At 42.1% G+C, this 110982-nt stretch overlaps 6 protein-coding genes across 10 annotated transcripts; 1 reads left to right on the top strand and 5 right to left on the bottom strand.

The window, feature by feature from the left end:
- Nucleotides 1–717: 717 nt before the first annotated feature.
- Nucleotides 718–57178, bottom strand: LOC118215256 (thrombospondin type-1 domain-containing protein 4-like). Of its 5 annotated transcripts, XM_035395848.1 has the most exons (23): nt 55042–57178; nt 50183–50279; nt 49746–49886; nt 40946–40985; nt 40655–40836; nt 40461–40544; nt 37903–37938; nt 37415–37475; nt 35630–35934; nt 34762–35131; nt 33577–33679; nt 32060–32196; nt 11454–11658; nt 8636–8811; nt 8312–8411; nt 7987–8151; nt 7677–7806; nt 5581–5785; nt 5059–5232; nt 4582–4755; nt 4239–4418; nt 3540–3684; nt 3016–3158 (listed from the first exon to the last, which is right to left on the bottom strand). In XM_035395848.1, exons 7-23 carry the CDS (start codon nt 37929–37931, stop codon nt 3016–3018), a joined length of 2802 nt encoding a protein of 933 aa, XP_035251739.1. In that variant the 5' UTR covers nt 37932–37938; nt 40461–40544; nt 40655–40836; nt 40946–40985; nt 49746–49886; nt 50183–50279; nt 55042–57178. The 5 variants fall into 5 exon arrangements, with proteins under 5 accessions (XP_035251740.1, XP_035251739.1, XP_035251741.1 ...); XM_035395849.1 differs by lacking the exon at nt 55042–57178 and having other exon boundaries at nt 718–3158; XM_035395850.1 differs by lacking the exons at nt 40655–40836; nt 40946–40985; nt 49746–49886; nt 50183–50279; nt 55042–57178 and adding an exon at nt 40899–40929.
- A 4884-nt stretch (nt 57179–62062) lies between these two features.
- larp6a (La ribonucleoprotein 6, translational regulator a) lies at nt 62063–66601 on the top strand. The gene is made up of 3 exons (XM_035395853.1): nt 62063–62848; nt 63878–64076; nt 64565–66601. Exons 1-3 carry the CDS (start codon nt 62109–62111, stop codon nt 65681–65683), a joined length of 2058 nt encoding a protein of 685 aa, XP_035251744.1. The 5' UTR covers nt 62063–62108; the 3' UTR covers nt 65684–66601.
- Nucleotides 66602–67504: 903 nt separating this feature from the next.
- adal (adenosine deaminase-like) lies at nt 67505–72203 on the bottom strand. The gene is made up of 10 exons (XM_035396446.1): nt 71944–72203; nt 71091–71221; nt 70934–70994; nt 70533–70620; nt 69664–69745; nt 69374–69500; nt 68976–69056; nt 68755–68893; nt 68525–68625; nt 67505–68431 (listed from the first exon to the last, which is right to left on the bottom strand). The coding sequence occupies exons 1-10, from the start codon at nt 71986–71988 to the stop codon at nt 68240–68242; spliced, it is 1047 nt and encodes a 348-aa protein (XP_035252337.1). The 5' UTR covers nt 71989–72203; the 3' UTR covers nt 67505–68239.
- A 121-nt stretch (nt 72204–72324) lies between these two features.
- On the bottom strand, nt 72325–75755 carry tm2d3 (TM2 domain containing 3). Its single transcript, XM_035396447.1, has 6 exons — nt 75599–75755; nt 74876–74977; nt 74608–74768; nt 74246–74420; nt 73654–73729; nt 72325–73557 (listed from the first exon to the last, which is right to left on the bottom strand). The coding sequence occupies exons 1-6, from the start codon at nt 75657–75659 to the stop codon at nt 73392–73394; spliced, it is 741 nt and encodes a 246-aa protein (XP_035252338.1). The 5' UTR covers nt 75660–75755; the 3' UTR covers nt 72325–73391.
- An 11008-nt stretch (nt 75756–86763) lies between these two features.
- LOC118214932 (growth arrest-specific protein 1) lies at nt 86764–90587 on the bottom strand. Its single transcript, XM_035395230.1, has one exon. The coding sequence runs from the start codon at nt 89084–89086 to the stop codon at nt 88310–88312; it is 777 nt and encodes a 258-aa protein (XP_035251121.1). The 5' UTR covers nt 89087–90587; the 3' UTR covers nt 86764–88309.
- A 537-nt stretch (nt 90588–91124) lies between these two features.
- LOC118214972 (complexin-3-like) lies at nt 91125–97286 on the bottom strand. Its single transcript, XM_035395285.1, has 3 exons — nt 96722–97286; nt 92853–92940; nt 91125–92535 (listed from the first exon to the last, which is right to left on the bottom strand). The coding sequence occupies exons 1-3, from the start codon at nt 96877–96879 to the stop codon at nt 92311–92313; spliced, it is 471 nt and encodes a 156-aa protein (XP_035251176.1). The 5' UTR covers nt 96880–97286; the 3' UTR covers nt 91125–92310.
- Between the last annotated feature and the right edge of the window lie 13696 nt (nt 97287–110982).

Here is a 110982-nt window from a genome sequence, read left to right as displayed (position 1 = left end):
TCTTTCTTGCTTTGGACATGTGGTCCAAAGCAATACAATACACTTCACATAATTGCAAAGCAGCTACAGTGACGTCATGCCCCCAGAGTGCATGTACATGTGTACATTACCTGATTATTCTTCAAAATGTTTAATCTTATGTTTAGTCTGCATCCTGAGACCACTGCATTCAAGGAAAGAAATGCCAGTGTGATGTGAAAACTGAAATTTATGATTAGAATTGTGAATAAATGTAACAAATATAAAATTAATAATTTCCTCTGGAAGCTTCTGGAATCATAACAGCTCTGTACAAGCTGTCCAGGAATTAAATTAAGTGTTTCTTTAGACCACAGACCCTCACATGCCCCTGTACCACCAATTGTAAAGCTGACAGGTCATCATAAACATCTTTATATAGAATGTATGGCACATAATAGTCATCTAGTCCAATCAAAAGCATACGTCCATCCATCCCAGGAAATAATCCAGAAAGTGTACTTTTTAACAATCGTTTTAACATTAAGTTTAGCCAGAGCTAACATGTAATTTCATAACGTTTGTGTATACTGTGTACATTTTTAAATCACAGCATGAGAAAATAACTAAGCACTTTGTGAATATCAAATACAAATACAAACCATGACTAACTTTATTATTATTGAATATACTATCATGTGAGGTCAAAAGAACGAAGAAAAATGTGTATTTAACTTACTTAAGAAATACCAAAGCACGTTAAAAAAAGTTTTCTTTAATTATGTAAACGTTGTGACATCAAAATATTTTTAAAAAACTCAAACCAGCAAAAACAAAAACAAAAAAAACAAAAACAAATGAAAAACATCAAAAACTGAGGTGACAAGCCAATAAATGCTTTGTGCTCATTGACTGGAGAAGAAATAACACCAAAATATTTCATGTCAATGTATTTTTCAATATAAGATAACATACTGTATCACTCACTGACATTTCAGGTTACCTCTGTTACCAGCTCTTCCTGTTGGTAAGACAACATATGATGACCACGCATTTCTTAACAGTACCTGCCTGAATAATACTGTTCAGTTTGAATTGCATCTTGTACGGATTATGAAAGACCTATTTTACAACACATTTTGTAACACTTCAAGTAGGCAGGAAATATAACTGTCAATTACTGAGCATTATTATGCACCAATGTGTAGCTGCTGATTTGTGCCAAATAACATAAGTATATTGCCTACTAAAAATAGCCCTTTGGAACAGATATGAGTATGCAGTATGACTTGTTTTACATCCCATTTGGAACTAGCTTCAGTATTTACTGTCCCTAAAACATACAATAAAACAACATTATTTCCATAAAAGAAAATATTGGGCAAATTGCATAGTACATTGTCATTTTGAAATGTAAGTTACCTGACAGTGACTCGAAATCAAATTCTAATATCGGATTCTATTTTAATTCAGCGAAACTGATAAAAACCTCTGGTTGTGGGCACCACTTTAGGGCTGAAAAGACCAACTTTATAATATATCTGATGAATGTCTTAATCTACGGAATCAAATACCAGTGAATTAAATACAATGCCCACAAACTAGTATACTGTACATGGGTAGGTGAAAAAGAGGTCAAATAATATATAAAATTAAGAAAGTCATGTTCACATATGGAATTGCTTTTGTCATCCCGCTGGTCCACTATTCGTGACTGGATGATGTGCTGGAACAACAGTTTCAGTTGCTTCACTCAAATAGGACAAGCCAATCTATTAGTACCTACAGGCCAAACAAACATTAATTACAGCATTTTGGACCAGCATATAATAAAAGTTTTCTCCATTATTGTAAATAATGCACAAATATCCTGCAGAGCAGTTTCAGAAGTGAACTTTAAGGGATACTTCAGTAACAATCTTAAGTGATATGTTACATAAATATGCATGAATTACAGGCAACATGATTTACGTGCATGCATTCACATTTACATGCAGAGTAAATTCTGGTGATGTAGTGTCAGTTTCATCAGCAGCAGCTGGGAGACAGGCTCAATTCTGAGATTACAAAAACATCAGTTGTAAGTAATGAAGGCAATATTTCAATTATAATGTATAATGTATACTATAAATTATTTTCTTTATTTTTACCCTTATTTTTATAACTTGAGTTGAACCTGTGCTGCAATTTTTCCATCTGTCTTTGGTAAAGTTAAATTCTGCGTAACTTCTAGAAAAGTTATCTAAAACATTTACGAACTCAGAAAACATTTTTAATCAACAAATAACAAAACTTAGTAAACCTCAATATATAATTCATAATTTCCTCATAAATATGCATTTTATAAAGTGATGAGGCATACAAAAGTAGACATTCTATACATAATGTTGAATATAAAAGAATACAAAAAATAAGAACTGAACAGATTTTTTTCAGTACCCCTACTGGTAAAACTTTGATACTGCAATAGCTGTTACCATGCAAGTGAGGCATTCTACCAGGCAGCTCAGTCCTTCACAGCCAGCAAGAATACAGTACAGTTACAATGTCAGAATCTGGGAAAAACCCTCCAAATAGAAACTCTGAAACAATGCACCGTGTTCTCCATGGCTCCCAAAATGTTTTTGAACTTAGCGGAGATTGACTTTACCTGTAGATGAGACCTGAAATTATCTGTCATTTCACAGTTTATCTTCAAACAACGTAGGCAACAAGCATAGCACCTGTAGCACATGAATTCGGACATGAACTCACTCCTTTTGAGCTGCGGGCAATGCCAGAGAAATCTCGCCCATTGCACTGCTCGCACCCTTTTGTCCAGGCAGTTTTTCGCCCATTTCCATTGAAACCCCAGCGTGCGCTCCAAAGGGTCTAGTATGTCAATTCCTTGGCACCTTCTTAGTTATCAGTGGAGGTGTTGTTCAAGTACACTGTGCCCACAGTGCCCTCCAGGACTTCTAGCCCAGAGGCTGGCTGTTGACTGTGTCAGCGTGGTCATCTCAGGCTCGGTGTGGAGACAGTTTTTGGGCTCCCCCGAAGATGGCCCTGAAGGAGATGTCATCTGCGTCCTCGGTGACCTGACTGCTTGCGGGACACTCGCATGCAGGACGCACAACAAGCCGTCTTGTAGTAATTATACACACACAGCCGCGCTTGAACCACCACGTTGCAGTTGAAGTATTTGTCTCCACAGTTCTCATCTGAAACATACAGAAAATAAGTATTCAATGTAAACCTCACCCAATAAAAAACTGTACATCCATTCTATCTCCCCAGGTAATAAATAGCTACTCAGTCTGAATGAATTTAAATTTAGTCCTTAAACTATTCTTGTAAAGTACTTATATTGTTTTGAATGGCAGTGGCCTGTGAAATAACCATATTTCATGGCAAAGGGCGATGTGGTTCCCTGTGGGGTGCACTCTTGGAAGCAGTGCCATCAACAGGATAACAAGTCTAACACATAGTCAGCACCCAGCCACAATGTCACCCTGACTTGGCTGTCTGTGACATGCTCACCCTGCAGTGGCAGAGGTCACATGTCACGCGAAGTAGGCATGGCTTTTTCGGAGGTCACTGACCTATCTCGGGGACGCAAGGGTCCGGACTGCAGGCGTCCCGCTCCTCCGGCCTCAGCTGGGCCTCGCAGCCCTCGCTGGGCACCATGTCGTCCGAGAGACAGCGCACCTCTCGCACGCGGAACCCCCCCTCGCACGTTTTGGAGCACTGCAGGGGCACAGACCAGTCAAGGCCCTAAAAAAACACTTTACATGCGCCAACCACTCGCATAATATATCTGTTAAGATGTCAAATGGCACAATATTACGAAAATTCATAGCAGCAAGTACATTCACTATATAACTAAAGTTATGTGTTTCAGTGAAAATGTTACATGTATATATATATATATTTTTAAAAATCATTAAATGCTCTTTGTACAGGTGAATGTGAGTGTGAAGTGTGAAGTGGTTGTTCTTGCTTCTTATTCCCAGTGTAGAGGGTATTCCTGTTAAAAACAATGTTAAAGCTGGTCAAACTAGTTAAGCTGTGTTTGACACTTCCAGCTGTTTCTAACTGGTCAACCAACTTAACCACCAGCTACAGTCAGTCCACCAGTTTAGCCACCAGCTTTAACCAGCTATGACCAGGCACAGACCACTTAAAACCAGCAATAGACCTGGTCTCAGTTGGAATTTTCAGCAGGGACGTGTGTATCTAATGTATCTAACAGGACTTTTGGCTTTGATGGTGCGGTACACATGCCCCTCCTGAGGACTCACAGCGCTCCAGTCGGTGTGGTACCACTTGGCACCACAGGCCTTGAGCTGGCAGCTCTGCTGGCTGGAGGGGCGGTCCAGAGATGAGCACTCATATGGGGGCAGCACCGTGAAGCCTTCGTCTGACATCATGAGGCACACCACCTCCCTCTGCTGGCTGCCCAGGCCACACTCCGCAGAGCACTGCGGGAGAGACAGCCATCACACGCATCACTCAGATCCCACATGTCACACACCTCAGGACAGCCACGATGAGCACACAACGCTGTGACACACCAGAGGAAATGCAGTCATCCTGCGCTATATGAATGAACTGAGTAGGGGTAATAAGAATGTCATTACTCACTTGGCTCCACTGTCCTGTGAACCACTCAATACGACTGTGACAGGGGCCGTTGTTACACGCTTGGGCCTCTGGAGGGCGCACCTGTCCACAGCCCTCCAGGGGCAAGCTGCTGATCTGATTGGTTAGGCACAGCACGCTCCGGGTTCGCACTCCCATTCCACACTCAGCGGAGCACTACAGAGATGCAAGACAACACCTCACTGCAGAGCGCTACACAAGCACTCAGCAACACCAACTACTGAAGACGGACCACAATGCACACATCTAACTTAGTGTGATAGAGAGAAACAAGATCATAATTCTGCATATCTATGGCCTCAGAAGGCAGCAGTTTCTAAAGTGGCTCAATGAGGTGGCGAAGAGATCGGCAGAACCCTCCGATATCTGAAATACTCATGTAATAGACTAATGGATGAGTGCAGAGTGGGCGTATAAATAAAGCCATTGTCTGTGACACAAGTTGCCGGTGGGCAGTACCTGGCTGCCCCACCCTGTGAAGAACCAGCTCTTGGCGCAGGCGCCCATGTCGCAGTTCTCCACGTCGTTGGGCCGCAGCTTCATGTTGCACTCCTCGTCGGTCACGAAGTCGCCCACGTTGCTGACGCAGCGCACCTCCCGGGACTTCTGGCCCACCCCACAGGGAACCGAGCACTGTGCAAACACAGGGAAGGATCGTGGGACGCACCACACATTTACACCAGATTGTTTACAACTGGGCCTGCACATGCACGTCTGTTCTCATAACAGGCAAACAATCATTGCCCACTGTCATCAGTACTATGACGGCCAGGGATTTAGAAGTGTGGTCAGTACATAAAATAAAAATTTCCCCCAGAGTTCATTTGTTTTATGTAATGTAATTTTATTTTGCATTTTATATTTGAATAGAAAATGTAATGTAAGGTTACAATCTGCAGGACCGCCCAGCTGAACGTAATGCTACAGTATGCTGCTGTCGCTGACCAGAGGCACAGAGCAGCGACTGATGATGTCACTCACGGTTGTCCAATCGGTGCGGATCTGCCACTCGCTGCAGATCTTCAGCTGGCAGGTGCTGGTGGTCTCGGGCCGCTCCAGGTGGTGGCAGCGGCTGGTCTGCACGTTCAGGGTGCGGTTGGCATACACCTGCCGGCAGAGCACCTGTCTGTGCTGCATGCCCAGGCCACAGGTTCTACTGCACTCTGACCACTCGCCAATGTCCCAGCTACAAACACAAGACAGAGCAGACAGCTTCTGTGAGGCACATACTGGGTATGTATCAATAAGATTGGTCAATTTTTTGCAGTCAATCTCAGATAGCCTGGCTTTGTGAACTGCAGACACACTCATATTTTGAGCCTGGTTTTCTGTTTCTGCTTAAATACATGTCAAACCCTTGTTTTTTGCATACTCTAATTATGTTCATAATTATATGACGTGTTACCTTCATTTGATAATGCCTTTATACAACACATGGCTTTTCTATCACTGTTAGCCTTTACATATTTATCTCTGTTCAAATATATAGTTCTTTCCCGTTTCTTATGCCTAAGTGCCAGAATGCTCTGCCTGCCAACATTAAAACTGTGCAGGCTCTTATTAACTTTACTCGGGTCTCCGATTAAACACCATTAAACAACTCTCTACACCTCACACTGTAATGCCACTCCTCTTAAAAAAGTACCCATAATTCCTCTCCTCCCCAGCAGATGTTCGATTTATATGAAATGAATTAAATCACTTATACAATAAATTTATTTATGTGGAAATATTTTTGGAATTTGTCATATATTTTATATTTAAGATCTGTTTTCACATTGCACTGTGTACATGTTTTCAGAGTACTGGGAGACGTGCATCTAGTCACAAATTCTGTATTTTCTGCACCATTAATAACAAGCCTCCCATGATCTATTACTGTATAAATTAATCCATGTGATCTGTACATATGGCTACTGTGCAGAGGCATATCTAAAGCAGAAATATTTTTTTCAATACATAACAATGGAGAGACTGTTTACGGATGATGTTTTGGGCACTGTTACATCCTGCTTGAAAACCAGTAATAATAGAAGATGTTTTTTTCTCTCTTTAGCATGTCATGATAATGTATTTAGAGCACTGCCTCTTCGTTCACACAGCACAACGGCCTCTGGGCACAAACATAAATGCCACGAAGGAAGCTGCCAGACCAGATGAAAGCCAACCAGATGTTGAAGCTCAGCTTTTTATGAAACTGTAAACTGAAATATTAAAATGTAGCAGCCAGAGCCACATGCACAGTGAAAACAGAACTATTCTGGGCACCTTTTCTACTTTGAGGCCCTTGTGGCTTCCCACAGAATCATTTATGGTGGACCTACTAAATATACAAATATATTGGAGATATTTTCATTTCAGGTTTTGAAGTTTCTAAGCTAACCTGCTGGCTAGTTTATACCATCTGCAAGCATAAAAGTCGGGGAGACTAGAACATAAATCAGTTTCAACAGAATGAGCCAAAATGCCAGATAACGTATAACAGCTACCTAACTATGTGCTGCAAAGGTCATGATAGCTGTTGGGCTCAAAGCTAAGCAGAACGCCAAGCTGCAGAAATTACAGCATACAGCCCTCACTGTGCTGTTCCTCTATGGTCCTTAATATGTTAGACACGAACATAAGAAAAAACATAAGAACAGGTAATTCAACCCATTTATGCCTGACATTATGTCTCCTGTCTACAAAGAAAGGAAATCAGCTTTATATCCTTTCTACGCTCTAATTTATTCAAGCAACAGAAGATTTAAAAAATCATGTAAGTAAATGTTATGTGAGATGGTGAGTATTAGTTAACAATTTCTGTGCACTGATTGTTCAGTTTTTTTTCTGAACAGTCTGTACAAACAACAGGTCTATTCAGGTTTTACCCAGGTTGCCTTTCAAGCACCCCCCTCCATATCTGGGGTAATGCCTAGCAGGGCTAACCCAGGTGACAAAACCTGTGCAAGTCAAAGGGTTAGCTGCCATAGCACAGAACAACTCCTCATTATAGGACTTCATATGGTGGAAAATCCAGGAAGTAACATCACAAGACACAAATGAATATACAGCAGGAGAGTGGAGAGAATGCTCACAAGGCAGGGCAGGGCTGCATATTGCAAGGCTCCGCCTGTGTGCTGGGCCTGAAGGCGCTGTCGCACAGGCTGTCCGTCACCTGCTCGTGAGTGGCCCTGTGGACACAGCCGAACACTGTGTACCTGGTACCTGCAAGCGACACAGGAGTCATGTGCACTGACAAACAACCACTCCTGCTGACCCAGGGCACTAGGGACAGTACAGTAAAGCAATGAACACTTCCACTGAAACTTCATCATGCAAATGAGCTCCTGTGTAGGTAGTAAGAGGACATGCGGTGAGGAGCTGAGTCGAAGGGAAAGTTCTCACCTTTGCCACAGGAGGCGCTGCAGTCCGTGAACCCCACAAGTTTCCAGTTGTGCTCTCGCTGGTGTCTGGGTGGCTGGGGGACTGGAAATTTGTTGTTGGGTGTCTGAGGAGGGTATCTGCCTGCACCAGCATGTTCATGTCCACCCTGACTATGTAAGGTGTTTCCTGTTCAGTGGAGAGCAACCTCTGAATCCTCAAAGTCGATTAATGACAAGTACAACAGTATGGAATTTCACGCTCTGTGCTCTGTGTCTCTCCTGCTGTAATGTGAGTCGCTGTGTCTGTGGCCTTTTGTGCTTTCACAACTGGCATGGAAGACACTCACCACTGGGTCTTCTATCCAGAGGGACCTGTGGACTGACTGCATTCTCAGCAGGGAGAACAAACTCATAGTGGACTCCAGGATGGGGCTGTTGGTAGATCATCTGCAAAGATTGCAGCAATAAGTGATGTGTACATGAGCAAACCACTATGTTGTGTCCTTCATCATATAATAGGAATCCCAGTGAAATCCAGATGTAAAGCTATGATTCTGCCACAAAGGTACCACACATTTTGACTATAATGAAACACGAATATAGGTGAAATGACACAAATTAAAGTATGGGTCCAACTGGGAGTAGCTGAACTCCAGTGATTGGTAACTCACATAAACATCCAGGATCTCATTGGTGGGCCCCTCCGCCAGGAATGACTCTCCAGCAGTACTGCGTATCTCATTGGGCCGACGGTAGGTGAACATGGTGCCCACACCTTCGTACTTCCCTGGGCGGTCAATTGCATAGTTCCCATTGATGATGGAGCGACCAGAACGACTGCGTAGAGCTACATGACAGTGAGTACATGCCATTAATTTATATATTCAATTATTAGATGTCCTTTCAAGAGAAAGGCTTATGAACAATAGCATACAGTTTTCATACTGCCCTTTTGTACAGCATTATCATTACATACCCTTGCTCAAGGTACTTAATACAAACTTCAAGTCACTACTTTACAAAACAGTGAAATTTCAATTTTAATTTTTAAATTTCTGGTACATTCATTTAAATTAACAATGCAAGTCACATACTCAGTTAGCAATAAGTTCCACAACCCAATGTGTGAGCAGTTTAAACACTTGGAAATCCGTGAAAAAATAAATGTAAATCCATTACAGACCAAATTTGAGATGAAGGGTGCTCAGGCTAATGTTCAAATGAGAAATGATGGCTTTCATCAAATGTAAAACAGCAATGAATCAAGGCTTCTGTCCCTAGCAGCTTTTCATTCTTAACAGTCGTTAACTGTATTCATCACCTTCAAAGTGTTGTAAAATGTTCATGACTAACAGGTCATAAACACAATTTTCTTTTTGCTAACTTTTGATAGTATTTTTAATGTATTCAACTAGATCCTTATGGGCACATTTGTACTGCAGGATCTCAGGGCATAGCTTTATTTCTTTTACGAGTTTTGGTCTTTCTAAAAATGTCTCTTTAAATAAGGATAATTCAAGCCAATGTTCACTGAGACATTATGCCAATATAGCTTGCCCATTGGGTTGGCAACAAGGGTGTGGTCATTAACAGGAAAATTCTAATTAAACAACTTGCTCAAGGGTACAACTGCAGTACCCCACCTGAGATTTGAACCTAGAACCTACAGGTCACAAGTCCAGTTCCCTGACAGCCACCCTGCCATTACAAAAGGATTTAAGGGAGCTGTCGGTTGGCGATGGATTATCATGGGTCAAGACTCCAGCCAGCCACATCACGTCTCCACACGGTCCTCAACCCCCCAGGGGAAATTTTGGCAGTAGTCATCACCAGCTTTTGCTCACTGACCTACGAACTTGCCAGTAGTTTAACAAGATTGAAACAAGATCTGCTCAACAAGAGCCAAAACAAAGCATGGATGATGAAAGTAGGCATTGTTCTTGTGAAAATATTCCCCTGACTTAACTTTTGTCTTTATGTAGAAAAAATTCACAAAATATATTTTTCAGAAGTGTCCACAAAGGACCCAGCTTAGTTTTTAGTCAGCAATGAAATTGCCAAATGTAATTATATAAACAAATAGGGAAACAGGAGGATAGAGTACTAAAGAAAGCTTGTTTATATACTTCCCCAAAGGTAACTGGTACGACCTCGTCTACGGTCAGACCGTAGCAAGGTAAATGATAACGGAAATGGGTAGGGAAATGTACTGCAAACTGATCTGTAACTCCGGTCCCTATCTGCCTATTTAAATCTAACAAAAAATGCTGGCTAGTCTTCGAAGGTTACTGGGCACGGGGCGGCTTTGAACTCTGAACTTCGGACAGTTAGCTGATAATCGGAAACTAAAAGCCTGAATAGCGTACCACCTACGAAGCATTAGATCTCCACCCAGAGTAGCTTCAAAAACAATAAAGGAAAAATAACAAAGCAAAATAACGAACTTATGTCCCGATGGAAAGATTTTTAGTCCAGCTGGGAACACACTAACTAACCGGAGCACTATACGGCGAGTAGAGGGCAAAACGTGAGTCAAGGTCAAACACGAGCGTACCGAATTCCAATCAGCAAACAAAGCAGAGGGGCAAGGCGAGAATCGGAATCGAACATGAGAGCGAATGGTCAGAAACACAAAATCACAGGGCAAACAAACTAGAAGGGCTAAGGCAAGAATCAGAGTCAAAGGAAACGAATCGATAGTCATACACAAGATCAAATCAGCAAACAAACCAGAAGGGCGAGATGGGAATCGAAGTCAAACAAAGATAGGGTCAAATATGCAAAGTCAAATGAAGCAGTCACAAAACACACCACAGCAACCACAAGTTCGAAGAGCTAGTCTCCACTGGTAGGCAGCACACGGCGGCTTTTTCAAGCCAAGCAACCGGATACGGAAACGACCAATTAGAACCAATGACAACTGGAATGAATAAACACATGCTAAGGTACAAAATGTAAACACAAACTTACGACTGGGGTCTTAACATAACTGTCTCAGAGACCGATCTACTGCCGTTTTCCACGAAGGCCTAATTAAACCTGGCCTTAAAATAAAACCCATGCACCTCCATAGCCAGTCTTTGCCTCTGGTCACTTAATTATCGCACAATAATATTTAATGATTATGAATGCTGATTGCAAGCCAGGCCTTACGCCCAACATCAGTGCCCAACCTCATTAATGCTCTTGTGGCTGAATGAAAGCGAATCCCCGCAGCCATGTTCCAAAATCTACTGGAAAGCCTTCCCAGAAGAGTGGAGGCTGTTACAGCAGCAAAGGGGGGTCCAACTCCATATTAATGCCCATGGTTTTTGAAATGAGATGTTCAACAAGTATATATGAGTATGATGTTCAGGTGTCCACATACTTTTGTATCACAGTGTACTGCCTGAAATGTATATCACAGTGTATGACAGGCAATGCCTTAAATGCCTTCATTATCATGCTGAGAACAGCTGGGGTGAGGTTGGAGAGGTTGGTCCTACTAACCCAGGTAATTCCGGCTCTTGATCATCTCAGTGATATTAATCTTGGTGGCGCCCTCCGGGATCTCCACAATTTTGTGGTACCCCACCTTCGTTAGGGTGTGCTTGAAGGTCCCAGAGACTACTTTGCAGGCTGTGTTGTCCCCGCCGCACACTCCACACTTGTCCATCACCTTACCTGTGCCCAGAAACTCATCGCAGCCCAAACTCTAAAAGCAGAGAAGGAACAAATAGCAGTAATGACATGTAGGAGGTAGAAGGGCAATATATAAACCAGACAATAAGAATATGTGTTACCATTTTCATCTATATAACAATTTTTTAATAATAATTATTAAGTACCTGAATCAACTTCTGCTGTCGTGTTATTATCAATAATTCTATTGCTATTTTTATACTATTATTTATTTTTAAGTATAGTAAAAATGTGTCTAAAGAAAACCCCCCAAAAAAACAATCAACCTCAGATGATCTATACATATTGCTGCTATGCCTATAATATATGAACCACTTGGGATCAAATTTGTTTCTTTCAGAAGTCTTAACTCAGGACAGCTTTGAAAGGGGTAAAAAAAGCCCATAGATCTCAGAGTAGCTGGATACATAAGGTGAAAAGACAAAGTTCAAACTGGAAGTCCATAAATTCATATAGTCCACCCGTGGAAGCACTGCTGTTGAGAACAGGTGCTGCAGGAGCTGTGTCTAATCCCAAAAGGTTACAGCCAGCCGAAACACTGACATAAATGTTTCTGGAATATATTGCCCCCGCCAATATGAAGCTGTGAATAGCTGCCAGAGGTTCAGAAGATTATAACAAAACAGTTCATAGGGGGACACAAACTGTGTACTTAATGACACTAAGATTCGGGCAAAATTACCTGGTCACGTTGCCTGGTATACTGTGTTCCTATTAATCAATCCCACCCCACAGTTTACTTCAAAATAACAAAAAGACATTGTGAATTTACACACACACACGTTCGTACTGCTATACTTGTGAGGACTTCCCATTGACTTACATTTATTCCGTAACCCCTAACCCTAACCCTAACCCCAACCACTACATGCCTAACCTTAACCCTAACCTTAACCTAACTGTAACCCTAACCCTAAATCCTAACCCTAAAACAGCATCTTAAACTTGTGGGGACCAGCAAAAAGGTCCCCCCTTGCGTAATTTTCCTCATCTTTCCATCCTTGTGGGGACATTTGGTTCTCACAAAGATAGTAATACATGTCCACACACACAAACACACTCACACAGTCCCATATTGCTATCCTTGTGGGGACTTCCCATTGACTACATTCATTCCGTAACCTCTAACCCTAACCCCAACCACTACATGCCTAACCTTAACCCTAACCTTAACCTAATTGTAACCCTAACCCTAAATCCTAACCCTAAAACAGCCTCTTGACCTTGTGGGGACCAGCAAAAGGTCCCCACAACACATACGTTTCCTCATCTTTCTATCCGTGTGGGGACATTTAGTAGTATTACAAGTTCACACACACACACACACACACAAATATATATGTATACATAGTGCTGTGAAAAAGTATTTGTCCCTTCCTGATTTCCTCTCTTATTGCATGTCAGATTGAATGGTCTCAGATCTTTAGAAAAAATGCAATATTTCGACAAGGGGAACCTGAGCAAACACTAAAAAAATTTAAATTATAATTTAACTTATTTAATGCAAAAAGTCAATCAAATACCCATTTCACCCATATGCAAAAGTAATCACCCCCCTTATACTTACTAACTGGTTGCACCACCTTAAAAAGCAATAGCTGCAACCAAACCCTTCCTATAATTTGATATAAATCTTTCACATCACTCTGGAGGAATTTTAGCCCCCTCTTCTTTGCAGAACTGCTTTAATTCAAACTAATTTTTAAGTTTTCAAACGTGCTCGTTTCAGGTCCTGCAGCAGCATCTCTATTGGTTCAAGACAGGACTTTGGCTAGGTCACTCCAAAACCTAATTTATTTTTGTTCAGCCATTCACATGTTGACAGACTTTTGTGTTTTGGACCATAGTCTTGATACATAACCCAGTTACGCTTCAGCTCACAGACAGATGACTGTACATTCTCCTTAGGAATTTCTGGTTCAGAGCAGAATTTGTGGTCCCTTCGATAACGATAAGTTTTCCTGGTCCTGAGGCAACAAAGCATCCCTGCACCATCACACACAATGTTCCTACCGTGAAATGCTGTATTTGCTTTACGCCAGACATAATGGGTCCCGAGTTGTCTAATAAGTTCCACTTTTGACTTATCTGTCCATAGAACATTATGCCTAGGCTTGTGGATCAACCAGGTGCTTTTTTGCAAATGTGAGACAAGCAAGTATATTTCTGTTGGTTTGCGCCTTGCTATTCTCCCATGAATCCCATTTTTTCCAAATATCTTTCTTATTGTGGAGTCATGAACACTGACCTTAGTTGAGGCTGGAGAGGCCTGCAGTTCTTTCAATGTTCTTCTGGGATCTTTTATGACTTCCTGGATGAGTTATCGCTGCACCCTTGGAGACATTTTGGCAGACCGGCCACCCCTGGGAAAATTCACCACTGTTCCAAGGGTTCTCCATTTGGAGGTAATGGCTCTCACTGTGGTTCAGTCCAAGAAATGGCTTTGTAACCCTTTCCAGCCTGATAATATTTCAACAACTTTTCTCATCTCTTCTGGAATTTCTATTCATATTGTGCTTGTAGAAACTTTGTGGTGGCCACTTCACTCAGATGGTAAGTCTCAATATGAGTGAGATTTACATTCAACAGGGCTGGCAGCAATCAAGCTGCATTCAATCAGCTGAATCTAATTATCAATTAAATAAAAAATTTTAAAATTACTTTTTTACATGGGTAATATGGGTGTTTGATAACTTTTTTCATTAAACAAAAGAAATAATAATTTAAAAATTGTGTTTTGTGCTTACTCAGTTTCCCTGTGTCTGATATTACAAGGTCTGATACCATTCCACGCGACAAATATGCAATAATAGAGGAAATCAGGAAGGCAAACACCTTTTCACGGCACCGTATATATACACATGCACGTGCAAGCAAGTATTCTTTCAACAGAATAGAGTAAACAAACATATAGAGTATGTGGTCTAAAAGTACATAATTTAAAATGTATTTAATATAAAAACTGGATGTGGAACAAAAATAATCATTAAAAGGAGTTTTGGCTGTATTTTTACCTTTAATATTCTTAGATCAGTTTTGGATTAACATTATTTTGGGTCGAAAGAAGTAAACTCATAATGGGCTGGGTGGGGGGTGTTTGGCTTGTTATAACATGGAATAGCAGTGAAGCCAAACCTAAAAGAGAGCACATCAGCTCAGAAAGAAAAGTAATGATGCAAATAAGAGCAATAAGCATCCACAGAAGAAGCACATATCCCTCATGGTGATTCTGGCCCTAATTAAACCAGTCATAGGCAGTCAGGATTTCAGCCTTTTGTCTCTCCACAGTTTAATCACAAACACCCAGCATGCTACCCATAAACGCCCCTGTCCCAGCAATTTGGTTTCAGTGACTGCAGTGGCCATACTACACTGAAATAAAACAATTATTCACCCAGTACACCCCCAGCATTCCTGTGCTACCACTCACAGCTCCTGTCTCCCTTTGTAAGCAAATTCAAGAACCGGAGTACCGCTGCAGAGCCCAGGCTGTGAAGCTTTGCATGTTCAGTTTCTCATATAGCGTTTATTTTCAAAAGCCATAATACCAAAAACATTTAGCCAAGAATATCCATTACTGATTCAAACAAACAAACAAAAAAAAAAATACAAGATCAATGATGGTATGACAATAAATAAATATGGACGGGGTAAGACATGACTGTGGCGAGCTCTGACACACAGGAAATGATATGCCCCTCCACTGACAGCCAGGCTGCCACAAGCAATTTCATCCTTTTTTGTGAACTGCTTCGGCTTTCACAGAACAAAAGAGAAGATTTCAACCTTGCACTTCTAACCCACTGTCAGGTCAGTGGGTTCCAAACTGACTGAAAAAAACATGACCACTATTGAGTTGAGGGGTCAGGTCAGGTTATACGAAGTCATAGACCCTCAAGCTTAAGTATTATTCAGGGGAAAGATCTTTGACCCCATCCTCTGCTTTGACACTGTGGGAGTTTAAAAACCCAGGGTTGAGCAAAAGTAGGAGGTTCAAGAAACACAGATTAGCTCTTATACTTATATATTTTCCCCTTTAAAACCTCTTGGACAGAGAAAAGCTCTCAATCCAGGGCAATATCACAGAGAACACTTGAAAGGCTTGTATGAAACCAAGGAGAAAGAAAAGTATCCACAATGAGCTTGCTGAGCAGAGAGGTGACCAGAGACTGCTGGTCTGTCTGATAAAGGCCTGAATCACTACACAGGTTGTTAATGTAGGAGCTTATTATGGTGCCATTGTTCTGAATTACCCAAGAAAGACATGTCACTGGGAAGCTAATACTGTCAGAAGATAATAATGTCGTTTGATAGTTATTTGCGGGGACACAGTGAAACACTGAATTTTTTTTCATTTCATCCCATTTTTCACCACAATGTTTCCAGGTCACTGAAGCTCACCTTGCAACAGGCTCAAACCTGTAATGTCTCTGCCTGGGGGGGGTCCAGCCTTTGCTTGGGGTGAGTACTAACTTTTTGACATATTACAAAGTATCAACATAATATGAAGAGAACTCATGGCCGTTAACTGAATCAACTATTAGTAGGTTGTGTTTCACCTAAATATTTAACTAACTGGAACCTGCAATTACTTGAAAAAACATATACATACATCTTATGTCCTCACAAAATGTTCCACCAGTTATACTTTGTCTTTTTAAATCCACATTCATCTGGAAACAGTTAGACCTATCCGAGTGGTGTAATGACTGACCCACAATGTACAAAATAACTTTATAACATATGCAGTATTCAATTCAATTTGAAATGATTTAACTTTTCCTTGTGCTTTGCCAAAATAATACAGCTTTAATCTGACCTGATTTCACACATTTCCTCTTTTTTAATTTTCTTTCCTTGTAGTGCTCAATCTGAAATACACACTAGCGCCGGTTGCTGCTTGTTTTTATGCTACCAGATTTACTTTGCACTTATTGCATCAGGATGCAGGCACCCAGTTGACTAGAGGAGTTGCTATTGCAACTAGCGCTGTAACTGAATGGCCAAAACATTTTCCTCTTGAGACAATTAATGATCCATCCACTCTCTTTTATCACATTTATGTGATGCTAAATAGTTCAGAATCCCGGTCATGTTCCCTAGGCAACATGACCCAGCGTCTACCATCCCTCGCTCTGCACGGAATATAGTTGGAACTGGACATGAAAAAAACTGACATAGGGTGCTCTACCTTATAGTATTAAAGGGTGACACATGAACACCTCTTGAACAAATAGTTGCGACTGAAGCAGGTGACACCGCTGTGTCACTGCTTAGCACAGCACATGGCCGCGCAGATTTGAGCAGTCAGACCTGGAGTGGCGGCCAACGACATTCTCATACAGTCTACTCCACAAACTCAAGGGCCCTCCTGAAGAGCTCTTGAGACACAAGGCTCAACCAAGCTCTAAGATACTCTGCATGAGCTGCTCTGACCCCACTGTCTTTGTGACTTGAGTCTTTGTGTGTAAGGGTGACATTCGCATCCAATTTATGGTTCTAGGAAAAGGGTCGTTCAGTCCTTCAGTAAAAAACAAAAACAAATGACAGGCAACAATAGTGGAACTCTCCAAGGATTTCTGACTCAGGCTATTCTCAGTGTCCATTTACATTGGGTAAATAAACATCTTGTGTCTTGATTTTCAATTCTTGAAGCAGTCAGTTTTCACTGCATGACAGACAGAGAAGGCAAGTTTTCTTCTGCCTAACATTAATTGCTGAAGACATTGAAAAAATTCTGATTATGCCACAAATACAGACACCCACAAAACAAACGATGTCAGGCAGGAAATCTAAATGTTTACTGTTGGCGGCATTTTATTTAATTTTATTTTTAGGATGGAAGCAGAATGTTTTCTACAAGCCTTACTCTACAGTATATTGAAGACCACAAAATGTCTCATATTGCCTCTATACAATCAAAATTAAAAACAGAAAGAGCTGTAAAATGTTATTTCTGTTACTATGAGTCTACATCTGTGAGCAGCCTGGAATATGGACACCATTCACAGAACAATCAAACACTGCCACCTGGGGTTTGGGAGGGTTCAACGGAGGTCATGTTGATAAATTACCATCTTAAATCCCTGAGAGGTGCTTCTGTTTGTTGAAAAGGCTCTGGGAATTTTTGTTTACCATAGATAAAGGGAAATGACTAGATGACTATAAGCAGCAATTTATTTCAGTATAAGACACTAGCATAAACACTATAAAGATATACAGTTGCAATGGCACTGAAAGCAATTCAACATAATAACTTTCACACATTTCACACATGCTTGCCTGGATTTGTGCAGCACAGCACTTCACCTGCTATAATAAAACTATGAAGTGGGTGGCTACAATCTGTGCTTCTCCCTGAAAAAATGAAAACGAGTGTGAACATGAGTGCCCCCAGTGACATCAAGAGCAGATTAAGAGTAATGTTTTAGAAACATTACAGTTGATACACAATTGCTTCCTGTTGAACAAACATGCGTAAGACTGCTGAGAAATTCTGTTCTGACATACACGCACTCAACAGTTGGAAAACTGAAATTGTTTATGAGATTCCATGCTTAAGATTCAGATTAGCCTTTACACAAGAGTAATGTGGCGCAGAGGTAATTGACTAAACCCAATGGGGGAGGGGGGGTGGGTGATATTGCAACAAAGCTGCAGCCTTTAATTTGTCTATGGTGTATGCACCTGAATTCAATACTGGCTGTAGAGACACTTAAAGAACCACTGCAAAACCACAATGTATTCCACACAGCACACAAATTCCTGATTGCACTATGATTTTGGGTTTAAATCATGGCACTGTCCATCCAATGAATAACACACAAAAGCATCACTGTAAACTGTGAATGCAGCGATTACTGTCTGTGTCTCCTTTCCTGCCCTTGGAACTGGTGGATCAGGTCTCTGCTGGCCACTTTTGACTGACTACCACAGAGAGACAGAAGCTTGTGGTCTTGGTCCCCTTAGCTCAATCAGCCAGAGGTTTCTGGAATTTTCTCTCTATTATCAAGACTGGTCTTGTAGTGATATACCAGCTCATCTGGAAATGCTATTATTTCACATTATTTGACTACCGACTTGAGAATACAGCAGTACAGTGACCAACCCTGTCAGCTATTTATCATAACTTTGGCCTTACAGTGAGGTAGTTTTGGATGGGAATTATGTAAGAAAAACATGCCCACTTCCTCATACCCTGAACATCTCATTCAATCATGTCTTGATAGTGGCCAATTTGTAAAAAAAAAAACTATCTGCAGATGTTCAGAACTGAGACTATAAATAAGAATAAAACTATTAAGGTTGCATGTAACCACATTTATTTCAGTTCAAATGACTGGTGACTTTGTGCTCATGGTTAATAGCAGGTAAAGACACTATGTCTGAGCCAAACATGTGCCAAATAAGAGATGAATGTCTAAGTTGTAATAGGCTTCTTCAGTGATGGCCATATTTTGCACAGTGCTGGATCAGGAGTTCAAAAAGCCAGTTCATGGCTATAAACTTCTATGATAGAAGAAATCCCTGATATGCCGTGGGAATGTGTTATGCACATGTGCAAAGAATGTGTTTGGCAGCCATACTGGGCATGGGTTCTGACCTGACCAATAAAACGATCTTCATTCACATGAAGACACTGAAAAAAAAAAACAGTTTCAGGCAAGGAAAAGTTATATTAAAAACCTCAAAATATGCATTGAAAGGTTGTATAGGGTGCTACTGGGAGTGCCATTGCAGGTAGACTGCACACAGCAAGCCAGATCGATGAGTCAAACACAAGATCAATGTGCAAAGCTATATATTATACATAAAAACATGGATGCCAGATGAATGAGTCAATGTTGTCGAGAGTGTATGACGTGTAAAAATGTGTTTGGTGTCTACAATGGAGGTGACTTAGAAATCAGGGAAATTATTTTACACACATCGTGACACAATGAACAATTTAAAAAGTAGATTTCACATATCTCATTATTTGAAGTGAAAATATTATTTTGCAACCATTGAGTATGGCTGGCCAGGAGCAAAGATGAACAGTTTGCATTTGTATGCAGTAAGATCCATGCCTGAGTGAAGTAAAACTGAGGGGCAAACAACTGAATGCCGTGAGAATGTCCAATGAGTGTGGGAAATCTGATCACGAGTAGGCCATGTCGTTACGGGACGAAGAAAGACAAAAATAAAAGAAATAAAGAAAAAAGTATAGGCTGACATCAGCCTTATAAATTAAATTAGAGGTACTGGAGCAGAAAAGCTGGGTGCTAATTACCATCCTCACTCTGGGACCATGCAATTAAACTCTCCCATTCAATCCAAGTCCAATTGAATGTGGTTGCTGGCCCATGGCATGTGTATTGCACATGGGTGATACAGCACTGTACGATGTTCAAAAACGGCTAAAGTTTCGAGTGTTAGCCTACAACACTGCCCTTTTCACTAGCTTTCTCATCTCTATTCATATCTGTCTCTCTGTTACACGTAGAGACATAGAACTGATATATTTGCCACATTGTGGTGTCCTGAATAGAAGTATAAGCCTAACAGAGCCACCTGCTATTTAGGAAACAAAAGTTAATTTTAAGTAATTTCTCTAGAAAGATTTGGGGTGGGACATGGTGTGAATGGGAGGTGTTGAACAAGTAAAAGATTGAAAAGCATCTACTGCCAAATGACTTAACAAATTAAGTAATTTGGCCGAAGAAGCAGCATTAGAATAAGGTATCCCAGCACATGAATCTTTAGGGTGGGCACAGCTTCACATTGTAACGTTGGCTCCATTCCATTAAGCTGGCAAGGGTCTGAAATTGTATTGAATTTGTGGTGCATTGCGACTATACACTTACAAAAAACAATTGCTATGTGGATAGCTGAATAAGACAGACAGGATATGTGGACCACCATCACATTGTGGGTATTACTGAAGGACAGCTCCCAGAATCCCAGACATTACTGAGTCATTCAACAGACTCTAAATGCTTTTCCCAATCAGAATGAAATTCTGGAAGACTTGTGTGCTTTGCATTGAATGGCAACCAGTGCAATGAGCTGAGCTTGTAACCACTAATGAAACATAAGCTATTGTTCCTTTTTTCTAGGACAGTGTCTTAACTGTTGTTCCCAAATATTATTTTGTTTCTAAAAAAAATGAATCACACAGATAAATCAAAAACATAGGGCTGAAAACTGGACTTGAATGTTAAGTGGTCTGTTAAAATGGGTAGAAGATCAACATGATAGAGAACACTGTCCTGCAAGCAGCTACACAGAGACCAGGCGTAGAACAAAATACCACAATCCCTGCCCCGTGCCAAGGGCAGTGCTGCAGTGTAAACACACTGAGCTTGTTAACCTTTCTAAAACAGTATCAGCAGCATTGTTTTTACAGCTAAGAAAAACTGACTGGGTTTCTTTTAACTTCAGGAATTATTTGCTTATGACACAGATGGGGGAAAAAAAACATTGGATAGATTCCAAATTATAGCTTAAATTTTCACACATAAAATTTATTAAGGAACACCATGCTGTTTCAGGCAAAAAATAAAAATAAAAATAAAAATAATAATAATGAGTATAGATGTTTACACACACAAATGCATTTAAAAGTGTTGACTATGCCAGTACAGTAAAGCTATGGGGGTAGCTTCTACCTGTCCTTGGGGACTGTGCCTTTGAGGAAGCGTTAAGCCAAATATATCGTAATACTAAACACTCTTTCCACAGACAATTCCAGAGAGTGCCAGTACAAAAATCATTCAACACTGAGCCCGAGATTTATCGGAGTGCAATGTGTCAGTTGAAGGGAAAATGGGAATATTCTCAGCAGATCACTTACATTAGTATAATTATTACAGACTTGCAGTACTTGCTTAAGATGGCATATTTTTGCTTAATAAAATATTGCGAATTTAATAGTGAATGTGTTTTTTTTTAAATCATTTCCTCCCATTAAAATAAAATGATTTTAAAATATCATTCCAGCCTTGTCTACACAGGGGACATCCCCGCTGAAAACCAGCACTCAATCTTTGTGAATGAATTCAATATTTTAGCAATGCGCCTGATCTTGTCATTTCTACACCTCCGGTCACACCTTCCCCTCAGGCTGTCACTGAATCCAAGCGATGAGGAGACGGAGAGTAAACCCTGCTTACCTGTGGCCACGCTTTCCCCAGCACGTGCATCTGAAGGCTGGGAAGGACGAGCAGCACAAAAGCGGAGAGCATTCTCTTACACGTCCAAGAGGCAGCGGACCAACATTCAGTCACACATTAAAGCAAGCCTGCCAGTTCCCTCGCCTCTCTCCCTCTCTCCCTCTCTCCCTGCCTCTGTACCAGAGTAAGGCCCCGTGGCACTGCAGCGTCAAGCTCTGAGCAGGGTCCCGTAAGCCGAGCCGGACGACAAGTGGGTGGGGGCGCTCATGCCATTTAGAGGAGAGGGAGAAGGGAGGGAAGAAGAGAGAAAGGGGAGGGAAGGACGAAATGGAGAGGGAGAGGGGAGGGGGCTGGAGAGGAGACACAAGTTAGACAGACATCAGCTACTGTACGGCGTACAGGGCAGGTGTTGGAATACAGCCACTGAATACGTCTGTAGAGAACTGCTCCTGAGACAGAGATAAATTCACTGAGCCAAATAAAGGCAGGTCAAGATAGTATAACAGTAAAAATTACACAGTAAAAACTTCAACAGGCTGAATATGTGTTCTCCAAGGCAAGAATCCCAAAGCTTTCCCACACAAATTAGGCTTTCCCAGATTTATGCAAAATTACTTATTTTTTTCCAAAAGCAAAATAGCATCACTGATTTCCTGAATCAGGTATGCATCGCTAAAACTTTAAGTACAAACACATTGGGCCCCTTACTGGAAAGCCACACTTCAGAAATAGGAAATAAAACAAAACTACAGCCAAAAATAAATAAATAAATCAGGAATCATATGGTTTTCTAATTCTACCTCAATTGCTTTCACAACATTAATTCCTTATCCATATTCTTTAGTATCAGCACACACTGGGGTAAAGAGCAAGGTTTTCAGGATGAAACACAAAGCCTGTGTTCACATAAGGTTTTACAGCCATACTGTATGCATCTGGATATTCTGACTAGGTTTCTTTATAAGACAAAGTACAATCTGCATGTGTGTCCTTGGAATGATTAATAACAATAATTGCATATTTTCCCACCCTTGAAGTAATGTTTGTGAGACCGTGTCAGACACATGTAGCAAGCAGGTCTGTCTCCACAAGATGAGTGAACATATGATCTGGCACAGCCACATGTGGCCCAGATTGCTTTTGCTGAGTCAGCAGTTGACACCCCCAAAGCCATAGACGGCTACATGCTTCTATGACTTTTCAGTGCAAAGCACTGCCTGCCGTGCTCAAAAACAGCAGCCGTTGGCACATACAGGCACACATTACAACCTAGAAGAAAAAAAAAACAACATGTGGACAGAATGACACGTTTTGAAGCGTTTCATATCCACACTCCTGCTTGAGAGTAATGTTTCTTAGAGAGTGTAAATCCTGCATGAGGCCTGCTGACGGATTAAGGATGCAGAGCGTTTCAGCACCTGGCTGGAGCTGGCTCGGCTTTCGTGAGGCTAATGGCAGGAGGTCCTCACAGTGCTGTGATAGTGACTGCCGGTGTGAGGACGATATGGACGATATTTCAGAGAGCAGCCCCGGGGGGGGGGGGGGGGGGGGGGGGGGCTCAGCGTGCTGTAACGGCACTGCACATCTGCACGGAGCACACAGTCTTCACAGCACGTCTGTCCATGTCGTTAGCCACTGACTGCAGTCTTCATAAACCTATACGCTCACCATACGGTATTTCAGTTTGAAATCACGTCACCTTGAGGCAGGGTGTGGCCTGGATCAGGATTTTCCCAGGAATTTTACTTTGTTAAGGTGCATTTGGGGAATTACAGCATTTCACCCTGCAGAGATAGGAAAGATTGTTGCTTTCCAAAATATGTCGCAGCCAGTATGTTATTCATATTGGGGCTGTATTTTAGGTATCATTGCTCAATCTCCCAAACTAACTATGCATATTACCATAGTCATGATTTCAAACAGCAATTCTGTCTCTACTATATAGTTTCTACTCTTCCAGAGAAGCATTAAGAAGTTCTCACCAGTCACACGTCAATCATTTTTACTCTGATGGGATTGTTTTCACTGACTTTTTATGTTATGTCCCCCTGATAACCAGCCTGTGTTTTTAAAAGCTGTGCACTTGAAATGCATTCCTACTTCCAAGAAAGGAAGCCTGAACATTGTGTAGCAGCATTAAAAAAATGGAGACAAAAAAATATCTATATTTTTATGCATCTGGGATACATATTAGCAGTGCGAGGCCAGGGATGCAAGTCCCTCGATTGTATCCATGGAGGTAAGCTTTGACTATGGAAGGCAATGAGGGCTGTTAATGAATAAAACAGGGAGAGCTGTTGAAGATGGTGGGGGTGGGGAGCTGTCACCGTTTTCCCTTGGCCTCTCTGCATCATGAACCCGGTTCAACCCGGATGAGATTGACGTCACGTACCGACAGATCACAGAGAGCTTTCGCCGCAGCAGCGGCAGCATAATGACTGTCACCTTTCAATGGGGACGGGATGATTTTGATGATTGTCGCCCTCGCCAATGACCTGGAACAGCCCGTATTTGCGTGCGAAGCCATTCAGTATCTGGTTAATGCATTGGCATCAGGAGACCAATGCGATGACAAACTGTGATATTAGCATGCTTTTAAATATCATTCAACAATGCAATAAAAAGTTCTCCTGGAGTTCGAAAAAAATAAATAAAACAAAGCGTTCTTGGACTAGGATGAGAGAAACCCCCCCAACGCACCTGGCCCCAATACACAGGCTTGACCGACCGCACGTTTGTGTCATGCACACAAAAACACACACTGAAAGAAACGTATGATAACCATCCTAGAAATAGCAGTGATAAAGACTCCCCCGAAAAACAACAGCAAACAACATAACAATGAACAAAACCTTTAGAATAACTCCTCTGGTTAACAAGCAGCAAGTGAACAAAAGAGTGGCATTGCAGATGCCAATTGCCAAAATAACCCTTCAGTCCCCTTGATAACACCCCTCCCCTCCCAATAAAGCTGTCACCATCCCTTGCACTGAGAGTGAGGGGGCTCTTCTGTCCCATGGCCACCCAGTGAGATACATTACAGAGGTCACCAGGTCACCAGAGAGGGGGGAACCCAGGACAATAGTGAGGACAGTCAGGGGATGGAAGCTGATTAGTGTAATGTACGCAGCCAGCGTGAACGGAAAACAATTTCAACAGAAGAGCACTCTGAGAACCAGTAGTCCATGTTACAATAGCCACTAAACATTCTGTACAAAGCACCCTTAGTTTTAGGCTTTCAAACAGTTAATTATCATTTCTAAGTGAATACCTGTATAACAAATCAACTGGCCATACTGCACAAATACAAGAATAATTTATAATGGTTGGTTTCATGTCATGCCAAGTTACTACTGCATTCCTCCCTACAGTTACTTGATACTGTAGCTACATAGAGTATCACTACAGTTAGCTACTTCCCTTTTTATATACTTTAATACAAAACTACAAACTTTCAAAGTGTGTACGAAATACAGGTAGTCGTATTCATACTTTAATTTACCACATTTGATTTCTTCACAATCTACTGCAATAGAATTACATAAAATAGCTAATTTCACAGTAGTGGAACTGATTCATTCACACGTAACCCCATCTAGGATATTTATTTATGTTAGTAGGAAAGTAGAACCATTATATACAGCAGTTTTCTGTTAATTGTATTATTTGAAATGAAATTCCAACATAAAAAAAAAAAAAAATGTATACGTCTGAAAGAAATACACATCTGGAGCCAAAGTCTGAAGTTAAAAGTGGTAAAAGTGAGATGATCCAAGATACCTTACTCTTATAATGTCTCTGTTTTCCCTTGAATAGAACATAACATTCCAATATGTCTAGAGCTTGAATCACAAGTGATAATTGATATTCAACACATCAGTAATCACAATGACGGTTCATTAAGAATAATGACTTGATTTATCCCCTTTTTCCTTTCAAAAACTGGGATTGGGAATGAATTCACAACCGTAAGCTATGGTATATAAAAAATAAGCGCTTTTATAAATTAAAGCATTGAGAGGTCCAAAAGGAGATGGAGCTGCATCTTTGTAAGGGTTTTAAGGACTCAGCCACGCTGAACAAAACAATGTGTCAACCCCTGCTGACCCCAAAAAAGTGTCCTGAAATGATGGATGAGATTTTATTGGGCTGGACTTTCCAGCTAACAATATAACACAAAAACCAACACTGACACATTTGACCTCCTTGTGGCTAGAGTCTATATTCAAATTTTAAAAAATAATATCACAGCAGAAGCCCACTCCAAAAAAAGTAAATGAAATGAAGCACGCGACAGCAGCTGGAACACAACAAGCACATCAGATTTCCTTGCCTACATTTCACATTGCACTTCACGGCATGAAAGAGTTTTTTTGGAGCATGCCCTGATTCCCGAGGTTAAGGACTCCCCTGCCAAATGACACACACTTTATGGGAGTGTTAAACTCCCTGCCTGGGCTGAGACAGACTGGGTATCGCTGGGGTGACCAGGGCTGGGGTAACTACTGAATACTTGTGCTTCGCTGCAGGGTCTACATTCTTCAGTGGTCCATTTCTCTCTCCAACCCGCCACCATCCATAAAATCAGCCTGCACCTCCATGGTGAAGACTGAAGGAAGGGTCATATTTCATTCCCCACATGCATCTTTTTGTTTGTTCCACAATTTCTTCACAGCTGTCCGGGCTGCCTGTCGAATCGCCCACAACAAGGTCCTGTTGACAAAAGTCCCTTTTATCCCCAGAAAATGGCCAATAACATGCTGGGACCTTGTAGCTGGGGCTGGTGAAAGAGAAAAGCTGTGACCTCAATGTAGATCATGGCAGCCATGTTTAACGAACCCCGGATTTCCATGTGGGGAATGCTTAAAACAGACATATAGTGATGGTCCAGCGGTCCAGAGAGATGCCTGCCCCTCAGGTAGGTGGAGGTCATTTAGTAGGGTTCAGGGAGGGACTGCACCTGCATTTACATGCATTACGGATATGCGCTCTGGGACAGGCACACTGCCAGGAATTTTGGGCTCCATAAAAAGATATGATACTTGGCCTCTTAAAAAATATATTGATGGCATTTACATTATCCAGCCCCTCAAATCCATACATTTTGAGCCCTATCCAACCTGAGGGCCCCCTGAATGATTACCACTTTACACCGCATTGACGGTGTCCCTGGTCTGGGATGCAGTATAGTCAGAGATACAAATGGAAGGTGTGACCGGGTTGGTTTTGGTTTTTCAGTTGTTTCAATGAGACCTTTGGCAATATTTAAATCATTTTCTAATCGGTGCATATGTTACTTTAAGAGAGTGGAAATAAGTGTCTAACCAGGAGACTGATTTCATTCAGATTTAGGCCAACATTCTTCAGTAAAAGTGTGTGTGGTCACAGACCAGCCATTAAATATACTGCCTTTTCTGGTGTGTAGTTACTTATGGTATATAAGACACAGCAATTCACTCCCAAAGGGAGCTCCAAGTCAGCCTGTGATGTATGACCACATTCAAACATTTCATATCACTCATAACTGGGTTTCCTGAAATACATCTCCATCAAAAAATTCACTCATCCATCAAAAACATGGATTTAAGACTGGAGGACTGCATTAACATTGTGAACAAGCTTGTGCAACCACGCAGACATGATGGTGTAAGTTGCTGGGAAGTATTCAGTAAACAGGCATTTCCTTCTAAAGCAAGACATTTCCTTTGAAAAACAAAGTTGGCGGGAACAGCTGTAAATGTGGTTACAGTTCGCGAAATATATCTACAAAAACACAGCAGAACTGAATATTTGTCTTTCTTGCCACATTTAAAGCCATCCCCTGACAGAGAGCATTCATCAAACATATAAAGGAATAGTTCATGTTAGAGCAGTACTATCATCTACACCAGTGCAGCAGGTGTTTGCTGGAATTGTGTTTTTTTATGATGAAAACGGCTATTCTTTTTACATATAGGCAGAACAAACACAAGGAAAGTATTTTGCAATAAGGCTACTGCATATTTTGTCCAGAATACCTGTGGTGGCCATTTTTAAAAAATTTTATTTCAAAATGCCGACCCTATCAATGAATAACGTCATCAAGAGTCCCAGGATGACTGTCTAAAACTGACTCTCTGCTGATAATGAAGAGGTCCTGCACTACACTGGCACCGTGCCCATCACCCTCACTGTGAAACATGGTACCATTATTTTGGAGTTTAGTGTGGTGTGGTGGCCTTCCTGTCTGGATGCCAAGACCCTTAGATTTAATCAGTTATGCTGCAGTGTTTAACCAGTCACGCACTGCTGCCTAACTGCACTGAATCAACTCACTTGTGCCACTGCAGCACAGCTGGAAGACGACACACCTCGAAGAAAAGTGGAAGTAGTAATCTGCTCAGCACTCAGGCATGCAGAAAAGACTGAAAGCCCAGAACAGAGCTTAACTGTTCAAGTTACTCAGGATGCTGAGTCTCTTCCCACACAATGCTTTACAAACTTTGATTCTACAACAGCATCCTACATTTTCTACAATATCTATATTTCCTTTGAAATGTTTAAGTGGATTTATCTTCAGAGCATCAAAAATAATCATGTATGATTATGCACAAATTGCAAAGACATGCTATCCAATTTCTTTGTTGGGGGACAGGTGGTACAACAGGATTTGAGCAAGCTCAATATCTTGCAGTCAACAAGGACTGAAAGAATGAATAATTCAAATAAGAGAAGGATGCATGTTCCTTGGACTGCAACTATTTACCCTATAGTCCATACAATAATACAGCAGAAGATGAATCACAGAAGTGTACTTGCTGTGACATAAGGTGAGGTAATGCAATGTAAATCACACCATATGGATGACCTAAACCAACCTCCCAATCATAATTGGCTAATTACATATACTATATGGCCTAAAGTACCTGGACACCCCTTGGTCTGGGGCTGTTTTTCATGGTTTGGGCTAGGACCCTTATTTACAGTGAAGGCAACTCTTAATGCTACAGCATACAATCACATTTTATATGATTCTGTGCTTCCCCAACAGTTTGGGAAAGGCCCTTTCCTGTGACTGGCCTGCACAGAGCCCTGACCTCAACCACATCCAACACCTTTGGGATCAATTGGAAAGCTAACCTCGAGCCAGGCCTAATCAACCAATCAATGCCCAACCTCACTAATGCTCTTCAGGCTGAATGGAAGAAAATACCTGCAGCAATACTCCAACATAGTTTAAAGCCTTCCCAGATGAGTGGAGGTTGTTACAGCAGCAAAGGTTGGACCAACTCTATATTAATGCCCATAATTTTGGATGAGATGTTGGATGTCAGGTGTCCACATACTCTTGGCCATGTAGTGTAGTCCAAATGTGGTCCTTTAATGTGTAAGCTCTGCAGCCCTGCCTGTTTTTGTGGCAAACGCCTTTACAGACGAAGCCACTAAGCACAATTTTGTGAAGTGTTCATTTCCCTTAAGCTATGCATGCATTTCTACAAGCCTGCAACTTTTTGAGGCTAATTCATTCTTAATGCTAATTCATTCATGAAGAGTGTCAGTCCTCACCCCATAGCTCAGGACCAGATGTCTGAACAGTACAGGAGCAACTCTAAAATTTCCTGAAGACTTACTTTAAACTGATCTTGTGTGAACCCAAACTCCAAAGTGTAACTCCATTCCTGCCACTGCTTCTCAACTCCATGTTAACTGTTACAGCATGTGATGAAAGGCAAAGGTCAGAGGAAATGCAGTTTATTTACAGCCCTGACAGGGAGACGGTGGTGTCCCGTCAGTGGGAAGCATGAGATGAGAAACTGTGCAGTGTTGCAGACGAACAGAGGCAGGATTCTCCCATTCCTGGTGAAAGGGAGGAGCAGAGTTCATCAGGACAGCTATGTGACAGGTCACTTCCTCCCCCTAAAAACATCCAAGCTCACTCCACAGGCAGGACCTGGTGTCAGGGCTGGCAGCTCTACTAAATCTCTTCTTTTATGCCACTTCTTTCTTCTATCTCTCCCTTATTTTGTCTTATTTTTTCCATTTCCATTTAATTTTTCTGACAGAAGGCACCAACAGTGAAAGTGTTTTGTTTAATATACCAAGAATTTACAAATCTGCCTCGTGGGGTACCAATTATTTAATGTCTAAAATCAAAATCCCAGAGGGTTAACTGCAAAATACCTGAATGAAAACAAGAATAATTGAGACTGATACTAAACTCCAATTTGATTGGATACATAAAAAATAATAACTGTGAGGTAAACTGCGGATCATTTGCCGCACAGTTATTGAGAGCAGCTGTGCATGGCCAGTAAACGAACACTGTGGCAGAAAGAGATGACCCGAAGGGCTCTGGAGGGGGCTCTACAGCGTTCCTGGGGCTCACCCCAGCTAAGCACCAACAAACACAGAGGACAGGAACTCAAATTAAAATGTCAAAGAGCCACACTGGGGGGGGGGGAGGGGCCGGCACACAGCCAAGATCACAAGGTGCTGTGGGAAACCCAACTTTCCCATTTTGTATATAGGTTTAAACTTGGCGCACAGTAAATAAAACACAGAGCGTATAAATAAACACACTTAAGTCAGTGTAGCAACATGTACCTCACGTGCGTGAGGTTTGTGATTGTTTCCAGAATCACATCCTTTTACTCAACGCGCCCTGCCCATGCTCAGCATTGGGGCTGGAATCCCTGCTGTCTCAGAGCTCATAAACACAGCTATGAAATCAGGTTAGCAAACAAGGTCTATTTCAGGGAAAAAACAATTACATCATATGAAATAAGCCAGCCCTGTCACAGCTTGCAATGGTACAGTAATAATTTTGCCGCAGATTAGTTTTAATGAATTGCTGGTGATTTGAATACAGAATTAAATGGAAGGGTTGAACCGGAATTAAATGCTAAAACAAGTTTAAAAACCTTTGCTGAACATGTTCTAATTCTGCGTAGGGAAATGCACTGCGGTGCTATGAAGGGAACCAACAACAGTTTTGCTCTTCCTTCAGGAAATGGGTATTCAGGCCAGGGAATGAAGAGCAGATGTTTCTGTAGCCAATTGTCTGCGTGCTTTGGCCTTCTATGATAATTTATGGCAGCATCTCATTGCTACTGTGGGACATGCCCTGACCTGTGCAAATCCCTGGACTGGGAAATAAATCCAATTGGATTCCACACTCTTCATAGCATTCCTCACAGAATTTCCAGCCATGGCAGTGTGGTCTGGGCCTGGGCTGTGATTCAGGGCATGGGGGGGAGGTGGGCTAGGAACATCCCATCAGGGTCCAGAATAAGGATATCAGTGTCTCAGCTGGGGGGCAGGTCCCCCCAGCCATCCCACCCCTCTCGGCTGGAAGCACTATCGCTGGCAGACACAGTGTGCCCTCCACACACTGTACCTCCACCTCTCTCTCCTCTCTTCCTTTTTACTCTGAAGTCTCACAGCAGGAGAGAACTGCGTGGTCACATGCTCTCCCTCCAAAAGCGGGATACACAGAAACCACCCAAGCAATAAATCTGATTCTTCAAATATTAAAATCGGAGAATGTGTGACGTAAATACAAGTGCTTATCTCAATTAAATCTTAATATCACATTCCCTCTGAAATATGAATCTTAATATTCTCATAATAATCCCTTAATATTCCAGGGAAATATACTGACAAGGACCAGAAAACAAATTAAGGGAGGAGATGCAAACTAAGCTATGATTTATTGCCATGACGAAAGTACAAATGCAAAAAAAAAAAAACTGAACACGCAAAAGGGCCCTAGAAAGATCTGTCGAGATTTGAAACTGTGCCGTGAGGCGACAGTGCTACCCTCTGCACCACCATGCCGCCTCAAAACACCCAGAAGAAGGATCCATCATCGATGCAATGATTCCAGATCTCAAATGTTCCTATTAGCCAACCTTCTGTTGCTCACATTTAAAATGGTATTAACCGCTGTGTTATGCTGACCTCTGCTGGTGGCAATTACAGCAGAGGGGCACACAACACCGTGCATCCCTTGCATCATTTAAAATTCCAATGTGATGTGTCCTGGGAGTGATAAGAAGAATTTTACATGCATCGATGTCCAACAGGTATTCCCTGGAACACCATGAAAAGCAAAAAGGAACGTTCTTTTCAAGCCAGCAAGAAAAGCCATTGCACCATTTATGGACTACACGCATTGTGAGACAGTGATTTATGAAGACGATAAAAGAGAGCACCAGTGCTAAATGGGGGAGAAATTATACTTTCCTGGGGAGGAGCGAGGCAAACGGGATGTGGGCCTACCTGACACCTCCCGGCTACGCAGACGGACGTCCCGTTCTGACCGCACGGAGTCCCATCGATGACCTTCTCCGACTGCTGCACGTAGAAACGGAAGCCGACAGCCCGGCAGTTGAGCTGGCACTGCAGGTCACCCTGGACTGTATTGACAAAGGTGCTGTTACCAATTGAAATCTGCAAATTATCTGATGCCTCTTCCATTTCATAGTATCTCATATACACCACAAGTGGGCAGTATTGCGCATTGTCTAATTAAATCCACTCAGGTGAGATGATGCACTGGTAATGAGTACAGATTTGAGGCAGAACACCATTAGGGCATACAAACAAAATAATAAGGACAATGCGGTTGTATGGGGTGTATTCAACCTAACCAATGTGACTTTTTGTCTTTTAGTAACACATTTAATAATGTATGATGTCATTTTTCTCATACACTGTACCTACAATAGCCTATACGATTACTATTTAAGTTCATTTAGTTATGTATTGGGAATACTGTAATGCTTGTTTGAAATTTTTGCTCCAATTTAGGGTAAGGCAGTTATATGGACCCTCTGTTCTAAATACAAGCGGCTTGAGTGGAATTCTCTGAGTATAATCAAGTAGCAAATCTGTCACAAAAAACTAGGCTTCATTTGCTACAGAAACTGTGGTCAGATATTCAGCAATCTCCATCATATATATCTAAAATGTGGGATAATAATGAGGGATAGTGCCCAGAAAAGTCCCTGCGGTAGTTAACACTCACTTAACGTGTTTATTAGTACAACCCCATCACTTTCTCTATGGTGGTGAATAGGAGTGCAGGGGCAAGCGGTCCTTTTCAGAACTAACTCTCTGAGCCCTCACAGCGGGCGTCTCCCTGTGGCCACCACTCTCACTGAGCTGCAGCCCCCCAACCCCCAATATCAATATACTGTCTAAGTTTGAATTTACTCCCTACATTCCTGTTTGTATTTATCACCATACTGTAGTAACAGCCTGCCAAGGATGTCGAGGATAGTCATAACCCTGGGGGCCTGGGAAGATGTGCGTGCGACAAGTGGGCACATAATTTGGCGTGTCCATCATAGTGAAATGAAGTTACAGAGCAGAAGGGTCAGAGTGGAATGGAGATTACCTGTCAGCACAAAAGGATACCCAATTTCCCTACTGTGGTTTTTCCCAAAAGGCTGTCCTGTCCTTGACTAATTCAGACATCCCCATCCCCCCTCCATTTGTGTCCACTTAAACAAAATCTACCAAAAATGACAAACATGTCCAATGTGGCACATTAAATGTGTTGTTTTCTTTGTGGGTGAAATGAGGCACCCATCAAGTGTGTGATATCAAGGAAACCTGTTGCAACAAAAGCTGAAATTAATTTAGAATCAGCTCAATAGACTTTTAAGAATGCGGGAGAACAGGCAAAATCAGGCAACGTCATCATGTCGTTACATCTCACTTCACAGTTCAGCCCCTGAGATGGAAAATGGTCAGTGCTTCAAAGCACGAGGGAAATGTAACTCAATTCTCACCTTCGTTGAAAGGCTCCCAGTTGTACAGCCGACCCATGAAGGGGACACTGTTGTAAGAGGAACACTGTGCCGCTCTGATCTGTGGGCTGGCTGGGGGACAAGACTGCACGCACACGCACACACACACACACACACACACACACACACATATACACGCACACGCACACACACACACACAGACATGCACACACACACACACATATACACGCACACACACACACACACACATATGTATACACACAAAATATAGAATTTTATGAGTGAGCTGGCTGGTGGCTGTTCAATACTTTCACAGTGTTATACACATCTGTTTACTGCTACTTACTCCCATTAGTTTCTACAGGGTCAGCACCCCAAATTCTCTACAACAGCACCTGAATGACTGCTAAATGTACTAAAGTAAAGTAAAACTGTTATGTTTGAACCTGTTCTTAGTTGTGTGTACCAAAAACAAAAAATCTCATCACTAGCTTTAAATATGCCACATTTAAGGTCAAAAAAGTTTGAAGTATGAAAGTTTTATACTAGTTATGCTTTTTCCACATCTTTGGAAAAGCATGAGGGGGTACTTTAAAAAGAGTGTCAGGGATAATTTATAGCCCAGGTCAAATAATGCTTGATAGTGTGTGCGCAGGTAAGTACGAGTGCGAGTGGCTCCTGACAGTGACTGAGTGGGAGAGATGACCCTGGGAAGGGTGACCTCTGTCTCTCAGTAATCTGAAAAGCGCAGGGATAACAGGAAGGCTGCATTCTTCCCCCAGGACAATTCCTGCCTTTACTGCTGCTGCCATGGACAGGGCATCTTCACAGCATCTTAGTATCTCCACATCAGCCTACTGGCCCTCTACACGCCCCTACTGCTGCAAACAGACACCTCTCCTTCCCAAACCACTCCCACACTTTAACAATGAGACACAGTGGGGCGATTACCACCCTGTGTACAGTGCTGTATATTACATTAGCTATGTACACCATGCATATCCAAGTTCAAGGAGCGATTTGACAAGATTGCAATTAGCCTTATAACAAACTGCCTATGTAAAAAAAAAAAAAAAAAAAGTGTTGAGGGGCCAATGTTGAAACAGTAAAAAAAAGGAAAAAAAGTGAACATAAAGGAGAATCAGACTGATTTACAAGCTCGGATGCCTCAAAGGGGCAGGAAAGTATGTGTAGAACAGGGCTTACATTAGTGTTGCACATCATCAACTGCTTTAGGGCCCCTATGCAGGCGGGGCCGAGCTGCGCAGGGGAGGCCCGGCCGCTGGAGCGCGGCTCTTTCTGGGCGGTGTGGACCGGGCCGGGCTGGTGCAGGAAGGGCCTGGCCGGGGCTGTCCGTGACTGGGACTCGTGGTGCGCGTGACGGACGCCGTCGTAGCCGTAGCGACGGCTGCGCTGCCTGGAGACGTGCCACTGGCTCCTGCGCTGGGCCTGGGAGCTCGGCGGAGATGGCTGAGATTCCCCCCTCTCCGGGCCAGGGTCCGTCTGCAGCGGCACGACGTACGGCATCTTCCCGTAGCCGTACATCCCCGGGGCGATGCGCTTCTCCCCCGCACCCCTGGAGACCGACACGCACAGTCTCATTAGTACAGGAAATGCTGCCCGTAAATGCACTTCAGAGTTAGTAATGACCGAGTGGAAAAAAGAAAACATATCCAACTTTCATATTGCTCATTTTTGTGCTGAGCTGTCTATTGCCAAGTTTGGCAAATGGAACAGATTTGGAACTGCTGATTGATAATTTTCTGTATGTACTGACTCAATGTGATCACCCATGTGTCCCTTGTTGTTTCATCCTCTGAAAATGCACTGTTTTACACATAGTTTTTTAAAATCAATGTTTGTATCTATTGTATGATATACCATGTCAGTGTTGTAAATTATTGTCTCACATGAACAATGACACCTTTAATCAACAGTCAAACGCTGCCAATTTACAGTCACTCAAAAATCACAGGCTACAGAACAGACAAGGCAGACTGGAGTTTATTTCTAAGTGACCGAATGCGAGTTTGGCCATTGAGACACATGTTGGCAGGGCTTTGGGGTACAGTACCTGTGTGCAGAGGAAGGAAACCCCTGCGGGTGCGTGCCGTTGGGGTGCTGGCGGTGGAGAGACACGAAGGGGCGCAGGGCGGACACCACACGGCCAGGGAGCTGAGGCGCAGCCGCAGCGCCGACCGGCCGGGACGGCTGGGGAACCGGGGGGGTGCGAGGCGGCAGGCACGAGCGGGACCGTTCCTGCACCCCTCCCCGACAGGAACGGGAGCATGCCGCCCAGGGGCCCCAGGGCCCCCAGGAGCCCAGCACTCTCCCCGCCTCGCCTGCAGGGCCCCGTTGGTGTTCTATACCCACAGGGACCTATGCAGAAACACAGAAGTGAGAGTTAGTGCCACTGTGCAAACGCTATACTACACTATTGGACTCGATTCAGCCAACATTTCGCTTAAATCTTTAATTGCAGTAAATGGCGTGACGTGTGGGCACACTGGGCGTGGCTAATGAATGTTGGTATTTTCGTGACCAGAGGCAAGCAGCGTACAGCTCATAATGCACTGTACACATGGAAAATGGGCTGGATTATACTGGATATATTATCAGTGGATGCAGTACAGCTGGATTATTTCATAGCCAATCAGATGGCCTCTTTTAATTTCCTTTACCTTTTTGTAAATGATTTTTTTCTTTTTATACAAAGCATCTCAGCAAGTTTTGCCAGGCACAGTCAGCACTGAAAAGTGAGAGAGAGCTGGTGCTCTATCTGGAAGCTACACTTGGGACCCCCTACTTCTTTAAAACAAGTCAACATTACATAATACTCTAATTAAACAAAGAACATGCCTTGTTGCACATTCACTAAATTCAAATAAGTTGCATCTGGCTGTAACTGCACCTGAGTGTATTGATTATCTTTACTGTCAACCAACTCTCACCACTCCACTCCAGTGGGTTTGTGAGTATTCACCCTTTGCAAATGAACAAGTAGTAAAAATGCACAGTGGGAAAAGACTTTAAAAACAACTGTAAGAGAATTCATGAGATGGGCGGGCCTAACCCACAACTTATCTCCTTCTCTTAGGGCATGAAGCCTGCTTACTCCCAGTGCTCTTAATCATGCCACCTCCGAAGAGACTTCGTAACTGTACCCCACTGTCTTCTTCAGGGTCAGGTGTGGGTCACATAGCCTGACTGGGAGGTGCTTCTACAGCTGACAGACAGCGACTGTCCAGACGGAACGGACTACCCAGAACGGCCCCTTCTGGACCAGCGAGCTTGGAATCTCCCACAGTACCCCCACTCATCACCCCTTCTCTCTTGTGTATTCATCGCTCAGGGGGCCGGGGGAGGGAAGGGACAACATGACAGCTGGCATCACCTTTATGTGTACCCCTCTGCTCTTCAAAGGCTCAGTCGCCACTGCCCTTAAACTCCCATTAGCCCCAGGGGCCCAAACTTTTTCCAATCAGATTTCCAGAACACTTTTTTTCAGAATAATAGGTTTAGAATCTCTAGGTTTAGAATAGTTTTTTGTCCAATTTGTTTTAAACAAAAAAACTTTTACAAACTTACTAATGATTCTCATTTTCCATTAATCTCACACAGCACACCCTAACTGGCACCTGCCCCTGGAGCTGTAAACTCACGTGGGAGGTCTGTACTTCACCACAAAATATGCACAAGCACCAGTCTGAACTTCATGAACACCCCTATGAATACAAAGGAATAAATGGGGTCCCAAACACTAGTTAAAAACCTGTTTTTTGCAAAGGGCTGGGTTTTAACTAGTTAAAAATCCCCAGGCTCAATGCTACATCTTGTAGTTTTATATCTCCCTCCTCACCTTTCTGGTAGGATGACAGCCCAGAAGGTTTGACTCGAGCAACAGTAAAACCATGGAAATTCTGCGGAACAAACAAACGATATCCAATCATTTTCAGAAATAAAACAGTGAGCCTCATTAATTTCCCCCTGTCATCTTCATGCATTGCTCAATTGTTTATTTAGAAGAAAAACAATACAACAGAAACAACACAAAATACATTGTACTCATATTTGTGGACTGCAACCATATGTATAATTTGTAGCCAATTAGGAATATGGAGATACTCTTCAACATTTTGAAGGAAAGGAATAACCACCCCCCCCCCCCCCCAAACACACACATACACACACACACACACAAGAGGAGACCTCTGATGCATTAGCCCCTCCCTGCCCACTAAGCATACCCTAGGCCACTGGCCATGGCAACAACACTGACCTACAGCAATAGACAATGCAGATGTAAAAATTCCTGAAGGTTCCTGAAGGTAATAGATTGCCTCTTACCGCAGTATTTGTGCAGAAAATCCTATCATAGCTTTCCTATAAAATGGAATAAAGACAAAAAGTGAATTGTTAAACTGTAAAACAAATAATAATAATTTCTCAAATAGAAAATAGCGATAATGCTTTTACAGTCTTCCCCAGGGTCACACGTGCTCACTGAATTCATGAAAATGGCAATTTTCTTAGAGGTATTTATCCACAACTCATTTTTAAAAATTCTCTGCAAATTTGAAAATTTGAAATGTCCAGCTGTGTATTTCAATCAATTTTTAATCTCATCCACCAGAACAGGTGAGCAGAGAGGAGATTTTCTTAGGCAGTGAAGTAGATGCCATCCTTCCCCTCTGGGAGATGCTATATTAGATCATTTGAAATAAAGAGAGAATATGAAGTTACATATTGCTGTGTTTAATCAAAACATGTATACATTTTAACTACATCAGCCACATGTGAATGAAGGCGAAAACCGTACAACAGTTAATGAATTTAAATAACTTAAGCTCAGAGTCTGTATTGTAAATGCACTAAAATGCAGAAGACATAGTTTGAATAGGAAATACAATATACATTACATCTGTACATATTCAGAATGTTTATTTCAGTTAATTCAGTTCATAACATTTCCAGTAAAATTGTCAATGGGCCCCCACAGGGGACTGGCAGGGCCACTGCACAAATCTGACATGTGCACTGGTGTCTTCCTGGCCGGCCTGTCACTGTTCTCATTAGCCCCCGCACAAAGGCTCTACTCATGAGGAAAATGGTCTGGCATCGCCCACTTGACCTCACTTGATGACTTATGACCCCCTAATTGTGATGAGTACCCTTATGCTTCAATGCTAGTCCACCTTGGAGCTGTGGACAGGACACATTCTGTGATCAAGCTTACTGTCTCCTAGGGAGGCATACTTTTGTGAAACACACGCACACAGAAAACCATTTCTACAAACAGAGACTTTCCATTAAGGAGAGATAAATTAAATTGTGCCTGGTGCTTTGCACAGCCTGCACAAAGGTTTATGATTTAAACTGTTGTCATCTTGTTATCTGAGAAAATGTTATTACAAGATGTACAAAAAAGATACAGAACAGAATGCCTACGCCCTTCCCCTGAAGCATGCTGGGATAAGCATGAATGAGTGTTGCATGTGGGAATGGAAGTGAATGAACAGTGTAGTTCCTGAGGTGTGAAATTAACATATGATTGATGCATTCATAAAACTCATGAATATACATCAGATGAACAAAGGCTTGTAATGTACTAACACTAGAGTTCTCTGAAATCTCTTAGCTTGTGGCAATGCTGAAAAGATTTCCTAGGTAGGGAAACCTTCATGCAGGATGCAGCATGTGTTGTGGCAGAAATTGTATGCATTTCATGGAATGTAATGTAAGCATCTGTGACAGTAAGTAAGTAAACTTTATTTATATAGCACTTTTCAAGGACATGGTCCACAAAGTGCTTCACAAAGTGCAAATAAAAGCAGAAAATGTATACACACACACACATACAGACAGCTGAGATTTACAGAGGCCAAAAATGCACTTGTACAGTTCAAAACTGAACACAACTGCTACAGTAATTATCATGATCAGATTGGAAGTAGGCCTATCAACTTTTCACACTTTGGACATTAGCCTAGCATCTTTCAGTCACTATGCACGATGTTTTTTCTCTCTTTAAAAAAAAAAAAACTAAAACTTAACGTTTTATCATCCTTGCAACTTGGAAAATCATATTCTCCACGAAGAAGCCGTTACTGCAAGTCTACGGCCAAATACATCATTATAATCATCGCATAGATACCCTTATATACTGACAAGTGAACAAGTGGCAGTAGGGATTAACACGCCGAAAATGAATTCCTGTAGACAGGCAAGAAGAGCTGATGTTTTCTGAATAAATTCGGAAGCATCGAATCGCGCTAAAGGTAACGAGTGACTTATAATTCAAAACCAATGACCTTTAAAAATGTAGGCCTATATATTTTTTTTTAATAAAAAAAGAAAAGAAAAAAAAAAACATTCAAACGTACAGAAATACCCAAGCGCCAGGCAGGGATCTTCAAGAGGGATTGCTTAATTTCCTTAAGGTGAAGTCTAGATGTCATTCGATTTTTGAACGAATTACATGTAATCGTTACTTAAGGGCATATTTTAAAACTAGATTAAATAGATAAATACATTTAACCACATTAATGCAGGCGGGGCCGAGCTGCGCAGGGGAGGACTGGTCTGTGGTTAACCACATTTAACCACAGACCAGTCCGAACTTCCAACGCAAGAATACACTAATAGATAATAATCCCAATAAATAAATTATTATTTTTAATTCCAAGCTTTGACTCCATATAATACGAACACCAAAAGTTTAATACTTGGAATCTTAAAGGACTACTCATTGTCTATGCCTAAAATAATACGAATTATTTCATCTTCTTCTTTTATTATAATTATTTCCAATTAATCTAATATTTCAATAATAAGATGTTTAAGAACATTCCGAATTTTGACAAAAAATAAAAACATTCTAAGCGAGACGTGCATGAGAATATTACCTTGTTACTTGTACAACTGTGAGTGAGCTGTGGTCCTCTCAAATCTGGTCTTCGTTTTCAGCACACCAAATGGCAGAACGGTGACTTGAAAAGTGTGAAGTAACGTGCAGGACAACATTTATTTAAAAATCCGACAAGGAGCAACCAGTTCTCGTGTTAAATATTAAATCCGACAGCAAAGCAAAATAACATACTCCGATATTTTTCAGATTCCACAATAAGCATTTGTCATCGTAGTTGTAGGGTATCCCTCCCCTCTGGTGCTCTCGGTCACCCGCATTGTGGCTAGTACTTTCTTCAGCGCATCAAACGTACGTGTTGAGGCAAAATAACTTTCTGCGCCCCCTGTCGCTGCTTTCGTCCTATAAAATCGCTGCTGTGGAGAGTATGTGAAGGTCAGGGTTTCGAATTTCTCAACAAAACATCTGTGACACTCACGATTATATTGAAGTGTGATCAAGTCTGTCTTTTCGGATATACAGTACCCTGAAAAAGTATTTGTCCCCTTCTTGATTTCCTCCATTACTGCATAAAACACATAAAAATAAAAAAAAATAAAAAAGTATTAGTAAATATCCTTTTGACACTGTAAGCATTAGAGTCATGCCTGATACAATTGCTTTGATTTACAGAAAACCAAAATATTGCAATAAAAGATTACGTAGAAACACTGAGAGCTCCAAATTATTTCAGAAGCCTGGTCAAGAGGGGTCACCATTATACAAGTCTTACAGTGTCTCATACTCCCTCAGACAGTATGAGCATAAGGGAGCTGAGCTAGGCAATATTTGGCACATCTGATCCTTTTCATAGTCAACCTCTGTTTATACATTCAGCTTGAGCAACTGAAACGCTGAACCACCATTCCCAGAAGAGGATGTGCAGGATGTAACATGGGTGCTGGTCACCTCTACCCTGACCGCAGAACCTTTTATGGGCAGTATTTGGATAATGTTACAGATAGCAGTGCCAAATGCTTGTAATGTAAATGTAACGCAATGCAATCTATTACACTGAATTGAATTTAGTGGGATGACGCATTTTAGAGATTTGAATGTCAGGGAAAAAGAAAAAAATTGACATTTAAAGATATCACATTTAGGCTAGGTGGAATTTACGTTCTCTATTACACACACGTTCAGGAAAGCTGTACCCATGACAACACTGGGGTTGGGGTAGCATTAGTTAAACAAGCTAGAACAACCACTGCAGTTCTTTTGCAAAAAAATATGTGCAGCTATCTTCATGGTTCGTGATACAAGCTGTGTGTGCATGCATATTGTACAGCAAGTGTTTAAAACACCCAGAACCTGAATAGAGGGCTGAACAACCATTGCAGCCACACAGCAATGGGAAGCCCTCTTACTGACCCAGTCAGTACTCCTGCCAGAGCACAGCCACACTAAGTCCTGGGCCAGCTTCATGGTACAGTTTTCCACACTCTATAAGACTGAGACCGATGTCACGTGAATGTCTCTTTCTGCGAGTGATAGGGGGGAAAAAACCCCTGCTCTATTAACTAAAAGAAAGGTTTTGTGAAGGGCCACGGTGTTTTGTTGTCCTTGGCTTGTGGAAGAGCCTAAATTGACTCGATAAATGAAGTCTGTGCTTGGTTGAGCAGGCATCAAATGGCTTGCTCTATAGCATGTATGGGGGCTAAAGTGAAACCTTTTGTATTTTTCTTTTGAGGTTTAGGAACCTTGACCCTGGAGGTGCTGGAAATTAAATACACCTTTGGCACGTTTTAGGAAGTCCTAATGAATTACAGTTCTGGATAGCCCATTCAAGCCACACAGCAAGCATTTGTGACGGATTACTGGGACAGAATTTCATTGGACTCATAAATGAAGCCATATGCACCAGTGTTAAGTTTAACAGTACATTTTCAAGTCATTCTATGCACAGGACTGAACTAAATTATGTGAAAATAGTACTTTTGCAAATGCTGAGACCAAAATAATGGCATGTCCTAGTCCTCTAACTGCTTTAAACTACAACTTTAGGTAAACTACAGCCCAGCAAATGCATTGTTTGTCATTACTTTATGCACCATGTCTAGATTATTTCTTGACAGCACTGAATATAGTGGACAAACAGTGTGTAACGCTTCCTAATTGTGATGTATCCTTGCACAAAAAATCAATCAAAGTAAAAGAAACGGTACCAGTCTAGTGCAAAATAACCCTTTCTGGGCCAATATGCCAGAATAAAAAATAATAAAAAACTAAAAAGATTATCATGAAACTACAGCATAACCTAACCCAGTCTTTCTCCGCCTGCTAATACATATTAAATTTGGGTTCTCATTAAAGTTTTGGACAGAATACAATAATGAAATTATTTACAATCACTGCACAATATATATTTTTAGCATACTATATTAATACTAATATAAAGCTATTTACGAATTCTTCTAAATGTTATTATTATGTGCTGCCTGTAAACTAAATAAAAGGAATGGTCTCTACTGTATTTGACATACTATATATGTAAACATTTACATAATATATGTACAAGTGGAGTTTAGCAAACCAGAACAAAATGATACATCTGGCTTTATTTCCTGTTCAGCATGTCTGTGGGGGAGGGAATCACTTAAACGGTTTATGGCTTATTTGAGCTACAAAATTTCAGAAATCAGCCTCTTTTTGTCATTGTGACAGACTGCATTTTGTTGTCAGTGGGAAACGGATCTTAAAATGTTCCAGAGAACTGCCGGCAAGAATAGCGGTTATTGGGTTAATTGCAGTAATTCCTTATACTTATCAAGCAATTTACAATTTGAGCGTTTTTTTTTGGAAAAATCAATATATTGAGGACACAGGAGAATTTGGGGACTGGATATGAAAGAACAGCTATAAGCACCAAGTCTGGTTGTCAGTTTCAGTTATTCCTAATGCAGCATCAAAGCCATGGTCTCGTGTGGAAACATACATGCCAGTGATAGTACATCGAAGTAAAGTACTAAACTGGGGATTACTTTTTTAACAGTGTATTTTAAAATAAATATATATGTTCAAATTTCTACCTTACTAAGCAATTCCCTTGATGTGAACCAAGTCATAAAAAAGAGATGATCACAGTTAATTGGATTAGATCATCAGTGGAATACATTTTAATTTATTTATTCTCTGATAGGCAACTGTAGCGTGCCACAACTGATCAATGGCCAAAAGCTCAATGATGACCTGGCAAAGGTGCTCTGCCTGCCCCCCTCCCCATTCACAAAATTGTGTTCTCCATAATCACAGTGTCCAAGGCCATGTGAGTTCAGCTAGCAATACAGGAGGACTGTACTGAGGACACTAGCGAGAAATAAGGGCTGGGGTTGCATATCATCAGACCAGCTGGAATTTATGATTTAGGTGGCCCTAAACAAAAATGAACCGAGGGCAACTGGAGAGTGCTGGGAAGAACAGGCAGGATCCATTGTCATTAGCGGGCAGGAAATACTAGTATAAACACTGGAAATGAGTCCCCGGGGAACCCCGCACATGCACATTACATCTCTGTCCTGCAGCTGATCATTTGCTAGCTCAGACTGTGCTAGGTCTGGACCAGAAAGACATACAGCACTAGTCCTTCATTTGTACTATATAGACTGACTATATTGAGTTTTACATAGTCACTGGCTCTCAGGCACGTGCACCAGCTACAGGTCCCCTGCAGGGTGTCACAAATCATAAATGGTATAGCTGGTAATTCAGAACCGGGAGAAAAGAGGGAAAATAACTGGAACAGGGGAAAAAAACATTCAAAAACCGTAATTTGGGGGTGTTTAACAAAAATCTCCATTGTTGACCATGTGTTCACTTAAAGGAGATTTGCACCCTCTTTTGCACAGTTGTCTGGAAGCAGTTAAATTTAATGTTTATATCACTCTACACCCAGTTATTCATGCTGAGACACCCTATCAGCAGTCATCTTCTTGCATTTTTTTATGTCTCTCAGAGGCCAGTGATTTCCATGTAAAGACATGGCAAGAACAGCAGACAACATAGAGGGACAGTCATCTGTTTAGGGTGCTGCTCCCTAGAGGGGGGGAGTGGGAATGCAGGGAGCAGGGGAGGCTGGTATGCTACAGTTCTCTATCCAAATCATTCAGGATCATTTATGCACATTTTGTATTGTGCATAAATGTTTATATTGTTATCCCTGTTCCTTTTTACTCTTGAAGTATAACTTCTCCACTGATTGAAAATTTCTCCTAAATAAATAAATAAATAAACACATTCACATTTGGTCCTAATATATGAAAATGTAGTCTTGTCAAAGTTGTGTTAGATATAGTTCTGGTTAAATTACACATGCACATAATATTTTTGAATATGAATATTCTAAGGAGTCACTTACATAATTATGCTGGCAGTACGTCTCGTCTTTCCAAATCTGTTGATAAAAAAAATCACAACTAAAAGCTTTTACAAGCATACCTATTATTAAGGAAAATATTTAAACTGCTGTTGACAGCTATTTCCAATGATACTCTAAAATTACTGGCTGGAAAAGAGAAATTTATTTGGCTCTGTCATTACAATATATAATACACTTGGAAATTCACCTCTTGAAAAAGCTAAAATATTGCGCATTATCTTGAAGGTCGAAGAACAAGAGAGCATTTCCTAACAGCTCCTACCGTCAGTAACACCACCACCTGCTACTGTAAAAAGACCTCCATCCCCTTCAGATGGAGGGAAGCAAGATGGGCAGAGGGAAGGAGCAAGGGACTGTTTCTCAATAACCAATTTCATTATTTCAACTTAGTGGCTGATTAATTAAATTGCAATAATTGTTCAGTAGAGCTGAAAAACACCATGGCATATTGAAACAGTATGTTCTCTGAAAATAAAAATAGACTTTAACAGGTAGGTACCAGGAGTTATAGCACATGTGGTTCAATTTTGAAACAGAAATAAGAATGGGTAATTTACAATGAAATCACTCAGGATGACTTATGAACACTTCTATTATTCTCTACTCTACTGGTATTTTGTCTGAACAGAAGGGGGCTTAATGGGTTTTGACTGAAGCCTTTAAAATCTTTAAAGGGATTAATAAGGTTGAACACAGAGGCACTTTCAAGCTGAGTTCTGTCAGCAGAACAAGAGGGCGCAGGTGGAAATGAGTATAAAGTAAATTTCACAGTGACACACTGGTACTAGAAGGAATTTCTTCACACAGAGAGTTATTAATGCATGGCATAGCCTGTGGAGTCAGAAGCTTGGCTCAATGCTGTGATAGTTTCAATGCAAGGAAACAGTCATTTTAATCTGCCTTTTACTCATTCTTTAAAGGCAAATTGTTTTGTTAATAATAATAGCTGAGGTAAAATCAGTGTGTTGTGATTCATTTTATTTCTAACAACAAGGATATTAATTCATGAGAAGATCCGTGCAAATAAAACTTGTTTGTACGAGAGATAGCTGTGAAAATATTAGAGCAAGAGATATGTTGTATATGCAAAGACTGCACTGGCCTATCCTGACATTCAACAGAGCCGTATGTTTAAAAATCACATCTTTTTGGCTTAAACTGGATGCTGTGATTCCTGGGAGGATTAGTCCATGCGAGAGAGAGAAATGATGTGAGGAGGGGTCACATGCATCAGTCCACACCACTGTGTTCACCATGCTAATGGATCTGCACAGCTGCAACAGTATTGCATGGTGGAAAGACTTAATAAAAACACAGTAAATGTGTTACATTAACTTTAATAGTTATGCAGTATTTTTTGTAAATATAGGCTACGAGGCGTTCCTGTACTGTTACACATGGCCAGTGTCCCTGTACAGCATGGAACTGTAGCACTTGCTGAGAGTGGCTAGGAGGCAGTGAACCAGTGACAAGGCACACAATGTGACGCCGTCCTTTGGACAAGGGATCAGGAAGCCTCTAGACGCGTATGCAATAAGTCACCACAGACAGCCTCCAGCTGGCCTTCAGTCTCCTGAAACTGTAACGATGACTTTAATTCATCCTGAGGCCTTCGCAAGGACCCATGTGAGAACAATTAGCACACCTGAGGGTGACAAAGTAGCCCAGCTCAGAGGAGCTCTCGCCGGGAGGACAAAACTAATGGGACACTGAGACAGCAATGGTATTGCGCAAAGGACGAGAGGAAAATGTTCACAGTCCTAAAATAAGATGTGATCCTTCACGGCTTTTAGACGTTTTCAGTTTAAAAGTAAAAGGTGTATACATGAAGAAAATGTGGCACCTGGAAGAGGAAATGTTTTATGTTTAAGACATTTTCCACGCCACATCACACTCATAAATGAAAACAGTGAGCGAAAGGGCAAATGTCGATTGAATACAGGTAAAGGTTTATCATTCCGATTCCTTTTCCCCTGACATCATGTGCACTAACATTCCGTATGTACAGGGGATGTGTAACAAACATATTCCACATAGACTGGCTTTGAAAGCTTTCCAACTACATCTGTAAGGTTTACCTAACAATACACAATAACTACTCATATTTAAATGACTTAGATAAATTCAGAGTGGAAAAAGTGCAATGTGATTGAAATTCAAGGGAAAAATAGAAACCTCTTTTGTGGAAAACCCAGAGCGATTAGGTAGTAATTTGTCGCTGCCTTCACAATGGATGCCATTGTACAAGATAGCAAACCTGATCCTTTCATTGCATCTTTCTGCAGTTTTTCTCCTTTCTCTGCACAATCATTCTATTAATTTAATGTGTCATTAGATGTACCCCAAGAAAGAGGAAGAATGAGAAATTAAATGAAATGTGAGTGTGAGAGAGAGAGACATGAAGGTGAGCTGGGACACAGAAAAATAGATGAGAGAAACACAGGCAGGTGAATGTGAGAGACTCATCAACAGGTAAATGTGTAAGACTGAGAAACAGGGAGATGTATCCATGGAATGAGAGGTGTAAGGGACTGCATATCCACAGGTTAAAAAGCTCTGTATGAAATGTATAATATGTATGCGTCTTAGTATAAAAAGGGAATGACGGACAAGTGAGAAGTCTGGAGTTCATTAACTGCTGTCAGACACACACACACGCACGCACACATGCACACGCATGCACGCACACACACACACAACGCACACACACACGCATGCTTGCACACACACGCACGTGCGCATGCACACACACACACACACACACGCACACACACACACACAAAAGGGGTAATGTTTTAAAGTAATTTTAAAGTAAAACAAAATCTAGAGTATAACATGGAAATTTACAAACACTACCCAAGGCTAATACTAAAACATATAACAAATACCAAGAATGACAGGAAAACACTGAACAAGCAAATGAAGTATGGAATTTGGTTAATTCAGTTTCCATACAAAATTCCAAATTTCCTTCCCTAGAGCTAGAATATTACACTAATTAAATAAAATGGTGTTGTGTTTCAAGGGGCAGTTATTGACACAAGACTGGTCTTATAATGGCTTCAGTTGAGTACAAAATTGGGGTACTTGGAGGGAATTCCTGCAGGCAAAGATATCAGCCAAAATGGAGTAAAGACTCAGGCAGGAGACTGACAGGGCAGGAAATGATTATCAGGCAGCTGACTCTCACGACCAGACAGCTCCATTCAAGTGTTTCTGCTTGAATTGTTTCTACAAATTGTTAAAGTTTTCAACCTGAACAAATGCAAGCAAATGACTTTCAGGAGGGATAGTAAATATTTTCATATCGTTTTACCGTGTCTTTATGGCATTCAAAAGTTCAAGCCACCTGGATTTCTGGTCATGCCAAATGAAAACCACCAAACAAGTGAGATATGACACTTTCTAGTGCGGGAGGACCTAGGTTATGTACCACTTTTTAAAAAACGTTTTTCTGTAGCTGCTGTCATTGGGTGCTGCTTTATTTTAAATATGCTTTTATTTTTATTATAATTTTTAATTTAATTTTCCACTGTGTTTTTAATTGTTTTCTATTTTATTTACTGTTATCATAAAATAATATTTGACACATGCTGTTAAACACTTTGTGCTGCAATCCATGTATGAAAAGGTGCTATACAAATACATTTTGTAATTATTATTACTAAATAAAACAGATTTTTAAATGGGAAATTGGCAGGGTGAAAAACAATACATATAATATATATTATATATATATATATATATATATATATATATATATATATATATATATATATATATATATAAGGTCTGAAAGAAACCTAGGCTAATCCTTTACAGAAAAGTCCAGCTGAAAGCACAAACAGGAAGCTGAGGGGTGGCTGATTGTTTTCATATTGAGCTGAACTGACAGGAACTTGTTTGAATTACATATGGACGTCAAAGAATGATGACCTTTTTTTTAAAAAAAAAGTCCATTTCATGGGACACAACCCCAAACCCCTGTCCCATGTGGTAAGTCTTCATTCCCATTTCTCAGTTCATCGCCTTCAAGTAATAAAGGATTGAACATATTTTCCTACACATTCAAAGAAGATGACAGATTCCTCCAAATGTTCTACCATACTCTAATGTAACTGTGCATATGGAATGGGAATTAGGTTTTTTGTTTAACGTTTGTTGCACTGTGAACCATATTATCCTGTTTCTTTTTTCTAAGGTGGACATTGACTGACAGGCCCTGAAAGATGAGCTTTTTCTTTCTCCAGTGACAAATAGCTTCACCCTCTCATCAGAGACAGACCACAGAGTAGCTGCTTTGTTGTGTGTATGGACAGGAAAGACCTCCTGCAGGTTAATGAGCTCCTCCCTTTACCCGGGCGAGCATGTACACACACACACACACACGCACACACACAGACACAGTCTAAAGTTCACTTCCCCATGAAGGCTGAAAGGGGAAGGAACAAGATGACATGACTGGCAGGACTGACAGCAAGACACTGGATGCAACAAAAATAACACAGTCAGTCTCATTAAACAGCAGGAGAGAAGGAGAGACACATGAAAGACAGATCACTTCATAATACTGATCCCTAAATCAAAAGTGCACAGATCAATTTCAGTCAGACAGGAAATGTATTCCATTGAATGGCAGTAGTAAAAGGGTAAAAGGTCTTTACCCATGAAGAATTTAAAATTGAATTGTATAAAAATCATCTGCACTGGCTCTTGTGGTGTAACTGAATATCTCTAATATAGGCTTAAAATAGACGTTAAATATTTGGGAACGGAGCTGCTTATTGGTTTTGAGTGTCACAAAGTCCCAACTTTATCTGTGTGACTCCTACAGTCATGGAACCATTTTAGTTCATCAAGACGAGAGTATCAAGATGCGGAGAGAGGGAGCTTTAGTGCAACCCTAAACACCTGGTTCTGACGAGAGGTCCCTCTGTGATGACAGGACTAAGCCAGCGAATGACAGAAGTCGCTTTTCTTAGCCGTGTTACAAATGCGATGATGGACCAGCGGCCTGGGACTTCCGTAGGAAAAACACGGTGCAGGGGATCCCTGCAAAAGCACAGAGCAAAACCATATGTGAGGATGAGGCAGCGGAACCCACTGTGTCTGTTTGCCTTAGTGGATTTATGTGGAACTAAGTTGGACTAAGGCAGGTATTAGATAAACAGTGATTTTACATTAACAGTATTTCTCTTCTGTTTATCTTAAACCACGTTATAGATGGTCGTCTGTGCTGTGGAACAAAGGGTCATTTTCAAACAATCGTGATTCTGTGAAAAAGACCTATTTTTATCTCCTCTAAAACTTTAGATGTGAGGTGAACACAAGATTGGACCCTGACTTACATCATATTCCACAATCGGCAAAGATGCACAGGATAACAGAAACTGGTCACATCAGGCTCCTACTGTAGTCTGAGGCAGCAGTGTCTGTAAAAGATGACTGAACATAGCAAGGAGACAGGAGAGAGTTTCCCAATTTTTAGAAGCAATTACAGTTTTAATTCTCTGGAATATTGGCCCTCATGGAGATGCTACGTTTCTCTGCTTCGACAGAGACTATAACAAGATCTGCAGACAGACTGAATTTTTTTTTTTGGATCCCTGGCTTCCATCAGAGATCTATGGTAAGATCTTCAGCAACAGACCTGGGTCAAACACACATATTAAAAGCTTTTACAATTTTGAAATAACATTTGAAAACACCCTGACCACACTCTTGCTCATCCCTGACAATTTTAAAGAAACAAGTTACTAAATGTGGAGTGTTAATGCAATGAAGTAATGCAATAAAAATAATATGGATGGATGATTATCTCTGTTCACCCCTATGAATCGAAAATAGGAGAACCAGCTTTAGCACATAACCTGAGCTTGTTTGCAGTTTGACATGATTTCAAACAAGAAGCAAAACAAAATTCAACACATTTCCCTGCTCAGGTGTAGAAAAGTAAGACTTCCTTTATTGACAACTAGCCACAATTTCCTTCTTAGACTAATCTCTAATAACCTACTGCTACACAGTGCCAACAGAAGCGCTTTCATAAATTTCCCTGCTTTGTGACTACACCATACAATGAGCAATTTTGGTTGAGAAATAAGAGCACAGTAACACAAAGCAGCACTGTGGGTTGCTCAGAGTTATTAACGTCACGTTAGAAGCCCCTCGCCAAAAAAAGAAATGGTATTGGGTTCCCAAGGCAATTTTCAGTAGGCTGGTGGATTTCACTATATCTAACAGAAAATAAACATCTAACCAAGTGCGTGAAAGGCCCTTGGTAAGTGTATCCCTTCACCAACTGCCGCTGTTAAACAGTGGTGTCCCCGTATAGAGCTAGAATGTTAATGGGGTTGCCTTTAATGTGCAGACCCCAGGCCCCAGAAAGAGAAATGGCAGATACCTTACAGCAGGAGTCTGCAACCCCCGTCCTGGAGAGCCAAAAGCTCTGCTGGGCGTGCTTTTCACCTGAACATCAGCACCCAGTTCAGACCCAAGTAACCAGGTCAAGTGAGTTAACTCTGAAATCAACTGCTATAATTGATCGCAAAGTAACAACAAAAACCAAAAGAGCCTGAAGCCTGAGCCTTTGTCTGGGGCTTCAGAGACAGCAGATGTGTAGGCCACTAAGGTGGATGTAACCTGTGCACAGGGATGATGTCCCTCTCTGTGCTGCATTCTGCAGCAGCTCCAGCAAGGCCTTGGGCTCCTGCCACTGTTCCTCACAATTAAGCAGGGCACACGCTGACTCATTCATCACTGCACTAACATTGGCTATCCACAGAGCCATAAAGTTATTAACATAAAGTTATTCATTTCTGGTACATGATAGTGCACTCATTATTTTATTGCAAAAAAGGCGCTAGGCTGAGCATCCTATACAGTCCTCACCATAAATTGTACAGTAAACGTATCCTGGGCTCTCTGATTTAACATGGTTTGTTAATTAGTTCTGTATACATTAAGTTTGGCATTTAATCGATTCCTTCCACAACAAAGCAGGCATTAAATCTTTACTTCTGCCAGCCACACTGAAAATAACTTTACATTTTCCAAAGCCTTGTTGACTCAGACTACACGGGAGCCCAATGCCCATCTGTGGCCTGGCACCCTTCTCTCTACACAGTCAGCCCCTGCTCAGAGCTCTCATTCTGCACTTTCACGACCAATCAACATCATTTCCATTTAAACACACATTCAAGTTTCATCAGAGTAACTCGAGCTCATGAGATATGGGCTATACATACATGAAAGTGGCAATTTATAAAAACTAATTTCATGACCATTTATTGACTGAGTGTTAATATAATGTGTAAACTTCATTCAGCAGGCTTTCACAACTGCTGCAATTCCCATCACCTCCCAGTTTCCAAAAAAGCACATGTTAGCAGAAGCAGAAACCTTAATTGTTTAAATATCCCTATCTAACAAATTACTAAATGCCCAAACTTATTCTCAGTTCACAGATCAAAAACTATCCTGAAAATCTAGCTTGTTTTCAATCTGTCAAAAAATGTGATACAAAGACCCTTCTGAAGTGGAATAAACACACACTGGGCCTCCCAGACTCAGCCACCTAAAGCATGAAATGTCTGAATAAATAAAATAGACAGGAATATTAAGGTCTCACCTCTAACTGAGCAGTAGGGAAATCCCTCCCTGGAAATAGAGAGACACAGCCTCTGTACGGGATACTGCAAAGTCTAAGGGCATGATGCGTGCTATAATAAAGATGTTTAATGAAGTATGTGCTCAGGCCTGGGTGCATTCAGAAACACATGACCCTTAAAGACCTGCTATATGTGCATTTTTGGTGTTCGTAATAAGGCTTTAAATTTAATGGGGATTTTATGAGTCAAACATCTCTTGAAATGTTGAGAGTTCTGGAACCAGTGTTCAGGTTTTTGTACATGTCAGCATTTCCATGACTACCGCTTATATAAAGGCACAAAGCTATACACAAAACCTCTTGCACACCAGGCCTGTGAAATAACAGTCAAGTACCAACTCTCTCAAGTTGTCAGAGGATGCTGCAGCATTACAATGAGCTCAGAATTACCTGGGCATCCTGGAATGGGGGTCTATAAACAGATTTACAGCCAATCCGATAAGCCTGCAGACAAGAGGCTGGACAGACATTACAGCCCCCTCTTTTTCAGAAAGGTACTCATGTCCTTGCTCACCGTAGCGCAAGATGATGTGAACAAAAGGAATGTTCTGACAGAAGAGAAAGTATCCCCAGGACCCCAAAATGTGCAATATGCAACATTAGCAGACACTCATTTGTCCACACTATACCTGTGCACCATAATACCACAATGTTGCTGTTGCAATATTTTCGCACCACATTTTTTCCACAGAAGTATTGAAGTCAGTCACTACTCCATAAATTGTTGATTTAATGGAGACTATAAAAAACACAGTAAACAATAGTAAACAGTAAAATTCATTTGCCAAAATGTTTCAATAAAAATGAAGGGGGGGGGGGGGGCAGTGAAATAATATGGCTAAAAAAAATCAATAAATAAATACAACTGGATCAAAAACATGCTGCATTTCCTGTCCCATGAGAACTGGAGTTCAGAACCTATAATGAGTAGAAATCCCCCGAAACATCTCCCTGTAGAGAACATACCAAGTGAAGTATATTTAAGCCATTGCTTATACTAAAGAAATTCTCAGGGCAGAAGCTGACAGAGAGGCAGTTGCCCTCTAGCCTGTTGCACAAACCTTTGGCACTAGATTGTTTTGAAATAAGCGTAACTTCCCAAACAGACTTCAGTGGTAAGAGCAATCTCCACTATGTGGGTGGCATACTTCTCAATGTGCCATGCTGGGTGCTAAAACAGGACACAGCTGCTGGTTTCCAAAAATGCAACCATGGTGCCTCAGCAGGAGTGGGTGAAGAGGGCCTCTTCCTTTAACATCAAGCCCAAGCTAAGACCATCTAATCTCAGTGAGAAAAGAAGATTCAGATGCCGTGGAAATAAAATCCACCCAACGCCTGTTCTTCAGCAAAATTCTCACATGGGAGCATTCGCAGAACTGCCTTAGACAGTTACATCAGGAATGTTTCCCAAAAGGCCATGCCAGCATGTTTATAGGGAATCAAGGGAAGTGATTAGGCTCCTTGCTAATCACGCGTGAGGTAAAGCCAACACCAATCGGACATCAATACTTGCTGATGAATGAAAGGCATGCCGTGGAACATACACTGTATAAAGGGTTTGAGGCACTGACATCATAGTCAGAATGCTTTCTAAGCCAGCTGTCACCGGGGAGACCCACCACTGACCCGCATTTCAGCAAATGCGTCCTGACTCTGGTCAGCACAGTGACATGAGGAATAGAGGGTAAGTTCTCCAGTGTTGACAGAGATCTGCGTGCACAACTGCACCTCACCTCAAGCAGAGAGCATTGTGGGATCCTGGCATGAGACATTTCCTCACTGTCATTACATCCCTTAGTGTCCAGTGGCATTTTTGGGTTGAACTAAATCATTTGAGTACAGTAGTTTTAATATACTTGGGTTCTTATTTAATCTATTTGCATTCATTCAAAATTCTGTTACTTTCTTTGAATGATGTCACATTAACCTGAACTATATCTTTTTTAGTTTAAGGAAATCTTTTTTATATATATAGAGGCAACTGCCTTTTTACTTTTAAAACATTATAACAATGCATTCTGCAGAATGTGAGGAAATGCACACTGCATAAGCACAGATTCAGGACAGACACTGCTGGCCTCAGTCCAAGCTGGACTGCTGCTGTTCAGCTTCTTGTATCTGCTTCTGCAGTGAAGATGTGGGCTGATTTGACGTGCAAGGCCAGGAATGTAAATATTTCAAAAAGCAAGTGCACTTGGTTCTGCTGATGTTCTGATGCTAAAGCATGAGTTTATCCAGTAAGCGTCTGACTCCATATATATATATATATATATATATATATATATATATATATACAGTCAATAAACGTGCATTTTAAGCCTATTATGTGGTTGTTGACATTTATGGTTAAAACTAAATCTCATATGTATATGCAAGAAGACACAAGAAATGTACACATTTCTGCCAAACAATGGTACTCCGTGTAACTGAGCCGTTTGTTTAGGGGTTGATTCAGGATAATTTTTAAAAATTCTCTTTTGTTGTTGTCTATAGAGCCCCTGTCTCATGATTATGAAAAGCAAAACATTTCAAGCGTACCTGGAGATTTTGATGGATAGCCTGTTTTGGCAATGAAAAGTTTGGCAGCATAATACTGAAACACAAGAGGGAGCAAGGTTGGGGGGTTTACTGCAACTGATACATTATTATATCCTGTCACATTAAATTTGCAAGTTGCAAGGCTTTTGGGAGATAAATACTGGTATTATAAATACAGAATAGGTCTGTTAAACTGTGGTACACTAGTAGAGAAATATTTACATACCAAAATGCTGTGCAAGGGACAATATTAGAGCATATGAACACAAACAAAGGGCCTGTATAATCAAAATTCCTTCTGTTTATCAGATTGTTACTACAGAGACACATGGGAGGATGATTTGAAGTGTGTTGTATCAACAGGGATCAAAAACAATGTGAAGCTTTTCTTCCCTTTCTCAATGTCTATGCAGAGGCTGATTCTGTTTCCATACATTTGTTCCTTTTCCATTGCTTCCTCATTGGAAAGAAGCAGCAGAGCTATCAAATATAAAGAAACTAAAAGCAACAGGGCACATAAATCTGTGAATTCCTAGGGAAATATCCTGTATGAGGACATTGGGCCAAGAACTCCTTTACCCCAGACACCCCCTCCTCAAACGCACACAGGCACGTACACATGCACACGCACACATAAACCACACCCTTGCAAGAGCCCAGCTCAACACGAATCCTACAGTACAGCTCACCAGGGGCAACTTCTTAAGGCATAGAGTTGAATGGGGGTGGAAGACACAGACTTACAGACTCACGATGCACACGTGAGTGAAGATTTCCATCTGGCTCCTTAGAGAACACAGACACATAAACATAGTGTTACAGATAAGAGCTATAATATATGAAAATGTAATTATTGTAAACTAGGAGGAATGTCAGATCGTTTGCTTAGAATTGAAAAGGCCTGCCTGCCCTTACCTGAGGTGCAGCTGTATCTGACTGACTAGTTCTCTGTTCTCCCTGAGGAGATCACTTAGTTTGGACTGACTGACAGTTGCAGTAGGTGAGGTACTATTATACGAACAACTTCACACTGTGCTTGCAGAGCTGCCCAGCGTCTCCTGCGATGGTCCCCCTGATGCTCTGGCCACCAAAATCCACCAGTTTCACTCAAGGCTTTTCAGGCCATGTATTCCTTTGAGGACTGAACAAATAGTCTAAAATCTGACAGGAGAATGAAGTGAAGCAGACCGGAATAGCTTTTTTGGCCGTGCATTAAGTACCTGATATACCCCTTGTTAGAATAAAACACAAGCACAGCACAGGGGTGGTACGGAGGCAGCTGTCTGTCTAAATCAGAGGTTTTTGCTGCCCCACCATCTGTCAGCCTTCAGATGAGCAGGGAAAGGGGACGGCGGGTTAGCGCCCTGTGTGGACAGTGGTGTATCGCCTGAGGCGTCCAGCTCAAGAGTGCTGCGGGTGACAGCACACTTATGACACTCACACAGCTGCACTGCAAGTGAGTGTTATTACTGGACAGCAACCAATAAAGAAAATGTCTGCGATCGGGGGAAGGTAACGTCTTTGTTATGACTGCTAATTTAAACTGAAAAGTGGACAGATGTTCCCTCTCTGGAGAGGTTTCCTTTAGTTTTGGCAGGCCTCACTAGAAGACGTTTCTGTGCTGATTCCTAAATGTAAATAAAGTAATATCACTTTTGTTGAAATGCTTAATCCCCAACTTTAAGGTAAAAAATATTTCAGATAGATGTGATTATACCGCATAGACAATTACCACTTTTTATATTTATACATTGTAAATAGGCTACACTTCAATTGCATAAAATACTTTATGATGAATTCATAAAATGACAGTTATTAAAATTGGAATGAATTGTAAAATTTATAACGTGTTATATATTTATACATGGAATTAATTAATCATTATAATTAAGTAGGTGAAATCACTAGTAAGCACTTCTCATGTATTTTTTGCCTAAATTAATTCATGTAAACCAGTGGTCTCAAACTCGTTGCCATGGAGGGCCGTGTACATGCAGGTTTTCAATCCAACCAATTTATGCGGCCTTAATTGAGTTCAATTTCTCATTCAGCCATATGCATTTAACTGCATTGAAGCACAGAATATAAGAAATTTTATTTAGACATGTGGGTCACCTTAGACGTCGGGTCACCATTATGTGCAAACCTGCATCCCTAATTCAGCAAATAATTGAACTAATTATATAATCAAGATTTGAGGCTGGAATAAAAACCAGCATACACACAGCCCTCTGTGGCACTGAGTTTGAGACCACTGATCTAAACCATTATTTGTGGTATCACATTTAATGAGCTGAATTTTTATTTTTCACCTTGGACTACTCCATCCTGTACATTAAAGCCCATCATAAACTTTCCAATCATTTAAAAAAGGGAAATACAAAACCCATTTCCACTGAAAAGGTTTTCTTCCTAATTCAAAAAATGCTACTGCAGATTAACCACTGGACTGATTTAGCCAATGAAACAAATATGCACGTTCACATTCTAGTCTTCACATACTGCTATGGTATTTTCAGTATCTACACACTGCAGTTATACATTGGGAAATGCTGTCCTCTATAGGCAATAGTGGAAATTCCAGATGCACTTACAGATGCTGGGCATGTGCTGCTCTGTGTTTAGTGTCCTGGAAAGACCAGTGCCACAGAAATGACATACTAAATATTTAATTGGATAATTACTTAACAATTATCGATAGACAACTAAATTACTTCAAAGCGCAATGAAAAGCTGAAGCACATAACAACAAGGATACTGAATGACAATACGGTGGCATTATTATTATTATTGTTATTATTGTGAGTAGTAGCAGTCATAATGCTGCTTATGAAGCAAAACTATGTTACCCTTGGGGTTCATTAAATATGTAGGCCTATCTATCAATTTTAATACGTAGAGGTGAATAATTTGGTTAAATGCGTTTCCAGAAGATGTTTTATGGTTTTGGTGAGACATCAAAGACCCATATCTAACAACCCCCCTCCCCCCACCTCAAAAAAAAAAAAAACTTTGTGTGACTTGAGTCCCTTTCAACAACATGCAACTCCAGCTAGCCCTGCTGTTGAAAAATGTAAAGGTAAGCTAAAGTCCTTAAAAGCAGATGTCCAGCCCAAACTCTGAGGACTGTAAAAATCATACTTTTTTATTCTACATATTACAAGGAAAAGGGACATTATTCATTCAAAGCTAGCCTTTCTCTTATAATAACTAGAAGGCAGCCAGGAGGTAAACTCGGCTGAGGAAGCCCATCTGCCACTTTTTGCTGGCAGAAACTTAGATGGAATTAAAAGCTTTAAGCAGCTAGGGAAACCAAGGGCAGGCAGGAAAGGAATAACTTGTTCCTGCCTTATCCTAATGAGACCTTTTGCACTCAGCTGGCTCAGAGCAACCTACTTTATACTCTTAATGAGATACACGCTTACGGGCTTGGCACATCACTACTCTTATTGAATATTATTTCAAATACATTTCCAATGACAGGGGATGCAATCTGGAAAATCTTGGACTCAGGACACACAAGAAAAGAAATGTGGTCCATAAAATCCACACAGCTGTTTGTGCAACAGTCCCTCTGACCTCCCTGCGGAAAGTAAAGCCAGAGATACACTTTTTATGGAAGGTGTCCTGGACGAAGGAAAACAAAAACGTCATGTTTCATAGATATCGTCCAAAACCAAGACTTTGGCAATGATATTCACCCCAGTGGTTTGGGACTTAGCTCTTCAACGCAAGAGAATTCGGGTTTTTCGGGATTTAGAGGCCATACATCTGCTGGAACATTCACAGCAGTGGTTTAGTTGATGCAGCCACAATTCACAGAACATTAGGAGCACCTGAAGCACTACATAAAGTGTCAAAATATCTTGTGCAGTCACTGTTATGAGAGTTATGCAAATGTGAGTACATGTATACTTGAACACAAGACTTAATGTAAATGCATTAGACCCATAGACACCTGCGAATGTAAATTAACATCAGTGACAAACTTGGTCTAGCCCACCATGAGCAAATGGAGGCAGATGCAATTACTTCAGCCATTTTGATGGCTAATGACACAATTAGTGCCCATGAAGTCCTGGAACACTGTGTAGTATGGGTGTTTGGGATTGATCAGCTTTCCTCAGCAAGTGGTTAAATAAAGGTTTATCATTATTAATAATAATAATAATAATAATAATAATAATAATAATTATAATTATAATAATAATAAAAGTGGCACCCCTACAAAGCACATCCAATGGCATCATGGAGTAATGTGGCTCAGGTGAATGATGACTATCGCCCATAATTCTTTGAACTTATGATTTGTTTGACAGGCTCTGTTCTCGTAGAAAAGTTTAAAACAGGTCTATAAGCATGCTGCACTGTTTACCATTTACCAACAAAGTTGGTGCTCCGATTTTGTGGGTTCATATATACATTTTAGATGGATTTTTCTGCTACCTTTTGGTCACTTCTTCTCACCGTATGACTTGTAACAATGCTCTTAGACAAGTACAACAAAAGTGCTCAATAAATGTGTGCAATTTGCTGAATACATTTTTCATGATAGATGGTCACATCTTTTAATAATTCAGCGCATGCTTGTGCTAATAAGAGACTGCTGTTTGGTTCAACCCTCAAAGCCTTCTATTCTTAGCAAAAATATCCTATTCAGAGGTCCCTCATTAAATTCTGCAGTGAACCTGGATATGCAGGATGGGAGTCCCTCGATGACTCACTTATAGCCAATAATGAAAACTCTGTTGTCTGCACACTGCGTTGGACGTGGGGGGGGGGGGGGGGGGGGGGGGGGGTTTAATCCCTAACAGCAGGGGGCATGGTTAAACCTGGCTTTGTGCTCTTAGGCCCCAGGATCACCTTGTTTTTCCACAGGGAAAAGCTGCAGGGTGGGTGGGGTTATTCTTAGGCCACAGACTCATAGTCAGTGCAGCTGTGTGGTGTCTCTCCTACCACTTATAGGAGATAGCTCCAACCAAAAATAAGATAACACTTTTTTTTTTTTTTAAAGAGTAGTCAAGTAACATCCACACATACAACCTCTGCAGACATTAAGTAGCTGTACAAGCTGGTTCCTGTAAGTTTATCATCTTACTTTAGATTATTAACCCCTGAATACAACCATTGTACAAAATATCCTTCATTGCACACACAACCCGTCATACATCAAAATATCAAAAGAAAATGCCAGTTAGTGAACTATCCCTCTTAGCTTTTGAATGTGTTGCCAAATATATGCAAGGAATGAAGAGATCTGGGGGGTAGTTCACAAAGCAGGATTACCGAGTTAGCTGGACAACTGCGCTGATCAAAACCTGGAACACCTTTTTACTTCAGTCCATGTTCCTGATTTAGGACGGTTCCAGGTTTTACTCTGTGCAGTTACCTAGCTAACTCAGAAATCCTGCTTCGTGAAGCAGGGCCCTGTTCTATGCTCTGCCCTGTAAACAGAACAGATCCCACTACCACCAGCACCATAAAGCTGGTCCTTAAGGAAGTGTTGCTGCATGGAAGAAAGGTAAGTCCCTGTAACTGGGGAATGTGAAGGGAAAGAGGAGCCAATGTTATGTTGTCACAGTATAAGATTTAGCCCCTTACTCTGATTTCCTCCAATGAATGCCATCACATCCAATACAACTAAGAATCCTCTACTGCACACATCAGCATTCTGTCCATCAAAGTGAGGGATGAATACACAGCCGTCTCTAATAAGACCTCTTCCCCAGAAATCATGCTCCCTCAGCAAAAAGTCATCGACCAGCCTACAAAATTATCACTGTAACAAATCCAGTTTTCAGAATGTCGCATTGCTATTTGAACTGCTCTCTTTCAAAAGAAACAAAATCAGTGTAGAAAACTGTACACAACCACTGTTTTTACCAGGAAAATGCTACATTTTAATATTTTTACTTTTCTGAGCTACACTAATGTACATAATGGATTGGGCTTCTCATCAGCACCAAAGTAGAAACCTGAATTATTTTAGCTGAAAAGAGGAGGCTGAATCAAATTTTCTGCATCAGAATTCACTTTATGACTTGTGCGGGTATGGAAATGCATGCAAGTCAAACATTGTAGTTTTGGACAGTATGGAAATACATGAAAGTCAATAATTGTAGTTTTGGACAGAAGAGGCAGCGCCAGTGTGAGGTATGTTTATTGGCAGAAAAAGCTTTGGCTCATCTACAAGCTGTGTGGCTTGTCTAGGTGGGTAAAGGGAGTTTCTCTTCTCTCACAACCTGCACGTGACTGGGGCGGCTTTGCCTATCCTAAGTGCTGGTCTGTAGCTAACACCTCACGCTTGGATGAGACCTGGCAGGGGATAATAACCAGTTCAGTTCCGGTGGATGATGTGCCCTCTGTCTGCAGAGACATGACATCACACACTCTTTCCCTACGTACTTTGGCCACGAGCCAGACAGGGCTTTGCGGTGCAAGGAATGAGTCATTCCATTAGCTGGGTGCCTTCTGCCAGCGCTGAGGAGACAGCATTCTCCTCAAGATTTGCATGGCCGTTCGCACTGATTTGCATGAGTTTGCAACAGCAAGGTTGTTACAGTACATAATGAACCAATCCCTCATGCCTGACATGACCAGATGAGATTGGGGTAAACTGTGTTGTTGCTGTAAATCCATCGAGACGATTTAATGTCATTTTTTTGCCAATTAACCGCTGTCGAAAGTTTACTGCTTGTCGAGAAATAACTGACTGACGCTATCATAAATATGTTTTGTGCGATTAAAAAGATAATTAACGTAATTCGATGCTAATTTAATTGTTAGCATCAGTAAACCACAAAGTGCTGCTTTGAACTTGAGTTTATAGAGCGCTTCTCAAAAATAAATCCTTCAACAGCCATATCCGCCCTAAATGCTAAAGCTTGTTATCCAATTTGCAGGTCGAGAACCTACCGTGGGTCAGTAGCATTGATTGGCACATTAACCTGCCCTGATTATCGAGTGTTGTAACCAAATTGAGAAATTAATTGCCACCTTATAAAACCACCTGTTAGACGGCAGCCGCGTCGCTAAAACAAGCAAACCATACCAAAAAAAGGAGGAAAATGCACGCGTTGGTCCATACGTTTCTCCGCTGTCTTTCTTTGCTCTTGCCTTCCCACTGGTTTCAGTTAGGTTTTTGCTGGTGGATTGAAGATGAATGCGGAAAGACGATATGGCCCAATCCCAGAGCTCGTTTCAAAGGAAGAAAGCCTCTTACCGACCAGGAAGTAAGCGCACACAACGCTTTCATCCCCTCCTCTTCCCCTGCTCCGAGCTGCATCTCGCTTGCTGCTAGCCCTTCGCCGCCACAGGACACTCCGCAGGGTACAATCGGGGAGCTGTGGCAATTTTTGGAGCGCTTCTTTGGGATACCTCTTTCTATCCTCCAGCACTGGTTCCCAAAGCGTCGGCCTTTATTTGCTCAGTATCCTTTCACCTGCAAATCAACTACCGAAGGTATCGAGGATAGCGCAGTTGTTGCTGAGAGATCTCAGAACATAATAGTTTCTGCAGAGGACGGTAACCAGCCGAAAACCAAAGCTTTCATTCAGGACAGTATGAGCGCGGCAATGGAGTTGCCTTGCCAGGGAGAATCTATGTCAGATTCAGCAAGACTGATAACGGCTGAGGAAGAGGGAGCGGACGATAGACAGCTGCAGGGGATGATGACTCAAGTAAAGATAACTGTTGCCATTCAGGCAGCTGAAGACGAGGAATTAGATGACGAAAACTCCTCAAACCCTATAGATTTCCTTGAGGGCAGCGGCAGCGAAGATGAAGTTGGAAGACACGATAAATCCAGGTAATTTAGCTACAGGCTTGGCTACTAGACCATTAGGGTCTTTATTCCTGCATTTGGCTCCATTTACTTAATCAGTTTGCGATAAACATCGGGCATACTGTACAAGGAGGTCTCGTTATAAAATCTATAGTGTTGATTATAAAGCGTTGACTTAATTATGTTGTGTTAAAGTAGGCTTTAATTTAACCTTGTGACATTATCCACCTGTAGTCATGCATTGTAATCCCACTGACGTAAAACCGAGCGACCGGCCAACTAGAGAATTCATGACACCTTCACGAAGACCTGTTGCTTTAATTCCTTTGCGTCATTCCCTGCGCTATTTTTGTTCTTTGTAATGCCTAGGACCCTGATCCATTGGCAGGTCTTTTGTAACGATTCGGCCTATTCGCAATGTAATTCTCAATCTGTACTCAGCGGGCTATGTGTAACTTGTGCTAAACCTTAACCTGGTTGGCTGTTAAACATGACCTAGCCCGATTGCTGAATTTAATAACAGGACATTAATGCACTACATTCGCCGATATATTGCGTTACGATCTTCACTTGCTGGCTGTATGGGGAACTACCAAAAACACGTAGGATGGAGTTTGCCTTAGTGGCGCTAGCGTGGGAATAGAATTGACTGTCTTTTTAAGGGAGGGGGTGGTGAGTCATCCCTGTAACACCCTTACCACTAAGTTCTCGGTATAGTCTTATCTTTGTGTATATTAATGTGCCTACATGTATTGGAATAGAAGACTGGTTCAGAATCCAACCCTGGTGTTGCATTGACACTGAGTAGTGACTGGCCTTCTGCATAGAAATAAACTTTGCTGTGCAGTTGGCTGGACACACCCCACTGAGCACAGCATAGTGCAGTGTAAGGTCACCTGTCAACACTTTCCGCTGTGCAGTTGGCCTCCTACTGTAAGCATCCTTTTTAGATGGAATGATTTATGTGGTTATCTTCAGTAATGGACATTTTCTCTCTCCAGGTGTCTAGGTATATGGCTGTGTAAGCAGTGTCACCTCTTTCCATTCTCACAGTGGTGCAGGTACAAGTGGCGGGGAACTGGAGGAGGTGAGCTGGCAGCCCCCGGACCCTGAGCTGATGGAAAAGCTGGTGACACAGATCGAATATTACCTGTCTGATGAGAATCTGGAGCACGACGCTTTCCTGCTCAAGCATGTCCGTCGTAACAAGCTGGGCTTCGTCAGTGTTAAACTGCTGACATCCTTCAAGAAGGTATGCTTGCTTTGGCTGCTGCGTTCTGTCGGTAGGGAAATTCTGTAACAAGATTGCTATTCATCAGCTGTTTTAAAATCCTGGGGATTTCTGTTGCTTAAAATAAAGATTTCAAAATGGCAATCATTTTAATTGTTCTAAAATTCAGTGGAACTTTTTTTTCAGTGGAATTTTGTCAGACACCTTATCCTGTTTGCAATTTCCTTTTAATGTTTGGGTCATAAGGAAATGATTGAACTTGAGTTCTTACTAAACTTTAGAAGGATGTTGCTGCAATTAATCATAGTGCTGTGAAGCTGTAATTTGCGGCTGAAAGTTGTGGAAGGTGATTTTTTGAAATACAAAATCATGCCAGAAGTACTGCATGAGTACTACTGAAAAACGTTTCCGCAGTTCTCAGGAACTGAGATGGAAGAACTTTCATGATCATATGCCCTGAGCAACTGTTTGACAACCACTTGTGTGTAATTTTACATTTGGCTTACCAGGTGAAGCATCTAACTCGAGACTGGAGAACGACTGCATACGCGCTGAGACAGTCGACGCTGCTGGAGCTGAACGAGGAGGGGCGGAAGGTGAGGCGGCGATCCCCGGTGCCCGTGTTCGCGAGCGAGAGCCTGCCCAGCCGCATGCTGCTGCTCAGCGAGCTGCAGAGCTGGCCTGAGCTGGGCGTGGCCCTGGAGGGCGGGGCGGGGGACGGCTGCGAAGGCGGCGGGGTTACTCAGCAGGAGCGCCTGATGGAGCTGCTGCTCAAGGCCTTCGGGACGTACGGCCCCATCGCCTCCGTGCGCGTCCTGAAACCGGCGAAGGAACTTCCAGCTGACCTGAAGAAGCTGAGCGGACGCTACACCCAGCTGGGGGTGGAGGAGTGCGCCATCGTGGAGTTTGAGGAGGTGGAGGCTGCCGTGAGGGCCCACGAGGCCGTGGCAGGAGAGGAGGAGGGGACGAGCACCCTGGGAGTGAAGGTGGTCCTAATTGGGACAAAGCCGCCGAAGAAGAAGGTGCTCCGAGAGCGCCCGCGTGAGGAGGGAGGCATGCGCAAGAGCCGCTCCCTGAACAGCAGAGTCCGGGAGCTGCAGTACCTGGACGAGTCCACCTGCAGCTCGTCAGAGACTGAGAGCAACCCCACCACCCCCAGGCCGGTCCGCAAGACGCAGTCCCTCAACAAGCTGAGCCCCACAGGAGGGGGTGCCAGCTTCCTGCAGAACAATCACCTGAGCCCAGCCTTGTCGCCCCGCTCCAGCCCCTGGTCCAGCCCCCGCGTCAGCCCACGCACCAGCCCCTGCCCCCAGCGCAAATCCCCGCACATCCAAATGTCTCCCCTGGCCAGCGAGGGCAGGCTGAGCCCGGAGTCCGGCCGCCGCTGGGCGGACTACTCTTCGGACAGCAGCCTGACCCCGATCGGCAGCCCCTGGGTGCAGCGTCGGCGCCAGGTGGCCTCCCTGGAGAGCAGCCCCGTCGGCAGCCCGATGATGGGCCGCAAGATCCAGAATGCGGACGGGCTGCCGCCCGGGGTGGTGAGGCTGCCCCGCGGCCCCGATGGCACCCGCGGCTTCCACAACCCCTCGGTGGAAGAGCGGGGAAAGACTGCAGCAACCCAAACCTGATCCGGCGGATCGGAGAAGAGCCCACACACCCAGCACGCTCCAGGCAGCAAGCCGTGTAGGTGAGAGAACTGAAGCATCCCTCCCCCACACACGGTGAATGAGAATATGAACAGTAGAATGCCATTTTTGCTAATTGGCCTTTTGTTTTATTTCGTTTTTGTTTTTTAAATCTGTTTGTAAATTTTATTTTTGTGACCATTCAAAATGTTATTTGTTCTAAGCTGTTACTACTGCAAGAGACTAGAGTTGGTTTCCGTGAAATCCCAAAAGTTGAGTGCTTTTGAGCAGTAAATGCCACACAGCAATGGAGTTTATCCCCATAAGCGTACTGGGGTGTTCATGAAAAGGGGTGGTGGGAGGAGGAACTGGGGTCTGACTCCATTTTTATTTACAATGTCTCATTGTGCACAGTGGGTCAAGTGAAGCATTTTCAGTGGATGTTGTGAAAAGTGGACATGGTGTGACGTACTGACCAATGATTCACGGAAAAGGTTGCATGATGTTGTGAATTCATCACTGTATACCATTTGTCTGTCTGAATATTACAAAAAACAGTATTTGACTTGTCTTTTGTGAAAAGTGGCCATTTTCATGTTTACAGATTCTTATTTGTTTTATTGTAGCAAATTGGCTTTAATTTGGTTTCCCCTTATGCCTCAGGTGACTGATAGCTAATGCTGCTAATATAAGATGCTATCCTCACTCTGAAATGGTGATTATATAGCCTACGGTCTGTCTTACCCTTGAGAGGATGTAGGCATCGATGCATTTCCTGTTTGTTTGTGTGGGAATGGCAGTGTTTGTGTGTGTGTGTGGGAGGTTAATTTGACGGTCCATGCTCAGATGTTGCTGCAGCAATCAAATGTGCATTTCCTCTTGTACAAATAAAGCACTAAAATTGCATTTGCACTTGACCGACTTTGGGTACTGTCTGCTTTTTTTATAGAAGGAAAATCAATGTCTAAATCATTTGTTTGTCTTTTACATTTCACCTGTTATGGTCCACATGAGTATCCAACTTGAGTGATTCAAGATGTTAAAATGGATTAAGCAAATTTCTAATTGCATTACAGCAGATTTTAAAGCACTTGTCTACCCCTATCCAGTTATGAATTTTGGCATACCTTGTTCGTTCATTGGTAAATTACACCATCCACCTCTTAGGTTAGATCATGCATATAATGGGTTCTGATGTTTCTCCCCAGACTATTTTTTTTCTAAATGCACTGTCCTTCATCCTTACTGAAGTATGGCTGCAACCGTATGTAGGCCTATTTTATATTTGAATTGCAACCCTTTTTCAGCAACTTTCTGTTCAAAATGAAACCATTACTCGGTGCATTGCTTTTTAGACTACATCAGTCAGACTGCATATTGTGAAACGATGCATTGCACCTAGGCTCTCATGTGCTGCAGAAAAGCTAACGGAACCACGGTTCAGATTATTTTGCGGATTCCCATATCATAAACTGATACCTCAAAGGTATGGTGTAGAAGATTTCACATCATTGGGGGAGAGGAGGATACGAGTAACTCAAGTGTTTCATTGTAAGTGAGCCATGCTTTGCATGGACCGTACCCATTTGCATTCGTATTTGTTCCCAAACTGTGCAAGTGCTGTCTGGTTTCTCCCTTCTACAGTCTGAAAGTAAAAACCAGACTGAGTCTAGACCAATTCAAGTAACTGTTTCAAGTTTGTCAGTGTATAGTGTGAAAGGACTTGAGTGACAAAACAGACCTTCAGAATACTAGAGGTATATTTTAAGAATGTTTTATACATAAATTCACCTAATGTTCCCCTTTTTTTTTTTTTTTTTTTTTTTTTGCAGCCTTTAATTCCTTGTTCATACATTGAACTTGAATTAACAAACTATAATTTTATTTGTGCTTAGTCTGTTGATAGTGAAAAGATCAATTGTCAGATTTTCTGTATTAGTCTAAGCTATGAGAAATCATGTCACATCAAACTGTAACATCCATTACAAAACCCCATAATCTCTAATAGTTTTCCCAAAAACATGTGACCTACACCCAGTGATGCTAATCCCTCTCTCAGGTGCTACCCTGAAGTACAGTATTATACTTTTCTAATTTTGTACAAAACATTTATGGTCTTGAGACCCAAACCACAAGGTTATCTCTGGTAAAAACCATTCTTGATCTCTAAAGGGTTTCGTGTTCCTGCTCACCTAGGTCTACCTTCTGTTGACAGTGGTTTCCCTCGCTCCCAAATCGGCAGTTCTCAGCTTGCCTGGCCATAACAAACACCAGCCTCACCAGTGTTATATTAGAATTGCATCAACTTGGGTATTTCACAAATTACTATGGGTTACTGTAATCTATTAAAGCACACTGCTTTTAGGTGATCATCGGAACATTCATCGAAGTACGACAAATATTTTAACAAACCACAGGTCAATTGAACCGCTTTTCTGTTCCCCAATTTGAATGTGGTACTTCAGAATCTGGACACAGCATGTTTTTCTCCACAGACATTCCTTTCCCTGAGGGTTGCGGGCATCCATCTGGACATCCCCATCTGAGGTGCAGCTGCAGTCAGCGGAAGACCTGGGGCTGGAGTGACACCCACCTCTGGTGCAGCTTCTCCTTGAGGTGATCGGGGGCAAAGCTGCAGTCGATGGCCCGCTGGGACAGCGCCCACATGGCTTCCTGGCTGAGCCCAAACGTGGAGGCTGCCAGCTGGTACTCCTGAGAGAGCTCTGTGCTGAACACCCCCTTATCATCAGTCTGCGGGGAGCAAAGAAGCAAACGTCAAGAGTCTTAATGTGTGGATAGGAAGGGGTTTTAGAGTGGTGTGGTGAATGGGATATATATACTCACACACAGTACACAAGGGTGTCCCAGCTGGTACCAATACAGGAAATGGTGCTTATCGTAGGATGACACCACTTGACCCTTCACATTGGAAGTCAAGCACAACTCTGCAAGGGATGAGGGCCAATAAAACGGTTAAAACATTCTGTCATTGAGTTCACGCTCTGTTTCAGTGTGAAAAAATTAATGTAAGTGTGAGAAAATGAGTGTCGAAACGACTGGCAGTATATTCTTACCAAGAGGGATATTTCTCTCCCTCACTTTGTCCACCAAGCTTTGGGACCCGCCCACTTCTGGGTGTAAGAACGTTCCATGGCCAATCCTGTCAGGAGGCAGGGTCAAGAGTAACTCTGACTCCTCCTTCTGGGAGGGAACCTGGAACAAAGCAGTTTCTGCTTTTCTGGGGCTTCTGCCTGAATATTATTTCCAAAAGTGTCATAGATATGCAGCTCAATACCTCAGATAGATGTAGAGCAAGCTTTAGTCCACAGTTCTTGGCTTTCTGCAGAGCAGGCAAGAGGTCCTTTCCATGACCAACCTTTGGAAGGATACCATATAATTTAAAGCCTTCCATTTGACAGAAACTGAAAAACTTGACTGAGTAAACAAGGTTTTTATTAAAGATACCCAATACTTGCCATGCCTTTTATAACAGAGCATTGTAGCATATAGTGCACATGCATTTATGTATGTTGGCAATAGCTGTATGCATTTTTATTGTAATAAATACTGTCATTTATCTGAGAAAAAAGTATTGTGCACTTCCATTTTACCAAACAAAAGTTTTTTTTAATTACAATGTGTCAAAGGTATGAATATATTTTGAAATCACTATGTATAGTTTGATCCACTGACCTTCGGATCACCACTGAGATCCAGTCCAACCACAACACCATCACTGGACACCATGAAATCCTCTGCAAGTTTAACAGTCTCCATGGCAACCTGAGGTCCATTCCTTCGGTCAACAGCCACTAGAAACCTAGATAGGACAAGAGGTACATACAGTGAAGTCATTACTAAAGTGGTGAAGACACTCAGAGTTATTTTTGCCATGGATATGATCAGACATGACAACAGTATACAATATACTGTATATATCAATAGTTAAGCTTGTACTTAGTGCGGTTAAATGTTGCTTTTACCTCACTTCAATGTCCAAACCTTCTTGTTGGCATTGACGAATGGCTTCAATGACTGTTTCCACATACATCCTCTTTGTTAAACCTTATCAGTAAAAAAAAAATTGTACATCATTTTGAAAAATAAACCAAAGACTCAATTATTTCTTTGTGTTGTGTGCCAGCAGGGCGAGCTCCGCTGTGTGTCTTTCTTCATAAAATGGTATACCTGTGTGTGTCTCCTCACGGGGCGAGGTACCTGCGTGTCTCCTTATGGAGAAGGATACCTGTGTGTGTGTGTGTCCTCACAGAGAGATACCTGTGTGTGTGTGTGTGTGTGTCCTCACAGAGAGATACCTGTGTGTGTGTCCTCACAGAGGGAGATACCTGTGTGTGTGTGTGTGTGTGTCCTCACAGAGAAGGATACCTGTGTGTGTGTCCTCACAGAGGGAGATACCTGTGTGTGTGTGTGTGTGTGTGTCCTCACAGAGAGGGATAACTGTGTGTGTGTGTGTGTGTGTGTCCTCACAGAGAGGGATACCTGTGTGTGTGTGTGTGTGTGTGTCCTCACAGAGAGAGATACCTGTGTGTGTGTCCTCACAGAGGGAGATACCTGTGTGTGTGTCCTCATCGAGAGAGATACCTGTGTGTGTGTGTGTGTGTGTGTGTGTGTGCTCAGAGAGAGATACCTGTGTGTGTGTGTGTGTGTGTGTGTGTGTCCTCACAGAGAGAGATACCTGTGTGTGTGTCCTCACAGAGGGAGATACCTGTGTGTGTGTGTCCTCACAGAGAGGGATACCTGTGTGTGTCTCCTCACAGAGGGAGATACCTGTGTGTGTGTGTCCTCACAGAGGGAGATACCTGTGTGTGTGTGTCCTCACAGAGAAGGATACCTGTGTGTGTCTCCTCACGGGGTGTGCTCCTCAGCTCCAGATACTTCACTCCATCTGCAGCAAACTCACCAATCACAGCTTTGGCAACCTGTAGGTCAAGACACCTCTTATTCTCCCTGCATGCATAATTCTGGTTATAGTACGATCATTACAAAGACTTGGAATAGTTCTTAATTTTCCACATAATTTTAACCTAGTGTATTTTCCCTTCATGCTAAGTTGATAAGATAAATTAACAGCAATGCAATAGAAAATACTGGTGCTCAAAAAGTGATTATAAAGAGCAGATGTTCTGTGATTCTGTTATGGTTTTTAACTGCCTTCAAATAATGGTCAATGTTGCAAAGAGTCATACTTCCCTCTTAAACATGAGCAGGAGAAAAGGAATTAGGCTACTGTACCATGAGAATGTCTTCTTCTGTGTCTACTAGTCGCTGAATCACTTTGAAAACCTCAAAGCATCTGCAAAATAATAGAGATTTATCAGTAATGTTAAAGGTTACTGATGAATCAGGTTGGCATATTAGGATAATCTCTGGCTATGAAGAGACTACCTACTCATCCAGTGTCTTGCGCTGACCCTTACGGATGGCAGTCATGCTGTGCTGGATATTGAGATGTGGTTTACGGGAAATTAGGTTCTCCATGGTGGCAATACTGATGGAGCCATTGAGGTGGGCATGGAGTTCCTGCAAACATTACAAGACTCTTTTCAGTTTTTATCACAATTTTATCTTTAAAAGACACATTTCATATGTAACTTCATAAGACACATTTCATATTCAGAAATCACCCGTTTTTAAGCAAGAAAATAACCTGTTAAATATAAATCTTAATGACTGAAAGGTAATAAAGGTAATCGATGTACAGATGTCTTCAGTTAAGTAGAAATACGCATTTTTCAGTAGCTAGCAAGTTATATAGAAACATGCTGAGCAAGCTAACGGCAGCTAATTAGCGAGCAAACATTAAATGCTTACATAAGCTTGCCGTCCGTAAAAAATGTTATTAAAGCGCAAGTTAGTGGCATGGGAGCACCGTGTTTGTTGTAGTTCGATGCTGGGGGTACTTGCCAAAGCCCATGGTGCTTTGGGTTGTGTAACGTTTGCGTCCAAACCACGAAACTGTACTCGCCCTACGTAACGGCTGATATAACCCACTGAACTGTCTGGGAAGATGGCCGTTGTTTGCATTATTGTTTGGTCTCCCCTGCTATGCGAGCTTGATCTGGTGTGAAAGCGACTTCTGCTGCACGAGCATGGTTCCATCTCAGATTCGCCTGATCTCTGCTTCAGTGTAGCGCTACAGTACGTTTTCGTGATTGGTGCATTCTTGTCCATTAGCTACCAAATCACTTATCGTGACTTTAGCTAACGTTGGTTGTAAATGGATAAAGCAAGCGATCACTTACCACTTTTGGAAGCTGTCGGTAAAACGAATCTGCTGGCTTCTCCATCCGCGTTGAGAACAAAGGATTATAAACTGTAACTCAGTAACTGGCTCTTTGTCATACAATTGTAACGTTTGAGAAACAACGCTTTATAAATAACATTAGCACTGTTCTAACTCAGCCTTGGTCATATAACAGTTGCTTTCAGTGCACATTTTGCATTGCACCGACTAATTGCAGCTCTCTAACCACTCCCCGCATCAACAAGGACCCACTCAGGACAGTTCCCATTACCAGGAAAGCAGACTAAAACCTAAACATGGGGAAAATGATGCGCGATATTCATTACGTTATTTCTGATACTTTAGCAAAAAAAAAAAAAGAGAAAAAAAGGCAAGAATATACAGAAATCCTTCGAGACTTTATATACATTCGTTTTAACAAATATTTAGTTACATTACCAAAACGTGTACACAACCAAATCTTTCAACAGTAGGAAACCAGTTAATGCTGCACATATTCATCAACCGAATGAGTAATCATTCTCGTATTTGTCGATTAAGTATTACATTATATATACTTTGCACATATATACATTTACTGTACAATAAACCTTTTTCATTTGAAGTTTCAAAATTTGCGAACGATGAAAACAGAAGCGGCTTAACCATTAATTCTAAACCATCATCACAATATTGATCTCTGATTTGCATAAACTATCCCAAGAACACTTACAAATATGTTCTATATGTAATCCTATAGAACATTTATATACAGGTGGCTTTTCTGGACATACTTTGTAGTAGGATTTCAAATGTACTGAGTCATAATTATATATCATACACAACTGATCACAAAAAAGATATAAGCAACCATCAACAGTCTGCCTGGCAAAAGTCACTGTGAAGATGCTTTCAGTTGTCGCAAAGCATCGAGAGACCGTAGCCAGCAGCAATGCCTGCCTTGCATCCAATAGCAGTTTTAAAGCGTCAAACAGAGAAATCAGTTTTTATTTCCATGTTCCTCTTCAAAATAGATACAATCATTCCATCACATTAATGGACAATCTAAGCCACAGAGACACTAAAGTGATGGAAAAAGACAGGACACACTGAACACACATGCGCAAGAAGCTCCCTGGCTCTCCTAAAGTGCACCTCACATGTCTGACTCTAATCGCTGTTCCTTGCTCCATAAGATTCTATTTTAAATTATACATTGAATTAATAAATAATACAAAAAGGAGAAAGACAGTCTTGAGGGATGAGCATGCCATCTGACAAGTGCAAATGGAGGCGTCTCTGACCAGTATGTTCCAGGGGGGTGTTTGGGGCAGCGCAGTGTGTTATAGAGGGATTTGGACCAGGCAGGTGTATGTGAACAGGAATATCCTGATAGGGGGTCATAAAAGTCACACTCATGGGCAGCACACCATGCAAGCAGCAACCCCTCCCCATCTGTTCTTCAGCTCAGATGTACAGAGAGCCATCTGCAGGCCCCACGTAGCCCACTCCAATCAGCAGCACATCGATCAGCGTCCAGATGCCCAACCCTCCAAAGCTGAAGAGCTTCCCGAGGCCTTCTCGCCACTGGCCAAGATAGAACCTGTCGGCTCCAAACCCACCCAGTGTAATGCTGCAGACAAACAGACACACACACGGTTAGCCTCGGTCCTCACGACCATAATAACCAGTGCTAACGGGTGTTCTGCACTATGAGAGAGAAAGGTACCTGAGGGCCAAGGCTGTTGACCACTTGTACCCTCCGGTCCAGTTGCAGTACAGACGTTTTGTGAAATTTCGATTCCCTGTAAATAAACAAAAAAGAGATACATCTGTGCAGTACCACATCGCAACCACTTTACTCATTTAAAAATAAAACACATCCTCACTGAGTTGCAACAGTGGCAGTCAGCTCTATGGTGGCAATGTGGTGTAATAGTTAGAGGAGTGAGCTTGTAACCTAAAGGTTCCACGCTTGATTCCCAGGTAGGATACTGCCATTGTACCCCTGAGCAACCTGAAATCTGCTTAACCTGAATTGCTTTAGTAATATATCCAGCCGTATAAATGCATACTGTGAAAATGTTAAGTCGCACTGCTAATGTGCCTGCTAAAAGCCCATAATTTAATGTCAGCCTGAACACAAATTACACCAGCTGCCTTAAAATCAAATGTAAAACTTCTGGCAGTGCGAAGAATTAAGAAGTAGCTTACAAATATCTAAATAATTTAAGATATACTATAACAGTATAGAGCAATAATATACATAACATACATATTGTTTGTTTTCCAGTTCATCACATAGTGTGGCAGGTGCTCACCCAAACAGTGCACGTGGTCCAGCACAGTACAGTTGGCATTGTAGCGTTTGCGAGGACAGGCCACTGTCATACAGCTGGTAGAGTTGGAGCACTGGTACTTTGAAGGGTCCAGCTGCCAGCAGAACTGGCAGGTCATTGTGAGAGAGAAGTTGGTCAACTGCTGTCCTGAAGGCCCCTAAAAGCACAGAACACAGAGATGCTGCGTACCAAGAAACACCCACCCGTTCTGCCACCTATTATTAAGCACTCTCTCGTGTGAAATACAGTGAACACTGAAAATTATGCAGGTGCCCAAAAATGTACTCTCCATCCTCCTGCTGACAGCCGCCACTAACAAAGGCAATGCTGCTTTGCAGACTCACAAGGCAGTGGACACCCTCGAGGGTCTTGCAGGAAAAGGAGGCAGGCTTGCCATACGAGCAGTTGTAACGTTCAATGCAAGTGATGCAGCTAGCAGGTAGCTTGGAACACAGGCCTCCACTCGGACACTTGTGAGCGTAGCCGGCCAAATCTTTTGGAGACACTGCATGGACAAACAATTTAACTGTAAGATGTATATAAATTACATTTTAACAGATGCTTCATTGTTATTCGCCATCATATTCATCATTACTTTAAAAGAACCGTTACCTGGAGTGGGAGCTGCGGCCACAGGGCTTGTAATAACCGGACTCTGCTGTGCATCTCGGCTGTACGGGGGTTCCTGGCCTAGATGGGGGGAACTCAGGTACCCTAAAACACGTGATATACAAAGTGAGGTTAGTACAAAGGTCCTGACTATAGCCAGGGTTTAGCTTAGTTAGCTAGTTTACAAGCCCCATGACCTATTTTTTTTTTAACTTTGTAATTTTACACGTGCAAATACATGGAAGCCAGATGATTTCGTTTTTGGAGTTACACACTATCCATTAGAAATGCAGTAGTATTCGTAGTCACAAACGTTACTTGCTTGGTAAACAGTAATACATGTTGCTCTTAGACATTATCTGCCATATACAAAAGACAAATCCAGCGCCTACACTGCTAGCCAACTTAACTTAAACAAACGAAGGTTGCGTAGCAAACATATCGATAAATCGTTTACGGGTGAATTTCTAGATTGTAAAAGTATACTGTCTTACAGCTAGCTATCTTTTGGGTACGGTAATCTATAAGCCATTGTGGCATGCAAACCGTGTCAGGCTGATCTGATCACGGACGCTACTGTGTTTGTTTGATGATTCTGGTACGGTTCGAAGTAGTTGGCTAGCTCGCTAGCATTGACAAAGATGTCCTCTGGCTAACTTACAGACAATGGGCCGATCAGGAGAACGCCAAATTAATTTAATTTTTACATAAGTAGACTCCTCCTACCGTTTACAGATTGTAGACAAGAATCTATAAACAAAAGAATCGTGATCCCGCAAGCTCTCATGATAAATGCAGCTTTCTCAGATCCCCGAAACTAAAAATCCCTTCCCATCCCGAAGCTTGCTCTGCACAATTTTGACTTCCTCAAACCTTGGTTAGTCCAAACTCCGCCTACTTCCCCCTTTAAAGGGACCGCGCCGAAATAACTTACCAACCGTTTATTGGTGGTTATTACTAATTAATGTAAATTTAGGCTGCGTTTAGAAAATAAAAAAGTAATAAAAAATAAATAAGATAAAAATAAAACATTTAATGTGTAATGTATTAACAATACATATACAACAATACATCCCTGATAATAAGAAAACTGTATACTAGTGTATCCGATCAACCTCGTTTGATCACCAGGGGGCGTCAGTGAATAGTTTCGATTAAAATCAGTACTCAAAGGGCAGACCCTTTTTTTCAATGAAAGGGAAAATAAATGTATTTTCACATTTATGAATTTTAACAAAAATGAGCGGTGCTACAAATTATTTCAAGCCGTAAAATACGTAAAATAAAATTGCAGTATCAATTTGAGGTAACAGTGCAGAGGGTTTTCCTAGACAGAGCATAAATTACACACAGGATGGATTAAATATTTGAAACATTCATTAAAAAACAAAGGACTGGGTAATACAGAGGAATGTAACACCACTGAAGTGTGCAAAGCAAAAACAATAAAGTGAAAGTGCATGTGTCAGGCACACAGTTATCCTCTGTCACTGTGCACCAAACACAGAGCATCAGAAATACGCAAAATGCCACAAAGATTGTGAATTATTCTAATGTTACAGCAAAACACATTAAAATTATATGGTACTTTGTCACTTCATATTATCTTCTCTAACTATATTAAGCCAGAGTGAGCGTTACATTTGGAGTAATGTCCTTTTTTTTGTTTGTTGAGGAATCAGACACCACATGCTGAGTCGTCTCAAACAGAGAGAGGTGGTTGAGTCAGTTTGGGCAGCATTTGGACTAAGCATATGCATCAGGCACATAGTAGCTGCTATAGACCTCAGATGTTTTGAGTCCAGAACAGTATGGCAACGTGACAATATATCCCTAAGAATTCCTTCAATTAGCCTTAATGTAAAAGACTCATTCCCACAATGCAGGCATTGTAAAACAAATTGCAATTACAATAATAAAAATATGCTTGTAATTGTGATTTAATATGTGGTGTAAATTATTATACTGAATAATATCTCTAAAGAAATAAATAGTTACTGTAGTTAAAGAATCCAAGAACCTTTCTCCATTAAATTGTTGCTTCTTGCACTTACAACCTGGTGCCAGGAGATGGCACCCTTTACAAACACAGCCATAGTGTTATTATTATTATTATTATTATTATTATTATTATTATTATTATTATTATTATTATTATTATTGTTATAAATAATGGTCCACGCTGTGTGTCCAGGTCTGCCATGTGAGGGAGAAGACTCACAGTGTCATCTCTCAGTGAGGAGTTTGAGGGGTAAATGAGGGTAACAGTTCCGCCTGCTGATGGTTGAGAGCAGGGTCCCTCAGAGACATGCAGCTGCTGCTCGCTCTGTCTGGGACTCTGCTCCCCCCATTAAGCCAGGCAGGAAGAGAGACAGACAGGCCAGGTGTGGCTGGGCTGCAGCTGCTGGAAGGGACAGGGAAAAGGAACAGGGTCCCAGCCCTAGAGTATACCATTCTATACCAGTCTGGTTTGTCTTGGCCTCTGTGCATGTGTTATAACAACAATCCCAAGAATAACGTAGTGTCATTTTCTTTAACAGAATATGGGCTTATGTTGAATTTGAGATTCTGCAAATGAGTGCATAATGCATTTTTTACTGTGTGGCCTCTATTCCTACTTTTAGGAATAGAGGCCACCAATTTTACTAATTTTAGAAGTAAGTTACCCATTGAATTTGAAAGTTCCTTTGAATTCAGTGATTAGTAATCAGTAATCATTTGGCTGAGACCCCACCAAGGGTGAAATTTGACTGTTTGATGGAAATTCTGTGTATTTGTTCACAGAGGGTATAGATGCCCTGGGGCCTGGATGTGGGTGACCAAACCCATGAGACTCAATTGGTCTTGGCCATAGTACATCCTTACACTGTTTATCTTCTTTTCTGCCCTTGTGAATCTATGAAATGGTATATCTTTTGTCAAACTTTGAATGTATATTTATAGAATTTTTCATGTGTATGTGCATGATACATGCACCTGTGTTCACGTGTACTTGTGTGTGTGTGTGTGTGTTCATGACACTCTTGCTACACATCTACTGCTTTCTTTCCCCCCTCTCCAAATGTTTCGTCCTGCTTTGGTTTCAGGAATGGAGAATGGAACATGGAATGGAGTACTGAGTATTTACATTCGCACCAATGAAGTCTAGGCAACCTGTTGCCCAGACACCCAGAACGTCCCCGCTCTCACCAGCAGCATATGATGTGTGCACCTGTACCGCACCTCACTCTGCTGCTGGCTCATATCCTGCACTGATTGGCTGTCCTTGGGGAACACAACTTCGCTTGTGTCATTCCCAGTTAGCCCATCTGCTGAAGCAGCGACTGCCAGTCTATACATCGGGAATGTACACTTTGCACACAAGGGCACTTGTAGCATGCACTTGTGTGGAAACAACTCACTGACACAACTTCGGCCCCCCTGAGGAAAATGGGCACCATGTTAGCGACTAAGTACCCCACTGAACTTTTTTTCTGTAGTTAACTGTTATTGGTGGAGGCTGTGGAAGGGAATGTGCAGTTGTTCGAGATGTTGATATAGTCTGGAAACACAGCAGCGGTCTCCCTTCACTTCTACCCCTCTATTTCTCTTTCTAAGGCGTGAAAGAGAGAGAGGATGAGGGAGCCCCCCCCCTCTCCCTCCCCCTCCCCCCTCCTCGCCCCTCTTGTGGGCTGGCGTTTATTAGCATCGGCTCCACATGATCTCATCTGGGAGACAGTCCTAATGGGGAGACGGGATTTGAAGCCAGATGTGGGTTTGAGCTCTAGAGGAGTCCGATGCCAGTGCCTGTGTGTGGTACTCAGACTCTGCCATCTGGTTCCCATTCAGAACCATCAGATCATATTTTAATGTTATTACACATTTAGGGAAAAAAATGAGACAACTATTGTCTTTATATTAGTGCAGGGCTTGAATACTCCCTGCTCCCCTTCTCAGACTGAGGTAGGGAGATTTCTGCCATGGCACGTCAGCAAGATCAAAGCAGATCCATTTCTGTCTTGTGCTTGGCCTTTGCCTGATTAAACTCCCAGGATGCTTTGCTGCTGGAACGCAGAGTTTCCTGCCCTCCTCTCCAAGACAAACTGACTTTTCTGGGCTTCTATGGAGCGGCCTCAGCTCAGTCACTTCCTGAGTCTGAAATATGCCCCCTGAGCACAGCTATATGGAAGTGAAGTTAACTCCACTCTACCTCTAACACAGTATTATTTCTGTTGTGTAAGTATAAGAAAGAGTGGAGGCGCAATGACATATCTATGCTTCTTCTGTCTTCATCCCTGATGTCACCAAGTGTAGTTATATAAAACATATCAATGAGTTCTTATCAATCAGATACACTTAGACGATCTAATCCTTTACCTAAATGTGTTACATATGAGCTAAAATGTGCTTTAGATTAGTTAACATTACTTGATTTTATTAATGTTCCCAAAATATTTATTGTTCTTTGTATTTCTGTGGATAATTAATTGAACCTTCCAAGCTGAAGCCTCCATAGCAACACAAAGGAAAGATTAAAGACGTGGGATCTGAAGCCCCCTCATTTGAAGTTTTACGGGGGCCTAAATAAATTCAGATGCCGCTGCAATAATCTAACGCTGCACTCAGAAGTCTTGCAGATCTGAACCATGTGTGGGTCAGGAGCTGAGTTCTCAGCCGCCAAAGCTGGCCTCCATGTGTAGGCAATGAATCAGCTCTGCAGTCTCCAGAGGTGACCTCACACACTCTCCCCACACTCCCCAAGGGCAGCGGACTAGCTCGACTGACCCCAGCATCTTTCCATTAATACCTCAATACATTTGGTCTATCTTTACCATTTCAGCTTCGGCCATAGTCAGCCCCATGGTTATGTTTCTGTGAGTTCAATAGGTTCTGTGTGAAAATTCAGGTGCATAATTATGAGTTTTGGTGATTATCTCAGTGATTTCAGTTATAGTTTACCTGCATTCTGTGTACAGCCTGATGGTTCATCTGTACAGCCAGGGATCCTGCACTGTAGATTCTGTGTGTAACTGTGTAGCTGTTTACTTTGGGTTTTGTGTAAAAGCGTGGGTTTCTCTGCATTGTGGACACCAGTCATGGGGTATCTGCGGAGGCAGTCGCATGTATACCCTCCCTCACACTCATTTACACACTGGGGCCTATCTTTGCACTATCGGGAAACAACAGAAGGACAGATAATGAGGAGAAATGGCACCATAGAGGCCAGCTCGTGTGTTTGAATATGGCACACGCTGGAAGCAGCTCTTCTGGGAATGCACTTGAGCAGTAGTGCCTGTCAGTGGCCTTCTCAGAGGTTAAGCGCATGACTGTAGTTTCAGTCTAAAGTTTCATGAGTATTCCTCCTCGCTTAGAATTTTTTTCTCTCCTTTGTAAAAAAAAAAAAAAGAAAAGAATATACGAGCCTCACTTTCACCATTCTGTTCTCACCACAGGAGCGGGCCGCTCTTTGATGTCTCCTCTGATTTGGGCCACTCTGCGCACCACTCGGGCGGAAGGGACGGGGCAGGCCGATCTCCAGCTGTGCAGCCATCCCATAAACTTCACCTTCAGAAAGTGAATCCATGTCCTTCACCCCCGTACCCCGGCCCCCAGCAGCCCTGCCCCCACATCAGAAAACACTTAGAGTTGCAGCCCCCTCCGCACTCATAAACTACTTCAGCTGCCTTTAGCCTAACACCTGGGTCAGGGACAGGGTGAGGGGGAGGGAAAGGGGAGGGAGCGTGGCGGGTAGAGGAGCTGTGGGGGTGGGGTGCAGGCCATTATGTGGGAAGTATGGAAGGAGTGCGGGACAAGGGGGGAGGGGAGGACACAAGCCTTTGAGCAGTGAAGCAGAGACAGCCCTTCCCTGTGTGCAGCCCGGCCGAGAAGCCAGACAGCTGTGCTGGTAACTGGGATCTTTCTGAACCAATCACACAAAAGGTGATCTGCACCCCACTGGGTCAAATTCAAAGTGTGTGAAGACACACACAAATTACATGCAAAAAGTAAAAAAATAAAAATAAAATAATGATAATAATAAATTATTGGATTCTGATTAAGGGGAATGTTCAGCATAAGAAGGAGCAACATCAGTCTGCTGGGTACATACAGGGTCATGCTGTGTGTTGCTGAAGTTCTTGGTGGTCTGGGACAAGGAAAGGATTAGATATTGTTTGGGGTTAGGCCAGCAGCTGATGTTAAAATACAGAAATCCCTCTCTATGCTCTCCTTCCTGTTTCTCCATTGCTGCAGCCAATGACATGGCAGATCTCTCACCACCTCACACACTGCCCTGCAGTTCCAGCACACTGCTGGCTCGCTGGCCTCATTACTCATGCACTGCTGGCTCATTGGAATCACAACCTCAAGCCACAGCAGCCTCCGAGCCAAGAGCTCAGACCAGATCTTGGTGAAAACTCTTCTGAGGGGAATCCAGTTCATGACCGCACTCTTTCAGTCTTAATGCATTGACACAAACGCAAGATGATCAAAGATCAAAGGTCAATTATAACAGATTATATGCTTTGTGTCAACCAGCCAGTGTAGCTTCTATATGGATGCAGTTCACTGTTGCTTTTGAAGTTGTCCTACTGTATTTGATAAAATACTGAACTACTGATAAAACAAACGGTCTTAGTGTTCACCTGACATATCAAAAATCCAATGTGTGATTCGTTATATTTGATGAACCTTAAAGCTTGCTGTAGCTAATTGCAAAAAATATATTCAAGTTGAAGTGAGGTGGACATCAATTTATCACTCTGGCTGTCTGTTTAAACGAAAAAATCTGTCTAGTTCTGTGTTTATTTACGTATCTAATCATATCTGTAACAGACAGTTCAGATCTAATAATAGATTGATGCTAGAAAGGACCCATGTACTTGACTGTCCAGCACCAAGGTCTAGAATTTGACTGATAGACTGACAGTTACATGCAGTACACTCACTTTACCAAGCTGCATGTGCTCAGGTCAGTGTTTAATATTCACATAGAGACTATGAAATGCTCAAATTTGAGTGAAACTAGCTCTTGTTTGCTTCTGTAAGCAAAGGTTGTGTGTAGTGATCTACATCACTCCAGCAGCATATCTTTAACCGCAACAAAGGCTAGCCCCACTCGCGCGCTCGTAATGAGGCGCTGTCATGCTTAGCGTCCAGCAGCGCACAGTTTTAGCAGCGAAGCGTCCGTCCGCGTGCTGTTTGCACAGACTCCGCGGCTGCTCTCCGTCCTCTTCGCCCGTGCAAGTATGACAACGGCCCCTGTCAAAACAACATCTGAGCCGACCATGTTTATACAGAGGCAAGCTGACGGTCTCCTAATGATCCCCATTTCCTTTCAACAACACCCACTGGGGATTACGACCTCTCTCCGCTGCCCTAAGTGTAAGGGCATGAGGCCGTCTGTGCAGTGGGCACCGAGCCCCGCCCCTCTCCTCTCGCGCTCTCGGGTGGGCAGGGAAGCGTCTGCGTGGTCTCGTTGTGATGGAGGTTTCCTGCCTTGTTTGCATTAGCCATGCATTGCACCGCATTAGCTGGGCTGGGCCAGCAAGACACAGGCGACGACTTGAATTTCCATCAACTTGGAATTGTAGCACACCCAGCCAATTCATGTGGCAAAAGCCTTTTTCCAATTGTCAGCATTACAAAATTTGGACAATTGAAAAAGGTTTAGTTTTACATTTAATTGAATTACAAATCTAATTTCTAAAATATTTTTTAAGCTATATCAAGTGCATATCAGCCAGTGTATCTTTGATGGAGACTGTTTAAAATGCAGACTGTTTAACAAAGCAATCACAACACGCTGGACTGTCACGAAATAAGAAAAAAGATGGCATTCTAATGAGTGTCAGGTACCCTGCCACCAAAGTGGTCAGAGTGAGGAAAGCACTGATCCTGATGTGCTAATAAACAATTAGCACATTGTAATTGGTGATTTGGTAATTGGTGAAGAGCTACTCCTGCAGAACATGCATAGCAAGCTACAGGTCTATAGTGTTGGATGTTTTGCTAAAAAAAAACCTGGACAGAGGTGGCACGGCGGTGCAGTGGGTATTAGTGTGCATTAGTGTGCTTAACAACATACAAGTAAACCAATAATTAATAATAATCAAAAACAATCAAACCAGTGAATTCATAATAGCCCCTATATTAGAAATATTCTCTGCACACATTCAAGCAATGGCCTATCAACGCGGACATTTTGTTATTGGAGGAACTTTTGGCAGTTACACTAAGACCCACAGCCATGTTCCACTGGACTTCACAGGTTTGTATTCGGAAAACGATGCTTATTGTACCTCCTTCATTGCTGCACACAGAGCAGAGTTTCCACTTCTTACAGTCCATATGACTGCTGTTCAGACGTGACAGACGAAGAAGGCATGTTTGGCAGTTCACTTCTGTTTTTCTCAGTCTTCATTCATGTGGCACCACGTAGCACTTCAGTAGATTACTTATGCCATAATTTCAGCTCTCCAGCCCCTGTAACACACAGAACGGTTTCAAATGAGAAAAAGCTGCTTCAATATCGAAATGAGAAGGAAGCTGCCTTCATTGATGTTGGAAATGTTTTGAAAGTGATCCTGTGGGTCTCACCTTTGTCAGCTCCCTGAACACACATAAACTCCCAGCACTGTAGACTTACCGCACCCTCACCACATTCTCCACTCAGGAAGCCCAAACGCAACCACACAGAGAGGAGCTTCACTTCCACAAGGAAAGTGTGCCTTTTGGTTTATTCGTTTATTCTTATTTGATGAGGGCCAGCTCACGCAGAGTGAAAATGGAATGCCGGTGAGCTTTGACAATGCCAACGCTTCACAGCGGTTATTTGCAACTTCAGGCCACTCTCAGAGGACATCTTAGTTTTTTATGGAGATAGCTTGTTGGTTCCAGCACCACATCCTCCAGGTTATTAGGGAATTAGTGCAAGGATAATTATGATAGTTATGACAATGATGGTTCTTCTTATCAGCAGCAAATCAGCTGCATGAATCCACTGACAAAACAATATACAATGCTGCAATTACAGTAACACTTCAGATCTAATCTTCAGCGGCAAACCAAGTGGAACACATCCTAAAACATAATATGGTTCAAGACACAATTTGCATTGTGTATTTAATTAAATCTGATTTGTAGATGGTAGATACAGAATTTTATCTTATCCGCAAAACTGCAGAAGTAATGAACAATAAACAGATCTCTAATATTACTTACACTACATTTCCAAAAGTATGTGGACACCTGAACATCTAACCTACAAGTATTTGCTGAACTTCTCATTCCAAATTTATGGGCATTAATATGGAGTTGGACCCCTTTTGTCATTGAAACCACCTCCACTCTTGTGGGAAAATTTTGGAACATGGCTGCGGGGATTCAGCCACAAGAGCATTAGTGAGGTCGGACACTGATGCTGGGCATAAGGCCTGGTTCACAGTAGTTGTTCCAATTCATACCAAAGGTGTTTTATGGTGTAGAGGTCAGGGCTCTGTGCAGTCAAGTTCTTCCCCACCAAACTCAGCAAACCATTTCTTTATGGACCTGGCTTTCTGCACAGGGGCATTGACATGCTGAAACAGTAACGGGCATTCCCCATGCTATTGCCAAAAAGTTGGAAGTGTACAATTTTCTAGAATGTCATTGTATGCTGTAGCATTAAGATTTCCCTTCACTGGAACTAAGGGTCCTAGCCCAAATGATGAAAAACAGCCCCAGACCATTATTACTATCCACTAAACTTTACAGTTGGCACTATTCGGGTCAGTACAGTTGACACTATGCATTCCGCCAAACCCAGATTCATCCGTCAGACTGCCAGATAGTGAAGCATGATTCATCACTCCAGAGAACACATGTCCACTGCTCCAGAGTCCAATGGCGGTGTGCTCCACACCACCCCGGCCAAAGCTTGGCACTGCGCATGGAGATCTTAGGCTTGTGTACAACTGCTTGGGTCTTGGGGTAGGGGGTGGAGTGTGCAGGGATGCAGGGATAAAATAGTTTATTGGGCTCTATAGTATGGGGTTTGGTGGCTCACTTTTAGAAGGAACAGTCCTTTCCCTGGCAGATTGAGAAGCTAGGGGTACTTGAAAAACGGTTAGTTGACTATCCCAGGACAATGAGGAGAATATATCACAATCCTTTACATCTGCCTCGGAGACCATTCAGGCAGGGAGCTCACTCAGGTGCTCCAAAGAAGGGCTAGAACATAAAACAGGACATATATAGAGCACCACTATGCAAATCCCACCAAACCTGCTCTGCCTTTGTGGTTTTAATTAGCCTCCATTTCACTCAATCCCATCAAGTGCTCTTGCACACCCCCCCACACTCCCAGCTTTTCCCCCTCTGGGTCTGTTGATACAGTTAATGAGAGAGAGGTAGAGTCGGACTGAGAACAGTCGAGTTAAAAAAGGGTTGTGTGGGGGTAGGGGGGGGGTTAATCCTCAAGGAGCCATGAGTCCTCTCCCCACACACACGCACACACACTAACCATTCACCCTGGGGGGACTGCAGTCATGAATAGGACATTGTCCTGATGGGAGACAAAGCCAACCGTCTCCCTTTCCCAGGTTAACAAGCAGTCACAAGAGGGGAAAACTAGGGTTTGTTTCAGACATTCGGTAAAAACACATTTTAGAAAACAGGCAACAGCACACTGTCGTCTCTGTGAACCCCTTCCCTTGTCCACCCACTGCAGGCTCCTCTGCTAATGTTTATTTTGACTGTGTTCCCAGAAACTGAGTGGAGGGTCTCTGGGCAGCCATTTTTCTCAAGGAGGGGGGTGACGGTAGAAGAGTAGAATGCGAGGCATGCTGGGAGTTGGAGGTACATAAATGAGAAGGGCTTTCCTCTGCTAGAGTGAACCACACACACACACACACACACCATATACCCACTCCACTCATCCTGCTCTTATATGCACACTCCATAGCCTTGGTATATTGAGATGTTAATCAAAATATTAAGATGTGCTTGTCCCCCAAGCTAGTCATAAGATATCATGCTTTATAACATGTTACCCTTTCTGGTTTGTGATAAAACTGAGACTTATTACCCTTTATTTTTGATAATAACATATCATCAAACCTATATGTGAGCTGCGATGAATGGAACCCTTTTCTTGTCATTGATATAAGACCAGACACATCACTTAAAAGTTAAATTATACCAAGGATTATATAAATCTCAGTAACACAGAACCAGAAGAACAGTTTCATTATTGTAGAACTTCAGCACTAAATCTTGTATCCATCAGTAAGCAAGTACCAAATACCTTGATAAATAAAAGTACTTTATAACACATACTGTAGGTCTATTGTACGTCAAGGCTAACGCACAATCTTGGACCTTGTCCAAAAGAGAGTCCTACAGGAATAACAAACAAAAATGGCAGACCTGTTCTTGTCCAAGAAAAGACATGACAATAAAAATAATGGAGAGGAGTCAAAACACCGCAAAAAGATTTTGGTTTTAAGAGCAACTTCACACATGCCTGACATCAATATTCCCAATTTGGCCTTTTCCTCTCCATGCCATAGGTTTCCCCTCCATTAAAGCATGTGGGGGAAGGGGTGTATTTGCAGCTGAAAAAGAAACTTAAGCATTCTTAAGCATCCTGTGGAGGGCAGATTTTGTTCTATACAATTCATCTTACACACTGAAATGCAAATGGCCACTTGTAAGGATTTTTTTTAAAGAGTTGTGCCTCTTCCGCGTATTTGCCTACCTGTGGCGCAGACTTGGTTTCAGAGACCTGAATGCGGTGTCAACTGAAAGACAGATTACCTCAGCAAACTCATTAACAGCGCTGCGGTCCGTCTGTCACCCATGTTATAAAACTTGACAGAAGAAATTACAGTTAGCTACTGCTGCAGTGCTTTTTCAATTAAACGGATCGCACATTTCATTAAATGTTCCCTCTTTATTACTTTATTCAGTATTTCTTTCGGAGACATTTACTTGATTCGGTAATCCTTTCGGAGACATAAATATCTATTTCTGTACAGAAAATATTTTGTTGATGAAGTTACACATTTACACTTTTACAAAACATTGTATGTTAATACAAGGAATAATAACTCATTTACATACACATACACCCATTTAATACATCAATTAACATAAGATACCAGTTTACTTTCGCCAGGTAAAAAAAAAATATCCAACGACATTTACAAAAACAAAATACGCAGTATATCATGTATAAATGTTGGTTGCTGTTGCATATGGGAATATATTTTTGCAGGCAAATGCTGTTCTTCAATATCCTTATCTTAAACATTAAAAACCTTAAATGTTTTATTCTATAAACACAAACAAATCGCAACTGAAATGAGCAATAACCCAATTAGCCTATAAATATATATTTTTTAACTTTCATACATTTCAAGTGTTCGAGGGATCAATGCAAAATTAATTTCAACCATTTCACTTCAGAAAACGTTTTTTGAACGAAACGATATGATTAAACATTTCGGTACAGTCCTGCTTTAGTTATAGCAGCCGTGGCCCATCAGTGTTAATTTCACTAGCAAACACAAATGTCAAACTATAGTAACGAACGGTGATCCCCCACTTTACTCGAAGCCCACTCAGCAAAGTAGAACTAGTCAGTGAGTGAGTGTGTGTGACAGTGTGATAGAGAGAGGGGGAGGGTGGAGGTGGTGGTGAGTGGGGAGGTGGGTCAATGGTAGAGTTTTCAATAAAACAAGAAGAGACTAAGAGTGAAATGGGTGGGGGCTACCGGAGAGGCACTTCAGTTAATTTAACTACTTGATCCCAGAACCTCGTCTGTTCTCTCGTGGTTCACCACAAATATTTGAAGTGTGATGGCTTCAATGCCCAAGCGCTGGAGTGCAGAGAGGAGAGTAAACACAAATGAAAACGCTCCAATGTTTATCTAAAGTCTTAATAAAGCCACACACTTCAAGGGCCACCGAAACAAAACAAAGAGGAAAGGAAAGGGGGAGAGACGGAGAAAAGTAAACGAATCCACTTTTTCCGTGTTGCAATAAACATATATGTTTGGTTCACTTCCCACCAAATAATCAGCCTCTTAAGCATTTTGTTACAGCGTAAGTACCATTCGGCCTATAACAGACTCTACAACCGGGTTCCTCGAGTGTGATTTGGAGTTGATCTTATAAGTGAATACAACAGTATACTTTTCAGTTTCAGTCACGAATGAAATAAACCGAAAGGCACACTCGTCTGATAGCCAAATATCTTTTCATGAGCAAAACGAATGCATTCTTCGCAATATTATCGGAAGTCTTGTCGCTTTGCTGTAAACCTATCCCCGTGTCCTTGGAATTACATTTTCACAAGTCCATCACCGTCTCCAAGGGTCAATTAGGTGAATATAAGCAGTGCTGCGCAAGGTGTCCTGCACGATTCATGAACAAATAAAAGAAGCAAGTCAATGTATTGTATAGCCTATGTGTGCCCCTAGAATGTTCTTGTCCAACACCATGTCAGCAGCAACACACAATTTAACAAGGCAATATTAACAGAATACTTGGATGGGCTGGAGGAAAAAACTCCTGTGTCCGGATGAAAGTCTTCTCTATCTGCTTTCAGTTCGTAGTCCTCATCCTCATACATGTCGTCCATGTCCCCATAGGCCGTAGAGACCCCGTGATCCCCGATAGAGCATAGTTTCCCCATGTTCTCCTTCACCACTTCGCAAAAGGGTCGCTCCATGCCGTCACACACGCAGCGATTAAGCAGCATACCGTTGGGGATGAACAGCATTTGCTGAATTGTGGTCTTGCACTTTGCCGTGCATTTTCTGCCGTTGAAAAGCTGCCCACAGTTAGACAGGTAGGCTGTCAGAGTGGAGTGGCAGCCAGGGTCCTCCTCACAGCGTTGGCGTGCCTCTGTGCACCCTATCCCAGCTGCGTCCCCTGGATGCCTTCGAGGAATACACGGCTCGATCGCCCGTTTTGCCCTCCTACATTGTGAATCCTGGGCGCAGTCACATGTCTCTAGGTCCGGTCCACTGTGCGTCTGGTTCAGTTTCACTAAGGCGCTGATGCAATGGCTGGGACACTGTCGCCTGCTCCCTCGGATATTATCTTCGCATGCAACCAGATACTGGTTATAGGCCAATTCACAGTCTTTCTCCTGTTGACATCTAAGCAGGGCTTGCCAGCAGACATATTGGGCATCCAGCGCCACAAGTACCCAGCCCAGTAGAGCCAGAGCGCTACACCAAGTCTTCATGCTTAAAGCGTAGTCTCCAGTTCACGGATGCGCTCCTGTTTCTCCACTTAACAGCGAACGTTTATTTTAGAAATCCTAAGAGAACACGCATCCAGAAGTACGGGTTGGACAGCATAGTGTCTTCATGTTTTTAAAAAAGACCAGAAAAAAGAAAGCTTACTTGCACGAAGTCCAGACGGACTCATTCCTCCCGCCCCTATGGTCAGCTTGACAGATTAGAATCACAGAACAGCCTGTTGCTCTATGGGGGAAGGTAACACTTTAGCCAGCAACTGAAGAATTTCACTTAAGATATACAGGATTTCCACAGCTTTCCTGGACTATGAATACACCCCAAAATGAAAGAAGTATCAAAATTCCGCTTGACAAAAAGACAGAAAGAAAATAAATCCGAACTTAACCTCCCTCTATCCAGTATTGTCCACGTCCCTGAGTCCTGTCATGAGTAGAAAACATAGATTTGTTTCGGTTTTATGGGATACAAATTGTGCACTTTCTCACCAGTACACGTCCATCTCTCCCTTCTGTTTTTTCTTCTCTCCCTCCTTTTTCACTCTCTCCTCCTCCCTTCACTGTCGCCGTTTCTCCCGCTACCTGTGTCTTTGTCCCTCTCACTGTTACGCTTCACGCTTCGTTTAGCTTTCCCCTATAACCCCTCTACTCTGAAAACAGAAAAGGCAAAGCCCCCCCTCCCTCTTTCTCTCTCATTTACAGTCCTGCTCAACGATTGGCCGTCATTGAGGAGTCAGCCATGGGATTCATTTCCATAGCAACTCCAGTTTTGGCAATCTGCACGTCACATACAGGATAAAATGTTTATAAATTTTATGAAACTCGCAACCTGTGTGGTCTCCCACAACTTTCTCCTCCTTCAGTTGATTAAAAAAGCTTGGCGAGTGAGGAAGGGGGTGGGGGTTAGGAGAACGTGAGCCCCGAAGCAGACGGCAGAAAGCATTCCACAGCTAGAAGCTCACATCTGAAACTCACCGCTCTAAATTAAAGCTCGGGAAAACAAATCTGTTTCTATTTAACATTAAACCGATGAGAAAAACCATAGGAACAACTTCTTATCGTTAAATAATTGTTAAGAATACTTTTTAAATACAAAAACGGCCGTGCCACCCCCCAATTCCTCTGCTTACTCTTTCCCTCTCTCACTCGCTTCATTCTGGTGGGTTTTAAAACTCTGATTGATAGGATTGAATGGAAGAGAATAGTATTTTCTGGCCCGTTTCACCCTTTTGTGTCTGATTGGCCATGCACTGGCCCAGTGTCTTTCCAGGCCCGAAGATTGTTCACGCCTTGCAGCCTGTCAATAGAGAAGGGTTTCAGCATCAATATATTTTACAGCTCTCTCCTTTCACACTACACTTGAAAACTGCCAATAGAGACAGGCCTCCCTGCCATTGAGATGGAAACTAGCTTTATTTTTTTCTGAAAGCGATGAAAAAGCCACAGCAACACCCAGGCCCTTTGGCTATTTTACAAAACAAAGTTTTAGACTTCCTTCTGGGAAAACGGACCCACGTTCGTACAGAGCCAGATTGCTGGGCGAATGTCACCGACTGAGCTGAACTATTGAGGGAATAGAATAATAATACGGTACATACGACTGTCTGTGTCAACAGCAGCAATGCTGATATAAAAAAACAAACAAACAAAAAAAAACATAACTGTAGAAATGATTATTTTTCTGCCATATCAAAGTGTAGGCTACATTTAAATATAAACAACGTGACCACCAAATGTTTAAACTCGGCATATTAAACACAAAAGTCTCAATAGAAGTATTACAAAAAGTCTGTATAGCCTACATAATGCTTAATAATTAATGTTAGAAAATTGTTTATCTCGAATCTTGTTGCGATGCTTTTAGTCGCGCGCGCGCGTGCGTGCGCTCTCTCTCTCCTCCTCAGTTGAGTCTTTTGACACCACCATTCAGAAGTGAAGGGGACAAGAACTTCAGAGCGACGCTTTATAAAACGTATTTATGGCCCCCCCTTGTGTTCAAATAATGTTTTAATAATAACCAGAGTGCAATATTTTCAAACTCATTTAATGCTTTTTAATCAGTCCATCAAATATTTGGTGTCGCCAAAATCACAAAAGGATACCCGCACAACAATGAACAAAATGATAAAAGAGCTACTTTCCTCTGGGAAATCATGATTGGAAAAGAGAAATTTTTTTGTAAGCCGCAGTCCTGCTTCTGTCAGAGAATGAATACACAAACAACAGTATTTACAAATTTACAGACGGTTACCTTGACGGCTGTAACATATGTGTCCTTCTGTTGCATCCAAAATCGCTGTTTTTACTGAACTCTGTATGAACAAGCTACAATGATATGGATAAACAACAACGCTTTAAGTGTGCTTACACATTTTAAGCAATATGAGAAACAATCTCAGCCAGAAGAATAAACTCTTAAAATCAACACATGACAACTTCATTACAGCTAAGTAATACCAAAGTGACAGCACAAAATGGTAGCACTGAAAAGGAGGGATTTATGAGTGTCAGGTGTCTGTGAGCCACAGAGAATCATGGGAGCAGTCAGTAGTCTGTGGACTGCAATGGAGACATGGATAAAAATACAAACTACAACCAGATATTGAATAAAGACCTGGGGGGTCAACAACAACAGTGCATAAGCTAGCTCTTCATTTATTTTACATGACTAAAAAATTTATATTATGAGTAATTTTTGAAATGAGTTTTCCTTTTAAGATACATTTATTTATCAATTTGTCAGTTTCAATCATGAGTTTATGTTGCAAATTATTCCATTAATGTTTATAACTAGGCTCACAATAATTTCTTTAGGAGGATACTGATACTTAGTCTTATGGTAATAGACCCCTTCAGACTCAGTAGTAAGCCCTTCCTGTGTGCCCAGATGATCTGAGTTAGCCTTATTCTACCAGTTCATGCGTAAATATCAATGCTCAGTAGTGTACATACTAATTTATCTTAACTGGGAAATGGCTAAGTGCATATCTGTCAATAAATCCCCCCTCAACAAAATCTGTGCATGTGTGTGTGTGTGTGTGTATATATATATATATATATATATATATGAGTAGGGGGAATATATTGGTTTTGTAAATATGCATTTATTAATTATCATCTTCATGTGGAATCTAAACAGAAGCTGTTTATGAGTACACAACTGAATGTGTGTGTGTGATAGTCTATGGTATGATTGTCCTGGAGTGATCGAATCACATGAGAGTGCACTTCTCTGCAGACTGCTTAAGGTCCTCCAGTGTGGATTGGGCCTTGTCCTTCAGCTGATCCAGATCCACGTTTTGGATGTTGGTCAGTTGCCCGATGATGGACTGCTTCTTCTCCTCTTCCTGGTTGTCCTCAGCGATCATCTTGGCCAGCTCTGTGGGCAGCTCAATATCATCGCCTGCCTGCTGGATCTGGGTCTCATCCAGCTCATTCTGAGGGAGAAAACAACAAGCTGTAAATGAGGGGAAGACAATGACACACACACACAAGGGAAACTGAGAGTGTCAGGAACAGGGAGGGACAAAGAAGACAAATGAAGACAGGAAGAGATATACAGCATTAAAGTAAGAAGAATAACAACTAATGCAGCCTTCAACAGGAAATTACTGTTTCACTGAACATTTGTAATATTAAAAATATGCTGGATGCTCACTTCTTAGTTTACTTTAGAAAATTCCACAGTGCTTGCATTGTCTGTTTATGTTATCAAATATTTAGCCAGAAGTGTCTCAGAAAACACATGTCTTACTTTTGGTAGCCTGTACTTCTCACGGAAGTGTGTTCTGATTGTTGCACGTTCTGCTTTTTTCTGAGCAAAACTGGCATCACGTTCCATCCTGGATAAAAAAATAATAAAAAAAGACACCACAATTAGTGTAACAAGCAAATGCTTCAGGATGTACACACACATAATCGCAGGAACTCCACCCACTTCCTGGGAAAATAATCCAACAATGTTTTATATTTTCGGCAAAAGCCTTTGTCAATCAATATATACAATATCTACATGTCAACAATATCTACTAATAACTTGCAGGATTTAACCCTCAATAAATCCGCTGTGCAGCATTAGGAATGTCACAAAGCATGACAGCAACAGTGGTAACCATAGCTGCTAATCAATAAACAACAATTTAATGTTTTTCATTATGTATTTGAGAAAAAAATAAAAACGTAAAAGTGCACCACAACTACAGAAGCAACTCAAAGCAGTCAGTTCTCTAACTACAGTGAAATGTCAACTATGATTTGCTGGTCTAAAAGGACATGCACCTGCCTTTTCCAAATCTTTTTGGTCCAGTGTTGATGACACTTTGCCCACAAGTTTTCTTCTTGTTTTGACCAACAGACTGTAGTTGCTGTTTCACTGTAGTCTGGGAAATTGGTTTCTCTCTAGTTGCATTGGGTTCTTGCTGTAGTTGTGGGGAAGTTTTATGATTGTTTCTCTTGCTAGACAACACAAGATATTTGTTTTCTTCTGTTAATATTGCTGCCCATCAGCTAGAACCTTCTGCGTGTGTACTGAACACTGCACCTGGAAATCTTAATCACAATTTCTCAGTGCGAATAACCCTCTTGCCTCAGTGTTTACTTGGCCCTGCACATCGAAGCCGAACTCCTTCATTTTTGGAGATAAGATTTCGCTAAATTTAATTACCCTCTCTACCTCCCACTTTCAAAATGATTGGATAGATTTCCGGCAATTAATTTAATTGGAATTAAGTCAAAGGAGGCTATTTTGAGGAAAATCATGACTAAGATTACTTTTATGCAATTGTTTTGTGTTATTGTAAGTAGAAATTGAAACAAAGGTTTGCTCTTTGGTTTGTTATTCAGTAAATGTGCATATATTAACTGAATCCTTCTCTACCTAAAGTTTCTTTTAAACTACAAGTGGCCTAATACATTTGGCCTTACTAAAACCTTTAGCATGTCCAAAACCTTCTAAGTACACGCAAGACCAATACCAATAATTGGCCATGGTATTTGTTTTTCACCAATCATTGGTCGTATTATTACTTTTGCGTGTGCTAAAAGGTTACACAGTACAGCACACAGGACTCAACACTGGTCCTTCAGAATCCTCATCTCAGAGCATGTCAGCTTTGCCAAGACAACACAGTGTAACAATCACTGCTAAAACTAACACACACCACATCTCCAAAGCTAAATTTACACTTACACTGTTCCACTGATCAAACCATTATTTCCATCAATTTTACAATTTATTATTATTTAATTTCAAGATTTACATTTATAATTGACTGATACTTAAAATACCATGAAAAAATTTGGAGTCATTTTTAGTTCCAATGCTTCCATCCATCCATTATCTCTACCCATTTATCCTGGGCAGGGTCACAGGTGGTGCTGGAGCCTATCTCAGCATGCATTGGGCTGAAGGCAGGAATCCACCCTGGATAGGTTAGTTCTAATGCAAATTTTCCGAATTATTGTCTTTGACCAGCAGAGCGCAGTCAGGAGCCACTATTTCAGAAACTTGAGCCATGACATAGAGATTTACATCTAAAGAGGGGATGTAGCATATGTTTCATTTGTGGGTAGTTTTTTTATTTTTATTTTTATCAGACTCTTTATATGGTGGAGTGAGGGAAGGTACAGTTGACAGTTTCTAGATTCCAAAACTCACAAATCTAGACTACATCGCACATCTACTTTCCCCATTTCTGTGACATCATGCAAGACATAATGTGGGAGGAGCCAATTCGAGAACAAGATGGTGAGGGCTCATTTTTATCCAATACTCCAAAACTCCTCACTTTTACTGCATGCCTGGATGGCTTTTCTCAGATGTTGTTTCTGGCCCCTGGCTCCTCTGCGTGGCTCTTATCTACCATCGCAATGAGGAACACTATGGATCACTGAGGGCTTTCATGCACAAACACATTGGATTAAATACAAGCAAGTATTCTGTCACCAGCTTGTATGCCTGCCCCCCGCCCCCCCGGTTCTTATTAAACCCTAATACCTGACAATCCAGTTCTGCGTAGGAGATCATGACGCTCTTGTATTTAACATATGGTTTGTTCTATATATTTAATCCATCAACTGCATTTGGTTTTCACACAACACAGAGTAGCAGGCAGAAGCTGGAGGGAGAGTTAAACCTCTTATATGAAAGTCCCAATGTTCTGATGTGGATGAAGCTCAAGGTCATTGCTGTATTGAGATATTTAGCCAAGGGTAGAGCTACCCAGCTAAACCAGCCCCAAATTTATACTCACAGGTTGACATACTATAAAAGGTTGATTTATACATACCAGCAAGTATGCCCTATTGGATACACTTCTGCTTTCGACTTTACTCCCTCACATAGAGACTACTGACCACTCAGTTACTCGCAATAAATCAAGTCCTACACGTACCGAGCAGTTACGGATAGGTCATATGGTGGTATAACATATAAAATGTCGAACTTATGTGTTTTAGACTGCTGATTTATGGTTAAAGAGTCCAACAGCTTTAAGGTTAATAATAACACACCGCCAACTTCGTCAGCATATTTCAGTACCAAAGTCGTTGAACTCATGCGTGGATATTTGTTATCAATAGCCCAAATTTATTTATTTATTTTTGTTATTTCCCAATGAGCACATGCCAGAATCTAGACGGAATAAACGGACTAGGTTGCCAAATGTAGTCGGGTTATCACCGAATTTAGGCCTGCAGCCGGCTATTTGGTTGAAAAGTGAAAGTTTTCTAGCCGACTAGTCCATAGCCAGACTTCATCCAGGTAAAACCTGAACTAAATTGAGCTAACTTGAGCTAACCAAGTGCGTTCATGTAATTAAAAAAAAAAAAAAACATCTCTCAACCGAGATTTCCACCCCTCTACACGTCTAGATTCCGTCTAGATTCGGGCTTGTGCTCACTGGGTTGTAGGCTACAGGTTTATACAAAAAGGAAATAACAAGATTGAGATAAAACATGGATCAGAAGATAAAAACGAGAAGCCATGGGGGTCCCATAAAATTTTAATGATAATTTATTTTGTGCGACACATGAAAGTAGCTTACAGTAAACCTCCATGAAAAGTCCGTGGAGCTTTAATAAGCCTTTTGTGGTAATTACACAAGAGATGAAGGAATCAACTACTACAGCGTAACCTTTCAACACAAATGTAATTTAACATGTAGTTTTACAGCGCTTGCGATCAAGATTAAATGCATAAAATGTATCTTTTAAAAATGCGTATAGTAGCCTACTATGGTTTTACAGAAAATATAAATATATTTAATGAATAATTTTTTTTTTTTAATTTTTTTTTACATTATCTCCAAAACATGCTTTACAGCGCTGGCTGTTAATGTTCCAATGGACTACGTTATTATGTGTTAACAAATATGTATATACAGCATGTAAATATTACCAGAGAAAAACATCATTTTGGGTGGACCCTAGTGGGAAGTCCACACGCGAGCTGAGACCAAGATAAATTTGGAAAAAGCCGCAGAGATGGAAAGAGCAACTAGCAAGACGAGATTACAGCTCTAGTAATCATTCACAGGGCAGTTAAGTAGCCTATTGTATAATTCAGATACTTAAAACAATGCAAGACAAAGATCAAATGTAAAAGTAACGTGTGTTTTTTCTTACTTTTCTTCCACTAACTGCTGCTGGTATTGCTCAAACTCTTCCTGGGTCATTCCTTGTGCCGCGGCTTCAGACTTTTCTGCTTCGGGTTTTTCCTCTCCCAAACCCCCGGTCAGGTTCTTCAGTTGTCCCCCTACCACGTGTTTTACCATGAAAGCCATTTTTTGCGGTTCTCTCGGTCCCCTTTAGTAATACTGTGCTCAAGAAGTACAAATTGGCTGCCCGGCCGTACTGAAGAAGTGAGATGTGTTAACGGAAATCCCACGATATGGATCAAATTAGCCTAATCGAAAAACTAATGTTAAATTCAACACGTAGACACACAAAAGCAACTTATTTGTAGAGCCCCGTCTCAGTCGTCCCAGTTTGCTGAATGTTTCAGCACCAATAGTAAAGGACAGCTCCTCTTCGTTGGGCAGTACAAGCCCAGTCAACAGGTTTGACTGTTTTTCCTCTGCCCAGCACGGTTTACTCCATCCAATCCTGTGTGCTGCTGGATTAAATGTTCCCTTGTATGACTTTCCTTGGCGTCCCGTGACTCGCCCCGAGGATATTAACTCATCATGGATGCAAATAAGCACTTCTGAAATTCAAGTGGAACTCGGCAGTGACGGACACACGTGACCTGTCAAACTGATGCTCCAGCAGGTGCGGAGGTAGGTAACCGGAACTGAACTGTGACACACAAGTCACGAGAAAAAATGTTACGCCACAATAATGCATTCAAACTGTCTTCAGAAGAAAAAAACGACGCCTTATGTATGCATTATATATGATGCATCAAGATGCGTTATGGCACACTGTGGAGAAGAACTCACAGTTTTCGCCACTGGTTAAATAAACATGCACTTTGGTTTGGTAGAGGGACGGACTATTAGCTGTCTGCTGAACAAAGAACTGTCCACCCGGCGAATAACTTTCTACAAAAAAAAAACAAACAAACAAAAAAAAAAACCTGTCCTCGCTTTTTGAGCATTTCATTACTCAGATAAAATGCCGTTGTAACTTGGAGCAGTTCAAGGACAAATGCTGACACGAAGCAAACATAAATTAGGAAATTACATGTAATTACATTGCTCTCCTATCTCCTATATTGGAAAATAAAACCATTTGGAAGTAAGATGAACACCTAGAAAGGGCACTTAACATTCTTAAGTGAGCAATAAAAATAAATAAATAAAGAAAAACTCATTACGGCAGCTTGTAACAGCTGTAAATCTCAATAGTAAACCACGGGAGACAAATTATTACACTTAATATAACCACTAGTAATACTATAATTTATGTTTATACTACAGCCTTCATGGCACTGTCATTTGTCAATAATTAGACAGCCCCTAGCCAGAGTTATGATAACTCAGTCTCGCTGCCTGGGCTGAGCACATGGGAGGGAGAGCTGGGACATTCTTCTCCGAAGAGAAATACACCGAACGTCTCGGCAGCAGGGAGAGAGCAGGGGATTTATGGTGTTTTTTAATCACAAAGGGAGAAGGGCATTCTGTCTGGTAGTGGACAAAGGCGCTCCGAGTTGCATGCCCCGCTGCGAGTTTAGGGTGTGACTGTCGGCTCGCGGGAAGGTATTCGGAGCTGGCTTGAAAAAACGGCTCCTGTCCCACAGCGCCTGCTCCGGAAGGCACTGATCACTGCAAGCCGTCTCGTCACAGGGTTCGCACATTTTACCGTCCCTTGCACATTCTACATTCTTTCTCAGAGCTTTCCTTAAAATGCGGCTTTTCCATACACTGAGGAGATTATGCGTCTTCGCACTGTGCAGACTACAAATCCCCCAACTATTGATGAATGTTTTCGAAGCTTCATTTTGAATTCAGCTTGCCGCTACCCCTCAGGGTACAAGCACAGGGCAGAGGATTGGCTCTGATGGCACAAACGTGGCATGTAAAAAGGTATTCTTCAGAAGTCCGTTTGTACCAGCTCAAATGTATGGGGCATGCACCATCCATCACGTTCCCATTTTAAATGGCATGTGAATACATGCTAATATGTAAGGGGGGCAAAGCAGAGCATGAACACATTTGGAGTCATTGCCAACCCAGCATAAAGTAAGGGAAATCTTAAAAATGAGGAGACATCAGATGGCTGTCCACAAGATGAGTGGTGCACACCATCTTAAACACGCTCAACCTCTCCACGCTCAAATTCTGCCTTCCGCTTGCTTATTCTTCCACTCTCCCTCTCCCTTTCCCTCTACATCTCCCTTTTTTTTGTCTCCGACCATGCTGCTCTTTTTCTCCGCCCGATTTAGAATGTTGGCCTCGGAGAAATCGCACAATAAGTTAGCGCTGGCTGCATTTAAATGGGATGCGATAACCGGAAAATTCTCTTTCACCCGAGGTCCCGTCCCCGCAGGAGGAGTGGGGGAGAGCGAACGCTCTGTACCGGGGGGCAGGAGTCATGGGGTGAGTGAGAGTCAGATGGGGGGGGTGAGTGTACCAGGATGAGTCCTGTGCAGTAAACGTGGAGAGTTTGGGGGGGGGGGGGGGGGCGTTGCACTGAACATTGCCCTCATTATCCTACAGAACCTTGACCAGGCACTGTAAGGTCCCCATTTCCATACTGGGAGCATTCTGGGGACACAGCATCATACTGTGTGCCATGATGAGACCAAAACACTGTCCCCACAAGGTAACATTGTGCTGCCACAAAAAAAGGAGTTACACAGCAAACTCATAACAGGAAGCAGATACCTACCCACAGGCTGTAGTGCAGAGATCCTTCCCATGATTAAATGTTTTTTCCTTTGCGCTAATTAGATCCTGTCAGCTGTCCCTGGCTTTGAGCTTGGCCCAAGGTTTCGTGACTCCTGTTTGACCTGATGAGAAACAGATACCTGCACTCACAAACACAAGCATGGGCTCTGGTGAACAGTGGGACTTACCTAATCCTCATCAGTCACGCAAACCACGTGAGCTTTACTTCCTGTCACTCCCCCACCTCCTCAGGAGTACCATCCAATGATAAAGGCAGACAAGCAACCACGTGTATGTGAAACAACCCAAAATAAAACTACAATTATTGCTGGTTGAAGTTATGCTTGTTGGAATGGTAAGTTCTGAACGTACAAACAAAACGCTTTGCTGTCAAGACTGTCTTCTGACAATATTTGAGTGATATAGCTTTATGGAAGGGAGAAAAGAAAAAAACACACACAAAATGCAGCCCCTGAGAAATGCTGAGCATTTGTATGAGAAACATATGTAGAGAGAAACAGCCTGTAAACTCTGCACTGCCCTGAAGAGGAAAAGAAGAATTCTGTTCACAGTGAATCAGGCTAAACTTCAGCCTGAACCAAAAAATGAACCAACTCACAAACTAAGGGGTTTAGGGACCCCTAGGGGTCTGCAAAAGGAGGTCCTCAGCAAAATGTTTTTCTTATGGTTTCATGTTTAATGAATTACTATTATAAATCTTCAAATTTTCCAAAATGGACCCTCAAGCCTCAAAGGTGCACAATTAAACTTCCACAACACATTCATTCAAGCTAAACTGGGGCATTTATCAAGGGTGCCCAATTTCTCCTTGTTACTCATAACACAGCTTCTTTCTCCATTCATAACTTTTACCATAACTTTTAAACACTCATCTCTCCAAAATGATCTACACCACCCAACTTCTCCATGCCCTAAAAGACACAGTGAAAAGGACAGGCAAAATCCTCTATAATTTCTTATGGAAAAAAACACCTTTTGTGTTATCAGTTGCCACAAATAGATAAGTGACTACTTTTTAGGTCACAGATAGGTCACAGATAGGTGACTACTTTTTTTTGGATTTTACAACTGTCAACCTTGCTCTAAAAATAAAACTGATCCAAAAATATTTCCATTATTTGGAATTTCATCGCATGTTTCCCCTTTCTTGGTTTTTGTCCCCGTTCTTTTTTTGCCATTATTATTTTCATATCCATGTCTGTTTTTCAAACAGGCATAACCCACTACTCCTATTTCCCCATATATTTTCATATAAATACTATGTTGGATACAGGGTGGAGGTTTCGGATGAAAATGTTTGGGGAACCCAGCAATAAGGGGACTGTTGTCCTGACAGACAGAAGGAGCAGCTCTGTAGCTTTAACTACGTAGCTTTCGCTCAGTAGCTTTTGGACAGAACCTGTGAGGGAGGTGGGAATGACTCTCAGCCAGCTGTTCCAGGGAAACCCAGACAACCACATCTCACCCTTTCACAAAGTAAACACTCTCTGGATGGAAGCTTAATACATCCTGAGTGTAATCTGAGAGTAATTACAAATCACAAATTATCCAGACGGTGCTGGAGAGATATTACGGTTGATTTAGAGGGCACAAATGAAGTCATGCACACAGGCAGACCCAGGTAACTATTTGTGGTGCAGCTTCAGGAGGGAGGCTGGGCTACAGCAAACCATCCACCCCCCTGTCTTCCCCCATCCTAAAGCGTGTCAGTCCACCCACAGCAAGGCCATTAGGTCTTTCTCGCCCGAACAGACACACAAGCACACACACACACACACACAGTCCCGTACTGCTATCCTTGTGAGGACTTCCCATTGACTACATTCATTCCATAACCTCTAACCCTAACCCTAATCCCAACCACTACATGCCTAACCTTGACCCTAACCTTAACCTAATTGTAACCCTAACCCTAACCCTAAATCCTAACCCTAAACAACCTCTTGACCTTGTGGGGACCAGCAAAAGGTCCTCACAAATATACATTTTCCTCATCTTTCTATCCTTGTGAGGACATTTGGTTCCCACAAAGATAGTATTACAAGTTCATACACACACACACACATACACACACACACACAAAACGGGCCATCGCAGCTAAGATACCCAGACATACTGTCAGCATGGGTACAGATTGGCTCAACTCTGGGAACAGCCCCTGTACTGTATTATTCATATGAGCAGCTCAACTCCCCTGTGGTTATTTGTATTCATTGTGCATTACTCTCAGGGTTCTTTACTGCATGCAAACCTAGCCCATCTGAGGGAACACACTCCCACCACAACATCCACCTTCTTCTGACTGAAGAAATCACGTCTTTAAAAAGAAAAATGCTGAACTATTCTTTAACTACTTTTTCAACTTTGTGTTTTGTCTTGTTTTGCACATTTTAGCACTTTCTTCATTGTGTCAGTAATAATGTAGTGATACATTTTCCCCTTAACCTATATAACAAAACCACTACAATGTAGAAATGAAACCGTTGAATTTGATTCAGTTGTGTCTTTTATTTCAACACAATATTTTTGCAACATATGGTTTTGTAGTATCTATGAAGTTAGGTTGCTGTGGGTGTAGAAATCAATCCAGTAATGCTAGGAAGTAAGCAGTTTGGAGAGACATAAAAAGAAGTACACAAAGCTTGTTTTGTTTTGTTTCTGGAGATCTACCATCCTGTAGGTTCTCATTTCAACCCTAATTTGGCACACCTGACTCTACTAATTTGGAGCTCAATACAAACCTTTAGTTGTTGAATAAGGTGAGCTTTGTTAGGGTTGGAGTGAAAACTTACAGGAAGGTAGATCTCCAGGAACAGGGTTGGTTACCACTGGTTTTTAATATACTGTATTTAGTATACACAGGTTTTGTGGATGTGTTCATCAGTGGTTCATTTTAGAAAAGTTCACACGCTGTTTGGACTATGTGTCAGAGAGTGGAGCTGCTGTTCCATTCACCATTAGACCATTGAAATGCAGCATATATTCAAAGTAGACATGAATGGGTCAGCTATAAATAGAAACAGCCAAAAGCATGGAACCTAGTACAATATGCTACCTGGATCTTTCCATGAGACGGTGTTTTCAGATAGGGTTGGGGTGGTGACATGAGGTGGTTCTCCTGTAATTGTCTGTGGAGAGAAGGGAGAAAATGTGGGGCCACTCTCTCCTGGGTCTCCTCTGTCAGCTCCACTGATCTGCTCCTCTCTCAGGGCAGAGCACAGGCTGTGGGACGGTGGATAATTATGCAGCCCAGTGGAGGCCCCTCAGTCTCGGTAATGAGGACTTTAATGAGAAAAATCTCCATTTCTCCGCTCAGCAGGCATTGTTTCTGAAAGCGCGAACAAATATAGTAACAGGGAGCTTCACCTTGTCTCTACACTTTAACCTGAAAGCAAAGCTTTTGCCAAAGCTGGAACCACTGTCCAGCTCCACCAGTCAGTGCACCCTAAGCTGTGGAAAAGTACTCAATCTCCACTGTCTCCACAGTACATCAAATCTCAGCTTCTCCCACAAACCAGTGACTAAGTTCTACCCTTTACAAAACAGCAGTGGGCTTCTACCTAATGGCAACTTGGAACACTCCGTCCAAACAAACTATCATTCTCCATTAGTGCAGCGTAATTGGGATTTGGTGGGAAACAAATCAAAATGACTGATGCCGTTTGCCAGCTAGACATGAAAAATCAGCCCGTCCCTCTTGGCACTTGAATGAGGATCATCCTGCACTGTCTTCATTGCCATCACTGGCCTTTGGAGACACCTGCTTTCCCTATGAGGAGAGCTGGGTATGGGAGCTGTAACCAAACGCTCCCTCATAGAAACTCACGTTCAGATCCAAAGCTGCAACCAGCAGAATACGATAGGAGACCTTGCTGTGCTCTTTTTCAGCAGACAGGCCCGTGGACATATGTGACAAGCTGCCTGGATGCGTTAGTGTCAGGTCAAAGTGCACTAATGCAGACAGACACTCCTTCACCATCACACAGGAAGTGCTCACAGACACACATCACCTGACCACACAGTGCTGTCACTCAATGCCAAGTCCACCTCATCTCACGTCACCTGATCAAACAGAACAGTTACACCAGAATGGTCACACAAAATTCTGTCACACCATCTGATTAAATAGCGGATCTACTCACTTTCACTGTGAGGCTCCCTCTTGACCCTCTCCCTCATTTTCTAAGGAGCTGGTACTTCTTGGAGCAAGGCTGCAAGCATGCCAGCAGGGAGGGTCAAGACAGCGGTGACTGATGGCTTTCAGAATCCATCACAACAGTGTGCCTATGCTTCACCTCTCTCAGACACAGGCTGCTCTTCACTCATCAAGGGTTGAACTCTCGCCTCACCTACCTGTCCCAAAAATTGTGAGATTTAGACCAATGCATAGCCAAAGCATTTTTAATTAAGCACCTTGCAACTTTCGCAATTTAAAAAAGAGAGGGAAATTTCTTTCCGTTTTCAACTAGAGAAAAACCTAGCAGCTGAACATTTTGAACGCTTTACCATCTTCTCAGATTTGAATGATCAGACCTGAAATGCATGTGCTTTGGAGATCCACATGAATCCAGTGCAAGTGCTACCCCCCCTCCCCTCTTCGGCCCTGTTGGACAGTGAGTAATTTCGCCAGCAGTCACAGTGAAGTCATCTTCATCCGCTGAAGGGGATCAGGCTGGGCCTTACACAACCCTGGCATGTCACCCACGATCACATGCACACACGCACACGCACAGTGTGTGCCCCATACCAATACTGTACTCTTGTGCCCTCATGCTCGCTACCTTCACTGCGGGTGTACAATTTACTTTAGCGACCTTGGAAAACTTGCGTGTTCTTGACAATGGCATGGGCAAAATAATCACTGCAATGAATTGTAAACAGGGCAACATTATTAATGATTATGATAATACCAATCAGGTAGTCAAGTTTAATAAGGTCTTGTACTCAATGTGCAAAACAGCCCTGCTACTAATGCCAGCTTGTGTTATTGCAAAAGACCCTTGGAGAATATGCACCATCACAAAAAATGCATCATAATAGTCACAGTCATAATGGCACAAAAACTCACTCAAGAATACATTATATATATATATATATATATATATATATATATATATATATATATATATATATATATATATATATACACACATATTTGTATGTAGCATTTCCCTGCATGCGACTTGCCACATTTCGTCTTAATGTGCCACTGCTCAGAGAAGCCTGGAGTCATTCCTGTTTATGGTGCAGATGCCGTTACATCATCATTTGCATGCTCTGATGATAGCCATGCACACGTGCCTGCATTTAAATACGTTCTGAAATGTCACTTATTTCTGCTGCAGGCTGAGCATCCTTTTTCTGGTCTCTCCTCTCTATGGGGGCAGTAGGAAACATTTGGCACATTTGTCCCCGTGTCTCTCAGTGGCCATGCGTCTGAGACGGGTTGCCCTCACATTCCAGCTACATCTCTGTTAGGCTGACTGAACTGTGCCCATCCTAGCCCCCATCCCTGCACACTAACGGACACAGGGCAGGGGAACTCACAGCAGGGGAACCATGGCCGACTTGATACAGTACAGAGTTCTCCAGGATGGCATGGGGGGGGGGGGGGGGGGGGGGCGCTGAGTCTGGAGGACCATCATGAAGATGCACAAGGTTGTTTTTTTTTTTGTTTTGTGAAGGGCATTTATTAATGTTATTTTGATGTAATGTACAAGAATTACAATAACTTGAGGGGCATAAATATAAAAAACACTGCACATTCACAGTGGATTGATACATAATGAAAGGAGTTTTGGGCTGAGGCTATAGTCAAAATGCAGAGGTTTGGACATCAAGTGAAAGACTTTAAAATAGAAATGCATTTTTTTTCCATTTGAGAAGCATCCTATCAGCTATGTGGGTAATAATTGAAGGGCTCCTGCGCATATGGCCACCTCAGCTCTGACTCAAGGCCTGACTGTGGGCTGCAAACCCCCACACACTTTAATTAAAGCCTGAATCAAAGACAGATGCCACACTTTGCCTTGAAATAATAGTGGGGATTAAAATATAAGCCGGGCCAAGTTAGTTTGATTTGACTTGGCATGCAATCGGCAAGGTGTAGCACGTACGGGAGCATCTTAAAGCACGCAGAGAAATACCCTGAGGACTCAGCACAGACAGAAAGCCCCGGTCTTAATCCTGATTCGCTGCTAAGCTGACAGGCGTCCTGCGCGTGTGGGCGGGATTCGACTGTCAGCGCACCAGCACCCGGTGACAGCAGATTCAGCGGCGCTCGCTATGATGGGCACTGACCCGACTGGCGAGCAAGCCAGGCTCAGTGGGGTCAGCCGGGCAGGGCAGTGTGTGTGTGTGTGTGTGTGTGTGTGATCTGTGGCTCCTCCCCCCAGTACAATCCGATCCTACTGGGGCACAGACATGCACCACTGACCGGCGTTAGCCCCGCCCAGGCGTTAGCTGGGCTGAGAGACGGGGTCCGCTGGGAGGGGGGGGGGGGTCCGTCGACATTGGGGGGCCTGCGGGCCCCGCGAACGGGCCTGACTGAGATCTGCGCTGGCACCCTGCCCCTCTGTAGGCGGGCAGTGGGCGGGCGCTGGGGGGCGGAGGGGTGAAATGTCACTTAGAAAATGCGAATAGTGTCTGACAACTGGTGCGGAAAATACGTTTTCTCCGACTGCAGGAAGCTTGATATTTCACAAAGTCAAACGCGACATGTCGGCCAGCACCTTGGGGCAAAGATCGGGCTATTTAAAGAGACCAAACACATTGCAGAACGGTACCGGATGTTAGTTATCGGTCTGTTCTGACTTTTCTCTCTCTCTTTGACTTCCATGTAAAAGCACAGCGTGAAAGTAAAACTCCTTTATAATTGCTATAAATTTATTCTTAATTTCATTAATGTTATTATTTTGAAAATAAGAAATATTATCATATTTTCAGAAAGCCAAAGGGAGATGAACAACCCTGTTTCCACAGTCAAACATTCCCAGGACAGAGAACAAAGACAGATGGGAAATAGGAACAGCATTTGGGCGCTGAACCTGGGAATGGGAGGCACAACTACGTCTGCTACACAGATCTTCCCATCTGCATGAGTGGCCATGGAGAGAGAACTAATCGCTGAAGAGACACATTGGCTGAAGCAGATGGTTTTTAGGCTGAGGGGAAATGAGAGGGCTTCACAGGAAGGCTGTGGTAAAGTGACACAAGCGCATGAAACCGGCCTTGTCAGCCACCGTGGGATGCACACGCATACTGCAGCACATTCAAACGGCTGTGTCAATGTAATTCATTTCAGCTCCCATCTGATCAGAAGGTATTTCCAGCCCTTACAAACCAAATCGGCTGACATGTAAAAGTCTAGGCCTCTTGCTGGTAATGCCATAACCAATCAGCACATCTGGGAACAAAAAAAATCTGAATCTATCACATACGGACGTATTATTCCTCAAAACAGGACTGACCAAGTTTTTTTGTTATAGGAGCCACAGATCTCTGTAAGACCTCTCCAAGGCCAAGACTGCACTACCATAGTAAAAAACTTACTGTAGTTCAGTGTGAGGACCGCAAATGTCTGTGAAATAAATATATGCGTCTAACCCTGGTCACAGACAATTCCGGATTAGATTTTCTCTCTGACAGCATACAATAGATGCAGATAATAAATGACTCTGCATTAGGATTGTAAGGACTGTAAGGATAGTATTTCTTACATAAATACATGGACTGGTTCCCCCCCACCTCTCCCCATCATTCTCTCTCTCTCTCTGAACTGTGCTCCAGCCTGCAGAGAGGGGGAGAGTACAGGCACCCCGCTACCCGCCAACACGCGGCTACTTTAACACCTCACACAATTGTAGCTGTCAGACGCCATCGCCCGCAACTGACAAAGACATGATCCGAGCAGCAAATCCCCACAGAGGCAACATCCACCCCCGCCCATTTTCATTTTTTATTTATTCCCCCTCTGTCCTGCAGGCCCACCAAAAGCCATCTCATCAGAAGCCCACCGGCTATTCCTCTCATTCATCATGGGCGGTTAATCTCTTCACACACATTTCCATGATTAAAGTAGTCACAACCCCAACCTTTGGGCACCAGGCCATTCTGCACATCCGGAAGGCCCTGGCTGAGCCTAGAGGCAAACAAGTCCAGTGTGTGGGAAATGGACACGTTCAACATAAACAAGTTGTGTAATAAGGAAACACAGCTGTAATTATCGGAACGCGAATATGTAGAAAACAACATTTCTTATGTAGATTTGACATCATTTGCCCTTTCTATAGAACGTGTGTCAACAGCTTCTGTGTAATAAATACAACACTATTTCCACATTGACTTCTGTACACTCGAGATGTGGCTTCTTAAAATCAAGTTAATACCGAAAAATTAGATTTATAGTACCTCAAAAATGCCACGCACTTGCAAAGGCTCTGTATGAAGCATGAGATTACTGCTACACTACAAATCACCCCATTTATATAGAATAAAATGCATGTGAACAATTGTTTAAAAAACACACAATATGTGATGGAAATGTGAGCAAGATAAAGAGCCTGTTATCAAAGGGAAAGAACACAATGGAGAAAATCAATAAGGGAAACAGCTGGAAAACAGCATTGTCATAGAGCGGGGCCTTTATCAGATGAATAAAGGTGAGGTTGTTCCCTCGTGTACCAGATGGAGGGCAGAAACTCCATTCCTCCATCACAGAGGCAAGAATAGGAACATTTCAGCGTGTGTTTTCAGAGCTGAAGAGATCGGAAATACGGTCTCAGAGCATTACAATCTTACAGGAAGAGGATGCAAAATAATGATTGACTGGAGATTAATATGAGAGGAAGGATTAAAACAGCAGTTAGCAAGAACATGAGAAGCAGGTCTGAGCTGCAATGGGAAACCATCACAGGGAACCGAGAAACAGAAACGCAGAGAAAGTATTAACTCTTAACTCCTAGCCTGCTTTAGTAGCTTCAGTGAAATCCAGCTCTTATCACCTTCACAACCCATCTCATTTTGAACCACTTCCCCATTACAGCGTACCGTATTAGCACACAGAATGTCATGCCATGGCATTCAATTAAACACATTTTCATTTATATGATGCTGAAACACGAAGATCATGTAAAGTTTAAATGTATTTCTGGAAATGGCTCTGGATATATAACTGAATGGGTTCAAAGTACTAGCTAGAATTCTCACTGGGAATTTTTGGCTTACCACACATGTACCCTCCGTTTCATTAAGAATGTGTACACTGGGACACACACCTCTCCAGGTTTCTAACACTAGCATGCACCTCTAGGATGATTTACCAAGATGACTGGATTTCTGAGGATGGCATAAGATGGTCATGATTTTAATAATGATTTTAGTAAAATTCATTAATTTAGCTAAGCTTTTTTCCACTACCAACACTGGAGTTTTTTTATTCATTATTTTTTAAAGAGAATAATTCACAACTGTATGTGGTATCTATAAACTGCAGCGGTTGCACCAACCTGGAAGTATAAAAGTGTGAAGGGAAAATTTTGGAACACAAGAGCATCCAAATGTGCAGGTACAAGACTAATAACTAAATGCATCGAATTCATGTTACTCACATGTCACTCACATCGAATTATATAAAATCCCTTCCCATAATTATATGGACAATCCCACAAAGTTACATTTGTTGACAAGAACACTGGTGGGCCGGGGGCTCCAGGCTTAAGGTATTTTGGAAATGTTGTGGGTCAGTACACTCCCCCATGTTTATGGAAAGCTGCTTAGGATGTCAATGCCTTACTCTACTGTAGTGCCAAGTGAACATTAGGCTCAGGATTACACTTTTACTGTGTCTGTGAGTGACAGAATACTTCTGCGCTGTCCTTGAGCAATCCGGAGGTCAAGCATCTAAGATGATGACGTCATCAGACCCGCCACCAAGCACCTTTGCACATCGAGTTAAGATAACAGATGCTGGTGACCAAGAACTTGCATACGTGTTAACAATTTCAGTTCTAAAAACAAATATCACAATTTCAGGGTATTTTGAGCCAGTCTTCGTACTAGCCTAATTAGAGGACACTGCATTACTGCTACGACCTTAAGTTTTTTTCACAGTGAGAAATACTGCCACCTGCTGGCAGCATGTTATTTGCAATTATTCAGCCTTAAATAATTCCACAAGCAGGTACCATGGTCAAGGCTAGATTTCCACTTCTTGAAACAGAACTTCTGCACAAAGGGACAGTGTATGATCTTTACAGTACTTTTGTAACCCATTCATTCATTTGGTTCTAATTCTGCCTCAGCAGTTGCTATTGACAAAAACAGGGACCCCATTTCTGTATGCATAACGCTACGTGTCACATGTGCACGCTTGTGTGTATATGTATACACACACATTCATACACAAACACATATGCATATAACGCTACATATATAAAACGAATGCAAAGCATTACTACAGAAAACATTGGCGCAGACAGGATGAATCATAAATGATAACACTGCCATGTATAGTTATACAACCGAACAATACATTTCCTTGAAGCGGATTTCAATGCTGCTGTGCATTATGGCCTGGCTGAATGACTCATCGAGCCCTGACCCAGGGGAAACTGTGGGAGGCAAAGAGCACTGGGGTACAGTGACGGCTCCCCCCTGAGGACAGAGAGAGAAGCAGAGGGAGGTTCAGGGAGAGGAGACGATGTGTGTGAATCAGCAGTATGAATACATGCACAGTTCACTTTCTCATGATTAAGTCAGCTGAAAATGCCTTTATATGAATCCGATTGCACTTGGGAATGTGGTCTAGAAACCAGCAGCCCCAAGAGTGCCATAAGACTGTAGGAAACAGACTCGCTGGAGAGGTGACAGGACGGCAGCGAATGTCACTGCAGATAAGATCATCCGCTGACTCTCCGCAGCACAAACCAGGGCTGCCTTTCCTCAGGTTAAATGTGTTCCATGTGCTGTGCATGCAGAAGTCAGTGTACACGTTTGAGCGTGTCCACGCATATATATGTAGGCCGTGGCAGGGGGGAATCTCCCAGCCCTGATGGACAGGCTAGGAGCAGCGTGACAGGGGGGAGAGAGTCCTCTCCTTCACAGGATGAGCCAAAAAATCCCCATTGACTGACATGCAGCTGACCTAGCCCTAGACCAGGCTCTGACTGGCCTTATGCACCGGGCCGACATCTCTGCTGCAAGGCTGGGGAAAGCAGTGCGGCAAATCTGCCCACTTCCAGGACGTAAGCAATATCTTTAAACAATCACATCGACTCAGTGACAGCGGGTCAATGGTGAAGACGGTGATTAAAATTGGAGACTGGATCAAACAGAGTCACACGGATGTGATCCCTGGTGTGTCCATCACTGCCAGAGTAAAAGCTGTTCTCAGACAGACCTGGGTGGGTCTTGGGCTCCATGATTATGAACAGACACACAGGCCCTTACCCAGAAGAAAGAGGACGCAAGAACATGGGGGACAGTTAAAGAGTGCATGCACACAGAAACACGTGCATGCTCACAGACACCCTCATT

This window comes from Anguilla anguilla, chromosome 16 (assembly GCF_013347855.1).
Source record: "Anguilla anguilla isolate fAngAng1 chromosome 16, fAngAng1.pri, whole genome shotgun sequence".
Lineage (NCBI taxonomy): Eukaryota > Metazoa > Chordata > Actinopteri > Anguilliformes > Anguillidae > Anguilla > Anguilla anguilla.
The sequence above is the reverse complement of the archived record's forward strand: the minus strand, read 5'-3'. Positions and strand labels throughout refer to the sequence as shown.

Bases quoted from the DNA above. Each gene is read 5' to 3' on its own strand.
- LOC118215256 (XM_035395848.1), bottom strand. From the start codon at position 37,931: ATGATAGGATTTTCTGCACAAATACTGCG. The intron at 8,152-8,311 runs GTGAGTGTCTTC...TCCACTGAACAG, and splicing joins TCTGGATAGAAGACCCAGTG to GAAACACCTTACATAGTCAG. The intron at 7,807-7,986 runs GTGAGAACTTTC...TGTCGCTTGCAG, and splicing joins CAGCGCCTCCTGTGGCAAAG to GTACCAGGTACACAGTGTTC.
- larp6a (XM_035395853.1), top strand. From the start codon at position 62,109: ATGCACGCGTTGGTCCATACGTTTCTCCGCTGTCTTTCTTTGCTCTTG. The intron at 62,849-63,877 runs GTAATTTAGCTA...CCATTCTCACAG, and splicing joins GGAAGACACGATAAATCCAG to TGGTGCAGGTACAAGTGGCG. The intron at 64,077-64,564 runs GTATGCTTGCTT...TTGGCTTACCAG, and splicing joins TGCTGACATCCTTCAAGAAG to GTGAAGCATCTAACTCGAGA.
- adal (XM_035396446.1), bottom strand. From the start codon at position 71,988: ATGGAGAAGCCAGCAGATTCGTTTTACCGACAGCTTCCAAAAGTG. The intron at 70,995-71,090 runs GTAGGTAGTCTC...ATTATTTTGCAG, and splicing joins CAGCGCAAGACACTGGATGA to ATGCTTTGAGGTTTTCAAAG. The intron at 68,894-68,975 runs GTATTGAGCTGC...GCTTTGTTCCAG, and splicing joins TTGCTCTACATCTATCTGAG to GTTCCCTCCCAGAAGGAGGA.
- tm2d3 (XM_035396447.1), bottom strand. From the start codon at position 75,659: ATGAGAGCTTGCGGGATCACGATTCTTTTGTTTATAGATTCTTGTCTA. The intron at 74,978-75,598 runs GTAGGAGGAGTC...CACGTGTTTTAG, and splicing joins TTGTCTACAATCTGTAAACG to GGTACCTGAGTTCCCCCCAT. The intron at 73,558-73,653 runs GTACCTTTCTCT...GTTTGTCTGCAG, and splicing joins TCAACAGCCTTGGCCCTCAG to CATTACACTGGGTGGGTTTG.
- LOC118214932 (XM_035395230.1), bottom strand. From the start codon at position 89,086: ATGAAGACTTGGTGTAGCGCTCTGGCTCTACTGGGCTGGGTACTTGTG.
- LOC118214972 (XM_035395285.1), bottom strand. From the start codon at position 96,879: ATGGCTTTCATGGTAAAACACGTGGTAGGGGGACAACTGAAGAACCTG. The intron at 92,941-96,721 runs GTAAGAAAAAAC...TTTTTTATCCAG, and splicing joins CAGCAGTTAGTGGAAGAAAA to GATGGAACGTGATGCCAGTT. The intron at 92,536-92,852 runs GTAAGACATGTG...TTTCTCCCTCAG, and splicing joins AGAAGTACAGGCTACCAAAA to AATGAGCTGGATGAGACCCA.